This window comes from Chenopodium quinoa, unplaced genomic scaffold (genome assembly GCF_001683475.1).
Source record: "Chenopodium quinoa cultivar QQ74 unplaced genomic scaffold, ASM168347v1, whole genome shotgun sequence".
In the NCBI taxonomy this organism is placed as follows: domain Eukaryota; kingdom Viridiplantae; phylum Streptophyta; class Magnoliopsida; order Caryophyllales; family Amaranthaceae; genus Chenopodium; species Chenopodium quinoa.
In genome coordinates, this window is record NW_018744041.1 from 1,075,230 (window position 1) to 1,180,847 (window position 105,618).

Below are 105,618 nucleotides of genomic sequence, written 5' to 3' on the forward strand. Positions count from 1 at the left end.
GCAAAAGACTTGACTATGTTTTAGCTCATTGATCATTGTTTCTTCTGAACTGCGAAAGACAGCAATATAGAACCGATATTCAGGCCAAGTGCAACATAACAAATTGCATCTAGTCCGTAATACGGCTTTGGTAAAAGGTACAGAACAGAAAGTTAAATGTAGAGAATCATGTACATAAAACTTTTCCACCTTGTATATCTCAATGTCCTTTTCTTCATCTTTATTCCACTAATACTTGAATCAATGCAGTTTCTACAAAACCAGAATTTAAGGGAAATATCTTATGTAGTCTTACACTAAGAATATTCAATAAGAAAAAGCATGATTTTGTTCCATGCTATGTAAAAGCTCGTCCAAACAAAATCAGAATAATATTCTAGGAAAGTTGATTGATTCTGTTACTCATATAACCCACAGTTCTGACTAAATTCCGAGCTACATAGAGGGACAAAAAATAAAAAAAGAGGTTACAAGGCGAAGGGCTAAAGGAACGTTATTATGTCCATGTTGCCAAGGCAGCTTCTCGGCTCATCTAACATGTATTTTCTAACAAGATTCATACAATTTCTATCCGAAAATCAACTTCACACACACACACACCCTTTCAGCTTGTCCCAAAAGAAAAAGGTTTGACACTTCAGTTTTACTCTTCCTCGTCCTTTGCCCTCTCTAAACAAACACTTTTTATTACTTTGTTGTTTTTTCCGCTATTAGCCATTTCAATTTTTGTTTACTACACATAACAACTATTTTTAATCTCCGAGCTGATTCCAACTGTGGACTTAAATTTGTGACGGAGGGAATAAACCATAGGGTCCAAGTTGAAAGTAAGAGTGGTCTGAAATGTAGAGAAGAGATAAACATATTTTTGGCAATCCTTTACTTGTATAAATCAAGTGCCCCCTAGAGGTCGCGAAAGGCCCCCAAACACTTCAATAGTGCTACAGCCATTTTATTAGGCAGAAGCCAAGGAGACACTAAAATGAATTATAGATAGGTGTAGCTACATTTGATCTCCCATTAGACTGTCATGTGTAGATTGAATTCAGTTGCTAGCCATAACTAGGATTTCTAACAGGTAGCTACCGGCTCAACTTCCCTGTTTGCCTGTTTACCAATGCATTCTAATCTATCATGTTACATATGTTAAGCATGCACATTTCAACCTCACGAAGTTCTTCAATTATGTATTGTAATACACTGACAGAATATCACTCCTTAACATCTATCCAAGTGAACAAAGAGATGTATAGAAGAAGACTAGAAGCATACCGAACATGATAATATAGATTTGCACCTTAATATCCCAGTAACTGATTTGCACTTTCTTACAAGAAATATGGCAAGCCTTACGTAATAATCTCCACAAATACCACTTCAATCTTGCTCTCTTACTCACAGAAATTAGTCCATATGGTATTTCTTGCACCCTGCAATCATGTATAGAAAACAGAGAATATAAAATTTGGTAAACATGGAGGAGATGAATTCACCGAAAATAGGTGACATAATACTCTCAGGTAAAGCGCAAAGAAAAAATACAGTTGTCCTAGCATTTAAGCATCATATAAACATAAATTTGCTGCAGATTATTTGACAAGCATATGACTGCAGACTTACACAGTGCAAAACACCTAAGTGCATTCAGGGTTACTGCATAACTGTCCCCCAATCCTTCAGAATTCTAAAATACATCAATACTATAAGTTTCAGCTGCTGGGCTGCTGCTAATGAACCATAAACTGAACAAATTGTGTCCAATGAATTTCTGCTTGATCGAGTTTGATCAGTACTAGAATTCATCAATTCAAAATGTTGCTTGTATTTCTTAGTAATGGTCTTTTTTGTTCATCTTTGTTATCAAACATTCAGGTAAACATGGACTGATCAAGACACCGAAAACAATTATTTTACTAATTAGAAAGATTAATTTGATCAAAAATTGAACACTAATATTGTGCATATATGGGATGACAGCTTGGTCTAAAACTCCCGAAGTTGCTAATTAGCTCCTTTTCTTCCCACGTCATATTTTCCCTATACTTTTTTTACTGCAATTAGCTTCACCATCAGTCAAAGCTTCTGATTAGAAAAATTATTCCCTATAGAAAAACTGCAATTTAGGCTAGTATTTCCGGTACAGAAGTGGTAACAATATATACCAAGTGATACTAATATTGCAGCAACTTCTTAAATAAGAAAGGCATTAATGAAAGACAAAACAATATGGAATTTATTAAAGGCATTATTGGCTTTGAAAATGTTCACAAATGTACTGAATGTCACTTTTCTGCTATTATGTTGATTATACAAGTAAGAAAGATATTGCACTCACAAACAAGGAAAAAAACGTACCAAAGTCATAGATTAACATAATGGAGAGTACTTATAAGGAAAATTAACCGCACAACTTTTAAATCACAAGCACATTGTTCAACAAATTATAGAAAAAAGAATGCAACAAAAAAATTTATTAAGAGTCCCTGTCAAAAAAGAAAAATATTATAAAGAGTCGCGTTTTTTTAGAAAAACAGAAAGATAAAGGCGTGTCATATAAGCATGTATAATTAAACTAAAGACAGAACTATAAAAAAACATGAATCAAGTTAAGCATAAAACGTAGAACAAAACCAAAACCCAAAAAAAAAAAAAAAATCAAAAATAAAAAGCATATTGACCACTCAATACTGTTCTATTGTTCTGCTCATGTATGTCTAACTTGGCCCAGGAAAACGGCTAGGTTCTATATGTATCATCAAATAAGAATATAAATTTTACTGACCAAAATATCAAACAAGTTGCTATAAATAGCAAGACCAACAAAATCTCATGCATCAAGCATTGGCAGTTGAACACATCAGGTGTTCCCTAGAGTTCCTCTGAGCACTTCATTAGGTGAAAATTGCTTTAGTCCTACTGAAGCGTTTGGGGGAACTCCCGGGTTCATCTGATAAGACTTATATTTTTTGAAAGTATTCGGATTGAATATCAAGGCTTGGTGAAGTATCTAGCATTCAGCTAACTCAGAAGTAGGTAAAGCAAAGACATTACAGTAAAGTGCAGAGATGAATATCAGCAGCTTAATTTTTTAATTTTTTTTTCTTCATATTTTTCATGTTTGGCTTGCTTTATCAGAAGATCAATTACAGGGACTCTGCATCATTCAACTGAAGAAGAAGGAAGATAATTTGCAACATCAGAAGCCGATGCAATATATTGCAAGTTTGCAACAGCTAATGTGATGTGAGCCACCAGACAAAGATTACATCTTAAGAAGATTATGAATAGAGTTGGCATTAGTTGTTTCACATTGTGACCTTCCCTTATTGAACACGAAAGGCGACATTAGATCAAGAAATTGATACGCATTAGACATCAATATTCACATTGAACAATGAGTGTCAACAGCAATAGGAAATGGACATGTACTCTCATTGTTGTAAAATTATTCTGTGGTTCTTATTTACTACTCTGGCATTAAGTATTGTTTAGGCTGATAATAAAGACGATAAAAATAAATAAATAAAAAATAAAAAAACACAAATTGAACCAAATTTTGGTTAAGTACAATTTCATAACTTCATTTTAGAATGAGGCTTTACTGAACCAAGGGTAAGGTGCATTGCTTACATAACCTGAAGTCCTGAATACCTTTCTTCTTGTTTTTCTCATCCACATTAACCCATACATCACTGAGTGCAGTTCAAAACTCTAATAACCTGTCATTTCATAAAAGAAAGTCTTAAAAGAGGGAAATAGATGAATAGCAGGATTTAAGTCCACTGTCTCGCCTAAAAACAACGGTTAATTTTCTGGTTTTTTAACTTTTTCCACATTTGAATAATAGTCTGACTATAGATCCTAAGGCGATAACTTACAGCACAGAAGCAGATGTAAGCTAGAATGTACACATATAAGAGTGATAGAACATCTGTTTGTCTGAAACTCTGAATAACCTTGTGCTTTTGTTGTTTAACTTCAGTGATCTCTGTGGCATCAGAAGACATGGGAAAGACTGTTATATCAGTATATTTTGGCAAAGAATTCTGTATTGAAATTTTTTTTTTTTTTTTTTTTTTTGAGGAACTGTATTGAAATTAAATGAACTTTAATCATCAATTTCCCAAACAGGATACAGTTTTTTAAAAAAATAAAAACATCATAAATTCATATCAAATTTATTTACAAGTATTATGATGGTCAAAATTAACAAGGTTCAACCTTTTTTTTTTTTTTGGGGACATAGGCTTAATCATACATTAATTAAAATAGTTCACAAATTATAATAAGACAGCACTAGTTAAGCTTTGAGGGTTGTACAGATCCCTCACACATATGAAGCTACTAAGATGAGCTCTACTAGCTCATACAAACCACATCGAGTAAGAAAACACTTTCTTTGTTGACCCTTAATTGTTGCAGCGGCCTAGCACACCCACAATCTCGGTCCCTCTTGGATTGAAGCTCCAAATAAGGCTAAGGAGAGCACTTGAAACCCATGGTACTTTTTCTGTTGTGCTATAATGGGACAAAGGGTTAAAATTTAAAATTGAACAACTCTAGTTTACTGGGAAAGATAGTAAGAGAGTCAGCAAGGAGCTCCATGACAGGGTTTTCTCCGAGGTTCAGTCTTTCTCTGTCACATTACTAATGGGACAAAGGGTTAAAAGTGAAGAACTATAGTTAACAAGAAAAGGCAGTAAGAGAATTCTCCATTGTTGGGGGTTCGATTCTCATCACTCCGACCTCATAGTAAGGGTGTTGTGGTGGTTATATCTTCTACTGACAACGAAAGCCGGTAGCTTAGTCTAGAAAGTAGGATTAAAGTCCAACCTGCGCAGGACACACATGACCTCTTAAGTCTTTATACTTCACGTTCTTCTCACTTCCTAACAGAATTCTGAAGACATATGAGTTAAAAAGTAAAAGCAACTTTTCTAATTGATGTCCATCACCAAAAATCTCTTCTATACAAAAAGAGAAGTTCCCATCTCCCTAAGCCAACATAACATACCAGAAAGTTCTACATACCAATGTAATTACTTACAAGCCTAAATTTAAAGATACGTGAAACAGTGCTCTAACACGTTTTGAGTGCTTTTCAAACCTCTATAAATAGAAGACAAACAGATCCTCATAAACAACAAAGCAAAATAAATTTCAACCAACTTAAGTCCGAAAAGCTTCCGAAGTATCCAAAGACATGGAAAAGACTGTCAAATCAGCACTGTTGGTACTCCTCTTTGTTATTGCAATTGGTAAACAAAGCTATCTGCTAACATTTCTATTTTACCTTGACTATTCTATAAAGCATTTTTAGTTGCACAATTTAACTGCTTTGTTTGTTTAAGCAGGTTTACCAGTGGGTCAATCGTGTTCCAGCTCATACGACTGCAGAATAACAGGATGCCCCTGTGTTAATAGTGAGTGTAAATGCTCGTACCAAACAACAAATATAAACTCACAAGTGCCACCAAAGCCACCAACAGCAAATATAAACTCACGAGTGCCACCAAAGCCACCAACAGCAAATATAAACTCACGAGTGCCACCAAAGCCACCAACAGTAAATATAAACTCACGAGTGCCACCAAAGCCACCAACAGCAAATATAATAAACTCACAAGTGCCACCAAAGCCACCAACATCCCATCGAAAGGTGCAGAGTCCCCATCTGCCATGATGGAGCCGAAATATCTGATACACCCCTGAGACAAGATGCTCCCTTTAGAATAAACTTGACTACAATAAGATGCTCCCTCTAGAATAAACATGACTACAATAAGACAGGAACATAAATTGCTATGTAGAATCATGGCAGTTTATTAAGAATTATTACTATCTGTATGTTAAGGTTTATGTAAGCTGGAGGGCTATCTTCAAAAGAATTAATGGCAATCTATGCTCAGACATGCAAGTTTACATTTGCATGTTAAAAGTGCAGTGTAAGATGAAATAACAATAACTTTCTTTGTAAATTCATCATCAGTGCGTCCAGAAATGGCAAATTACCAAAAACTAATCCATACTAATCCTAATTTAGCATTGCGTTGTCAAAGATTGAAAATATTTGGAAGGTAAGCAGTCCATTAAATTAAATATATGCAACCTGAAAGTCTGGAGTTGAGGAGTTCCCTCAAGACTCTTCAATTCTATATGACTTTTGAAGAGTTGGGGAATCACTGCTACAATCCAAAGAAACCAAACATAGCGTTGTATACCTGCATATACTTATTATGTGTATTTAAGATATCATTGATATATAGGAATCCAAACTTAGTTGAGCATGTTTTATTTTATGTTAGTATACACACTTCGATTTGTTCTGTCATTCCTAATTAATGATTTTTCACCTTTCTCAGCAAGATTTTAGCAAGGATATGAATCTGCCATCATTTACCATTCATAATTTAAGCAGCTTAATTATTAACCTAAAATCGTTGTTCATAAACACATCAGGATCACTTTAATGATCCTGATAACTTTCTAAAATAACATCCTGGTTCATCTGTAAGGCAATTTTTCCTAAACAGTTCCGGCCAATGTCCTTAAACCTCACCGGTAATTGCACTGCTTGAGTGTATACAGTTCAATGCAGGTCTAAGTCTTTTCTATAAGATTTAAGGCCCCTGCTTATACCTTCCTAAGTCCTAACAAACACAACATAGACTTCTTCTACATACCTTAAACTTAAGTGTCGTCACCTTGCCCGTTATGCCATCAAAAAGCATATGACCAGGTAATCTGGCATATAAGATTATGCTTTGGGGGTTCTGACCTCTGCTACAAATCACATTGGATCTAGCTCAAGGATTTCAATTTATGGATTTAACACCTTTAAATAGGAAAGCTTTTCAGTGCATGTCCTTCAGCTGAGTGTGAAAACACTACTCAATGTATAGTAAAAACAAAATACATGACTACTCAATTCTTAATAATCAATATCAATGCTTGTCATACGGTTCAAGTTAGGTATGAAATGACTACTCAATGCTTGTATAAAACAAAAACTACAATTGGACTTGACTACTTTTTGGGATTTGACAGTTCAATGGTTGATAAAACCAACCACTTCACTCATAATTGTATAAGACAAAATCTACACACACTAGCTAGTACTTGACTCATAATTGAACAAAATATATGAAAATGTAATATAAATTGATTAATTTTTGGATAAAATTAATAATAAAAATTAATTCATTGCAACATAATAAACAAAATACTTGAAATCATAATGCATAATAAACTACTTTACTTTCCACCATACACTTCTTGAATTAGTTCCTCCTTCCACGCTTCTTCAGCTGGTGTAAGTGGCGTCGTTTTTGACATAATGGCTTGCAACATATCAAATTTCATCTTCTTCTCTTGTAATTCGACCTGTTTGTTTTTCCTCTTTTCCTTTTCCCTTTCAAGGTCCAACCTTTGTTGCCGTAAATTTGCCTCAAAGCTTCTAACTTCAGTACAAGCCTGTATCAGTTCACCAATACTTAAAATTGCACTATCATGAGCAATAGTTTTTCCCTTACGCTTAGCCTTTGCTTTTTTTACCCCGTCGGGTCTGGGTATACCTCCTGATGAAAACCCACCAACAGGAACATCTCCTTCAGCTTCACTGTCAGTTCTCGATCTCTTTCCACTTCCACTGCTATCCTCGATGTCCCCTTCCGAACGCAGTTGACAATCTTGTCGTTCCTTTAGTGACAATGCCCATCTGAGTTTCGGCCTCCACTTTGGGTCATTCTTTTTCATTTCCCAAGCGTGGGGTAAAACCAAATTGTGTGGTGGTTTGGATGATATATGGAACAACTTCGAGGCCTTTTGAATTCGATCAACTTCGTTGAATCCACTTCCAGTTAACGGACTCGCTTCATCATAACAAGTTGTCCATAACAGTACATCTGCCGCCATCCTTCTCCAACGGTTCTCCAAACTCTTCGCATTTCTGGGTGGTAGTATTTCTGGCTGCTTAGCTTGAACCATGTCGTACGCCACAGATATTTGTCGCCAAAGTTCAGCTGCTTTCATGCCCGTACCCACTATCGCATTTCCACTGTATTTTAAATATAGCCCAATAAGAGCTTCATTTTCTGCGACTAACCAAATACGACTAGCTTTAGCGAGTTGTTGGTTGGAACCCACCGGCATTCTTTGAGTCGACGGAGGGTATTGAGGTGTCTCAGGCACATTTTCTTCTTGGCTATCATCGTACTGAGAGTTACTTCCTTGGTAGACAGGAGGTGATTGCTCGTAATCAGTGTTTTCAGTTGGAATTTGTGGAGGTATTTCAAGTTGTGGAGGTATTTGTTGTTGTGGAGGATTTTGCAGAGAGGTGTTGCTCAATCTTTGTAGGAAAAGTTGAAATTGAGGTTGATTCATGAAATTCTCATCTAAATCATTACAATTTTGAGAAAGTATTGAGTAAAAGGGGTTATTGGGATCCATATCTATTTTTATTGATTAATTTCAAAAACTAACACAATAATAACAATAATAATAATAATAATAACACAAATAAAAATAATAATAATAATAATAATAATAATATTAATAACAAAAATAATAATAACAACAATAATAATATTAATAACAATACTGCTAAGATAATAACAATAATAATTATACTTCCAATAATAACAATAATAATAATAATAATATTTATTTTAATAATAATAATTATAATAATAATAATATTTATTTTATTAATAATAATTATAATAATAATAATAATAATATTATTATTATTATTACTAATATTAAAAGGATGACTAATTATGAGGGAGAAATTGAGAGAAAATGTAAATACAACAAATTTATGTGAATTTTGAAAATATGAAAATATAGGCAAAATGGGTCTCTATTTGTAGGGAATTTTTTTTTCTAGCCGTTGGTAAAAAAAATTTATTATTATTTTTTATTTTAAAAGCACAAAATACCCGTTACAAAAATATTACCGTTGCAATAATCAGGAATTTCCTGATTGGTCCAAGTTACCTGACAGGACGCATGTCAGCGCCTGATTGGGCGTGCTGACGCGCCTGTCAGGGCTGCAAGTAGTATTTTTTTTTGCTTTTCCTTCCCTCAAAACGTTGCGTTTTGAGTTGAAGCAAAGCACACGCTTCCTCAAAATGCTGCGTTTTGAGGTAAGGTGAGCAAAAAAAAAATTTAATTGCAGCTATGCACGTGGGGCCCATTTCTTCTTGGTCAGATTTTAATTTTGCCCAAACTTTGATCAAAAATTGATTTGCTCATGGGCATTTTTTATTTAGACCGTATCATTGATGGGGACTTATTTTTTTTATTAAACCCCAAAAACTACCCATGGGCATTTTTCTCCCCATTGGTGGCAATGCTCTTAGATTTGTCTCGATTTATACTATTTTAATATCTAACATTTATAATTTTTACATATTGATAATTAAATATATAAACGATTGAAATAATGCATCGGCAAGCGTAAAAAGAGAAGTGTTGCAAGTAAATAAAAACAGATGAAGTAGATGTATAAAAGGAGAAAATAATGTTTAAAAGCTTAATTCTATTGATAAAAGGACAACTATTTATAGTGTGCAATAAGAGATCAGCCCAATGTTATTAAAATCGCGATTCAGATCGTAGAATCGTACGATTCTACGATCCTAATCCACCTAAACGATGTAAATCGCTGGTAGAATCGTTATGTTGTAGAATCGCTCATAGAATCGGTAGAATCGGTTAGAATCGGTGGAATCGGTACCGATTCTACGATTCTATACCGATTCTACCGATTCTACTCCTGCAAAAAACCTGATTTTCGGAAATCCATAACTTTTGATTCCGAAGTCGGAATTAGGCTTATAATATATCATTGGAAAGCTCTTGAAGTCTACTTTCTGATAAAATTGGTTTCGTACTTATATCATTTATATATTTTATGTTATAGAGTAAAGAGTGTAAGGATGTCATAGTTGAACCTAACTTTAGTCAATGACTTACATATTATTCAATCTAAATCATAATAAAGCTTATGAAACATCAATTTAATAGCTTTTAAGATTCTATCCAACCATTTAAATTTTTATGGGCATAAGAATGTATTCATGAATCTCATGCACTCAACTTTGGGCATATAAAAAACACTTTTATAACATGAGTTTATGTTGTAGTTGTCATTCTTTAGCTATCTCGTTAAATGAACTAACTTGACACTTAGTTTTCTATCTTTATTGGATTTTTTTTTATAATTCATGGGTCTAGGGAAAATAACTTTACGAGTCAACAACATTATTTTTTTCATAATTTAACAACAACTGTCGTGTACTCTCATGGTTAAGAATGTGTACCAATAATCCGACTTTATAGTTTATAGTGTATTGTTTGAGTTATGCGCGTGCGAAATTACTTTAAAAACTATTTTATATTTGTATGTCAATATTATGTTATTAACAATATATATTATTATCATTCTCACTGCTATAAAATTATGTATGTAGTCATTTGTTACATTTTGAAGCCCAATTTTACATTTTGGTAGAATCGTACGATTTTACCGATTCGATTCTACCCCACTCACCGATTCAAAGTAGAATCCCGATTCTAATAACTTTGGATCAGCCTAATATATATAATCAAATAATATAATCAATGATTATTATTACATATTATATCAAATAAATACATTTACATAACATAATATCCTAGCATACCAAAGGTGATAGGATATGATATTAACATTGTTTTTTTTTTTCTGGTAATATGATAATAAATAACATTGATACTAGAGCCTTTGTTAATAAAAAATAAAAAAAAATCAATTACATTATAGTAAAGGTGAATCTGGTATGACACTTGTCAGGTTTTGAATAAAAAAATTCCCGCTACTTTTACTTTCCTTTTTTAACAAATATTTATGAACATTATTTTATAATATCCTATAATATTTAACTTTCACTTTGACAACTATATATAAAGTATATTCTACATGCATTCAATGAAAATATTTTGACATATAATATTTTATAATAGGTATTTTATGAAAAAGAAAATCAAGTATTTGTTTCAATTAAAAATATTGTTTTTTATTTTTAATTAATTATTATTAAATTAACATTATAATTTATAAATATGCTAAGTAAAACCGTGCATTGCACGGGACTTAAACTAGTAAATAAATAAATAAATAAATAAATAAATAACATTGATACTAGAGGTATATCATATCATTTGATTTCTCTATTTATTTCCTCTATAAAAGTATAAATAGAAGGCAGACACATCCTAGGAAAAATAGATTTCCACTAGCTCGAGTCCGAATAGCTTCCAAGTTAAGTATCCAAAGACATGGAGAAGAATGTTAAATCAACACTATTGGTGCTCCTCTTTGCTATGGCAATTGGTAAGCATAACGATCTACTATCATTTCTATTTTACGTTGACGACTATGCTATTAAGGGAGCTTTTATATCTCACAATAACACACTTTCTTTGTTTAAGCAGGTTTACCAATGGGCCAACCAACAGTGGATATAAATTCACGAGTGCCACCAACGGCATATTTAAACTCACGAGTGCCACCAGTAGTAGATATAAACTCACGAGTGCCACCAAAGCCACCAGCAGCAAAAATAAATTCACGAGTGCCACCATTTTAAACCACCAACAATAGATATAAACTCACGAGTGCCACCAACATCAAACATAAACTCACGAGTGCCACCAAAGCCACCAACATTCCATTGGAAGGTGCAGAGTCACCGTACTCCATGATGGAACAGACGACATATCTGAAACACCCCTCCTATAACACACTCCCTAGCTTAACTCCTTTAGAATAAATATAATGTTACTACAATAAGACAGTTTTAATTAGAAATTGAAATGTAGAATCATGGCATTTTTAGAATGATTATTGCTTGTATGTTAAGGAATAATGCAATGTAAGTTGGAGGGCTTAATTCTTCAACAGAATTAATGGCAATCTATGCTCAACCTTAAATTTGCATGTAAAAAATACAGTCTAAGATCAAGTAACAAATAATTTTCTGTGTAAATTCATCATCATTGCGTCCAAAAATGACTAATATCAAAAGCTAACCATATTTTATCATAAAATATGTTATTAGATAGATTTAAATATAAAGTTTCATAATATAATTTTTATAATAATATTCATTAATATTTAATTATATAAAAATAAAGTCAAATTACTATATTAATATGTGCGTAATGTTAACTGTGTCTGAAGTCCAAATAAATGAAGACTAAGGAAGTGAGGAGCTCGATCAGCCCAAAGTTTTTGTTATTACTTTCAATCAAATTTATTGTCCAAGTCCACATTACCTTACTTTATTTAATGGGCCTTGCTAAGGAGTTGTGTTGTGCTTCCCTTTGGTGTACTGTTGGTCTGTTAATGTTACGTATACACATTAGAGCTTTTGTTATTACTTTCAATCAATTTCTCCCTCAATCTCCTTTGCAAAACCTAGAATTTATCTATTTCTTTTTCTACCATCTATTAGACCACATCACCAATTAATCGCCTTTAATCAAATCAAATCATTGGAGCATATATATAATATATATATATCAATTTTATTTGTACAATATGTTTTACCTCGGTGACATGATACTGTATAACCAAGACATTTTACTTTGAGCATATTTTTATCGTCCTAGATTTACTTAAATGTAAAAGCTTAATAAATGTTACTATAACATTAATAAAAATGATAAAGCCCTTTGATTTTTTTTTTTATTAAAATTAAGGGCATGCTTGAATTGGGGATAATGTATTAATAGTTTTTTTTTTTTGGTAAGATGAAAAACCCTATTGAAATAACATTTCTCACACGTTAAGCCAGCAAATAATGTGAGTGAATTAAAGAAAATTAAGTACATGCTTAGATTGGGGATAATCCGATAATGTATTATTATGATGGTCCATGGCCATGGGTATGAAAAGATGGACTAAAGAAAATAAAAGTGAATTTAAGTAATGTAAGAAATGATGAGATAGTGATAGTGTACTTATTATAAGAAATATTATTATGTAGTGATGATATGATGATAGGTAAATGAAAATGAAACTATTTTTTATTAATTACCAACGGTATAATTAAATCATCAAATCTAATCAAAATTAAGTAATAGTTTATAAGTTAAAACGTTATTACAAATAAAAGAAACAGGGAAAGTGTAACTATTTAAGCTTTAGAACAAAGTATTAGTTATACCTTATACGATGAAATAATCTTACTCGTACATCTCTCGACTTTACTCAATACCAAAAAAGGCCTACAAAAAAGCTCTCGAATGAATCAACATTCAAGCAAGCTCATACTTAGGCATAGTTACATATGCCATGGAGGCAGCGCCGCCGTAGCCTCGAAGTCACATTCTCGGTCGTTATCTTGGCTAACAAAACCCACTTTCAATGCTTGGATCCTAGCAACCCAATAACATACATATAAAATAAACCTTGTTATATCTCATAATATAACAACCCTTTACTCAAACATTATTTCTCTTTCTAGTATAAAACTTTGTCTTTTTTATGGTTTGAGAAAATTGTATGTATACTCCCCTATCATATAATATAACATAATTTTATATAGATTCTCTGTATTTATTTATTTATGGCATTCGTATAATATAAGATAAATATGCGCCAGTTAGTGAGTTTACGTCAACCATGTGATATATTCGTTGGCTTAGTATCTTACGAAAAGGTGAGTCCATGCTTATAACCTTATATTATACTTCTATGCACACTAATCTTAGCTTGCTGTCAAAGCCTTTAAAAGTTTTGACTTATAGGTTTATTATCAATAAAAGTTAATACTAAATTCTATCTAGTTCTACTTTTAGTTAACTTAGGAATATTAATTAGTATTATGACTTTCTAATTCTATTTATTATGATGAATAACATCCACTTTGAAAACTTTAACAAGTAGTTATTAATTGCATTCCTTTATTTGGAGGAATGTGGATATAATATAATAATAATTTGGTGCTCCTATTTCTCTAAGTTAGTTCCATAAGAAATTTGCAAAGGAATGAAGAAGTTAGTTCATGTGGTAATTTTCAAGGATATACCAAATGGAGTTTGTTATGGACCATATTTGGTAGAGCACCAATCGCACCATGCAAAGCTACTTAATAAATTAATTACTTAAATTATTAACAATGGAATTTAATTAAAATCATGAAATTAAGGATATAAAAATCTCTGCCCTAAGATCGAATCATGATTGATAGGAACTAAACTCGATCATAAAGATCGTGATATAAAGTTTATACGGTGAAACCTCTACCAATTACACCTATTATTACTCTTTTTAGTGAATTTAGCACAATATATTTGGATTTAATGTACAAATTTTACGATTTTATAATTTATAGTCAATAACAAAGCCTTAATTCTAAAATAATGTGCAATTTTTTATAGTCATTCACTCTAAAACTACAAAATTTAAAAACTAGCAATTTTGCAATTTTATAGACATTATATATGTAGGACATGTAGGATAAAGTTCCAAATAATCAAAATAAGATAAGATGATTTGTAAAGTTGTAATGCGTCATATAAGTAATTCAAATACCTAAACTTCAACTCTATACTATATACTATATATTGCACTTTCATTATTATTGTGAACATAATTCATAAAAGTGAATTTCTAAAATAAATTATTTTCGGAAAAGTTATTAATAATAGTACTGCACATGAAAACTTTTGTGAACATTATCCGGAATCTTGTTCAAATAATTGTAACTCATCGCCTCATGTTTCGATCAGGCATTGTTTGTTTCCAAATAGTAGCTTGCGTTTTGGGTTTATTTTTTAGACAACGTATAAAGAAGCTTTACTTTTAAATGGATGATTTATTCATCAAAAAATCTCAAAAGTATTACAAAGTAAAATATATAAATGGTTTAGATTTTTTATTAATTCCAAATTAAAATGAAGGGTTATTTATTAAGATTACTATGGAGTATATTTTAATTGTATTCTTCTAAAATATTGCACATTTACACTGTTTGTAGTTTTGTACAAATGTTACTCCGTAGTAAAGTCCATATATATGCATTTGTAGGCCAAATCACAGATTGTATTATTATTATTATTATTATTATTATTATTATACATATTGATGGTTTTATCCTTTTTTGTTTTTGTTTTAATTTTGTTGTGTATGTATAATATACCAAAATATTCAAGTTCCAATACTCTGGTATTATATCCTTCAATAAAAAAATACTTTGCATGTTAGTATAAGTGAAGAGAATACTAAGGCCACCAATTTAAAGATAGAATAAAATTATTTGGTCTTACTCACTATTTATTTTTCATTTACCTTTGCTCAAAAACACCCCTCTTTTCTGTACTTATTTTAGTTCATATAGAGTAGATATATATTTATCATTTCATGAGCTCCACATCATTAATTAAAAAAATCTGCAACAACATATCTGTCAGAAGTTGCGGTGTGCCCTCTTTCTTAAGCTAGCTTATTGGAGAATTATGCTTGTCCTTTTCATTAAAAATCTTATTTACTAATAACCACAAATGTATGTGAAGATGACAAAACAAAATACTTAAGATTTAAGATAAGAGTAGTTTAAAAGCAGAAATTCACCAAGGAAATTGTGTAATAAATATTGTATATATGGAGTAAAGTTATCTTAAGATTGGTCAAGCCATCCTAGGTCAATTCATATTGAAAGTTACGATTTTCTATTTATAAGCGTTTTGGCCAAACTAGTTGTTATAGAGTTATAGTGGCTGATCGATGTGTAAGTACATGTTATAAACTTATAGTGGCTGATAGTAGTTGTGACTTGTGAGAGCCGATGTTAGAAAATAGCAATAGTTATCTAATTAAGTACCTATTTGAATAATTGTTTCAAAAAAAAAAAAAAAAAAAAAAAAACTATTTGATTAATAAAAGCTTAAATGGAAATTTTATAGCTTCATTCTGAGAAAATCAAATACTACTCTAAAAGATTTTGTAAAGCAATTATTTAATTTTATTTTGAGAAGTGTAAAACATTTACTATCTCAAAAGACAATATAATTTGAATAAAGTTTGTAGTTGTCTACCTATTAAAAAATTATTCTCTTAAAACGTCATATGTAATGTACTAAAACCATCAATTCAGGTTAAACGTAACCCTAAATTGGTTAATACTGAATACTTACTCTAAAACTAATTGTAAGTTAATTAATTACTTAATACACTAAGTAACTAAGTTCTTGTTGTAAAAAGTAGTACGGAGTAATAAAAATTTTATAGATGTTGAAAAAAAAAAGGGTGATATTACTATTAGGATATTAGCAGATCATGATTAACCCATGTTAGAGACAAAAGTTACCGTTTATTTATTCATGGAAAGCTTGTTAATTACTGAGCCACTATGATTAAAAAAAGAATTGAAGAGTAAAAATAATACTTGTAGCACACCACCGACACAGCACATTTCCCACACTAACTGTTTTCTGTCTATCCATTATTATCAAATATGAAATGACATTCTTTGTACTACATGCCAATTATTTGAGTTATGTCCTAATCACATTTTTTTCCAAATCCCATCATCTTTCACATTATTATTGTTACTTTTCCATTATCATATCGTTTGGGATGTCCATAAACAATTTCTCAATAATTTTCATAATATTGTGAGATACACTACCCCTTATATGTATATATCATGTGATGAAAATAGAATACTACAATACCGAATTCATGAACACTCATAAAATAAACGTAATACGTAATATATGAGCTTATATTCCGTAATAGTTGAATAGATTATCTCCATTCTCTAGTTTCGATATGTAATACGAAATGAATAAGAGAAAAAAAAATCCATTGGTAAAGATATTATGAATTGTGGCAACTGGCAAGTACAAACATTAGCCAGTTATCCCTTGATAAATTGACAATATAAGGTGGTACTGGTCACTACCATTGCTAATTTGCTAGTAGGTCATTATTCATTAATACACAGACTACACATAAAAGGACATTTTCTTTAAGACATGTCCACTTTAATTAATTTTTCTCTTTAATTAAAGAATTCAGTAGACAATTCACATATTAAATCAGACCAGTTTAATTTGAGTAAAGTACAATCTTTGGAGTACTTACTGTGCAAGAATGTATGTTGGAGAATACAAATATAAGGGAATAATTTTTTTTTTTTTTTTTTTTTTTTTTTTTTTTTTTTGGAATGCTACTAAAATATTACGTACTATTATCAATTTATCATTCAATATTAAGCTAAGCATCTTTCTTTTCTTTATAATAAAGATTTTAAGTCCTTATTTAATTATTTTCAACATGATATGACATTTAATTTTGTACTATGTAAATATAATTTGAAATGTCCTAATCGAAAATTTCCAAATGTTGTTACATCATTATTATGTATTTACTAGACTAATGAATAGACATACTTGATAAATAATAATGAATACGCAATCAATAATGATCATCTTATCAAAACAAGTGTATTGAAAAGAGAATCAAATGGTCCAACTCATACCAATTAAAATCAAAATTAACTTAGGGTTTGTTCACAATTACTGAAATGAGCTGAACTGATTGAAACTGAACTGAACTGAACCGAATTAAATTAATTAGAGCTAAACTAATTGAATTTATTGGAGCTGAACTGAGTTGAATTGAGCTGAAATGAATTTTTTATGAGATGAATTTTTATGAGAGAAGGAAATTAAGAGTTGAACTAAAGTGAGCTAAACTAATTGGAACTAAATTGAACTGAACTGAAATTAAGCTGAAGTGAGGTCCTTAAACTATCGTTCACCAAGCATGATCTAAATTTGAAAACGATTTAATTGCCACCTTCAAACTATGAGTATTTTGTTGATATATATGCTCTTTTAATTCTATAACTCTATATAGTCAACACTCTAAATCATTAACAATAACGTTAATATTTTACTACTACTCGTACCACAACTATCATTATTATATTTTACTTTCATGATATATCCATGATCATATCACGTGCTTCGAGATACCACCACCTCCAAGATCAACCAATAGTGAATTTAGTCAAACCCCTTGAGATCTCTCTTGACTAAACCCAATGTTTGACTTTCCTAAATCAGACGGTAATTAACACATAATCCATATTAAATAAAATAGGCTGCGTTACAGAGGATCATAGCTTAGCTACTGCTCCACTGCCTTCTTAGTGCATTGACAGATTGGCAAAATAACTCACCATTCTACTCTTATATAATAAAATAATTATAAATAATTCCACTGAATAAATAATAATTCCTCTGTTTTTGCTCTGTTTAGATTTTTGTGCTATCTAATTTTCTCCATATTTTAATTGCAATTTATGCATTTTAATTTTTATATTTTATTTTTTTTTCCAAGGAAACAAACAAACTGGGTTAGTTGGTTCTTAAACTTGTTATAATAAATGTTCATATATGTACATCTTCCTTAGTTGGTTGGCTCATTTACTTCTTAGCTATCACATTTTGTGCCAAAATTTTGATCAAAAAATCTTAGGTGGGAATTTTTGAGGCAATACCCAGATAAACAAATTTCCAAGATTTTTCATTTCTTTTAAAGGTGACATTTTTACTTCTTTTTTCACCAATTTCCTCTGTTTTCCTCTGTTTTTGTAGGCCAATTAATATGGCCATTTTTTGAGTTGCTTTCAGTTGTAACTCTCAAATTTGTAAAAAATAAAACTACCCAGAAATTGGAAAAGATGGAAAAGAATTTCAATTTCTGGGTTTGTTTTAGATTATGCTTTATCAGTTCGGTTCTTGTTGGATTCGTCTCGATATCAGAAGCACAGGTTAATCCTGCAGAAGCAAGAATCCTGCTACAACTTCAGAAGTATCTAGAATACCCAGATTCTCTAAAATCATGGCAACAATGGACTGATTTCTGCTTCTTACAACCATCACCTTCAGTTACTGTTGTATGTTCAAATGGGCATATAACAGAATTAACTGTCATTGGAAACAGAACTTCTCCATCTCACTCTTTAATCCCACTAAAATCAGGCAAATTTGCTGTTTCTGATCAAACTTTGTCACAAAAATTTTCCCTTGATTCATTATTCACTGTTATCACAAAACTCACAAGTTTAAAAAAGCTTTCCTTAGTTTCTTTAGGAATTTGGGGAAGTTTACCTTCAAAGATCAACAGATTTCATACCCTTGAAGTCCTTAACATGAGCTCGAATTTCGTCTACGGCGAAATCCCACCACAAATTTCATCAATGAAAAGCTTACAAAGTATTATATTGGCTGATAATTTGTTAGATGGAAATATTCCAGATTTAAGTACCTTACAATCTCTTCAAGAGCTCGACTTGAGCAACAACCAATTAGGACCAGATTTCCCTTCATTAGGAAGCAATGTAGTAAGCATCATATTAAGAAACAACACTTTAAGATCACAAATTCCATCTCAAATTAAGAGCTTTAATCAGCTTCAAAGATTTGATGCATCCTCAAACAATCTCATTGGGCCAATACCGCCTTCTGTTCTATCTCTTCCTGCATTATGGTACCTTAATCTTGCAGAAAATCAGCTCACTGGTGAGCTCCCTAAGAGTACTACCTGTGGGAAACGACTGTGGTTCGTCGATATTTCACGTAATTTGTTAGTTGGACAGCTTCCGAGCTGTGTTAGCTCGGAAGCTGGCAAGTATAGGAAAGTGTTGAGTGTGTGGAACTGTCTTTCGGGTTCGAGGTTTCAGCACCCTGCTAAATTCTGCCAGAGACAAGCTCTAGCTGTGATCCCACCTCCTAAGAAAAGTAGTAGCGGTAGATTACAAGATGATGAGAAGAATACAGGGATTAAATTTGGGCTGATATTTGGTATAATTGGTGGGACTATCTTGTTTGCTGGTACTGTTGTTTCTTTAATGTGGTTGATTTGTAAGAGGAAATCAAGAGATGTTGAATATCTACACAAGTATGATAAATCTGTTGGTGGGAAGTTGGCGAATCGCCCTTCGCCTATTGTTGATGCAAGTAAGATCTCCCTCTTTCTCTCTTTCCAAAATCATCTTGTTTTCTATGAATATTACTATTTGTCTCAATTTTTTTGGTGTACTAGGTTCAATTTTTTTTTCTATGCATAATCAGATTTTTTTTTTACCCTATTAAGAATCCATGTAAATTACTAGTTTTAAAGCATTAAGTTTTGGTTAGATTGATAATTATCGCGTAATTGATGTACTTTAATTGTGTTGCACAGAATATGGACCAAAATCAATGAGAATGCCAGCCCTTGGTCTTCCATCCTTTCAGTCGTTTACCTTACAAGAACTAGAAGAAGCAACAAACAACTTCGATCGAGTAAACTTGGTTGCAGAAGGGTCTCAGGGACAGGTATTATCTCACACTCTAGGTTGGAATTTTGGCGAAAATAGAATGATCAACTAACTGGTAAATCCATTGTGTTTACAGCTTTACAGAGGTTTGCTTCAAAGTGGTACCGCGATTTTGGTCAGATGTGTAAAAGTGAAAGAGAAGCTTTCATCTAAGACATTGAACCAGCAGTTAGAAGTAATAGCACAGTTAAGACATCAGAATCTGGTTTGTGTTCTTGGACACTGTGTTATAACATACAAGGATCGCCATCAGGGTAGCACGATCTTTGTTGTTTTCGAGCATGTAACAAATGGTTCATTAAGGGAACATTTGACAGGTAAATTCATACAAGATTTCATTCATAAATTTAACACCAATATCTATTTTATTCTCAAGAAATTGTGATACATACTGTAATACTTTCTTTTTTCGGGCAGATTGGAGAAGAAAAGATCGTCTAAAGTGGCCGCAGAGGATGACAATCTCAATGGGAGTTGCAAAAGGAGTTCACTTCCTTCACACAGGAATGGTACCTGGAGTTTTTGGAAATGAATTGAGTATTAAGAATATCTTGTTGGATGAAAGCCTTACTCCAAAAGTCAGCAACTACAGGATTCCCTTACCTTTCAAGGTAATTAATTCTGAACAATTTTAAGCTAAAGAATATTGCAATGCATGTAATCTAACCTCATTCTATGAACTTAATTTATTCTCTAGTTAATTGGTTTGAAATTTGCAGGTAGAGGTACCAAATGGCCAAAATGCAGCTATTTCGATACACCCGGATAAGGATGACATATACAAAGTTGGTGTAATCCTGCTTGAGTTACTAACTGGTAGGCAGATCACATCAGAAAGCCAAGTAGATGAACTAAAGCAAGAGGTATATTTTAAGACCCACCACCCCACCGCCGCCCCTTCTACATACCCAGAACTTTCCATACAGATGCTCTTTTATGTCAAAAGTCGTTTCAATCATAACCCACTTGTTTTTTTCTTCTTGTTGGGCATCTTTGATATTGCAGCTGGAAAGGAGCTTAGCAGAATCTGCATCAGCACTTCAGCGCGCAGTTGACCTTTCTATGAAGGGTACTTATGCTTACCAGTCCATCAAAACTGCTGTTGAGCTCGCTGTCAACTGCTTATGCAGTGATCCCATCAGACGGCCACCCATGGAGGATGTTGTATGGCATTTGCAGTACTCGATTCAGGCACAACAAACATGGACTAGCAGCGGAAATCTTGCTCTCAACAGCGGAAATCTTGGGTTGAATAAGTGATGTATATCAAAGTCCGTAAATATGGTGACTCCTGCTTTCTACACATATCCTTGTAAAATAGTTTTCCCCACCCCCTCCCCCAAAAAAAAAAAAAAAGTCTTGTTCAAAAAGTTAATAATACTCCTATACTTCTTAGTTATTTAATTACTCGTCGATCATAATAAAATGGGTATCAAACCTGTGTTTATTCCTCTTGAAATCGTCGTGATAGAGCATTGTAGTCAAATTCAAGCAATTCAATTTACATCAACCGTCAATGAACTTTGTGGTTACAAAATTTAAACTCATCGACTGTCTTGTGCTTTTGAATTGTGATGAATATATGCTGGTTAGGTCTTGACACAACCAGAATATTGGGTACACTTTCGGGTTATCTACCCATAGCTATCGTAAATGTTTTACTAGCCTTTACGCCTCTTATATGAAACAAAAAACACGAAAAAAAATTATGGTAGATAACTAGATCTGTTGAATCTTGTGACGATACACGCACATGAATACTTACTACCTAGTACCTACCATAGTACCATGAAATCATGACAGTAGAGGTGGCAAACATACTTGTTTAGTTCAGATTGCATACGTTCAACATCAGTAGGGCCATATTTATGTCTATATAGGTCATTGACGTATATACTACAAGAGTAGTAAACTTCAGTCCAGATTTTTTTGGTCGCATAACGCGTTGGGTCACTTTCGGGTTGTCTAGTTTAAAAGAGTACATTAAATTTGGATCAGTTCTACTAAGTCATAACAATCACTGCAAAGCCAGTTATGTACCTTCTAACAATTTACTCTAAACAAGGTCTTAGCAAACACTTCTTTTTACCCTCCTAATTCGTATTTTGCCAAAATTATACTATGCTACTCCGTCATCCAATGAACAACATTAAATTACAGATGTCAAACCTAATTGTACTTTTTTTTTCCTTCTCATGAAAATACAGGATATCAGAAGCAACCACATAACAGGATTCTGCTCAATACTTCATTCACATATATTGATATACAAGACAAAAACTAAAAACTCAGATTAAAACCTAAAACATGAACAATCAAACACAAGCTAAAGCAGAACTTACATAACTTGCAATGTTAAGTTCAACAGACACATCCACAAGGATCTAGCATTCCTTTCTGAACAAGTACTTCAGAAGTTCAGATATTATAAGATAAATCAGATAGTTTCACAACAAATTGTTTTTTGTTTTCCATTTCACCCTTTTTTGTTCTAGTCTCCTGAAGTCACTTATCTCAGACAGGACACCGAACTTTCTTCACAGGTTGTACATTGCAAACACAGGATTAATCAGCAGTCCAACTCTGCTCAACAATCTCACGCACTCTCCTATTATATTCACGCTTGTTCTCACTGAACATCCTTGCAGCTTCTGAATTTGCAGGAGAGTTTGGGTTTGGATCACATAGCAAAGACTACAAGATTTCAAAACAGGTGTGTGAGAGGAAGACATATCATTCATATTGTACAAGGAATTGTATAAATAATAAACATGCGACATACAAATGAAGAAACAAAATTTTTTACGTTTCACATATCGTTTATTTAAAAAAGGCATTAAACCGCATGTGAACTAAAAATGCTAGGAACCACTCATTAAGCTCAAACCACCAAAAATTCGTAACAAAAACTACAAACAGGCTTTCTGCAATTGCTGCGAAAAGGGGCATCAAAAAAGGACAACCAGACCCTGGTTCCCAGGGAATAGCAAAAAAAGGTGTAGTTACTAGTTAGTGATCCAAATCAGTTCTAAGCAGGATGGTGGATGCACCAAAACTAGGCAATCTTATTGATCTCGATATATTGTGTATTAAACCCTTCAAAGCAGTATACAAATAATAAAACCTTGGCTTCCTGGTCCTACATTCTCGAAAATGTAAACATGTATTACTTCTATCTCAGATGCATCAATATACATATATCTTGACCTATACAGTGAAATAAATCAAAAGCCCAAGCTTGCAATGTTGACCACAGTCAATCGATTGACAGGCTCCAACAAAAGATTTTCATTTGAAGATGTTAGAGGTCAAGGAAAAGAGAGCAGAATTTTCAAAAATCCCATCACCCATACATTATTAAACAATTCCATTGATCTAGCAAATGCCCTATGTAAAAGAAATTCCAGAACAATTTGCTAATCAGTAATTAAGGACTTAAGGTTAGAATGCTCTGAATTGTCTGCAATTACTTTTCTTGACCTTCAGTACTCATTCTTCGGTCTATCCTACAAAAATAGATCCCCGGTCAATCTATGGGAAGCACTAACAAGGATTGACCACAGTGAGTTGCGCTTACAATTACTATTTCAAATTTGTGCAAACCTCCATCATCAATGACTTAATCCTTCAAAAAACTTGTATTAATTCTAACTGCTCAAAGAATCCAATTGATTATCTAGCCTTTCTCTTACAAGGATCATGGCGACTACAAAGCAGCATGCATAAATACTTTTATCTTCTGAACCCAAAACAATCCCTCCTTCTACAGCTCAAAGTCCTTGCACCTAAGACCAGCGGCCATCAAATACCTGACCTCATCCCCCAGCAACATTTAATTGAAATCTATACTAATTAACTTCCAATTCATTATCCAGAGGGATTTTTCTATTGCTCAAGGGAAACAAAAGATTAATATGCAAATTCTAAAGCTTCAGATGTCAGGGAAGCATAAAATCTCATAGCAACTTCAATAAAATAACTTCCTACCCTTTATTGAAAAGGAAAAAAAATCCAAAACACTACAATTTCAGCATGCAATAATGCAATTGCACTAACCAAAACCACCACATCTCCTTTGTTCCGTAGGCTTCACTAAAAACCCACTTAATAATAGGTCACTTCATCAAATTGTTTAGAGCACTAACCAAAATGCAATTGCACTAACCAAACCCACCACATCTAATTTATTCTATAAGCTTCTTTAATAACCCACTACATAATAGGCTACTTCATCCAATTGTTTTAGAACACTACCAACTAACTGCCTTACACCACAAGACGACCTCACAATCAATGGAACAACAATTGCTAAGGCAGGCAGCATTTGTCACCAGATCTGGAGCCAATACATTCCCTCCCCAGGAAACACCTCCTTCATCAATAGCAATCATTAGAAAATTGATTTCACATGATACAACTGATCATGCCTATAGAAAGATGAATTTAATTACTATTTAAAGGTGTGTAATTACTGTACGTATACATTGTAGATAAGAAAGGCATTTGCTTTTGAGAAGTGTATCAAGGAAGCTGAATATGGGAAATTGGATGATGAGATTCTTAAATATGCTGGAATTAGAAATGTACTACCAATCTACCATGGTGTTTATGCTATGCTACTTCCCATTTTATTTAAAAATATACATAAAAAAGTATAATAAACATACTTCTTTCTCATTTGTTTAAGAAATAAGCAAACACCCTTCTCATCAACAGAACTCTTCAAAACACTAAATAAAAAAGGATTCAAAACATGTATTGTTCTAATCTCTGACCCAACAATCTTGTTACATGAACCTATAGATGTTCTCATAAATCATAATTGAGGCCAATACTACAAGACCGAGCTCATATGAGCCTCTAATCATCAAACTTCCTACCTCAAAAGATGGAATCTTCTTCACTCTTTCTCTATAATTATCTCTCTTTAACTCTTTCTCATTTTGAAACTAGAATGGGCATATATCAGGTATTATGACATCCCCCAGAGCAAGGAATCAAAACGAAATGCAAATATACAAAATACATATAAAGCACAGCTGAAAAATTTTCAGCACACATGGTATTGTGGAATCAGAAATAATGAAATTCTACAGCAACAATGTTTTGAAAGAAGAGGTTGTATTGCCTCCCAAAATGGTAAGCATTAGCAAGAAGAGAATGATCACCACTGCCAAAAAATGAAATTGAAAAAAAAAAGATATATAAACTAGTAACAAATGTTCTGGGTAACACATTACCTGTATTGAGGTTAGGATCGCAGCAACATCATATATAGGACTCCACTGGTTTTGTAGTATATCAAGACAGATGCTTCCATCTGCATAAACTAATAAAATCCCACCAAAACAAACATACACATTGCAAGGTTAGAACAAAAAATGACAGGTTTATTAGCATACATAAAAATTGCAGTTGCAGACAAATACATGCAGAAAATAGACAAAATCTGTTGAAGAAGAAATCATCTTTTATGGCATGATTGTACTGAAAGAAAAAAGTGAGCAGACAAACATTAGGCACACCATCTAATTGGATAAGAACAATAAGCAAATTGCAGCATAAAACTTTACATGCATAATCTTTTATTACGCTTCTTTATTTTATTGAAGATTAATCTATTAGTAAACTGAACCACACCAGCAAACCAAAATATATACTCTCTTTTTAAAATTGCATTATATTGACTTTAGCCCTATTCACGTGTACCATTTTGACCACTTATTTCTACTAATATATAAAAATAAATGCTATCACGTAATATATTATAGGATATGTGTCATATGTCTCAATTTACGTTTTTCACAATACAACCTTTTTATAGATTTAATTCAACATAATTAAAGATATAAGAACAAAGTAGTGCATTGGCAAATGTGAAAGTCAATAAAGAACAAATACAAAATTGGAGGGAGTATTCAAGCTTCTAGCTTGCATCCTCCACACATAAGAATGGCTTGCCAGTGCTGCTTTGCAAATTCGCAACTAAAGATTTGAAAAAAGAAAGTATTTATTACTCGCTCCATGCAAGATCATCTTAAATTAGCCAGTATAAAACAAGCTAGCCAAAGTTCAATGAAACTACAGTGTGGTATCAAGCTTTTCATGATTAATAATACAAGGCTAAAATCCTGTTTGGAATGAAATTGTTCACAATTTAAAAGATATTATACCTTCTTTTGATGTAGACTTTAATATTACTTGTAACAATTATATAACAGCCATAGGCAGCGAAAAATAAATTGTAATATATAGATTCGATTGGTCAAATGACAGTTTAAAACACAAATGACAACAATACAATTACGCATCAAAAAGCCTCTAAATAAAACAATCAGCACAAGAACTGAGATTTAACAATAACAAGCAGAGCGTAAATACACTGCAAGAAGACAAGCATTCTTCTTGAATAAACAGATTCAAAATTAGCACTTACTATTTGGATGAAACATCCGAGAGACAAAGCGCACTGTAGGAGGCTTATTTGGGTAGTCCTCAGTAAACTGAAGTGTCAATTTGAACGTGCCTGACATACTCAAAATAAATAACAGAAAATAAGTAGGAATAGAATTCATGATGTTAAGAAAATGAGCACAGATAAGACAGATTAGATTTCAAAAAAAATAAAAAAATCATGGTCTAACTCAAACAAAAACTTCTGCTAAACACCTCAGCAGTTTTTGAAGTACGACACTAATACATACATCTTCAAGAATGAAAAAAAGTTATCTGTAATTTAGGAGATACACCTTAGATCCTTTCATCACTAGAACACGTGTACAACCTACCAAAAACTAGACGTTAAATTTAGGAAAGGCCCAAAACAATAAATGACCAGCAGAAAACAGCCGTCAATACACAAACATCAACAATTAGAAAAAAAACAGTATTTAATGAACACAACATCACGTGTCCCACGAGTAAGTCATGCATTCAATATGAGAATGCTGCAATTTAGGAACTATATCAAACCTAATCAATACCGTGACCTAGAAGAGAGAAGAAAGGTCAAATTCAGAAGATCTTTCTCATGAAATAGGAGTTGAATAAATTGATGTGCATCTGTGCTCAGAGATGAATGTGGTGGTTATGCGAAGGTTAAGGTGTACGTTTTTACATTCTATAATCAGGTCAAAGTGGCTATTTGAGGATGAAACAAAGAACAGATTGATGTGGTTTAGGCATATCCAATGCCAACATCAGCATGCAGAAGTCTGGAAAACTGCGATGACAAATAGTTTGGTTAAAAAAAAAAAGTTAAGATAGACCAAGGATGGCTAGGATGGAAAGGGTAAAAAAAGTAAATGAAGCAATAGGGACATCATAATCACAATGCATCAGATTGGAGTGAATGATGGAGAAGGATTTGTTTATGTGACATCTGGGTTCGAGTAGCTGATCCCATCTCTTTAGATTAAGGCTTTAATAATGCTATCGTGGTTCAGAAGTGAAAAAAATAAGTATCAAAACAGAATATTAACAAATGGCATAAAACTTGTGAACAATGTAACCAGCACATTTGATTTTACGTTGAATGAACCACAACTAAACTATGACAAGAATAATCAACATTAAATAGATTGCTCCAGAGTTTCTCATTACCTCCATCCCAAGGGGTGTCATCAGGACTGCAATCAAATTGAAAAAGAGAAAACAATTAGATAATATTCGTGCTTCTCTCTTGCAAAGCTGCAGATTAATAAACCTGATAAAAACTCTTAACACAGTTTATGCCTACCCAAATATAACCGCATTCCAGAGCATAATGTTATTATCTTGAGGAGCACCACTAATCCCAGCTGGTGGGTCTTGCTGCAGACGTTTGAAATCCCTCATCAACCTCTTTCTTGCTGGAGTAGACATCCTCACCGCCTAAAACATTAACCAAGGGAATAGCTTTAGCACAACAAAACCAAAAAAAACTCGAAATATGTAAAGAGGCACTTCAATTAAACAAGATCTATTTCCTAGGGTTTAACCAATTTTAACCTAATAGCATAAATATTTTCCCATGATGAGCAACCACAATATGCCAACAAGAAAACCCTCAAAACAAGCTGAAAAAGTAGCTAATCAGAGAATTTCCAGCCTCGGTTCGTGATAAGCTAATCAAGATCACTATTAAGTCATACCAAAAAAATCCTCTTTTTCAATGAAAATGCACCGTTTACTACTTTAAAATGACCTCTTTTCCAATGAAATTCGATCATTTACTACTTTAAAATGATTACTGAAACGGAAAATCACAATCTTCCAACAAGTTATAAATTCTTCTTGCAAACAAAAGCAGGAAAAAAGTAATAACTAGTTAGGTTATCATCATTCAAATGGAAAAAATTCTTGTAAACAAAAATTTGCTTACTTTTCAACTAATTAATCACCCCAAAATTCAATTATTCTGTATATTTATCATCAAAAACAAACAATCAGATCTACGACATACTTCAATTTTTAATTCACGACAACATAACACCCCTTACAGAAAAAAGAAGAAAATGATTCATTAAAATAAAAAAAAAAATAAAAAATAAAAAAATCAAATTAGGGTTGAACAAGAAAAAACAAAAACCTAATCAAAGCTAATCTTTACTAAAACCAAGACTAATTTTCATCAAATAAAATTAACAATTTACTCATAGAAGAGCAAAGAACAAGCTTTAATTCGACAAAAATTAAAAAAATTTAAAAAAAGAAAGGAGATGAAATTCGATTATACCTGAGAAACAAACGCGGCGAGAAAAGAGAGAAGAAATCACGAAGAGAGGTCAGAATTGGGGAATATAGCTGAGAAATTAGGGATTTTAGAGAGAGAAAAAGAAGAAGATGATGGAGGGAGGTGAGAAAACGCGGTGTTAGAAATGAAAATTCATTGATCGATTACAAATGAGGAGAGAGAATATTGGATTTATATATGGTACAATTTGGGAATGAGATCACCAAACCAAGCTGTAACCGAGAGTACGACTACCAGTACAGAGAATACGAGTTTTGTTTATTTCCGTTTCTAAATACTCACAACATTTTAACATTTTATTCCGTAATACGGTTTTTTTTTAATAAAAAAATTACAGTAGAGGATAGTATAAGAAAGTTAATAAGAGTGTGTTTTTACGTGAGAGTAAAATTAATGGAGTATGTTTTATGGTGTATATGGAGAAAAATATTTACTTTCTTAGTTTTTACGGAGTATATTAATTGTAATATTAATCATGCGGATAATATATAAAAATTAATAAGAGTATGAATTTAATGGTACCAAAATTATGTGAAATTAAAATTTATGGAGTATTTTCTATGGTGTATATATAGAGAAACATATACGAAGTACTTCCTTAGTTTTTATATTAATTGTAATACTATTAATTGCAATACTAATCATTGTCCAAAGTCTTAGAAATTATAGGGTCGGAATCAATAAGGGGAATTTATGGTATGGAGTTTCAAGTATAGTTAACTTTTTTTTTTTTTTGAAAAATTCAAGTATAGTTAACTGTATACTCCATTATGAGTAGCCTTTTTTTGGGAGGGGAAAGTATAGTTATTTGGTTGGGGAATATGGGGATATATTAATTGTTTTTTTAATAGAAAAATAGTAATATGGAGTAAAAAAACTGTATAAGATTTTGTTTTCTTCGCTTTAAATAATAATATTCAATAAAATATAATTTTATGTCAGTAAAAATAAGTTCATCAGTCTAGCAAAAAAAAATGCCAGTTCAATAAAAAAACAGTAACCTTAGAGAACAAATATAACAAATAATTAGGGCATGTTCACATTTACTGAATTGAATGGAGCTGAACTGAATAGAGTTGAAATGAATATTTTATGAGAGAAAGAAATTAGGAGCAACTGAACTAATTGGAGCTTAAATTGAATTGAACTGAACTGAACTGAAATTAAGCTGAAGTGAACAGGTCCTTAGTAAGAGTAAGTTTAATTCGTAAAATTAATTTCAATTGAGCAAAATTTATATAAGTATAGTAATTCAATTTTAGGCAAAAAATAGATATTATTATGACACATAGGATGCTAAGTAAGTGATTTTTGATTTATTTTTTTTAAAGATAAAATTGTTGTATAGAGTTTTATCATCAATACACTTCTAATACTTCATATGTACAAAATTAATCATAACTTTTGATAGATATCATATAAATCGGTTCTATATCCATTATGAAATTCGTTAAAATTCTAATATATTTAATTTATATTTAAAAAATAGAGAATTTTTTTATATATATATATATATAAAAACAATTTAAGTTCAATAAAAATAATTTCAAGTCAATAATAACATAAATATTCACAACCTAAACTACAAAAAGTACACTATTATTTAATTAAATTAGCGATATGACATTGTATGTCTAAAAATCCTATGTATCAAAAGGGATTGTAAGACCATATTTAGCATTCAAATAAAAAAGTTTATACTGAAATTTTATCAACAATCTAGCATGGCTCAGACACCAAACTAAAAAGACTATAAGAGTAGTTTTAACTAAGCTTACAATAGAATAATGAAAATCTGCCTTATTGGAGATTTTTGTTTAGGTTAACTTTTATCATTAAAATTAAAGATTAGATTAGAACTAGAATTAGAATTAAAATTAAAATTAAAATCTTTTTTCAAATTAATAATTGAAGAAATTCAAACCAATAAGGAAGTGGCAATCAAATTTGCACCAGTTATAATGGGTTAATAACTTGTAACGAGTAATTGGATATCAAAGGTTGGATTATTTTGAACGCGTTTTGTGTGTTGCTAGTCTCACCATGCGGTCGCTTGTATAATAGCAAATCAACCTCTATAATACTAACATACTAACGGAGTATTATGCTTTTTTTTTATGTAAACAAAAAAAACACTAACGGAGTAAGGCTGGTTCTTTTGAGCTTGTGGGCAGAGCAGGACATGTGACAGTAGAGCTAAAGAATAGGGCCTAACCATGTAATATACTAATATTGACCGAATAACTCCTAATAATGACGAAGTTACCCTTGTAAGAGTAATACAAATTGAGTAACCCTTGTAACACTAACGACTAATGAGCCTCATGAGTTCTACTCCATATAAAAGTTGGTGGGTGTATAATGAAATACAAGAGAGAACCTATTATATACCCCGTAATAAACAAATATTTTAAATAAAATCACTTTTTTTTTTTTTTAGAGAGCTACAAGGGCGGGTTGAGAATCGATCATAGGTCCTGAAACTGGGAGTTAAACTACGTGTCTATGGGAAGAAGATTTCGAATTTATTCTCTAAAAAAAATAAAAATAAATAAATAAATAAAAAAAATTACCGTATAGTTTAAAAATAACTTCAATCTGGAACAGCAATTTAAGATTTCAGTATAAACATCAAATTTCATGGATCAGAGCTTGTTGAGTGTTGCATATGAGTCATAATATAGCAAAGTTTGTCACAAATGGTTATTACAAAGAAGCTTTACATTTATATTCACACCTTCGTTCTTCTTCTTTACCCATTAACCATTTCTCCTACCCATGTCTTCTTAAATCATGCGCCAAGCTTAATTATCCTCTTCAAGGCCAAATCATTCATACCCATCTCATCAAATCTGGGTTTTACTGCGATACATACGCCTCAACTGGTCTTACTCATGTGTACATGAAATTTCGACAACTGAAATATGCAATCAAGGTGTTTGATGAAATGCCTCAACGAAATGAGGCCTCTGTTAATGCTATGATTTCTGGGTTTGCTCAGAATGGGTGTTTTGGAGAAGCTCTTGTGGTTTTTAGAGAGGTTGGGTTAAGGAGGTGTAGGCCTAATTCGGTTATGATTGCTAGTGTGTTGTCAGCTTGTGATGGTGTTGAGAATGGTAGTCAAGTTCATTGTTGGGCTGTAAAGATTGGTGTTGAAAGGGATGTTTATGTTGCAACTGGGGTTGTGACAATGTATATGACTTGTTCTGAAGTGGTCTCGGCCACGAAAGCATTTGGAATGATGAAATACAAGAATGTGGTGAGCTATAATGCTTTTATATCTGGATTAGTTCAGAATGGTGTTTATCGCGTTGTTTTGAAGGTGTTTAGGGGTATGTTTGAGTCTTCTAGTGAAGGGCCTAATGCAGTTACTTTGGTTACAGTTTTGGGTGCTTGTTCCAATGTCACTAATCTTCGCTTTGGAAGACAAGTTCATGGGGTTGCTGTAAAAGTTGGATTACAGTTTCATATCATGGTAGGAACTGCACTTGTAGACATGTATACTAAATGTGGTTCTTGCTCCGGTTATCATGTTTTCAGAGAAATGAAGGGTAATAGGAATCTGATTACATGGAATTCAATCATTGCCGGTATGTTCTTGACTGGTGATTGTGATACTGCCCTAAAGTTGTTCTCTGAATTGGAATCTGAAGGATTGGTACCAGATTCGGCAACTTGGAATACAATGATCAGTGGATTTTCAAAACAAGGAAATTATGAGAGCGCATTGCAGTTCTTCACTGAGATGGTATCAGAAGGAATTACTCCAAGTTTGAAGTCTCTTACTAGCCTTTTGGATGCATGTTCCATGATCTCATCTCTGCAGTTGGGAACTCAGATTCATGCAGCTGCCATAAGAGCTGATATCAGTAATGATGAGTTCTTCACTACTGCTCTCATCGACGTGTACATGAAGTGTGGGCAATCTTCTTGGGCACGCAAGATTTTTGACCACTACAAAGATAAGCCTGACGACCCAGCTTTTTGGAATGCAATGATTTCAGGATATGGAAGAAATGGCGAAGAAAATTTTGCATTTGAAATTTTTAATCTAATGCAGAAAGAGAATGTCAGGCCTAATAGTAGCACTTTTGCTAACCTACTGACAGTCTGCAGTCATGCAGGTCAACTTGACAAAGGATTACAAGTATTTGAGATGATGACTACAGGGTATGGCCTGAAACCAACTCAGCAGCATTTTGCTTGTATCATTGACCTATTGGGTCGATCTGGGCACCTTCAGAAAGCTCAAGAATTGATACAGGAAATCCCTGAAATTTCAAGTTCTGTGTATTCTTCATTGCTTGGTGCTGCAGGGCACCATTTGGATCCAAAACTTGGTGAAGATATGGCAAAGGAACTTTCTGAGTTGGAGCCTGGAAATCGAGCTACATTCGTGGTTTTATCCAATGTATATGCAGCAGTGGGTAGGTGGGCGGATGTTGAGAGAATCAGGAATATGATTGATGTGAAGGGACTGGAGAAATATCCTGGCTATAGTGTGCAAATAACCTGAAATGATCCTCATATTTACCCTGACAGGCAACCAGAGATGCCACACAATTACCGGCACCTTGTTAAGGGAGGAAAAGGCTATCAGCCTATTCTAGTATAGCAGGAAGATGAAGAATCCAATCAACAAAGGACATTGCACTTCGCGAAGAGTTCTTGAAAACATTCGACAATCGACTGAACTAGGAGAAGCAATGCCACTGAAAATGGAAATTTCACTGCTTAATGTGCACAAGATTTAAGGTCCACTGTAAATGGTTTTTCTGCTGATCTTTGAAATGCCACAAGATTTTGAACGGTTGAAGGTACATATTCTTAACAGAATTGCTGTGCACTGCTCCTATGTGTTCGATAACATTGATTTTGCTTACAAAGCATTTGGATGGTTAACAAGCTTTGCTCTGTTATGCCTATTTTTACATTTTCGAGTAAGGTAACAAGAAGTGACAGAACATTATGGTATACTTCAAAATGAGATTTCTTCTGTATTGGTATGTTGGATTGACATATACTCCATCAAATAAGAGTATATTATAGATACAAAGTACAACAAAAGAAACTTATTGGATGTGCCTTAAATAAATACTTGTAGCCTTGTAGGTATGTAAAAACTTCTTGTATTAACTAATGTACCCCTAGTATACTGCTAGGACATTGTGTAACTTGCAAGTTTTGCAACTCAAATTTCTGCAAGGCAAAAATCTAGATTGGATGCATTTAATTTAATTAAAAAGAAAAAAGACATCTCACTTCTCGAGCAACTCCTCTGCAGAATAACCTAAGTAATCATCATAGTAGTTTGGAGGTTCATAGATGAAGCAAGAAATAACATCTCTAAGTGTTATAACACCAACAACTTCATCTTCCTCAACTGTCACATAGATCCTGTGAACTGACTTGGAAGCTAAGCTGTGGATAACATCGCCAAGGGTGGTGTCCGTCTTGCATGTTATCGGTTGGGTAACTTTCCCTGCCTCTTGGCTCATCAAGGAAACTGTCTTCATAAAGTCATTTACTGTAAGATGCCTGAAATACAAGAGATTGTAAGAACTAACCACATATCCAATTTGCACCTGAGATCATATAAAATAATGTACAGGCAATGAGGGATCACATTTAAATTAACAGCTAAAGTTAATTGTAATTGTGAAATTTCTAACTAATTAAATATATTTGGTCACCTTCTTAATGTAGAGCGATTTCTTTTAGCTTATAATTTATCCCAATAACTTAAGGTTAACATTTTGTAAGAATTATGTCTTTTTTCCTGCGCAGCAAAACAATTTTTTTCTTTTGCACTCCTTGGCTGATTCAATTTCCCGCACAGTATACATATAGTTGTTTGAGTCTTACTACTTTCTGATGATTTTTCATGTTTTCTAACACGGGGTACTTATAGAGATTATGGATGAAAATAACAACAGCTAAGGACATAAAAAATGCTGCAGATCCTTTTCAAATTTTCGCTGAACAAAATACCTAAAAGTGGAGAAAAGATTGGGCTGGAGTAACAAGTATCTTATATCTCTCATGCTCAAATTACCAACAATCTTCTTCTTTGGTCCCTCCACAACCGGAAGGCCACCAATGTGATGGTCCTTCATCCGCTTAAATGCCTCCAAAATCAGATCACTGCTGTTGATGCTTACAACCTGCCAACAGAAGGAATTCCTTACAAAATATCAGTACCAAACTGCTATTCCATAATGTATCTAGTATTAAATAAGACAGAGAGGGTGACTTAAAGACAGCAGAAGAAAACACCTGATCGCGTGACATAAAAGGAAGGCCCAATTCAGAAATGGGATGGGCAGCAATGCAATCAAACCAATCTCGTCCACCACATCCCTCAAGGCCTCTCACTACAGCAGATTGAGTGATGAAGTTCTTCATAAAAGCCTTCCCTGGTTCAATTACTGGTACATTTCTCATTCTATACTTCGATAAAAGCAATAAAACTGTCAACATATTGCTTTCAGTTGAAACTGGAAGGAATGGTGTGGATCTGAAAGACTTCACAATTTCCCTGATCTGCAAAGCCAAAGATATGTACAGCACACAACACGGCTTTACATGAAGGATCAATGGAAATGCAAGCAGATGTCAACAGAATTTCCCAGATATAGACATTTTTTGGGTGCCAACAACTCTTTTAAGAATGTGTAAATCTTAGTTAAAATAATGTCAATATATGATAATTGTCATAAATATATGAATACCAGATTTTGGCAGCTATAAAAATTCATCCTGAATGAACCTTAATAAACATACCTTGGTTGACTTGAATGGTTCTTCTTGTAGAATCACTTTGTAGAAATCATCACCTAACTGATCAGCAGCTGTCGGAGCATCCTTTCCCATCCCTTTGTCCACTGCAAAACCACCAGCCACGGCTGCCCCAACTGCTGCAACTGTTAACCCAGCAATCGCGGCTGGGCCTGTGGCACCTAGTGCCACTGCTCCAAGAGCCCCTGCTGCACCTGCCCCAACTCCAGCAGCTGTAGCAGAACTAGCAGATAAAGCTACAGCAGCAAGCTCAGCACCTTCTAATACCCACAATATTATCGCTGAATAGTCTATGATCCCAAGATACCTCTCCTTCCAATCATTGCTTTGAGCTTTATCCGGATTCGTTACTGGAGCCGAGAGTATGTTGCATTCAGAAAGTATCTTTACAGCATCAGATATGGATGTTTCTGCTGAGATTTCTATCACTGCAAAATAAAAGCAATGCAATTTATGTTACTCAGACTTTTCATTTCATCTCAGGTACCCGTGTTGGATCTTGGCTATGATCGCTTTGACACTTCATTTTGGGTAAAAAATCTCAGAATTTTGTCATATAATAGCCGAGTCAGGCACCTGGACACATACCCATATCCGACACAAGTACCCGAGTCTTAGTAACATAAAATTTAGCCTAGTTATGAATAACCTGTTACCTTTGCCACCAGGAACTTGTGGGAAAGATGAAACAGGAATGCTGGCAAATGCAGCTGTCAAGGTCTCTTGTAAGGAAACGGGCAATTTCTTCCTACTCTGAATCGTCTCAAAGTAAGCATCATAACTCACTGTTGTTGCAGTTTCCATTGTTTTCTCATCTGATTTATCCATGCCTAAAACAACAACTAATATCTAATATCAATTTTTACAGTTGGTAATAATATAATCAATCAGATTTATAGTTTCTGCAGTTTGTAAAATTGGAACAAAATCATTCGAAAACATTATTATAAATACAACCATAGTACTATAAAATATAAATTTGATTATGTTTATTTCATAACATCCGACTGATAACTTTCTTTATGGTACAATTATTATTTTTTATTACCGTATCATTATTATGATAAAGGATTATATTTTGTTCCTAAATATAACTCATGTTTCATTGAACTGAACATGCATCATATATCATACAAGTAGCAAAGTTAAGGCAGGCTGCACGAAAACGGATACGAAAATGAGGACAAATACGGCAATATATTAGGCAATCTGTCAAAATACTACTATCTAACTACAAATTATAAGATCAAATCACATAAAGTTATGAACTTGGGATTGTTTTACGGACACATACATCTAAACGAAATATAACACTAACAATTTAATATGAATTAGTTATAAAGATTGATAATACCTGTTGCAGAATAATTGCTAGCAATATTAGGAAAGAAGATGATAAAATTTTATAGAATAAAATGAAATGAAATGGAAGAAACTGAAAGATTAATTTGTTTTTTTTTTTTTTTTTTTTCCACTGTCCTCCAAAATTAGCAGTTTGTTCTGATTGATAGTTTGTTACCACCCACAGGATTGCCTGTTTTCCCACGTGTCTATTTTGTACAAGTGTCAATTAGCTACAGTTTTTGGGTTTTCACTGGAGAGGCCCAATGGGCCTTTGGTAATCCATCATAAACTGGGCCTTGAGATACCCATATTGCATTGATACTCATGACTATTCCCTCTATAATTTTTTTTTCCCTTTTTTCGAATGAGTTCTAAGGACGATATAAATTACAAACGGAGATGGTGGGATTTGAATTTGTAACTTTTTCTACACACATCCTTAGATTTTAACTTGGTAACTAGGTCATAGTCGAAGTTTATCTTGTAGGGTTCTTGCTTTGTCTTTTTCCAAATCCTTAAATCACGTAGTGTTCCAAATCCTATTACTCATTGTAGATTTGTAGACTAATCTAAATCCAAACCCAATCAGCAAACCAAATTTATTCTCATACGGAGTATCTGCCATTGAATTAAAGTCTTTGACTAAGGCAAAAGATACAGTAAATACAATTTCCTTAAAGGATAGAGATTCCTCATTCCTCCATCTAATTATCAGGCCCGACCCTTAGTCGGTGTAGCCTGCGCAACCGCTCAAGGCCCAATATTTCTTAGGGCTTCAAATTAGTACAATATATACAAATTGTTGTGATATGAACATAGTATAGTATAGTATGAAACTATGACTGCTTTCATGTTCTAGTTAGACTACAAAGTTACGTAGGTTTTAATCAATTTCATGATCTAGTATACATTGAATTATGTTACTCAATTAACGAGATGTGCTCTGCCCAGTTTTTGTTTATCTAGGGGTATAATCGTCTTTTCAAGTATCAGTGGAAGGTACATACGTCTTTTCATATACCAGTTGAGGGGTATATGTGTAGTTTTCTCACCAAACAGTAAATACAAGTTGCAAACTGTAAAGTGATAAACTTTAGCTTGCCTTGATTAGCTTCATGAGCCCAATATTTATAATAATACAAAACCAATTAGTTTCCTAAGCCTACACCAAAACGTGTATGACAACTAAGGTAAACCAATGATGAAAGATATCACAATAATATCCTAGAAATAAGGAAATAATATCTAGACTAAATATTTACCCAATCAACTAAATAATATTTCCTTAATATGTCTTAACACAAACAGTAATTGGACGGCTATGCTTTTTTTAATATATTTACAAAAATGTCACCAGATTAACAAAAATTTGTTTATGTGGCAGATAAACTTGTATTTGTCGTTAATTAACTACAGTTACAAAGTACTTTTGACGACAAACCAGAGAAATATTATCTCTTGGTTTTGTTATTTTTAACATAAATTTCAACCATCATTGTCTTGCACAAGATCGGAGATAACAAAACTTGACAAACTTAGTCCACAATTATCATGCATACAAGTACGAGTATATAATTACAATTTACAGGTGCCCTTGATACCCTGGCATTGACTACAAACGTATTGGCTCACTTAGCTTGTTGTCTTGTTGATACGGCTAAAATTCTATGGTCCAATCTATCCTTTGTGATGTTCTTGATTGGCATTGATTTTATTTGGTTGCAATTTAACTTCAACACTATTTACACGTTTTATTTTAATCTTCCTTAATAAAATTTATTAAAAAAAACTATAAATAGTTATATAGAATTTTGTTAGATTCGTCTCAATTTATTTTTACTTGATATTGAAATACATATGAAAGTTATCTAGAGTATATATGTGACTGATAAACTAGATGTCCCAAATGTTCTGGAGGGAATATTATTCTTCTCTAACAGATTTGGTATTTCAGTGCGTTATCTAACCAATTATGTAATAGGCAACATAGTACGTTTTCATAACAAAATACTGGTCAATATTTTAATGTAATCAGAGCCATGCAAAGCCGTAATGTCATCGTTTGAAAAGTTTAAGTTGAAGGATACATACATACACCTACTAAATAAGATATACTTATCAACAGTATTGTCCTTATCAAGGTATTAATCTTGTTTCTATATGAGGATTCAATTCAAGATTATGTATATTTAAGGCCTGTTTTTTTTAGCTTCTAAACAGATCGAATGAAGTATAGCAGAGCAGATTTACAACTTAAAAGAACATGCAAAGTCTTAGACATGTCAATTTTTTTAATTTACTCGATCACCTGCAAATCTGACCCAAGCTAGACCCATTTTTATGGGTTTTGATCACTTTTTTCACCCCAAAACTCGTTTAATATGTAAATTCTAAATCAAGTAAGGGATATATATAATATCCAACTCTATAATGAAATATGAAGTATTATTTACATATTCAAAGGGATTATATATATCTAAACACGAAATATTAACAGAGTCAAATATATGATTTCAAGAGATAATTAAGTGACATCAAGAATATGATACTATCCACATAATTTGTTTGTTCCAACATTCTCCACATTTAATCTTAGTTTTTTTCTTTAGTAATGTTTACAAATTTTATTTTCAATTTTATTATCATTTTGATTAGCTATTAAGAATTAGATTCGTTTTTGTGACAATTTAGAATATATGTATATAATTGAGATGGCTAAAATTAATAGAGTGTATTAGTAATAATGCTTGAATAACCAACTTGAAAAATAAATAGCAAAGAAAGCTTAATATTTTACTTCTTGTGGTGAGAGCCACATTGTCATATATACTACATTCTTTAATAAGTTTTCATATATTTATGTGCTCAAATTTTTAAAACATATTATGTATGTAGTCAAACTTTCTAAACTTATGCGTAAAACTTTTTTGAGATACCTAACAGTTTTATGCATTGTAAATATGCCAAAATAGTAAAGATTTCATCTAATTAGTTAAACATAATTGTACAAAAGGAAGTATGTTTATGTACTTGGAAGTTTTGGATCACCCCAAAAAATAAAAAAAAATCTACACAAAAAATAAATAAAGGGGAAAAACTAAATGCCAAAATGCACACCAATTAAGCATATATATAACTATGGAACTCAATTCCAACCTTCACCCAATATGATCCCTTGCATCTGCACCTACTGAAGCATTATTGCTTTTCGACGTCGATAAGGGCAATGAAGTAGGGAACAATGCCAAGCTCCGGCCACTTTCCGATCCACCCGAAGGGAACGACGCCGTTTTCTGGTCATTGTTAGCCTTATTTCCAACATAAGATGAGATTGCTGCTGCCAAAACTGACTGGAAATTAGGGTTTGATGCAATTGCCTTAGTAGCTACGGCAGCTATTGTCTCATTCAAAGACTGTTGAGCATTATTATTACTAGGGTTTTGGAAAATATTATTATTTCTTGTATTATTATTATTATTATTAGTGTAGGGTAACAAATAGCCATTAGCCCAAGTAGTACTAGTTGGTAATGAAGTAGTAAAGTCTAATGAAGGGAGTGATGATGATGAAGCTGGCGACGACGAAAAGTTAAGGAAGCTAGAGTTTCTAGCTGAGTTAGAAGAAGAATATAATGAGGATGAGGATAACCAATCAAAGGAGGAGAAGCCGGAGTTCGGGACCGTGAGGTCTAAGGTAACCGTAGGGTGTGAGTTGTGACATGAGGCTGAGATTAAGGAAGGATTATTGTGAAAAGTGGTCATGAAGTTTGTGGAATGTAGTCCTAGAGATGAAGTGGTTAGGCTAGGGTTTGTGAGGGTTGGAGTTTGAGAGGTTAAGGAGTTGGACTTTATCATGGAGGCGGCAGCCGAGGTGGCCGAAGCCATGGCCGTGGCGGAGAGAGGGAGTGGGTGGTTGTGAGTTCCTTCATAGGTTGTGATCAAGATTGACATGTCATGTGGACATCTTTGTACCTACAGAAGAAATTGAAAAATCAATCACCATAACATTTCAAAAAAATAAAATTGTTATAGGTTTATTAAGTCATTAAAGGGTCAAGTGACCCTCACGTGACATGAACAACGTCAGGAAATAAAAGTCAAATGTGTCATTCCGATAGAAGGTAGTCAATTACAACGTTTTATATTTTATAAGTTAGTTAATTACAACATTTTGTTTTTAGGGTAGTTTTTCACAAAATCTGGAGTTTAAAAGGTAGTTTTTCACAAAAAAATCCTTATTTCTATAAGTGTTTTTCTTTGCTTAATTTATAATTTTTGCTCCTTTAGTTTAAACTTCTCCAAATAAACTAACTAAACTAATACAAGTATATGTTATTACCGTTACCCTAAAGTATGATAAATTTTTCAATATGCTACTATAAAATTAAGTGACAAATGACTAACTATTACTACGTATAAAGTATCACATACTCTACAAATGTTTTCTGAAAGATTGAGATAGGGTGACAATTAATTCTAGACAAATTAAATAAAGGGCGAGGTAGCATATTATCTAAAAGCTCTTCATTTTAGACTAGCTCACAATTATTTTAAAGCCAATCTCCTCGATAAAACAAATATAATTATCAAGTCATATGATGTTTATAAAATGTTTACTCCTTCAAAAACTTTGACCAATAGATAAATGGAAACCTAAACAATAAAATTTTATTAATGATTAAATAGTTTTCATTCATATTGGATCAACCAAACGTATAAAAAAATTCATGTTGAGTTAGAATTGAGAAGTATTATAAAGTATAAATTAGCATGCATTATTTAAAATATCTTAAGACCACATCCAAGTTGTTAATTATTCAGCTTGTAATAATAAAATTCAATTATATATATAACAAGTTGTAATTAAATAAAACTTGATTTTTCTTGGAGGTATTGGGGGAAGGTCAAAGGCTTCATTGACGCCTGATAAAGTGGATCATGGACTTTGTTGATCAAGCTATGGTTGAAATAAGACTAATTACCTGTTTTCTAACTGGACAATTCGGAGAAACTGTGCATCGATAGTATGCTCGAGGACAAGGATTTCCTTTTGCGATTTTCTGCCCATACTTCCTCCAGTGGCATCCGTCATGAATCTATTTGTCATAAAACAAACACGTTTAGGGGATGACTTTCTTCATATTTTGGTTAAAGTCTTAGAAGTTCATAAATCATAATAAACTTTATATACTTTAATTCAGTTCCTACATACGTGTTATTTATCAATTGTAACATATCTTTTTTTTTCAATGATATTATGTTGCCAAAGAAAAGGTATATAGAAATATGCAATGGAAAATAAATCATTTTTACATATGTAAAGTGAATTCTTAGGTGGTTATCGAAATTTAAGTCTAGTGAATTTAAATTGTTGTACTAACCGTGGGAGAGTCACATCTTGATCTAATGCAAACCCTAGTTTTCTTCACTTGTGGTTGATGCAAGCTCTCTTGATCATCCACTTCTTTATTAGAATTTGTGTTCTCTTTTGCCTTAAGATCAACTTGATGGCTAGATGCCCATGTATCGACGTTTTCATCTTCCTTAGACTCTTTGTTCGAGTTCTCCAAACTCGAATACTTGATCGAATCAGTAGCACTAGCCGTAGAGTTATGCTGAATCTTACGATAATCTAGACCTAGCTCTAACCCTCCGGCTTCTACCTTTCTTCTTTTATTCAAAGAATCATCACTTTCTTGTTTCTTATTGTTGTTATCATGACTATGTTTCTTGTTAGAGCTCCAACTACCAAGAGTTAGAGAAACCATCTCAGGCTCTTGGTTTTGATCATCATCTTCATTGTTGTTGTTGCTCGATGACTTCGTTTCTATTGATTGTTTAGATTGATCCATCGACGAAATTTTCTTCTCTAGAGATTGATATTCCTTCACAATTTTCGTTAATAGCCTCTTTAGCCTTTCATTTTCCTCCTTTACTTCTCCCATCTTTGCTTTGGCTGATTTCAAAAGCTCCTCCTACATATATAATTAACAAGGTGCGTGCATACTTAGATAAAATCATACGTGAAATTCATATAAAACACAAAGTAACATCAAAGAATGACATAATTTTTACATATGCATATATAATTAAGGAATCTCTCCATTTATTAGATCATCCAGATATGGTGCTTAAGAGAGAAAACGGGATAATCTTATGAAAAATTACAAGACTTACTTGATCATTATTATAGATTGAAGAACCACTAAGCTCGGCCTCCATTTTCGATCTCTTACAAGTAGGTATGAGAAAATAAACTACAATACACACAATTGTGAATTAGGACAACCTAATGTATAAATATATATAGTAATAAGAGGCCAATTAGTATATTAATATAATGTTAGACCAACCAAAATGATATATATACAACATATCATATAGTAAATCAACCTTTTGTCGACTACCCATAACAAATTAAAAAGATATATAAATTAAAATAAGATGGATTAGAGTAGTTCCCAACAAATAAAATGATAATTACCTTAGCTAAGCTAAGCTAGCACATGTGGACTATATATAGGATAAAATTATTTATATATATAATTCAACTCAAGGAAGCTAGCTAGATCGTGGAATAAGAGTGGTTAACCAACGAGATAATTATAATTAGTATAAAAAATAGATTCAATCAGTCTTATTAATTAACATTAATGACAGATGAAGAAATTGGATTAGAACATGATCAGAAGAAAAATTATATTAATATAGTATAGCTGTTCTGAAAAGGAATCCATGACCATTTTATGTTGACTTTGTGGGGGCCTCTTATATACAAAAGATTCATGTCATTTTTTAATATAGGTCAGAGGAAATAGTCGGATTTTTTGACAGACTCGTTAATCAATGACATTTTGTATGGAATAATTTTTTTATTATTTTTTTTATTTTTTTTGGCAGTATGTATGGAATAAATTAATGATACGTAAATAATACTATTTGCAACTAGTATATAATAATAATAATAATAATAATAATAATAATAATAATAATAATAATAATAATAATAATAATAATAATAATAATAATAATAATAATTGAAGTAATATGTTATTTGCCACTAGTTGAAGTCTAATCTTGTAAACTTGAATTAAAAACATGTATTTTCTGATCCAAGATGCGTGTGATGAATTATTAAATCTCACATATATATAGGTATGATCTAGGTGTGCTAAGAGTCTTTTATTTTTTTTTTTTTTTTTAATAAACACTAGTTCAAAATATTTCAACCGTAATCTAGTAAATAAAAATACTGATAATTTTTTCTTTAATGTATTGTAAATACTGAATTAATGGTATATAAAGTAATTGTGTAGTAAACCACAAATTTAGAGAAAATATTTTAACTTTTACAATCAAAATTATAACTAATTTAGATGCCGTATGGCTTTTGTTTAATGATATTATTCTTCCCGTTCAAAAAAAAAAGAAAAAAAAAAGAAGTAATTGTGTAGTGATAGGATCTCAATGATCGAGAATTCGAGATGTGTGGATCGTGGATCTAGCTAGTAGTTCTAAAAATCTCACATTATTGTTTCTCTAAGGAGTACATTTCAACAATCAATAGGAGAGGTTCTAGGAGTTATTACTTACTAGTTACTAAGTATATTTTACTAACTTCATCATCCAATAATGATCCAAATTAGGAGGAAAAAAACAAGTGAAATTAAAACTTATATCACTATATATGTACCTAATCCGTATGATATAAAGCATAATTTAAATTCATTTATGATCTATTAACCCATCTCTTTTCACCTAAGAATAATTTAAGCTTAGTATATACATCATTTTAAGCTATAAATATCATTATATATAAATCAATTAAAGTATAAAAAATACATCGGACTTAAATAACCATATATATTATATAGTCACCATTCACTTAAAGATCTAGATTTTTATTTCATGCGTAGATAAAATAATGTTCATCAAGATAGAGTAGTTGACCATATACTGCCAATATCAATATAACAGCTGCTACTTATCTTGACATCATTGATTATTTATTAACATAAACTGGTTTATAGATATAACATAAAATAAATAAATAAATAAATAAATAAAGAGTAAGTTTTTTATCTAGCTTAGTCAGATACTTTAGAAAGAAAATCTCTAAAACAATAAAATTTGTCTTTTTTAAAAAAAAAAAAAAAAAAAAAAAAGACAAAGCAAAAAAAGCTGGCATTATATTAAAATTTTCAAAATATTAGGTCTGTACAGTTCGATTTGATTAGATTAGACTAGATCATCATATTGGTACCAAAAAGAATAAGTGAAAAGCTTAATTAGACCAAACTAGGTCATTATACCGATACCAAAAAACAGAATAAGTTAAAAACAGGATATCAAATTCTAAAATTCTTACCTTAATCTTTGGAGAGGTTGAAGTACGTTATCTTGGGTAATCGCTTCATAATATGTTCCAATTGCAAGTTTAATTTGCATATATATAGACTGAAATGTACGGAACATAGTCAAATAATTATTTTTAAACACTATTCTAAAGGGGAGTTTTCATTTATTTTTGACTTTTATACAAAACCAAATAAATCAAATTACTTGCCGGTGTTAGACCTTATCTTTTTCGTTTGATATGGAAACAAAGAAATGTCAACTATAACCATCTAGTACATTTCACTCTCACAAGCAAAATGAAGCATAATATTGACTTTTTTTTTATTTGAAAATAATAATGATAATAGTATTTCATATCTCAAAATTATATATATATATATATATATATATATATATATATATATATATAGTTGTATACATTTAATTTGTACTCCGTATATATGTTGAGGTAAGATAGATAAGTTAAATAATTTTGGATTGTTGTGGATTATATATACATAGCTAATTGTTTGGCACTTTGAAAAACTATTGATGCTTGTGTAAATTATTTTTTTAATACGGAGTATAATAGAGTATTCCTTTTGTTTTTGTAAGTGTCATTTGATACATTTTATACTATTTATTTAACCTACTTTACACCAAAGTTTGTAATTGGTCAAAATTCTGCATTGTCATATATGTCAAGTTAATATATGTCAAGTTAATATGAGACACTTCAAAGACGTAAGGAATACTTATTAATAAAAATTAAAGAATTTTATTTTATTGTACTTCATATTAAAATTAGAATGTCAACGTCAACAATTGCTTCTAAGAGGAGAGATAGTGAGGAGAAACAGTGGGGCACCCATTTTCTGTATGCACAACTGACCAATGGACTTCTCCTATCAATGAAAAGGTCAAATAAATTTTCTTAATTTATTTATCATTATTACTATAATTATTAATTAACATTATTATAAACAAGTACTTGGTTCCAAAAAAAAACCAAGTACTTTTTTTTCTTTTTTTTTTTTTTTTGAAGGGATTATAAACAAGTACTTCATCTTTAAAACTATGTAGGAAAAAAACAAAGAATTGGACCAATGAACTAATTAACATGGTCAAAAGTTTAAGCCTCCGAAACTTTTTTGTTGTTAGTTAATTATCAATGTTTGAATTTGAATTTGTGGATGACCTTGTGGGTCCCAACTACTGTCCAATAAAGTGAAGCCATGTCAGCATACTTTATATTTGGAGGGTGACATGGCGACCTTTCATTGGACGCATGGTGGACGGAAAGGTCTTAGTGAATATTTTGTTATTTAGGGTTAGTTGCTCAATAATATTCATGCAATACATGCCTTAGACTAGGTTTGAATGCATAAAATTGAATTCTTCCTCCCTCTTTTGACGAGTCAGCTGACCAAATGTTTTCTAGCCATACTCTACTCAATCTTTTGCCACTCGATCCTATTATTACTTCATACTCCTCCCTTTGCATATTATCAATCCGTTTCACAAAGATGTACCACCTTCAATACTATATATATATATATATATATATAGTCAAAACTACTTAATAAAACTCAGATTTTGTGAGAAGCTATCTAATAAAAATGTGTAATAAACTACCTAATAAAAGGTAAAATAATGTTGTAAGAAACTACCTAATAAAAGGTAGAATGTTGTTATGCCGGATTTTCACCGTTGGCCAACCTTAAAACATCCCCGAAACCACCGCTTTCATCCACAAAACCACCACAACCTGCTTGAAGTAGCCTCCACCATGTCAAAACCACCCTTACCTCCTCTAAATCAAAAAACAACCATCCCGAAGCATGCATGAAACTACCTACACCGACTCAGAATATCCTTTAATCAACCACTCCAAAAATAACCTTTCCACCTTGAAAACCAACTCCACGATGGTCTCGTGGGTGTTTTGAGGTGGAAAACGCCGTAAAATTAGGTTAACACTAGAAATTCGGCCAAAGATAGTATCTTACAACATTTATTAGGTAGTTTTTTTTTTATTATTTTTTTTAAACAAAACTTACAACATTTTTTAAAATAGGTAGTTTCTTACAAAATTTATTTAAAAAAAAAATTGGAAAATACATCATACACTTATATCTTATTATTCTCATATTCTACCAAATCTATTAGTGGAGTTGTATGTCTACATTTAAACATAAGGAGTTTTAATCATTTAATTTTTTTACATAATCATAAAATGAATGGTATGGTATAAGCAACAACTAGTGCGAATAGGGAGAAAAGTTGTGATGTGTTTTATTCACTTGATTTTTACTTATTAGAACTTATTTTAGATTTAAATTGAACTTGAGTAGCCCTTATTAACCCTTATCACAACTTATCTGAACTTATTTTTCCTGAACTTATCTTATCTGAACTTATTTCTCCTAAATTAAGTGGAAATAAGGTGAATAGTATAGGGCCTTAGTGTTGACACTTGCTCATATTACATTGATTCGTGCTTTAACATTACCAGTTCAATACCCTATCCAAATTAACTTATATATAACCTTCTCTTCCCTCAAATAAACATTAATTAATAGCTTTTTTATTAATTAGAATCAAATAAATCAAGAAGTTTAACCTACTCCAGAATTTCTTACAGGCTGCTATTCATAAGACTAGAGGTCAGAGCTAACACATTTTTTTAATACCTGACTTATTGTCTTACTACTTCGTACTTGGTATATTTTAAGAGTACATTATTGGACTACAACAACATACAATAATAATAATAATAATAATAATAATAATAATAATAAAAACACTCTCGTTAGGGCGATTAGGCTGGGCGTGGGGGGGGGTTTCCGGCGGCTTTTAGTCCTTTAATATCAGGCGGCGGTGCTCGGTGTCGGCGCCTTCAGGTCAGGCTTCTTTCCGGAGGTTTCCTCGGTTCTTTTGGGGCGAAATTCAGGCTGTTTCGGGCTTCATTGTTTGGGCAATTTCAGGGCAATTCGAGGGCAGTTTATGGGCGAAATTCAAGCTCGTTCCACGTTCATTTTCAGGCTGGTTCTGCGATCATTAACCAGGCGGTTGTAGGTCCGGCGAGGGCTTCTCTTTTCCGGCGATTACAGCCGTTTTTCAGGCAGTATTAAGTGGTTCGCGGCATCTGTTTTCAGGACTTTTTTATGGTCTGATTTTGGGTTGATCAGGTGCAGTTTTTAGGCGGTTTCATAGGGTTGTTTTGCTGCAGTACCTCTAGCAGTTTCCGGGCAGTTTCTGTAGGCTGTTTTCAGGTGGTTTCGGAGTAGTTTCCGGGCTGTTTCAGTTGCGTTCTTGTGTGTTCTTCTTGGCTGCAGTTGCTAGGCGGTTTCTAGTGCTTCTTGGGTGCAGTTTTTGGTTAGTTTTTGGTGCAGTTTGCGTTGTGTTGTATTACGGTTCTCTTGTGGCAAGTTGTGGTGGATGTTATGCCTCCTAGTGTTCTCTTTCATTGCCCGTTCGTGGGTCTTAATGGGTGTCAAGATGGCAGAGGTAATGGGCTCACTAAAACTTCTTTGATCACTCATCTCCGTGACCGTCATTGTTGTGCGGATGCGCGGGATATGACCCGATGCTCTCTTGCTTCTAATCTGGCTATTTTCTTAGAGGCGGAGTCAACTTTTCGGCGTATGGGCATTTGGCTTTGTGGGGAGTGTTTCAAGACTCATACTTTTCGTACGAAGTGTCGACATGGTCGTGGTTCGGATGATATTGTGGACCCACCTGATTTGGGGGATGGTGTTGTTCGGTTTGTTCTTTATGGTTTTCCTAAACCTCAGGGTCTTTCTTCGGAGGTATCTGATCTTGTTTCTAGTGCGCCTCGTCAGCCTCTTTTGGCGTTCGATGTTGCTCTCCTGGATAGTTTGCTATCTAAGCGGTTCCGTTCGGTGAAATCTATTCCTCCAAAGTGTCGCTTGGGTTTTTCTCGGGTTCTCAAAGGAGCGCTTGATAAGGTGATTTGCAAGCCTGATGACGTCTCTTGTTGGGTTCAACTACTTGTGTTGCCTCTTTGTGTTCTTAAAACTTTTACCCCGAGGAGTAGTCGTGAGTGTTCTTCGGGTGTCCGGCGGCGGCGGCAGGAAGAGAGTATCACCGCTGCTATTCGTTCTTGGTGTGAGCATGGTGGTTCTGTGCATCTTGTGCGAGATACGTTGGCAGATGTGTCTCCTCCTTTGTTGGAAGCTGATGATGAGCATGATTTGTCTGAGCGAAATATTAAGCAATGTAAGAGAAAGATTTGTGACGGACATTACACTGCTGCGGTTCGGGTTCTTTCGTCTTCTGGTCTTGCCCCTTACAATGATGCTACTCTTGCTGATTTACAAGCTAAGCACCCTTCCTTTCCGGCTCCCATCTTACCGGATATCCCCGTTGATCAGCCCCTTATTGCTACATCTGCTGTTGTTTTGGATCAAATTAGGGGTTTTCCGCGTGGTACGTCATGCGGTAGAGATGGCTTGCGTGCTCAGCACCTTCTGGATTGCTTGAGTGGTGCTGCGGTTGCTATTTCAGATGAGTTGGTGGGCTCTATTACGCAGGTGGTTAATCTCTTTCTCGCAGGAAATTGTCCTGCTGAGTTGGGGGAGTATATTGCTAGTGCTCCTCTCATGCCACTTGTTAAGCCTGGTGGTGGTATTCGTCCTATTGCTGTGGGTATTGTTTGGCGGCGTCTGGTTTCAAAGGTTGGGGCTGCTTTAGTTGGTCCGCGTATGGGGAACTATTTAGGAGGTCTTCAGTTTGGTGTTGGGGTGCCGGCGGGTGGCGAGGCTATTCTTCATGCTGTTAATCGTTTGGTTGAGGCTCGAGGTGGTGATGTTGGCCTCTCTATGTTGCTGGTGGATTTCCGGAATGCCTTTAATTTGGTTGATCGTACGGCTTTACTGCGTGAGGTTCGTCTCCGTTGTCCAGCTCTTTCGCGTTGGGTTGAATTCTGTTACTCTACTCCAGCCAGGCTTTATTATGGGGAGCATACCTTAAGGTCATGTCAGGGTGTGCAGCAGGGTGATCCACTTGGCCCTTTGCTTTTTGCTTTGGTGCTCCATCCGTTGGTTTGTCAAATTAGGGATTCTTTTGACTTATGTTTGCAGGCTTGGTATTTGGATGATGGCACTATTATTGGTGACACCTTGTTGGTAGGGAAGGTTATGGAGTTGATTTTGGTGGAGGGACCTCGTCTTGGTCTCCATGTTAACGTTGAGAAAACGGAAGTTTTCTGGCCCACGGAGGACCCTCGTAGCCGTCTGGCCGGTGTCTTTCCTCCAGATATTGCCCGTCCTGCTCATGGTGTTAAGTTGCTTGGGGGTCCTGTCAGTGCGGATGCCTCTTTCTGTGGTGAGCTTGTTTCGCAGAGGGTGTCGAAGACCATTGTGCTCATGGATGCTGTTGCTAAGCTTGAGGATCCCCAATGTGAGTTATTACTTCTTCGTGCGTGTACTGGAGTTTCAAAACTCTACTTTTCTATGCGCACTTGTCCTCCTCGTCTTTTTGAAGCGGCCCAGAATTCTTTTGATGTGGCCCTTCGAGGTTCTGTGGAGCGCATTGTAACTGCTTCGGGGCCAGGTTTTGGTGATTGGCAATGGCGCCTTGCCACCTTACCTTTTTCTTATGGAGGATTGGGTGTCTATTCAGCGGGTGATGTTCGACACTATGCTTTCCTTGCGTCGCGTTTGCAGTCTTCTGGTCAACAGGCTTCGCTTCTTCGCAATTCTGGTATTGTTGGTCCAGGTCCGGCCTTCGACGACGCTCTTAGTCTTTTTAATAGGACTGTGGAGACTGAACTTTTGCGTTACCCTGGTGAGATCGCTGCCCCCAAACTCATGAAGAAATTGGCAGATATATATTTCACAAAGGTCACTGCATCTGCAGAATCCACTTTCTCCTTGTCTCCGCGTCAGGTTGCCTTATGGAAGTTCCAGCAGGGGGATTACTCTTCTGCCTGGTTGCGAGCGGTCCCGATATCAGGTCTGGGTCAGACTATGAATGGTAAGACTTACCGTTGTGTTCTTTGCTACCGGTTGGGTGTTCCCTTGTTCTCCGTATTGGCACCTTGTTCTGCTTGCTCAAGAGTTTTTGATGGGGATATTTATGGGGATCATGCAGTGTCTTGTGCTGGGATGGTGGGTATTAAACATCGGCATAACGTTGTTCGTGATACCCTTGTTGATATTTGTTTCCGCTCTGGGATTTCTGCAAGGAAGGAGGTCAACGTTGGGTTAACTGGAGGGAACGACGGGGCTCTTCGGCCAGCAGATGTGTTGCTTAACTCCTGGGATAGAGGCCTAGATGTATGTGTTGACTTGACGGGGTCTTCTCCATTGACTCAATCTGGGTTGTCTGACTTCGTTCCTGGTCGTGTTATGTCGGCTGCGGCTCAGCGGAAGCGAGACAAGTATGGGGCGCGTTGCAGGGCTATTGGCTATGGTTTTCTTCCTTTCTCCTTTTCTTCATTGGGGGAATTAGAGAAGGATGTCGTTGCGTTGCTGAAGCGGGTTCAGGCGTTCGCTAGGACTCAGGATATTGGAGCTCGTGCGGCTGCTCACATCTTTAACAGGATTGGGTTCGCTATAGCTAGAGGGGTGGGGGCCCAGATTGTATCTCGGCTCCCCACTAATTTCTTATAAATCTTTTGACTTTGTAGGTTTTTGTTATTTAATAATAATAATAATAATAATAATAATAATAATAATATACCAATAGGACCGAACATGTACGTCGTTACAACTTACAACCCAATTGTATAGTTGACATTACAATTTACAAACCAGGGATTGCTGAAATCAGACATCTAAAAGCTAGATTTCATGTGCTTCATTGACCTTTAGAATAATTAATTGATGATCTAAGACTTGTAATTAGTCATAAATGTGCAACAATACATCATTAATCTACAAAAAAATTATATACCTTAAATTTCAAATGAACAAGTAGTAGTACATATGGGATAGGTTGAATTTAAATTGTTTAGTCATCTTGACATGACATATCTATCCTTTAGAAGATACCCCATCCGTTCTTTAAAGTTCGACTCATTTGGCATATGTATGGTCTCCGGTGAACATCTTTAACTATTGATATCTTCAGTTATGTATAAGTGAAAATTATAAAAAGTTGATATTTAAAAATTTTACAATAAGAAATTTTTTTTAAGATCTCACATGCTAATTAATTTCTATTCCGTAGTATATAAATCATAAAATATGATCAAAATTATTTTATTTAGATCACAAAGAATAGCAAATGAATGGAACTTTTATAAATAAAGTTATTACAAGCAAGTTTCTTTTTCTTAAAAAAAATAATAATATGGTTTTATATCGCATTACAAAATCGAGTAGCGTTCTGATGTTTGATTATTATTATTTTTAATAGATTGTTTATTTGTTTAATAAAACTTAGATTTTCCAATTTTATTTTCTTATTTGCAATCCTCAACTTTGTACATATCAATTTCCTTTATTTTAACAAATTGTTCATCCCCATGTTAATTGGCAATGCAAATTGATAACCCTAGTCAAAGTATTTAGTTGGTTGGTGAATTTGAATGAACAACATTATAGTCACACATATTTGGAGGCTCGTTATATTACATTTACAAATAGCTAATTACATGACATACTTTGCAAAATAAATAAATTATCAAAGATGATCAAGTAAACTTTATGATGTTAAAGTGTTGATAACTGAATATTTTGATGTAAGACCTTAACCTAATGGTGACAAAAACCATATCTAACTTTCAAAAGGATATTATTAACTTATTAATTAATGTATACTTTAAATTTAAGTCCAACTTCTTGCCGCCATTTAGTTATCATACTACGTATGTCATTATTTTTAATTGCTTGCAAAATTAAATTGAAAACATTAAGAATCTTCAAATTAAATTGGTTGATCGTGTATACTTTTTCAAGTAATTTAATTTAATTTACGTCATTATTAGTTGCTCGTATACATAAGCTAAGTTCGTACATATCCTATTTAAATTAATCTATGTAACAAAGTGACTAGATCTTGTTAAAAAAAAAAACAGTGACTAGATCTTTTTTGCGATTATTTGCTTAATAAATAGGTTATTTTAAATAAGATATTTTTACTAGGTAGCCATTGTCTTATTGCATAAGATGGATAAACTTTCAATTAAGTCAACAATATGTGGTCATTAAACAAGCAATATTCATTATTATTTATTCCATGAAACTAAGCTATGATAGTATACGGTTTTGTACTTGATTCAAAGTAGTACTTGTAATTTAATTGAAACGAATGACTCATATTACGATATCACTCTATCTCAATCAATAATTTTGCTTTCATTAATCTCCAAAATAATAAGTTATAAAGGTTATATATTATCTTTGATGATTCTTTATTTTATGGGATATCTATGTAGATTTCTCATATAGATGGTGTAGACCGTTTGGTAAATGAACCCGAGGAACTAATTAATATTAAAGCACTAAGGCCCTGTTCACTTAACCTTAAAAAAATAATTTCAGTTCAATAAAACTAATTTCAATTCAGTAAAAATAAGTTTTATTCAACAAAAATAATTTCAGCTCAGCAAAAATCAGTAAACCTAAACAAGAAATACAATAGAAAATCAGTAAAAATAATTTAAGTTTAGTAAAAACAATTTAAGTTCAACAAAAATAATTAAGTTTAGTAAAAATAATTTCAATTCAACAAAAATAAGGTGAAGTGAACGGGACCTAAGTATTGCGTAGGAGGCAAGGGTAATGAGGTAGACAAGATATGATATCTCAATTTATCAATGTCAATCATATCACCTTCTATGACTTTTACCAAATAATTTAGTTGATGACAACCATTGTACTTACTATCTTCTTTCTCGAGCCTTTTGATGTATGTATAAGACTAATCGACATCACTAATACGTACTCCGTAGTAATTTTTTTCATGTACTAGGTATAAGGTTATAGGGTTAAATCCATTAAAACACCACTTAAGCACCTAATTAAGCTGCCCTAATTTAATTTTAGTTTAAATTAGTAAATTCAATTTTAGTACGAAAAGTAACACGAATAGAACATGTACAGCCAAAGAACTGAGATTATACTAGGGCAATTATTGGAACTTTTAAGTCTCATAAAACTAGTTGGGTGTACAATGTTATTGTACTGGCATGATGTATATCTATTGTCAAATAATTAATTAAAACATATACTTCGTACATAATTATTTAATAATAGTTCCATTCACATCTACTTCCTATATGGACTTAGCTCTCTAATTATTAATTGGTTTTTAGTGTAGTGATGATTGGGGCTACACTGTAAGAAAAACTGCATAATTGATGACTCTCCATAACAATTATTGGGAGGGACTAAAACCTAACTATCCAGAACAGATCTTCGAAGTCGAATTAGCCTAGAAGGTGAATCAAGTTGAACACAAAAAAATAAAAACCTAAGCTCTCTAATTTTTAATACAAAATGATTATTACATTGTTCAAACCTTTTTTTTAAAAAAAAAAGAAATTGTTCAAACCTCTAATAATTTACTCATTATATACAACTTTTTTTTTCTTTGAGGAAATGTATGTACAACTTATTATATATACTTAGGTCCTATTCACTTCACCTTAAAAAAATAAAAATCGGTAAAAGCAATTTCAGTTAAGTATAAATAATTTCAGTTCAGCAAAAATAATTTCAGTTCGGTATAAATAATTTCATTTCAGCAAAAATAATTTTAGTTCAATAAAAATAATTGTTTATTAAAAATAATTTAAGTTCAACAATTAAAAATAATTTCAGTTCAATAAAAAAAAAATTCAGTTCAATAAAAAAAAATTCAGTTCAACAAAAATAAGGAGAAGTGAACGGGTTAATACAATGTACTTTTCATAGTAGCTTACAATTCTCACATTTTAATCATTATAAAATTTTACCTCTTGTATGAACTTTTTTTTTTTTTGAAACAACCTCTTGTATGAACTTATTAGACCTAAGTTATATTATTTAATTATTAATTAGATTTAATTTATGTAATATTAAACGAACTAATTAAATCTAAACTTATTTATATACATCCAAAACAAATCTTTTTTCAACTTTAATCATATACATCCTGTTAAACCTTAAATAATTGAAAATAAGACATGGAAAATAAAGTCGTAAATTTAATAGTCTTGAGCATTTACCCCCTGAAGAAATTTTAATCACCTTCGAAATTCTGTATTACCCATTTACCCCCTGAAGAAATTTCTCCTCCTTGATGAAATTGAAAACATTGGAAGAAAATTTGCAAGTTGAAAATTATGTACAGAAATTATTGACCAAGAGTAACGTTTTTTTTATTTTCTTTTTTAATGACATAATGCTCGTATCCTAATTCCTAGGTGATGGTTGAGCTGCTTTTATAATATTCCTAATTATTATTATTCCTAAAACGACTATAAAACTAATGAAAAGCCAAATCTAATTGTTTTGTGCAGGACAATTCATTCTACTCCCTCCGTCTATAATACATGAGACATTGGACCTTTTTCACTATTTATATATTAACTTTGACCATAATTTTTTTACTAACATAATTAAAACATATTTTATCATAAAATATATTGTTAGATAGATATTAATAAAAAATTTCATAATATAATTTTTAAAAATAATTTTTATTAATATTTAATTATACAAAAATAAAGTCAAACTGGTGTATTGACATATATGCAATTTTTCTTGACCCAAACAGAGGGAGTATATTACAACGAACAATTACCAAATTACCAAATGCAAATTAAAAAAAAATACTCATGCAAATTGATGAGTAGTCAAACGTCAAATTGATGTCATAGTCTCCTCAATAAACATTCTAACACATCAAGATTTTTATTTGTAAACTCACAAAATTCAACTATCTAAATTCTATTGTCAATCTATCAAGGAAATGAACTTGGATTTTCTTGTACCGAAACATTAAGATGAAAGATGGATTAGGCAAACAAAATATCGAAGAATACTAATCTTTCTCTAACCATTTTACTTAACTGTCAATCTCCTCCACAAAACTACCTAGTCTCAAATAATGAGTAAGGAACAAATCTATCTATAGTACTATATAAGAGAAAGGGTATCTTGGTTGATAAATTTGACTTTTCCCAAAATGCCCTTCTCCATTTCCAAATTTACTATTTCAATATTTTTTTTTTATAAATTTACCATCCTTAAAAAAAAAAAAAACTACAATCCTAATTTATTTATTTTAAAAAAAACTACAATTATTTTTTTTCATTAACATTTTTTTTTTTCAACAATTTTGTAACCCACTAATTGCACACGCACCCATCGTGTGCGTTTCTTAGCTTGTGTGAATAAAGCCTGAAAACCTAAAACATTACTTCAAATAACATCTACAAAGAGAATCTTTAAAATACACCACTAGGTATCCTTCAAACATGTAGAAAACTATCTATTCCATTCGTAATCCCCCGTTCTTGTGTTTGAGCTGTTGATGCGGTTGCTGTCGTCTGGCTTTATGTTATCGGCAAAGACATTCCAGCCTAAGAGGTATGGCAAGACAAACTGCACATTGAAATAATGGGTTAATAAGACAACTAGAAGATTGATTGGTGAATACATCACTTAGTTCATAAGCTAGGAGGGCAAAGCATCTGAATACTGAATATGCTTGAGATGAGATGAAAGGATCAGAAAAAAGAAACATTGAGATACATCTTACATTGAATGCCGTTACAAGAACTGCAAACTCTGCTTTAGAGATGGGTATATACACATTCTCGTCCAAGTTCAGAAGCTTGTTTTGAACACCTAAATATCAACACAGAATTACAATCTCAAAAATAAATAAATAAATAAAATAAAACAAAACAAATTTATATAGCCATGAACGGAGCTATTAATAACACTTCTCTATTAGAGGGTGTTTGATTCACAACATATTTGTATGAGGTATGGGTTTAGATAGTGTTTGTTTATACCTCAAACCCTCAAAGCTATACAGTTTAGAAATCTAAGAGGGGAGGTGAATATGACTCATTTCATACCATTAGGTATCAAATAAAAGAAATTGTTCATATCCACACAAAACCAAACACATGGCATCAAGAATCAAGTTTCAACCCCACACGGCCACACCACCCTAATTTCATTCTTAATTCAAGCCCATACCACTTTGCAAACCAAATGCCCCCTTAATTTTAAGAGTCTGCCATGGTGAAGCAAAACACAAACTTTGTCTCGTATGCCATAGGAATGGGCAACCTCCAATAACAGGGCATGAGCAATCTAGGAAACAAGTTTCAAGATTCGAAAACATGAATTGCAAAACAGACTGCCATGATTTCCTTCAAAAAAGAATGTATCCTAACTGTGCAAAGTGCTTATAACAAGAAGCTAATTGCAACCCTGGAACTCACGACAAGCTTAAATAATACTTCAGAAGTAGACTAAAATTGTCAGATTAAAAACAACACAAAACATAGAGATGAACTACAAGCCAACATCCTTTATGGTTTGCAGAATCATAATACCATCAACTATGCATACCATATTCCAAGTAGTGAACTTTGGTGCCGCGCAATATGACGTGGCATGCAGAAACTTTTTCCAAATAACAAAAGTTTACATATCACATGGATTTAACAGAAATGAAAGAGAATGAAGGAATGTTGGTTTGGTAACATAGGCTCAAAAGAAAAATTAAAAATTATAAACCAATATGTAAAAATAGTCCAGACACAAAAGAAGATTTGAGTCACAAATTTAAATTCTCAAACGACCTCAAAGGATCTCAGACACTTATCTTAAGATAATTTTTTTTTTTAAAGACATGTATATTAGTAATCTAAACAGACACTGGATACAATTAAGGACAGCTTTAGCAGTTAAGGTGTTAATCACAGCAAAAGTTTTTTCATTAGCAGGCATATGATCTGAAGTAATTTAATGGGACAATTAAACTAACAGATTTCACTTAGCTCATAGTTTTCTTCCCTTCTTTTTAACATAGATAGTAAGAGTTAAAGAATGAATTGAATTTCCACACTGGTACCAAGCTGGACCTTCTAGAAGTGAACCACAATCTTGAAACAATTAAATTGGAGGACTTGCATTCGTCCATTGTGAGATCTAAAAGAACTTTACCATTGCTATAATACCACCTGAAGTAGCTGATAGCTACTGTGTAACCTATGCAAAAAAGGAAGGGCAGTTGGGGAAATTCAGTCTAAATTCTGCAAACATCTTTCGGGGATAAGCACATTCAGTGTGGGATATCTAGGACAGGAAGAAGAAAGGTAGTAAGGAACGTCAGATATCAGTTATTCGTAATAAATAGGGAGAAGAGAGTGATGGAAAGGCATCCAGTAATATACAGTATGTGTTGCTGCGTTGAAAGGAAATGCGTGAGCCTCTCAAATAAAAAATCGTTGCTCTGCTTCCTGTCTATACAAGTACTTCTTTCTGTTCATTTCTGCACAATTTCTCTCTCTAACACTCTGTTTTTCTTTTTTCTCTGCTTACTTTTAGCTCACTTATCTGATCTCTAGCCACACGCCCACACCTAGTATGTATTGGACTGGATGCTCAAACCCAAGAAGATCTAGGGCCAAAAACAGCTAGTCTATCCAGCACTCATCCCAGATGTTATCAAAGCTAAGAATACAAAAGGCATCAATAAGAACAATTACAGTTAGTTACAACCACTGTCATGTCTGCAACATTATTATAATCTGTTATTACCTATTCACCTAATAGATTGTAATAAGGTTTACTTTCTTGTTTCTTCTCTAGTTTGTAGTGATTGTAAATTGTAATAAATAGAGCAGCTTTAGTTCTTTGGAAATTCATTCACATTTTCAAATTAAAAAAAGAAAACATCTCTTGAATTGAAGGAATTCTAGCACTGAAGGATAAAGTGTGTGTATGGTCTAACTAATAATTTTAAATTAACGATGCATCTAGCTAAATAGCCTAGTAGTTTGGCACCTTGAATCTAACAAATACTTCGTCACTCTATATTGAAGTAGTAGTATGTTGGGATCCATAGCCATATTGTGTTTCTATTTTGGAGTTGTGATAGTTTTTCCGGACAATCCAAAATAGTATACATGACTATTAATTTCAGAGAGAGGTATTAGTTAACAACTAAAAAAATGTTCTCTTTCAGGCAATCCCCATGTCAAGTACAAATGATGAAGCAGAGCAATGAATCACAGCAAACAGATAGAATAATAAGAAGTATAAAGCAAAAGGCATTCACTATAGCAGAGAGTTCAAGAGAAGGAGATTACTTAGATTAAAAAAGTAGCCAGAGCCATCTGGAAGGGGCTCTACTTTTAATACCTTCCTTACTTTGCCTTCATCACTGCATTTTAAAAGGGAAAAACATTTAAAGTACACTCTGGATCATTCATAAACATGACAACTTGTTAAAATAAGAAACTTGATACTCAAATGGTGGCTGCTGACACTTGCACATGAAGTTCTTACTTTAGCACAATAAACCAAGCCCTCCTCCATCCTACCCCGCCCCCCCTCTCGTGCGCAAAATAAATGCAAAAAAATAGGGACAAAAATAAATAAAGTCATCATCCAAGCAAGTTAGCTAGCAGCCTAGCACATATAAAGCTGAAAGGAGTTGACTTTGTATACATAATTACATAGCACTATTGCTGCTTAACAAGCATATGGGAACAGCACCATATTGTGTTAAGGGTTTCAGGTTATTCAGAATTTGAGCAAACAAGCTGATAGTTCAAGTACCCAACTGACAAGGTCAGAAAAAGACCAGGAAATTTATGGAATTAAAGGACAGGAGAGGAAGTCATGGAGTTATACCCTTCTTTAAATAATAAATAGAAATTGGATATGTAAGTCTCACCCTATCTCCCCCATTAATGATGCCACATTGGCACATCCCAACACAAACAACAGAACAAGGAAGGTTCCAAAGTCAACAGCATATTTTACTAACCTCAAGCACTATAAATGGTCAACCTAAATATGTTTCGGTAACCCTACTAGAAGTCAAAAACCTCCGAACTATAATCTCTCCAACCACCACTTTACAATTTTCAATATTAACCAAATGCAGCATAATAAAAATGATGAAGATTTAGCATCCTTTAAAAAATAGAGTACCTTTTTCCTTTGTTTGGGTCATGAAAAAATTCACAAGACTCCTTTTCACCAAGGCTCACCAGACTTCCAATTTCAGTCACTGAAAGAGAGAATACCTGGAAGTGCAATACTTTTCAGTATATAGAAACACATCAACTTGACAAACAAAAAGACCATATACATCAGTAAAAAAAGGATATCGTTAATTTTTAAAATAGGCCTTTGCATTAAAGCTCATAAGTTCAAAAGAATAGAAGTTCTTTGCTACATATAGTGATATGGATATGCAATTTAACATTCAAATTCTAGAAGCCACTAGGTAATCTTATATGACCCCCATGCATATGATGGTCCACAAAGTATACTCTAATCGACAATTCGATTAAGTTGCCAAATAATAAGAGCCCTAGATAAGAATGGCATTGTAACATCTCACCTGCTTTCTGCTCCAGTCATACTGACGAACACCGGCAGCAGGAGCAAACTGAAGCAGTACATAACCCTCCCTCGAAACTTTAAATGCGCCTGACTATATATAAAACACTTGAGTTTTGCAATAAAATTCTGTAATTGAATAAATAAAACAATACAACAATGAGAAGAATAAAAATTCATGGCGTAGCATACATCCAATGGCACAAACTCTGGAGATTTCGGCTCCACGGTAAGCGCAGCTTTCCCTTTATATATGGAATGCCCCACAAAAACCTTAGGTGGAAAACCTATAGTTCAACATCAAAATCCCAATTACTAAAATTCAAAATTAAATCTGTAATGTGTTCAATTACCAACTTATTTACAATACTATTAATCAAAAATCAGCATATATGAACAACAAAGCAATAATCACTACCTCAAGATATACCAAGTAAACTACTCAAATTCCAACCAATTGAAGCAAACAACGATTAAATGAAGCAAACATGCAACTATAGAACACAAACCCAGAAAAATTAACGAATTCAGAGACAAATTGAAAGAATACCCATTTACAATTACCGTTGATTACCCAAATTTCAACCAATACTTCCTCAGGAAAACAGTTTAACATTCAATAGGAATCCAAAAACACAATTAGAAAAGAGCCCAGATTTAGAAATTTCACCTGAAGAAGTAGTTGAAGGATTTGGTGAGTAAGAGGGAGAAAATCTAGGAGGAGATTTATCAAAGTATTCTGAAGATTGACGACAATTTACAGAAAGTGAGAGCTTTGATGAGGAAACATGGGATACCCAATTTCTGGGTAGCTTGAATTGGGTAGTATTAGTGATAATGGAGTTATGAGAGGAGAGAGAAAGGTAAGGGAGAGAAGTTGGTCCATGGTTTTGAAACTGAGCTCCAATGGAGAAGTTTGAAGAAGAAGAAGAAGATAGGAGTTGCTGCACCATTTTTTTTTAATTTTTTTTTTTTTAATTTCTGGGTTTCTCGCAAAATCAAAATGTGCTTTTCTTATTTGACTTCACACTACTTGCTCCACAATAGGCTTTTTAGCCTTAGCCCAACAGGGTAACCCAAAGTTTTACAGTAATTCATGTTAAGTAAGGCCGTGTATATGGCGCACCCTGGTGCACCTAGAAGGCTAGAATAGACCTAGAATAGGTAAATTGCGCCTAGAGCTGTCAAAAGCTGATACAATCCGAAATATTGATCCGAACCCTATAATTAACCAAACCCGACCTAAACCGGATTGGCCCAAACTCGTTTTAACCTGTCAAAACCCGAATTTTACCCGACTTGTTCCCAACCCAACCCGAATTTAACTTGACCTATTACTAACCTTACTTGAAATTCAACCCGGTCTGTTACAAACCCGACCCGAAAACAACACGACTTGTTTTTGAATCAACCAGAAATTAACTCGACTTATTATTTTATACATATTTATTATTGCATGTAGATATTGACTAGCTAAATAAAGATATATGCTATAAATATATTGTAATCTACTTGTAAAGTCATAACTTCGTAAGGCTAAAAGCCTAAAACTACTCTATGTTAATATTGAAAGTATTTTTTCTTTACTTGAACCGAACCCGACTTGAAGCCAAGAATGACCCAACTTGAAAATGACCCGACTTGAATATAACCCGCAAATTATTAACTTGAACTGAACCCAACTTAAATTCGAGAATGACCCGACCAGATTATAACTCGCAAATTACAGACCTGAACCAAACCCGACTCAAACCCAAAAACGACCCTAACCCGTGAAAACCCGAATTAAACCCAACCTATTATTCACCCAATCCGAATGTACCCCGATTTATTTTATTAACCCGACCCAACCCCAATAAGATGTATGACCCGACATAACCCAACCCAAACCTGACCCGCGTAGGTACAACATTAATCCGAATTGACCCGACTCGAGTTTACCCGCGTAAGTATATAAAAAGATGATAAGCTTGATATATTTTCCTTAAAAAAAAAAGCTTGATATATTCATATATCTAAACAACTTCTTTTTTGAAAGAGAATTGATAACTTTAAACAAGAGGTGAATTATCAGAAAATCCGAAAAGACTCGAACTTTTCCAATCAAAAAAAAAAAAAAAAAAAAAGGCAAATTTTGTAGAATTAGAATGAACAACAAGGATTTGCATTGGGAAGATAACTTGATTAGAATGACGAACAAAGGATTTGCATTGGGAAGATTGGGATTTATACGATGGAGAATATTTAAAAGATTTATGTTTTAGACTACCACGGTTTGAATTTAAGGAAGACGTGAAAGATTCAGTGAAATTTGTTTCAGGTTGCACGAACAAAATCATCCATACTTGCGCCAAATTCAAGATACCTAATGTATAGTAATCTCTGTCTATTTGATTGTTTATTTGATTTACTCTTTGCTTCTTTGATTAATTATTTGAATTTACCAATTAATTAATTTATCTGTTGATGTTCTTTGATTTAGTGCTACAAATTACTCTTTTTGATTTGCTAGGGTTAACTGTTGATTGTACAAATTTTATGAGAAATTAGGGACACTTGCAACATCAAGTATTAGTATCAATAAGAGTAACACTTGTCAAGTTTATCTCCTTGATAAACAAACGTACTACCCACTCGTATAAGAGTAACAATAAGACACGGCTCTAAAGTAGTAATAATATTAATATTGTTGTAGATTCGAATAATTGAAAACACTCAATTAATATGGAAGGCTGATTTGAATTTGATTTTTCATGAATTTGCAATTGTCCAAGATTCTGAGAAGAATGAAGTTGAGAAGAAGCTACTATGTACCACTTGATAATGAAGCAAGTAATCAGAGTGATGATATGAACAAGAACAAGGATAGTATAGCAAATCAACGTGTACCAAGGTCAAGTGAACATGCCCTAAAAGAGGATTTATTTTTTTTGTTTAAACTGACATGTGTCACCACGTAATTAGTTGAAATTTTTAAAAAATAAAGAGAAACTTAAAAATAAAATAAAAACTGCAGCCCCACCACCGCAACCCCAACTACCACCCATTTCCGGCAACACCCTCCCACCACCCAGCCCAGCCAAGTCCCAGCTGAAACCCCGATGCGCCTAGATCCGCTCCCCATGTCGGCTTTCCCTTTCCGGCGTAACTTCCCCTAAAACCACCACCGAACCCACCAATTTAAAACCACCGTACCCAAAATCCCTAAAAACTAACTTCCTGCCGCATAAAACCCCCGACTGTCCCTTCTCTCGCCATCAGAATGTTAATGTTAGGGGTCGATGGTGGGGAAAGGGACGGTTGGGCGAGAGATAGTTGTTAGGGATTTTGGGTGGTTTTATGGGTGGAGGTTTGGTGGTTTTGGGGGAAGGAGCGCCGGGAAAAGGAGTTGATAGAGGGGTAGGGGGAGCTACCGGCGCGGGGGAGGGGATTTTGGCCGTCATGTGGGTAGGGAAGAGGCATTTGGTCGTAGCGGTGGTGGTGGGGAAGGTGGTTCGTGGGGTGAAGCTGCTGGCATTTTTTTTTTAAAATAAATATTTTTTAAAAACTTTTTTTAAAAAATAACAAATCTCGTGATACCACGTGTCCCAAAACTTGTTATAATAGGATAGTAACCAGTTTGGGCCTCTTTTGAGCAAATACATACCAATCTCAAATTTGGGATTATTTAAACGGAATATGTGAAACTTGAGACTATTTATAGCAATTTTTCCAAAAAGATAATTACGCCTGTTGAACGTATATAAAAAGGATGCCTAAAAAACGTATATAAAAAGGAGATAAACTTAATCTATCTAAATAAATTTTTTTGAGAGATAATTAATAACTTTAAGGCCCTTTTTGGTTGAAGGGATTTGGATAGAAAAGAAAAGAAAGGAAATTGTTTTAATCATATTTCATGTTTGGTGGGAGGAAAGTCTCTTAACATAATTTTATCTTTCCTTTCCTCCCAAAATTGGAGGAATTTGACTGAAAAGATAAAAATAAAAGTAATTTCCTTTCTCTTCCTTTATTTCCTTTCATCAACCAAATATTGAATTCGTTTCCCTTCTTTTCCTTTTTTTTTTTCCCCTTCTCATCCTTTCTCTTCTTTTCCTTTACTAATATAGAACCAAACAGCCTTAACAAGAGGGGAATAATCGAAAAAAGAGAAAAGGCTCGAACTTTTCCAATAAAAAAAAGAACAATAACAGTATAATAGAAAGGCAAATTGAGTCGCCACTTCGCAGAATTAGTTGAAATTTAGGAAGATAACTCGATTAGAATGACGAACAGGGATTTGCATTGGAATGGTTGGGAAGATTGGGAATACGATGGAGAATATTTAAAAGATTTATGTTTTAGACTACCATGGTTTGAATTTAAGGAAGACGTCAAGGATTCAGTGAAATTTGTTTCAGGCTGCACGAACAAGATCATCCATGCTTGCGCCAAGTTCAAGTTACCTAATGTATAGTAATCTCTGTCTCTTTGATTGTTTATTTGATTTACTCTTTGCATCTTTAATTAATTATTTGAATTTACCAATTAATTAATTTATCTGTTAATGTTCTTTGATTTAGTGCTACAAATTACTCTTTTTGATTTGCTAGGGTTGACTGTTGATTGTACCAATTTTATGAGAAATTAGTGACACTTGCAACATCAAGTATTAGTATAGCCTCTAATCGAATAAAATAAGGGGTGTCAAGTTTATCTCCTTGATAAACAAACGTACTACCCACCCGTATAAGAGTAACAATATAACAAGACACCGCTCTAAAGTAGTAATAATATTAATATTGCTTTAGATTCGAATAATTGAAAACACTTAATTAACATAACATGGAAGGCTGATTTGAATTTGATTTTTCTATGAAATTGCAGTTGTCCAAGATTCTGAGGAGAATGAAGTTGAGAAGAAGCTACTATGTACCACTTGATAATGAAGCAAGTAATCAGATTGATGATATGAACAAGAACAAGGATAGTATAGCAAATCAACGTGTACGCGAGTTCGAGTTCAAAATTGGAAAGCATATTGTTTGCTTAACTGTGACCACCAAGGTCAAGAGAGACTAGTGTAGAGTGTAGATGCAAATCAAAGTTACTCAAAGACTAGTGTTTGATTAACAAACAGAACTACTACTTTGTGTGTGTGTGTGTGTGTTTGTAGAGATATAACGGTTGAATATTTGTGCTTCATAAAAATCAAACTTGCATTGTTAGGATTGTTGTACAAATTGGTTGTTTTCTTCGATTAATTCTATAACATGTTTATGATGCAGAGCTTTCTATTTGTCTTCGTTGTATCTAATTTTCTACTTCTTCTTTGAGCAAATAATATTGATTTCCAGGAGCAACAAGTCACATTGGCGCTGAAACTGCCTGTGTGCTCGTGTTGCTCTCGGGATGTGAAATAATCAATGACGAGATATTCCGTCTTCAAAATTTGATAATATGAAACTAGACCTCAGCTAAATAGCCTAGTAGTTTAGCTCCTTGAATCTAACAAATACTTCGTCAGTCTATATTGTAGTAGTGAAATTTTTTCCATGGAGGCGGATGCACAATGCTCCATGCATCCGTTTTTTTCTTTCTAAAAAGGCGGAATGAACATTTAGTTGTTCAGTAACGAACATACAATTATTTTATAAAGAACATATAGTTATTTTATAAAGAACATCACATATAGTTGTATTGTAATGAACATATAGTTGTTTTATAAAGAACATGTAGCTATTTTGTAAAAAAAAAAAAAAAAAAAAAATCAAACTATATGCTCTTTATATATATCTAAAGAACATCCGTAATAATAATAAAGAAATGATAATTAGAGGTGGTCAACTTCAGCCCGACCAGGCCCAGCCCGAAAATAAGGCAGGTTTGGACAAGCCTAAAATCGCATTTTTAGTTAAAAATACAAACCCAACCCGAAAAAAGCCCGAAAAGCCCGCTATATTTTCTGGGTTTGGGGACGAGATATTATATTAAGGCCCGGCCTGATCCGAAATATTGATCACCTATAATGATATTATAATGTAATGAACATTATTTTTATTTTACCACCATAATCTAAAGACAAAATTTAAAGAACATTTCAACATAAACAATTAACATTATGTCACAAATAAAAGTACATTATACTGACAATCAAAGAACATGAAGATAAAGAACAATATTTAACATTTTAATTATAACATGTTGTTTTCACTTTAACTGAATGTTCTTTAAATTTCTAGACAATGTTCTTTACAATTTTATAACATGTTCTTTTCACTTTAACTAAATGTTTTTTGTATTTTTCTTTCAAAAAAAATGTTCTTTATATTTCTATACAATGTTCTTTCCGGATTTTTTTTTTTTTTTTTTTTTGGCAAGGGATGCACCATGTGGATCGTTCATCTGCCTGCAGGAAGCCAGGAACCATGCATTGTTGAATGTTATTGGGATCCACAGCCATATTGTGTTTCTATTTTGGAATTGTGATAGTTTTTAAGGATAATCCAAAATAGTATACATGACTATCAATTTCAGAGAGAGGGATTAGTAAACAACTACAAAATGTTCTCTTTCGATTTCAGGCCATCCCCATGTCAAGTAGAGATCAAAGAAATAGATGAAGCGAAGCAATGAATCTAGGGCTGGCAAAAACTGACCCGACCTGAACCCGATCCGAAAAAAGCGGGTTAGGGTTGAGGTTTCCGACCCGAAAACTTAAATGGGTCGACACGAACCCGAACCCGAAATTAAATGGGTTAGGTTAAGGTTGAAAATCTCAACCCGAAAACGACCCACTTAACCCGAAATAAATTTCAGGTCAAAATCAGGTCGGGTCAACCCGAACCCGACCTGATAACCCGAACTAATTTAAGTAAGAAAAAGAAAAAAAACGTAAAAAGCTTATTAAGCCCAGCCCAAATTCACAAAGAGGCTTCCATATATAAATTCAATACCCTAAATGAACTCATTTCCCCTCATTGAAAATCAGCCGTTTTTCCCCTCACTTCTCTCTCTTTAATTTTCTCTCTCCTCAAAAACTCATTGTTTAATTCGATAGAGGTAGTTCCGTTAAGCCCAACTTTACCATTGTCATTTCCTTGACGGCTTGAATCCTTCACTCCTCCACGAATTCCTCTCCTTCATCAAAGGTATCTTGCTTCTTAATTTATTTTCTGTTTTTTTTTCGTGTTTTTTATATGCTAGTTTTGTTTATTTTCTAATTCTTCTGTTGTTAATTTTATATTTACTTGCTTCCGTTTATTTTAGTTTTTTACATGCTAATTTTCGAGTGTTATTACTAAATTCTGATGTTAAATGTTGTTGATTATGTTATTATACGGTTGTTTTTGCTAATTTTTTATTGTTAATGCTAATTTTTATTGTTAAATGTTGTCTATGTTATGGTGATTCTTGCTAATATTTGTTGTTTACTTTTGTTTATCATGAGCATGCATGTTTTAATTTAGATCTTACTAGTTAGATCTAGATAATATAGTCTGATTTAGAATTGCATGTTTTAATTATGTTAGTGTTGTTTTTCTTTATAGGTTTGGCAGCAAGAAGTAGCCCACCAATGTTCAATTGGAAATGTTGTGGATCAATTTTGAAGCTTGAGGTGGTGAACAAGGATGACAGCCATGACAAATTGACAGTCCCAACATCGCCCGATCTTAATCCAAATGAAATCTTATTGCATCTTCTATTATTTTTTGAAAACTGTAATTTGTGTTATTAAAACTTTATCTTTGGTTTGTAATTAGTGAATTACAATTTTTATTGGTTTATTATCGTTAAGTAGGATTGTTACTTTGTTAGACTAAGCTATTTAATTTTGGTTTGAATTAAAATGTTTAACCTGAACAACTTGTATTTGAAATGAAAAAAAGTTATTCAGGTCAATTTTGGGTTAACCCAAACCTGAATATATCAGGTTTGGGTCGGGTTAATTTCAGGTCAAAGAAACCTGATTTTAACCCAAATAAAAAATCAGGTCAAATAAGGTCAATTTCGGGTTGACCCGAACCTGAAAATATCAGGTTCAGGTTAGGGTTTTCAACCCGAAAAATTAAATGGATCAGGTTCGGGTTGGGGGTAGCTGACCCGAAATTTAGGTGACCCGAACACGAACCCGACTCGACCTGATCCATTTGTCAGCCCTAAATGAATCACAGCAAACACAGAGAGTAATATAATGCACAAAGCAGTCACTATAACAGAGAGTTCAGGAGAAGGAGATTACTTAGATTAAAAAAAGTATCCAAAGACATCTGGAAGGGGCTCTACTTTTAAATCGAAATTCATACATAAAAATTATGAACAAAAAACACGAAGAACTAAATTTACAAAAAAAATCATACATAATAAATCGAAATTGATCGACGCTAACCCACACAAAAAAAAAACAAAAAAAAAATGAAACTAACATAAAAAAAACCTAATTACAAAACAACAAAACAAAACACTAATCTGCATTGACGGTCTCTTTGGGAATAACAACTAATTCCATATTGCAAGAAACAAATTCAATCAAAAAAGTGAAATAAAAGTGAAAAATAATAAATAAAAAAAAAACAGAGGAGAGAGAAAATGAAAATGAAAAAAGAGAGGAAAAGAAAATTATATTGAAAAATTTGATGATAATTTGGATCAAAATTATTATAAGAAAGAAAACAAAAGAGAAAGAATTTGAAAGAAGGAAACAAAAAATTTAAAAAAGGAAACAAAGAGCTGTTTGATTGATTTGAGTTTGGGCTAGTGTTGCACCTATTCTACATGCATGAGGATGCACGTAAGAATATGCCTTACTTCACACTACTTGCTCCACAATAGGCTTTTTAGCCTTAGCCCAAAAGGGTAACCCAAAGTTGTACGGTACTTCATGTTAAGGACGTGTATATGGCACACCTAAAATATACCTAGAATAGGTGGATCACACCTATGGTATGAACATTTAGTATAAAAATATGAACACGTCACAAAAAATAAACATTTAGTTAAAAAAATATCAACATATCACAATATAAAAATATAGATTGAACGGGAAATGAATTCATATTAGCCTACGAATTTGGCGTACTTTGTTGGTCCAAGTAAGCAAGTTAAAGCCCAAAAGAACATAAACTCATGATTTCATGAATACATTATACATACTTCGTATTTTATTTTATTTTTTTTGACATAATACATACTTCGTATGATACAAACCTTGTATTACAAAGATAATACCGGGTAAATGCTTGAATTACATAGCCTTACTATGATTTCAGGCTTCTACAAAATATTTTTACATACATATGATCTTACTTAAGGGTGAGCGTAGCAGGGTACCCTGTAAAAATATCAGGACCCGGAACCGGAACCTGTTGCAACAGGTTCCTAAAAATAGGAACCGGAACCGGAACCTGTTGCAACAGGTTCCTAAGAATTGAGAACCGGAACCGGAACCGGAACCTGCGGTTCCTAAACAGGGTACCCTGTCTGTCAAAGTAAGTTTAATAGTTACTTGATAAATTGTGACAAATTTTTTTTTTTTTTTAAAATAGATGATCACAATAAAAGCTTACAACTTTAGTATAGTACTTCAAATACTTCGTATAACAAACCAACACTAATTGTCTAGAATTTTTAATACCATATAGGTTCCGGTTTCATGTACCCTATAGGGAACCTGTACTAACAGGGTACCCTACAGGTTCTAGATCCAAAATTTTATTACCCGGAACCGGAACCTGTTGCAACAGGTTCCTAATTTTATTACCCGGAACCGAAACCTGATCAACAGGTTCCGGTTTGGAACCTGCAGTTCCGAACAGGTTCCGGTTCCATATCAGGGTACCCTGAATTTTTGCTCACCCCTAATCTTACTACATGGTTGAAAGAAGTAAACTCGCTTTTATACATCTGGTATTACTACTTGCTAGTCTACTACAGACTACAATGTACAATGTGGTGTTTATTAAGTAGCCTCATGAGGCACTTCTTTAAAAGAGCCGAGTAGGATAGATTGTGATTGAGGGCGCAAAGGGCAATACAACGGGTGTAGATGGTGACATGATAGGAGTGGTGTAACATGGTAGACGACACGACATTGGTGTGACTGGAACCTGACTATGAGACATTGGTTGGATTTGAACACCACTACCAAAACCACCTTGTCCAAGTATAGGATTAACTGTTGGATATCCAGTTTGGTTAGTTACTTGAGGCCCCCAAAGCCATGGTCCGGATCCAATTCCATGGAGCATCCTAGGCCATGGCTGCTGCGTCATCATTTGGGTTGCATTTGGAGCTTGAAATTGCCCTTGTTCACTTCTTGATCTTGAAATCGCCTGCAATTTGTAAGTCCAAGTGTTATAAACTCATACTACTTGTAATATCCTTATATGCAACTGTGTATTATCTTATGTGTCATGGCTTTACATACGAAGCAATTGACTAAATTAGTTGACATTCACGTGTATAATAAGTACAAGTGTTATAAACTCATATTTGTAATTAATAATTATAGTTACATGCAATGATGTACTATCTATTATAATGTGTCACATACCAGATAATTGACTAAATTAGTCCAAACTCATGTATATTTATTATGCACCTATTGTGTGTATTTATGGTTGTTTAATCAATTATAGTCAATTGTGGTCTAAAACCAATAATGTGCAAAAAGAGAGATGCAAAGCAAATAAGGTGAATGGCTTTCTAATCCCTTAAAAATGATGTTGGTGAATGGCTTTCTGATCCCAACAGAATCCATGACCACTTTGTTTTTAATTTTAGCTCTCTCTTTTCCTCTATTCCCATCTCTTTACCTGCCAGCCCTTCTTCCTCTAACTCAATCTCCTGCTCTTCCTTACCCTATATCTCTGAAGTTAGGGAGGCTGTTGGGTGCTCTAAAAGCACCTGGAGAGGATGGTTTACATGCCCTTTTCTTTCAACATTTTTGGGATTATGTAAAGGAGGATTGTTTGCAGTTCTTATCCTCCATTTTCTTAAGCAAATCTGTCCTCCCCCCTTTAATAAACAAGACAATCATTTTCTTGATCCCAAAGATTGATAACCCCACCAAAATAACCAGCTTTCGACCAATTAGCCTTGTCAACTCCTGCTACAAATTTCTCTCAAAAATTCTGGTGAATAGAATTAGGCCAAAGATTGACTCATTCATATCCCCCAATCAAAATAGCTTCTTACCAGGGAGAGAGACTGATATAAATTAAACTTCATCATTGCTTCTGAAATCATTCATTCTTTGGAGAAAAAGAAAAAGGGTAGGAAAGGAGAGTGTTTGATTTGAAAATCAATTTGGAGAAGGCTTATGATGATAGAATGGAGTGGCCCTTCATTCGTCACCGCCTTCTCTATTTCAATTTTGATGACCAGGATTCTGTTGACCGTATCATGAGTTGTATCTAATCTGCTTCCTCTTTCATCCTCATAAATGGGAAACTACCCTTTTCTTTTACCTTTTCTTTCACCCCATTGATAAGTGACTTTTATGTCATTTTAGGGTATTTTTATGCTTACTTTCCGGTTTAGTTTCTAATAATTTCCTTTGTTTTATGCTTTATTTTTCTCTTTTTCTTATTTTCCTTATTTGATCTTTATTTTATGTATTTTAGTAGTTTTTAATAGTTTTTAGCTTATTTTCTTAATTTATTTAAATTCTCTTATTTTCTATGTTTATATTTTAAGTTTTTAGTTCTTGTTATATAATAAATTTCTAGCTTCTCTCTTTTTCTTATTTATTTTAGTTTAGCATTTTATTTTACTTCGTTTTATTTTATTATATTTTGTTCTACCCTCGTGTTGGTTTTTGGTTGTAGGTGTGTTCAGGTCGATGCTCAATTTTCATGTTCAAATCAAGTTTGAAATTCCGGATTCGAGTCAAATGTGACAAACAACAAGCTTCCAAGCATCAAGTTGCTGCCACTCTTACCATACACCACTCCATCTCCCTATCCTACACCACACTCCCCTTCTCTCTCAATTCACCCAAAACACTTCCCCTGCTTTCCTCAACAACATCAACACCAACAGCAACAACAACAAACACAACTCCACTAGCCACAAAACTCACAGCCACGCATCCCCAAAATCCCTCACCTCTATTTCAACACTAATCAACCACTGACCAACCCGTAACTCAATTGCTCCCTCACAGCCGCATTTGAGCTGCCACCACAATACACCTCTCCGCCGCAACCAATACACCACCACACAACGCCAACAACAACAGCAGCGACAGCCTCTCCAATTACCAAACCGCGGAATAATCTCCAACGGGAAGCAAAATAATCTCCCTTCTCTAGGCTAATTTCTTAGCTAGGGGAAGGGGATGTTCGCAGTGCGGTTTGTAATTTTTTTCAAACCACACTTTTATAAAAACCGCACCAAACCGCACCGCAAGATGCGGTGCGGTTTGCGATTTAACCGTATTTTATTAAAATTGTAATTATTCTTTTTAAAAAAAAAACTTTTATTTTATATTATAATATTAGTTGATAATTTAAATATTAAACTCTTTTCATTAACCTTTAATTGACTAATAGTAAAAAATTAGCTCATATATTTTAGTTCTTTTATATAATTTTAATGAAAATATAGTATAAAAATTGCAAACCGCATTAAAGTGCGGTTTGCGGTACAGTTTGGTCTCAATAATTTTAGAAACCACACCAAATCGCAAACTGCGGTTTGGTCATTTTAAAAAACCGCACCGCAATTTTCAAACCGCAAATAATTTTCAAACCGCATGCGGTTTGGTGCGGTCTAAACCGCACTCTTTACAGCCCTATTGATATTGGATGAATGATGATGGTTAGATTGAACCCATGCCATAAATTGATGAAAGATATGATTTTTGATAGCTTGAGATAATGATGTTCTCTAGTTTAAATGCATGAAAGTGATTTGAATTAGATTAAGATCATCTCTATTTTAATGATTGCATGAGAATGAGTTGTTAAAGTAGAGTTTTATGGATTGTGCATCTTTAATCTCTTGCTTTGATTGTAACTAATAGGATGCATGGGAATGATCCTAATTAGTAAAGACCTATTTCATTGATTTGCCTAGACTATTGCATGAGAATGAATTGTTTAGGTAGAATCTAGTGTTCTTTGGCATGTTCATCATGATAACCATTGTTGTTCCCCTCTATTTAATCGTGTTTGACACCCTCGTATCCCTAGCATCGTTTTCTCTTGATTTAATCTATTTTATCTTTCTTTGTTTGTAGTTTTAGTGCCTTCAATTTAAAAAATCAACAAAATTATCCTTTCCTCGACTCTTACTTAGTGAATTTGATGTTTAACTTGCATGCTTCCTTTTGGGTTCGACCCCATGCTTACCCCTATACTTGTATTAGGGTAGTCTAGGTTTATAAATGATTAATTTGATAAGGGAAGTAGTTTAACGACCTACCTTACCCCGATCAAATTTTGGCGCCATTGCCGGGGAAGCGGCTTGTTTAAATTTATTTTTGCTATTGTTAGAGTCATTTTATTTGCTTTCCTTTTTTTTATTTTGCTTGTTTAATCCTGTTAGCAGCCGGCCAAGTGTTGTTGTCCAGCCCGCAGGCTGGGACAGCAGCTAGCTGCAGCAACACTTTGATCCAGCTGCTGCTAGTTTCGGTCAGTCACAGCCTAGCCACGTGCAGCAGCCTTGCACGATGGCTGGTGTACCTGCTTCCGGCGCCGATCAGTCACCACCTCAATCCACGGTGGTCCGGCAGCCGACGATGATGCTTGATAGTGGTTCAACGTCTTCCCGTAATTTACTTGGTGATGCGCGACCTTCACGTTTGGTTGAGCAAGAATTGGACGGTGATAATGTTTTTATTAATCCGGAATATTTGAGGGGGAGTTCGTCGGATACTTTGGGTCGTGGTCATCGTGAGAAACGTCCTCCTTCGTGGCATCGGAATTATGTTACTCACGTATCATTACTGAAAATATAGACCCGTCTACATCAACTGTCGTCCCTCCTCAATCACATTCCTCAGGGAAACCTTTCCCTATAGCTTTTTGATGTGTCTATTTTATATAGTAATTTACCACGGTCCCTTGGTCATAATTAGTAGTGTTTTTGGCTCTTTCGAGCCACTTTTATTACTAATTTGTGCTTCCTAGTGTTTTCGTAGTCTTTGTTGAGTTTTGTAGGAAGGTGCGTCTTTGGAGCATTTTCTCGAGTTTTTCGTGAAGCAACTACAGATTTAGAAGTGCACGACCATCTTTGAAGCCCAAGGCCGGTTAGAGTCGTCGAGCCGGTGATTGAGGGCTCAGTAATTGGGATCCCGAGGTATTTGGACCGAGTATTCAAGACGCGAAGAGAAAATCCGGATTGGGCCGAGAAATCAAGCCCTATCGAAGTCCGAGCCTCAAAGTGGAGCAAGCGCCCGATCGTGCGAGCGTCTAGCACGATCGGGCGATGCTGCGGAGAAGGAAGGGCCGCCCGATCGGGCGCGTGTTTTTATATAGCCTGATTAGTTTAGTTTTAATTTTGTTTTAGGAAACGTTTATATACGAGTTTTGTACGGAATTTTGATTATCTTCTTTCTTAGACTTTCTCTCTCTACTTAGGATTTTTCTTTCTCTTAACTCTTCTCTCAGCTCTTGTTCTTAATTATTTCCATTAATACAGATTAGTTGGTAACGATTTCTCTTCTCTTAATCTTAGTTGTTTATTTTATTCCTTTCATCATGAATTATTTTATTGCTTTGATTAGTTTAGTTTTTAATATGTGTGAGTAGTTTTATTTCTAGGGTTGATGGGAATCCATAAATAATATGAAGGGGTAATTTATTGTTGTTAATTATCAATGCTAGATTAATTTCCTATTGATTGATTTAATGCTCTGTGACTAGATTAGGCTTATCTTTTATGCATGAGTTTGACAACATTGATTCGAGATTTGACAGATGAGAATTAATGTTTAGGTCTAGTTTTAATACGCAGATTAATTTATAAATGGTTAAGTCGAGATTCGAGAGATGATTTAATACCGGTAAATTAATTGTGTGATTGTAATACGTAGCGAAAGCCCTTTACAACCTGGTTAATTGATGCATTGATGATTGACTATTTTGATTTTTGGTATTGCATGATAATTTCTTATTGAATTGTTTTAACGCTTTACAATTGCGGCTTGTAAAAGTATAGCAATATTGAATTGATGAATCGAGCAGATGTTAACTTGATATTAAAGACTATTTTGAATAAGAACTTAGATCTAGTAAATTGCGAGAGCCTGTTAGATCTATGTTGATTAATAAATTGCGAGAGCCTGTTAATCATGTTATTTATGCAATGTCAATGATTGATTACTATGTTTTACCCTGGAGTATTATTTATTGGTGAACCTATGCCCTTGATCCTTTTATATATTGTTTTCTCCCTATTCTCATTCTTTGTAGTTTAGTTTCATACTCAAATATAAATATTGGTTACTTCATAATCTAGATTATTTTAGTTAATTAGGAATAGAAAGACTTGTTTCCCTGTGGAGATCGACCCTACTTCTCTATCTACATTAATTAGAGGATTTAGGTATTACTTTTGATTAGGGGATACGACTTTACCCTGTCAAAATTTGGCGCCGTTGCCGGGGAACGAACCCGGGTCACCCGCGTGACAGGCGGGAATACTTACCACTATGCTACAACGACAGGGTAAAGTCGTATCCCCTAATCAAACAATGCCCTCCCAACTCACACTCTCCATCCAACCCCTTTATGTAAACAATGCCCTCCCAACTCACACTCTCGTGTGTATAAAACAATGAACGCTCAATTCTACTAGTCGACTCGAAATATGCCAAATCATAACTTGCATTGATAAACAACACTTTCACATTCATACAATTCTATGCACAAAGGTCGGAAGGTCTTTAAAGCTTGTAATGTAAGGCTAGGGTAAAGGGTAAGATAAATTTGGGAGTATGTGTGAGAAAATCTATGCATTAAGGGCGCCAAATCCTAATAAAACCATGATAAAAAATAAATGATGATTGACAGGTAAAGTCGTATCCCCTAATAAAAAGTAAATACCTAAATCCTCTAACTAAAGTAGATAGGGAAGTAGGGTCGATCTCCACAGGGAAACAAGTCTTTTTACTCCTAATTAATTATTATAATCTAAATAACCAATATTTATGTTTGAGTATGAAACTAAACTACAAAGAATAGGAATAGGGAGAAAACAATATATAAAAGGATCTAGGGCATAGGTTCACAAATAAATAATACTCCAGGGTAAAACATAGTAATCAATCATTGACATTGCATAAATAACATGATTAACAGGCTCTCGCAATTTATTAATCAACATAGATCTAACAGGCTCTCGCAATTTACTAGATCTAAGTTCTTATTGAAAATAGCCTTTAATATCAAGTTAACATCTACTCGATTCATCAATTCAATATTGCTATACTTTTACAAGCCGCAATTGTAAAGCGTTAAAACAATTCAATAAGAAATTATCATGCAATACCAAAAATCAATAATAGTCAATCATCAATGCATCAATTAACCAGGTTGTAAAGGGCTTTCGCTACGTATTACAATCACACAATTAATTTACCGGTATTAAATCTCATCTCTCGAATCTCGACTTAACCATTTATAAATTAACCTGCCTATTGAAACTAGACCTAAACATTAATTCTCATCTCTCGAATCTTGAATCAATATTGACAAACTCATGCATAAAAGATAGGCCTAATCTAGTCACAGAGCATTAAATCAATCAATAGGAAATTAATCTAGCATTGATATTTAACAACAACAAATTACCCCTTCATATTATTTATTAGATCCCCATAAACCCTAGAAATAAAACTACTCACACATATTAAAAACTAAACAAATCAAAGCAATAAAATAAGACATGATTAAAGGAATAGAATAAATAACTAAGATTAAGAGAAGAAGAATCGTTACCAAAATAAATCTGGAATTAAAAGTAGAATTAAGAACAAAGGTTTAGAGAGAGAATTCTAAGAGAATAATTAAGAGAGTAAAGAAAAAAGTAAAAGAGGAGAAGAACAAGAGGTCCTAAAAACGTATTAAGGAGGAGTATTTATACTCCGTACAAAAATCCTAAACTAAAACAAATTAAAACTACGTTAAACATCAACTAATAAAACACGCGCCCGATCGGGTGAGGCACCGCCCGATCGGCCGCGCCTTTTTTTATCATAGTACAAATCTCGCGCCCGGCCGGGCGCGCCTCTGGGCGCCAGCCTCTTTGGCCGAGCGGCTCATTTGGGCTACTATTTGGACTTCGATTGGGCTCCAATTCTTCGGGCCAATCTGGGTTTCCTCTTTGGGTCGTGAATACTCGGTCCAAATGCCCCAATATCACCTATACCGAGCCCTTAATCACCGGTTCGATGGCTCTAACCGGCCATGGGCTATAAACTCTGGTCGTGCTTCTCCAATGTTCGTGATTGCTCCAAAATATCTCGGGAAAATACTCCAAAAGCATAAATCCCTGCAAAAGTCAAACCAAATCTACGAAAACACTAGAAAACACCAATTAGTAATAAAAGTGGCTCTAAAGAGCCAAAAACACTACTAATTACGACCAAGGGACGGGGGTAAAATACTACATAAAATAGACATATCAATGATCATACATCTCCAACAACATAACTAACTCCAACAAAAAACCAAATATACTCCAATCATAATAAATAATCTCAACTCTTACAATTTCACTCATAAGATATAATAATGAAGAAATAGAGTGAATAAACAAACTTTATTTTCCAAACTCGAATTTTTCATCGAGGCTCAAAATTATTTTTCTTTGATCAACCTCCAACTAGAACATTTGAACACTTTTTTTTTCTTTTCTTTTGAAGTTCACTAATTTTTTCAACATATATTTTTTTTCTTTGAACTTCTCTTTTTTTTTTTCTTTTTTTCTTCTTCATAACATCATGCTTTATTTTTTTCAAGAAAATATAATTCTCAAACTCATCAAAAATAAACATGGTCAAAAACAAAATAACTTCTCAAAAGCCCACCCAAATTGTGCAAATAATAAGCGCACTACAAACTCGCTCACCTCACTCACTAATAGCTCCCCCAATCCAAGCTTGGGACTAGTAACCAATGGGGCAAAATAGGCTTGTAATGTGGCTAATAAACAACAAACAGTCAAGGCAACAACATGGGTGGCAAGAAGGGAACAAATGTATCTACAATATCTGGAGGCTACCTAAAAGAACAAATGCCTTCGTCCTCCACAATGTGCATAATAATGAATCATATAAATATTACTAATAGTTGCAAACCAATACTCAAATTCATTGACATACCAGGAATTATGGAACTATCACACATTCCTTACCAAATCAACTAGTCAAGCACTATATTTACAAGCAGTTGGGAAAAATTGACGCGTGTTAAAGTTTCAAGGCAATCAAACATCAAATCATGATCAACTAATTCACAATGCCTATCATCAAATACCAAGAACCAAAATAAATTTCTCAAGTAAGGGGCACAGGGAAGCATAATTTACAATTTATTGGAACGTATTTTTGGATTTTTTTTATTTTTCAATTTTTTTTGTATTTTTCATATATAAGAAAGCAATAAAAACTACACTAGGAAAGAAATAAATAGAGAGAAGAGAAAGAAAGTTACCCTATATACAAGAAATCTCCCCCCAAGCCAAATCACTTGTCATGTTGAATATAATCGTTTTTCTATGAGACACAGGTGTTTTTTGGCAACGATCATTAAGGGAAAGGAACCATCTTCGTTTAAAGAAGCGGTTAAAGACGTCAGTTGGCGTAAGGCAATGCAAGATGAGATTGATGCTCTAGAGTCTAGAGCGTAGTGGCACATGGACCGTTGAGGATCTTCCTCCCGGTAAGAAGGCTATTAGTAGTGGTTGGGTGTATAAAATCAAGTACACCGACAAATCAAAGGTGGAACGTCTCAAAGCTCGTTTAGTGGTTCATGGCAACCGACAGGTTGAAGGTGTTGACTATAATGAGACGTTTTCTCCAGTTGCAAAGATGGCTACGGTACGTGTTTTAATAGCTGTTGTTGTGTCATTGAATTGGGAGTTACATCATATGGATGTCCATAATGCTTTTCTTCATGGTGATTTGGATGAAGAAGTGTATATGCAGTTTCCTCCAAGGTACGGTACTCCGACACCTGGCAAAGTTTGCAGGTTGCGGAAATCTTTATATGGCTTGAGACAAGCCCCGAAACAGTGGTTTTCAAAGTTGTCGAGTGCTCTCCGAGGTTTTGGGTTTAGAAACTCATATGCTGATTACTCCCTATTTAGCTATGTACAGGACAATGTTTCTTTACATGTTCTTGTTTATGTCGATGACTTGATTATTTCATACTCCTCTCATGATGCTATTGTTAGGTTCAAAGCCTATTTATGCAAATGCTTCTATATGAAGGATTTGGGTTTGCTTAAGTAATTCTTAGGCATCAAGGTTGCTCGGAGTCTAGAGGGCATCTTTCTTTCTCAACGAAAGTATGCTCTGGATATTTTGACTAAGGCAGGAATGTTGGATTGTAAACCCATTGATACTCCAATGGACCAGAATCATTGTCTTGCACATGCTTCTGGTGAACCGTTCGCTCAACCGGAACGGTATCGTCGTTTTGTTGGTCGTTTGGTGTATTATCGGTCACTCGACCAGAGTTGAGTTATTCGGTGCATGTTTTGGCACAGTTTTTGAGTGTTCCACAGGTTTCTCATTGGGATGCGGCCATTCGTGTCTTGCGCTACCTTATGGGTAGTTCGGGACAAGGTATTTTGTTGCGACCTACGACGGATTTACGCTTGACGGCGTTTTGTGATAGTGAATGGGCGGCGTGCCCTTTGTCTTGGCGTTCTTTGTCAGGTTATTTTGTTTTCTTAGGTCGTTCTCCTGTTTCTTGGAAGACTAAGAAATAGCCTACAACCGCCACATTTTCCTCTGAAGCCGAATACAGGTCTATGGCTCTCACGTCTCGTGAGTTGAAATGGTTGAAAATGTTGTTGTTTGTTCTTGGTGTTAAGCATTCAAAGCCTATGCAGTTGTTTTGTGATAATCAGTCGGCTTTGCATATTGCTAAGAATCCAGTGTTTCATGAACGTATGAAACATATTGAGGTAGACTGTCATTTTGTTCGTGATGAGTTGATAAGCGGTACTATTTCTATTTCCTATGTTTCGACAGGTCATCAGTTGGCAGACATTCTCACCAAGGCTTTTAGACGTCAAATGTAATACCACGTATTTTTATGTATTTTTATAAAGTATTTAAGCATTAATAAAATGTATTGTCAAGGGCTCAAGTATTTTAATTAAATATTTTAAAGGGTTAAAGTATTTTAAATATAAGGTTTTATAAAAGTAAAATATGTTTTGGGCCAAACGTTTATTAATTATTGGGCAATGTAAATTATTCCTACATACTCTTATTGGAATAACCCATTCCAAAACCCATCACTTAAGCCCTATCCCATAACTCAAACCTACATTTTTATAAGCCCAAATTTTTAGCCCTACACTCTCTACTCTATAAATACCCCATTAGTCCCCAAAAATTTCCCACACAAAAAGGTTAGTCTTATTTTCTTTCTCCTTTGTTTTATTAATTTGTGTAATTATAATTATTGATTTATGGATTTTGATTTTATTGTTTGAAATTAATTTAATTAGTATCATATTGTATTTTGATGATTAAACTTTATAATTTCAGATTTTATAAATGTCATAATTTTCAGATTTTATAAATTTTATAACCCAGGGTTTTTAATTATTGAAAATCATGATTTGAGGGTTTTTATGAACAACTGATTTAGGGCTTTTATGGTAATGATGTTTTGAAATTTTGGTGATTATAACTACTGATTAGTTTAACTTAATTCCATATTATTTTGAACACGTAAATTCATGTTTTAATATTTAGATTTTCGTTCGTTAATATTAATCCCATTTAAATCTCGATCAGGTTCTGAACTTATCCGATTTTAATAAAAAAAAAAAGTAGTGTTTTTCATGTGGAAACAACGTTTTAAGAAAGACGCACTGATTTGGTAGTGAGCACCACTCTCTCGTGGCCAAATTCAGCCTCTAAATATGATTTTCAGGCAGTTTTTGATTTTTTACGAAGTTTTTTTTATCCTTTAAATTCTATCCTTGAGTTTAAAAGGGGTAAGAGATAATTTAATGTTTCTGTGGATAATTTAAGTATAAAGATGTATTTTGATGAAGTTTTAAAGGGTTTTTGATTAGTTTAAAATGCTGGAATTTTATTTAAAGTAGTATAATTGTGATTTTAATAAAAGGGTGTGATTACCTATTAAAAATGAGTTTAATTAGGGGTTTTTAAATAATTTTCAGATTATTTTAAGTAGTCTAAAGTAAATTTAAGTTGCTGGAAATTGTGTATAAAAGGAGAATTAATATAGTATTATTGTCCCTTTACGTAGGAGACTTAATTCGGGAATTGTTGTAGTGTAATCGGCTACTTTAAGGGCTTATTTGAGGTACGTTCGCGTACTTAGAATATTTTGGTGATGTAGTATCATGCTGGGCTTGATTTAAATTAATCTCAAGTAGTATCATGCTAAGATTATGATTGGAAATTGTGGATTATTGATATTGGTGATTAAATTAGAAAGCATGATTTATTTGTGATGGATTATGGAATGGAAAATTATATTTTGGCGTGTTTGTATGAACCACACTTTTATTTATGGCATGTTGGAATGCATATCTAATTAAACTACTTGTTTAATTTGACTTGGAGTAGCGGTTCATATAATTTTTATTGATGCTTTAAGCATGACGAAAGGAGTTATATAAATGTCAATGTATACAAGGAATAAATTATATTTTGGTGTCTTAGTGCGCTTAAGGTGTTTCTAACACCGAGGGATAGGATTTGTGGCACTTTATGCGTTTAAGGTGTCTTTAACACTGAGGTAGAATTAGAAAGGGTTCAACACTAAATATTATGTGGTCACTAATTATTCAAGAATTAAATTGGTATATTTGGTTGATTGAATAATTATTGTTGATTGAATGATTATGGTTTGAGAGTCATCACCAAGTTTAATAATCGGAAATTAACGTAAAGTGAAAGAGATTACGCACCAAAACTCTTAGAACGTATATACCTTGAGTATGAACATATGGGGAGAGTTATGGGGTTTTATATTTAACCATAACTTCTAATGGAGTACAGGACGCTGTACATTCCTTTTTATTATTATTATTATGCGCTGGAGTTCCGCCACCTATGTGTGGTTTTGTGCTGGCACGGTTAGCTCTCGTGTCAGTTAACCTCAATTTATTTGGGGGATCGGAGGTAGAGTTGGAAACCCGTTCGATGCGTGATCATCGCTAAATAAATTATTTAGTGGTCTAGTTGAAAAGTCTTGTTGAATGTTGTGTGTGCTTGTAAACAGGTGCAATGAGGTAAGTGTGTGTTGATAGGTGAAAGCATGTTAGTGTGTTTAAATACGCTTATGTACTCAGCTTTGCTGATTGTGTGTGTTTGTGTGTTTGTTGGCCTTGTCTTTACTTTGGCCCTACGACGACCCATTTTCTAATGGCGAGTAGTGGGGACAAGTAGAGAGGAGGTTCTCAGGTGATGAAGCATATTCATGACTGGGCATGAGTGAAGAGCGAATCATGCTAGTCTCTATAAGTATATGTTGTGTTTAATGCTTTAATTATTTATGATATTATTATCATGCATGACTAACACTAAAATTTTAAAGTTGGTTTGGTTTTAATAAGGGTCTACAATGGTTTCAAGTTGTAGGATGGTTTTATTTTACTTCGTTTGACTTTGGTTTTGACTTTACTTTCGTTGGTTGACTTTTCAAGTTGACTTGTTTTGAATGGTTTTGAAATTAGTCTTTCGATGTGTGTCTTTGATTGTTGCCTTAGTCGTTTTCACAATGGCGGTAATATCTTAGATATTCCTATTTAAAGTTTTAAACAGGGAAAAACAGGTATTTTATAAGAAAGGAATTTCTAGGGTATTACATCAACAATTTGGTTTTCTCTTACGCAAGTTGGGCATTCGTGATCTACATGCTCCAACTTGATGGGGAGTATTAGAGTTGGTTTTGGTGTATTTATGTTAATATTTTATTTATGTTAAGTTTATCGGGTTAGGAGTTTTAGGCTAATTAAGTTTCCTAATGTATTGTGTTAATCCTGGGCACCGTGCCGTGCCGGGCCGCCGCGGGCCGTGCCTGGCGGGCCACGGGCTGGTTCGTGTCGTGCCGGTCGTGCCGGCGGGCCCAGGATTTCGTGCCGTGCCGTGCCGACCATTTTCACAGGCCAGCCCACGGCACGGCACGGCACGGCCCTCGTGCCTGGCGGGCTCGTGCCGTGCCGGCCACGGGCTGGCAGCGGGCTGGTGCAGTTTTCAATTTTTTTTTTTTTTTTTTTTTTTTTTTTTATATGACAACATTATAAATTAATAAGTTTATAATGTATATAAGTTATAAAATTATAATTATAAGTTTATAAGGTTACTTATAAGTTTATAACTTATAAGTTATAAGTTATTAAGTTATGAATTTTATAATTATAATTTGAATATTTATGTTTTATAATTTGTATATTCAATATTTATATTTATATATTTACTTTATACTATTACTTTAAAATTTAATGTTTATGATTTATTAGTAATTGGTATAATTTTATTTTTTTTAATATGAATTTACAAATTGTAACAAAACGGGGAAAAAAGGCAAATTGGATTTTGGATGTGAATAATGCGTACTTTATATTATTATTACTTGAGTTGAGAAAATTGTACAATGATAAAAATCATACAATGATGGTATTAAACAAAAATTGGAAAATGATAAAATTGATATTTTTAAAATCGTACAATATACAATAATTGTCTATTCTTCTTCTCCTTCTTCTTTCTCGTCTTCGTCTTCGTCTTCGTCTTCGCCTTCGCCTTCAAGGTCATCGGCTAGTTGCATAGATTGGGAACTAGCCGAACCCGAACCGGAAGCGGAGGTTCCTTCTTCGTTGTCGTTGTGGTCGTAAGAACGGTCTTGTGAGCGATTTTCCGCATCCAACCAATCTTTGAAACACACGCACATTTCTAGTGTTTCGGGTTTTAGACTTGTTCTTCTATCGTCTAAAACCCTTCCGGATGCGCTGAAAGCTCGTTCGGAGGCGACGGAGGGAACTTGGATAGCAAGAATGTCTCGTGCCATTGCCGCCAAAGTTGGATGCTTCGAGCTTTGTTGTTTCCACCATGCAAGGAGGTCGAGGCTGTTTATCTCATCGTCGTCCATGCCTTTGGTGAAGTCGTAACTCAGGTACATCTGCAACTCCGAGACGTCGCTTTGCGTTCTCCTGATTGATGAATCACCTGAAAACCTTGAAATCAAGTTAGTAGCTTGTGAAAATAAATGTTTGGCCTTCTTACTTACGTTTTTGGATGGTTGGGAAGGCCCTGAGCGAGGAACGGTGCCATATTTGGCTTCATAGACTCTATATAAAGCAAAAAATTGATCCTTCACATTAGTCTTATAGTTTTCTACATCATCGTCAAGAAACATGCATTGAAAGTAAATGTCAACTAACATAAATGTGTTTTCATACTTTTTCCTAGGATCTAATATGGAAGCAAAAATATAAATCAAAGGAATCTCACTATAATATTTACGCCACTTTTTTTCCATTGCTGGAAGATACTGATCATAATCACTTTGATGGCGATGATCAGCGAAAAGTTGGGCGAGTAAGCATGCATTAGAAAGAAAGTTTTGAGCACAAGGATTGTAAACAGTAGAAAAACAATACGTCATGTTATATAATAACTGTAAAAATTGCATATATCTTTCACAGTTTTTCCAATCATCATCATACAAAGCATTTTGTGGAAATTTTTGGTTGTAAAATAATGTTAACGGGCCCTTGTACTCAATTGCCTTTGTTAACATGTCATAGGTGGAATTCCACCTAGTTGGGCAATCGGTTCTAATTTTTATTACCCTTATCTTTTGTTGTTTTAGAAAATTCTTCCATTCTTGGTATCTCATGTTAGAGCTATTAATAGACATAATAGCATCTCTGATTTTGCTGTAGTATGGGCCAATTGCCCGAACTCCATCCTGTACACATAAGTTAAGTACATGGAAAACACATCTAGTATGAAGAGCTTCACCGTCTAATAGTACATCGGTTAAGTTTTGTTTGATAAGATTAGATGTGTATGTCATAGAGGTTGCATTATCAAAAGTCATAGACATCATTTTATCTCGAAGGTTGTATTCGTCTATTGCTTGCATTAAATGGTGAGCAATGTTAATGCCGGTGTGTGGGTATTCCAGCATTTTGAAATGTATTATTCTTTTTTGTAACATTCATTGATCATCTACCCAATGGCAAGTCACACATAAATAGTGATATTTATAACCACTATCCCAAGAATCGGCTGTTAAAGATACTCTACAGTTAAGGTTACTCAATTCGGCTTGTAACCGGACTTTGTACTCTAGGAAATTTTTCATTGCGGCGGAACGAACGGTTTTCCTAGAGATTCTTTTATGTTGGGGTTGTAGTGCTTTGTTAATGTAGGTGTTGAATGCGTCACTTTCCGAGAAAAGAAAAGGTTGTTCGGCGTGTACTATCATTTTTCCTAGTTCATCCCTATCCCTCTCATAGTTGTATGTAAAGCCGTATGGATGGAATTGGGAAATTTTGGGCTGGGTTGGATCACTAGCTGGTTTTGCACAAGCTTTCATGTGTCTAGATAAGTGTCCCGTCCCGTTTTTGGTAACTGCCGTGAATACACTATTACATGTTTTACATTTTGCCCATTGTTCACCATCTTTACTTAGGACAAAATAACGCCATACCTCACTCCTTCGGTTTTTCAAAAGTAGCATCTCAGTTTCGGTTAACCATTCATGATGTGTGTGATGGTTAGTAGTGGGACTAGTGGGAGTGGCAGTAGAAGGGGTAGAACCGGAGGGAATTCGGGTACTTTCTTGGCTACCTTGGCTAGAACAATAGTTTTGTTGATTACCGATATAATTAGGTGGAAATTGGTATGGTGGTAGTGGAAATTGGTTTAGTGGTGGTGCTGGAAATCCCGACGTATTATATGGCTCATAGCCCGGGGGGAAGTAAATGGGGTCATTGGTTTGACTCGTAATTTGGGGGCTCGTTGTATTTGGTGGTTCCCTAAAACTACTACTACGGATAAGTCGGCCTTTCCCCCTAGACCTAGATGATGGGTTGTTCGATGCCATAATTAACAATTAATTTTTTAATAAAAAGTGGTTAACTATAATAATAATAATTAATAACAACAATTTTAACAATAAAAATATCAATAATATTAATTAATAACAACAACTATAACAATAACAATAACAACAAAAATAAGTAATAACAACAATTGTAACAATAATAATAATTAATAACAACAATTATAACAACAACAATAACAATTAACAACAATAATAATTAAACAAGATTATTCTAATAATAACAATAAAACAATAATAAATTTAAGATTAGTTTAGATCTTACAACCGTGGTTCAACGCTCCACTAATTACGATTACGAACTTCTTAATTTTTTCCGATATTAGGAAAATAATTAGAGAATTTAAGAGAATAATTAGAGAATTTAAGAAAATAAGGATTATTAGAGATTTAGAGAATATAAGAGATAAGAAGAAGAGATTGTGATTTTGTGATTTGGGAATGAAATGGAGGTGAGTATTTATAGAATTTTTGGGGAGCAAATTGGCAAAAAACTAGCCGTTTTATAGCCGTTTTTTTGGCTTATTAGAGCTAGATGAAACGGTAACATTACCGTTGGCCCGCGGGTCGTGCCTGCGGGCAAGCACGGCGGGCCATGCCCGTGCTCGTGCCGGGCCGTGCCTGGGAATTCTCAACCCTGTCCGTGGCACGGCCCGTGGCACGGGAGTTGAACTTCGTGCCGTGCCGGGCCGTGCCGGGCGGCACGCGGGCCAACTCGGCCAGTGCCCAGGTTTATATTGTGTATATATATGAGTTTATGATCAATACAAAGGTTAAGCCGTTTTCTCCAGTATTTCCTTGAGTTTAACACCCTCACCTTTTATTTACTGAGTAATATTTCAGGAAAAAAAAAGGAGAATCGAGCTATACAAATTTCTTATATATATTGTACATGCAGTGTGCGTGTATCTCCTAGCTAAATATATAATGCCAGCAGAGTATAGGTTGCCTTAGTACTACTGTTATATCTTATATATAATGATATAATATTTGATGTACCACTACATATATATTTATTATATCATTAGAAAATTATTTATATCATTATACCATTTAATGGTACTATCTACCTGTTAATTGATACTTTATACATATGTTAATATTTATGACTTTGCCATCCTATTTAATTTGTTACAAAATATATAGGGCCTATACGCCAAGAGTTTCTGATTATACCCTTGTACGTGTAAGATGTTTTGAATTAGGATCGTCAGTAGTATATAGATGAACGTCACAAGTTAGTAAGCTGGTCAATAAAATTAAAATCATGTTACGCATACTTTAGGATTCGGACAAAACTTGAAAGTTGAAACTAGATATACTTCCTCCGTTACGCATTATGTGCAACAATTGCCAAAAAGGGAAAGGAAAAATGGAAATTAAAAATCCAACCTTTGCGCGGTCTGACAATAAAAACCCAACCTTCGTTTAATCTCAAGAAAATCCAACCTTTATACCCCACCTTCATCTAAAGATCTATTACCTGTTGATGACCGGTTTTTGTAAGTTATATGCCATGTGTCAACTACTAATAGGTCAATTGTTTTTTTAATTATTAAAAAAATTAAAACAAAAATAAAAAACAAAAAAAAATTCAAATCCCCTTTTCAACCACCACTACCACCTTCCCCTACCACCACTCCCTCTCCCCCTCCCTCCCTTGCGCGCAACCTCCCCTCCCTCCCCGGCGTGCAACTCCCCTTCCTCTGCGCGCGCAACGCTAGCCACCCATCTCACCCACCGCCAAATCCCAATCGCCGGCGACCCAAAACCGATACTAATCCCTATCCTGTCCCGACCCTTTCTCCACCTCGACCCTAAACCGACCACCACCTGAAATCGCATCCCCCATTCCACCTGAAAATCGTAACCCATCCCATCCCCATTTGCTGAAACCCGTAACACCCATAGTTAGCCATTTACATGGGTTTTAATCCAATTTCAACAAAAAAAAAAAAAAAAAACTTTACACAAATTAATTCATGGGAGAGGGGGTGGTCGAATTTTGCAAGGGATGGGGAGGGATGGTAGGATTTTGTAGGGGAGGGGGTTAGGTTGGTCGATTTGGGGATTAGGGTGGTCGGGTTTTCATGGGAAAGGGGGTTGGGGTGGTCGGTTTTCATGGGGGAGGGGTTAGGGTATGGGTTTTGGTGGTCGTGGTTGGGTGGTTGTGGTCGGTGACCGGAAAATATGGAGGAGAAGGAAAGAAAAAGAAAGGAGGAAGGAGAAAGAAAAAAAGGGAAAAAAATAACCTGTTTAACAGGTTCAAGGTCAAACGGATCTGTAAAAGAAGGTGGGGTATCAAAGGTTGGATTTTTGTGAGATTAATTAAAGGTTGGATTTTTATTGTCAGACCGTCCAAAGGTTGGATTTTTCTTTTCCATTTTTCCAAAGGGAAATTACACATTATGTGCAACAAACTTTTTCTTTCCTTTTTTGGTAACTTTTTTAAAATGAAATTACTATAATACCCCTGTTTAAAAACTTATAGCACTATTTTAGTTACTAATTTAAATTAATTAGATTATTTACATTAATAATTAAAAAGTTAAAAACCCCTTTCTCTCCCCTGCCACCATCATCACCGACCACCACCATCATCACCGACCACCCATGAGAACCACCGTACCAAACCACCAGCACCACGAACACCTTCGACACCAGACCATCGACACCAAGGCCACCATAAACACCTCCGACGATGAACCATTGCAACCTCCAATATCATCTTCTTCATCTTCATTTAGAGTTCATCTTCGTTTTTATCGCTGCCGCCACCACCACCAAGGATCTCATATCGAAATTCGAAACGATAGAGAAAGAAAACTGGGTGTGCGATTTGGCTGATGGATTTAGGGATTTCGATGGTGGATTTCACAGGTATGATTTCGATGGTGGATTTTGCTGATACAGTGGGGGTTTCGCAGGTGGTGGGGGTTTCGGGATTTCACTAGTACGGTGGGGGGTTTCGGGATTTCACTAGTACGGTGGGGGTTTCGGGATTGTGGTGCTGGTGGTCGGGGCTTCGGGATTTCACAGGTGGATTTCGAAGTTTCTGGTGGTGGTGGTCGTTTCTGGTTGTCGGGGTTACAGAGTTTCGCTGGTGGTTGTCGAGGTTGTCGTTTCTGGTGGTGGCGAATTTACAGTTTTTTTTTGTGGTGGCCTAGATTTTGGGATTTCTCTGGTGGAGTTTGTGGTCGTGGTTGTGGTGGAGTTTTTGGTTGTGGTGATGGTGGTGGGGTTTCAGGTGGTGTACGGATATAATAGTGGTGGTGGTGGGGTGTTAGTTGGTGGTTATGTGGTAAACTATTAGTCATACCACTCTTTAATCACTTACCCTTTAATCTTACTAATCAAGGCTTAGCATATTTTGTTTTGGAGTTCGTGTCAACCTATTTGTTGCACATAATGCGTAACGGAGGAAGTATTTGGTATCCTAGCAGCCATCTGCAAGATTTGTTTGTGACGTTAAAAACATCAATTCTTGTAAAGGTTTATTGTTAAAAAAGTTATACATATACTTTTAAAATATATAAAGATAGAGCTAGCTTAGGTAGCTATGTTTCAAAAAAACAAAAAAAGAATAAATACTAGTAAATATATATTTACTACATATATATAGTATAGCTACGAGGAAAATGAGGTAATAAGTCTAGAAAACAATACTTTGTGCAATTGTACTAAAATTATGTGCAACAATTAGATATTTTTCCTCTCTACTTTATGTCAAATCGTTGCACATAACCTGTAACGGAGGTAATATTTACTCTGCAATTTATAAAAGATGTACTTACTGGTGTTTTGTCCTTTAAGACTAGAGATGAAAGCACTTTCTTAACATTGATTGACGCCTAATATTATTATTATTATTATTATTATTATTATTATTATTATGTAATAATAAGTAATACTTAGGACTCTACGTTATGATCCTAGCTAATAAGCATGCAGATGAACCTGATGATGAAGAGTTTGATATACTTGAGGAAGTGTATGGATGGTCCCACATCCTTAGATACAAATCATATTCTTTTCTATATTGAGCATCCAAGTGATGATCATGAGAATGAGCCCCTAAGTTTTCAAGGGACGTCGTAGTAATAATATTATATTATTGTCTTTAAAAGTTTGGAAAGAATAATAAGGAGTCGTACTTAGTACTGCTGGTTTGATCTTTCATTTTTTGATTAGAGTTATACAACTTATACGGACCTCTTATTAGTCTTATATACATGTACAGATGTACGCCGTCCGTATAATCCAATGGCTCATATTCCAAGTTCATGCACTAGCCCAAGTTTTGGTTTTATATAGTATATGCTTGTATATACGAGTAATGTATAATTTTAGTATGTTCAATATATTTATTCTTATAAGCTTTTAACACCGTAGTGTATTAATGTATTATGATACATAGATTGCCACTTTACGTAATGAATTACTCGTATGTTACATATATATATTGCCATTTTGTACCGCGTTTGGATTATATTTTATTATGTGTTAAAACCATTAGAGATAAATATTTATGTAATAAATCCTTCTTTAAATGCACTCCAAATGTTAAAGATTCTTATATTTGGAGGAAAATCCTTGCCCAACGGGAAATTTTAAGAAAAGGAATTCGATAGAAGGTTGGAAATGGAATGGATATATACTTTTGGATTGATAATTGGGTAACCAACCAAAGTTTACTTGAACTACTTCGTATGGATCCTAATCAAGTTGAGTTAGACACAAAAGTTTCGGACTTCATTCTACCCAACAAACAATGGGATAGACAGAAGCTATGCTACTTTCTCCCAGACAATATTGTTTCTCAAATATTAGGAATTCCATTACCTAGCAGCACGATGCTAGATATGCCGGTGTGGGGTCTTACTTCGTCTGGCACGTTTACAGTAAAATCCGCCACATGGCTTGTCCATAATCTTGACCTTGATGATAAATGGGAACATCGTTGGATATGGAAATTAGATATCCCCCCTAAGCTCCAAATCTTCTTGTGGCAAATTCTTCATAATAGTCTAAGCGTTCGTGATACACTTTACAAAAGAAATGTAATTCCTTTTAGTGACTGTGGTCTATGTAATGTCAATAGTGAAACAGTGAACCATCTCTTTCTTTCTTGCATTCATTCTAAAGATGTTTGGAACCATACCTTAGTTAAGAATTGGTTGGATAGTAGAGTTCCCTACATTGATTTAGTTGAAGCACTTTTGTGCTTAAAAAAACACAAACTATCTATTAGGAAATTTATCTTCCTTATTTGGAGTATTTGGAAAGAGCGAAATTCTATAATTTTCCGCCAAGAATCCTTTGATATTCCTAGAATTTTCCACCGAGCGCAATTTGCGTTCAATGAGTGGCACTACAGAATTCTCACCGATACCTTTTCTTCATCGGGATCTCCTATTCGGAGATCCTCATCTTCTCCTTCTCATTCTCCAACATACACCATCATGGTTTCCTGGGAGGCGCCACCAACAAATTTCTACAAACTCAATTTTGACGGTTCAGTACTCAACAAGTCAGCAGTAGCAGGGATTCTCATCAGAGACAGTAGTGGGACAGTTTTAGGAGCTCGCGTTTTCAACCTCGGCACCACCAAGGTTTTCATAACAAAGGCCATGGCTGTTCATAAAGGCATTCTTCTAGCTCTTGAGCGTGGGATCAAAAATATCATAATTGAAGGTGATAATCTTTTGGTAATCAACTCCGTTAATGGCATCTGGTCAACACCATGGCAAATTGATCATATTATTAAAGACATATGTTCACTTCTAAGCAATTTCGATAACTGGAGCATTCGTCACATCTTTCGGGAGGTAAATCAAGCAGCGAACTGGATAGCAAATGTTGGTCATTTAGTTAGTAATAGTATGGATATAGTTCTTTGTAATAATTCTTCTTTATTTCCCATCCTTTCTTCCGACGCATTAGGATTTCCTCTCATGAGGAGGGTTTCCTAATGTTTTCTTTTTTCTTACCATTGTAAAAAAAAAAAAAAAATATTGCCATTTTGTACCGCGTTTGGATTATATTTTATTATGATGAATTGCTGCTTTGTATTATTCTCGGTAATACAACATGGCTATGATAATAACTGTTCGGAAAATGATGATTACTCCGTATTAATTTGGTATAAGATGTTTGTGAGGTGATAGCAGTATCTAGGATTCCAAATTCAATTGCAGTGATAATCCTATGAAACAACACCCTGAGTAATTTATATTCAAGAAAACTAATGACGGTAATAATTAAGGTTATGTATATAATATTCAACTAGATTTTTTTTTTTTTTTAAAGATAGTATAGAGAAATAATAGATTTAAAACTATATACTGTACAAGTTATTTGTTAGAGATATGAGATATCTTTCCTTAGATATCATTTAGAGAATAATATATTTAGGATATTTATGTTAAGATATTATTTTGAGAATATATCTTTAGGGTTTATGGTTATGTTAGTATATCTTTAGGAATATTGTTTCCTATCTTATGAGGGTAGATTTTGTATAAATACTCTACCTATCGATGAATAATAATCAAGCCATTCATTCTCTCTTCACCCATAATTTGTCATTATTATAGTATTGTATGGTAAAATATTCACTTGAACCAAAAATGCATTTGTTTACATGTTATACTATCATCCTATAATATAATACTCCGTATTAAGGACAATTTTAATCCATCAGAAATTTTATTATAATTTAACATCCAAAACTAACTCGAACAAAGAAATAACTTTATAAATAACTAGGTTAGAACCCGTGCACCTATTTTTAATTTGCACATTTTGAAAATAAATCGCTATTATACATGATGAATATAAAGAATTATGTACATTTTGTAATTTAAAATCTTTTATTTTCATCAAAATTTTGATATAGTATATGTTCAACGTCGTTTAAGTCATAATTCAATATAGGAGGTCATTTATTAGTGTGCTATTTAAAATTGTTTCAATTTCTTATGTTACATTGATAGGTTTTAGTTGAAAGGCAGAAACTTCTAATATTTAAATTTCAAATATGTTAAATATGATAGCTCTATAAAAAAAAAATGACATCATCATTGCATTTGGGCGGGAATTTTTTTATTAAAAGAGCGACACGTGGGCAATGTTGACATCAACATCTTCTGTTTTAGTAATAGTTAATTGATTTCGTATATTACCTTATACAGTTGTTATAGGATATAATAATCATAAAGATTTGTAAGGGAAAAAAAAAAGGAAAGTAAAAATGGCGGGAATATTTTTAATCAAAACATGACAAGTGTCATGTTGGATTCGCCTTTAGTATTATGTTATTGATACACAAACCGACTCGAAGCTTGGTCTATTATGTACTGTTGTACACCAACTTTTTAAACAAAAAACTAGTTTTTGAGCCCAGGTGATGCCCCGAGTTATTACATAGGGTTGATCATTAATATACATTGTAATTTATAACTCAATTTTTTGTAATTTAATTTATTCTTCATATTGAATTGTCATTTGTTACATATTAATATTTTGTATTAAAAAAAATACATAAAAAATAACTTAGCTTGGTGGTAAAACACTTAGTTTTAAATTTAGAGATTGCGTGTTCAAATATTGTGGAAGGCATTTTTTTAATTATATATAAGTGCATGACGTGGCGTAATGATTAGTTTACGTGACACGTGGACGTTCTTAGGAATACCTTGTGCATGACATGGCGTAATGATTAGTTGAATCGGTGACGTGGCGTAATGAGGGGAGTCTACGTGACACGCGGACATTCTTATAAGCGTCTTTTAATAGATTAGTATAGATTAGTGAGTAGCCCGGGCATTGCCTCGGGTTACTACTTTAATAGTTGTGCAACTGCATGCTAATAATTTTTTGAGCATCTAATAGTTTATATGTATTATGTCTCTACAATACTTTGTAATATAATATTATTTATTGTGCAAGGTTAAAGCATAATTGACAGTAAGCCTAGATGGTTAAACAATAACCTTTGTTTTAAGAGGTCAAGTACAGTTTAACTTATTGCATCCATGGTAGAAGACACTTCAACTGATATATTTTTATGTGATATTTAACCCGATAGTAAAATCATCCCATCCAATATCACTTATTACCGAGTAATAATATGGAATATATATATGTACCAATTGGTCTTGTATGGACCCGGTCTACAATAAATTATTGTAGACCCAAAATTTAACACTTTCAAATAATATAATCACATTCTGGATGATATAATCACTTTTTTAGATGATATAATTATCAAATCATCTTTTGCATGATGTAATTTACTATTTGATACTTTTTATAATGATAAATTCACTTTTTGAGTGATACATTTACATAATAGTTTCAAGATGACATAATCACTTTTGTAATAATATAATCACATTTCGTATGATATAATCACATTCGTATGGTACACTAGAAGGTTGGGTCTACAATAAGTTATTGTAGACCGGGTCTATTCTAGTCTTAATACGAGTACTGACCAATCAACTTTGGCGGGAAGACTAGAATGACAATTTTTCATCATGTGAACCGAAATATATGTGAAATCATATGCTAATTATCAATTAGCTATCTTTAATGAATGTCAACTAGCTAGTTTAGTTGATTAGTCGTTTAAAGTAACAAATAAAAATTACTTAAATTTCGTTTAAGTCATTGTCCTTAGTGTTCTTTCTACACCACAAAAATAGTCTGTGTTTAGCAATTTTCTAGCTCATCACTAGTAGAGCCAACAAGAAAATGAACAACGTTTGGCAAAATCTTTTATTGCAAACAATAATCTTACTAATGGAAGCATATTTTTTCAGGTCTACAAATAGATATAGTTGTGAATGTTTAATATCCACTACAATACTATTAAATTACTACTTCGTATATTACAAAACGCTTACAAATTACGAATGAGTAAACCTTACATAAATACTGTTTTAAAACTAATTTACACACACATGCATATAATATTTGACCATGATATGCAACAAATTGCACCCCATGGTATAAGTATAACAACTTCCGTAGGTTGGTTTGTTCGTTGTATCAAAATTTACGGCACCAATTTGTATACTTGTACATGGCAGGCGACATCATAACTGGCATAAATAATGTTGAAGCATATTGAATTTGATGGAGCCGCCTCTTTTCATTCCATTCCAAGATCGACTGTGTCAAATTATGGGAGATTAAAATGATACTTAGCTAGCTAACCTTAGCTTACTTGAACCACCTCGTCACCTCGTGACAATTATAAGTAAGTCGTAGCATTTTTAGAATGTACAAAAAGTAAATTAGAAATTTTAGACCCAATTTAATTTGATGTAAAACGTTGAGGAAATAATCAAATAATAAGATTATACTCATGATATCACTTTATAATATAAAGATACTTTTGTCCACATTCAAAATAATAATTGAAATTTATTACGAATAGTTATATTCTTGAAGACAAATTAAAGTAGCATTGCCATGACTCACGAATAACGTTATTATTGGTATGGACGTACGGTGTATAATTTTAGAGTTATACTGTATATACGAAGCATTTTTATTTTATTTTTTTGAAACAAAGATTTGTATAAATTATTGATAATCATCCGTCATACAAGTTATTATTAATAATTACGAATTGAGTATAATGAATGCTCTCAAAAAAAAAATTGAGCATACTGAATTATATATAAGTATATAACTACATACGATAGTTTATAGAAAAAAAAAATGCAAAATTATAACATCTTAACAAGCTACTAGGCCACGGAGCATAGAATATAGATTACCTCATTTTGGAGCTTTAAGTATTTGATATACTCAAGTGCATCATCAAGGATGGATGCGTGGTCTTTCTGCAATATCATATGTATATTTAGCAACACTATTAATTTAATCTTGATTTTCACCATTAAATAAGACGAAATAAAATAATGTTATATACGGAGTACTTATCAAGTTACCGAATACCCTATACGTTTCGGTATGGTTTTAAAAAACTGAGAACCTGAACCAGAACACGTTGCAACGAACAAGTAGTTCTCAATTTTACTACCCGGAATCGGAATCTTCTTTTTTTAGGTTCCGGTTCCAAAAACTGTTCCTAACAGGTTTTGGTTCCAATTTAGGGTACCCTATATAGATTCAAGAGGCTTTTATTAAGAGATAGACGACCTTATAATAGCAAGAATTTATTGATTTATATATGCGACGAAAAAAATAAATTACCGCATGAGAATGAGGAATTAGATTCTGCAGATCTTGTAACCTTTCACTAATTCGCCTCTGTCTTCTAATACGACTCTGGGAATTATAAAACAAAAGACAAGCAACAGTTATATATACAAGTATTATCAATGACTTGATAGGAATATCACTAACCCGACCCTTCACGTCAAAATAAAATATATAGATATATATTCACACCCTAGCTAGATGCCCAAAAAAATACTGTAAGATGATGGATCTTTATGACTATAAAATGTTATATTAATTTCAAAATCATTAATTTTCTTAAGAATATCTCATTTATTCTGATTAAATTAAACTAGGTTAGTCGATGCACGATGTAATATTTGTTTTGCTTATTTAGTTGTACGTAATACATATTTAAGAAAAACACTAATGAATCATGTGCGTTCTTATTAGATAAAATTGAGCTATTGCGAAAGATATGATGTTAAATATAGAGTATTATAATAATATAATATACTATATGCTTCATTAATTCACTGTTCATCCTCCATTATTTTTTTAAGAACTAATAAGGAATAATAGAAACACCAAAAACAACACAATAAATGTAAAAAGTGTCTAACACTTAATAATTTATACAAAAAATGTTTCTATGGTTAAAGAATTATTAATTAAAAAAAAGCGCTCAATTTTGCATTGGTCTCTCACCTTAGATACCTTCCTTGTAGCACCATGATCTCCGTTAGTTGAACATGTTCGTTTGTGCTTCATAAGTTCTTTTCCTTTAAGTTTGTCACCATCAGCACTTTCTAAATTTTTACCCTACACCAAAAAGTATCAACCCGAAAATTAATGGTGTTACAGCAGAATTAAAACTATGAGTAATTTACAATTGACTTTTTGAAATAGAATGTTGAGCAAAAATCAATTGATTAATATATATAGTTTGAAAAAAATTACATGTAATAGTATGCTTTATTAAATAGTATTGCAAAATGATCGAATTTTAAACTATAACTTCTCACTAAATACTTCATAATGCTTAGAATATAGAAAAAAAAATTACCTTTTTTGCAAATTTATCCCATGCATAGGATGATGATGATCATTATGAGATAGTAACGATGTATCAATTTCAGGTTCTGATGAGTGACCTTGGAAAAGATTATCATCGGACAATTGATGATGATCTTCATCATTAATTATACTTTTTTTGTTAAAATCAAAAATAAGTTGAAGATTATGATCAATGTATTCAACATCTAAGTTTGGTAAAGCAATTTTAAAATTAGCGGAAGGAGTATTGATAGTTTTTGCGGAATATGATGAAGTACTACTAGAAGCCTTACTATTCATGTTTATTTTGTGTTGATGAAAACAGAATCCTAACTACATAGTACATAACATACATATACCCCTTTACAAGTTAAGATAATCCAAAATATGCGTCACTTAATTCTAATAGCCAATGTCATCAAATTTGAACTAATAGTGAATAATAATACTCCTATATTTTATTCGAAGTTGAATAAGTAATTAGAATAAAATATTGTAGGCACATAAAATAGTTGGACAGAAGCTTAAGTTGTTGGATAATAGGAAAACCCAACACACCAAACAAAGCCAGAAAATTACAGTACTACGAATCTATGACTAGATATCAAGAAAATGAGTATCAAGTCGGTCAAAGTAGTTCGGCATAACGTAAGTTGGCTATTCGGGTTATAGAAAAATAACGAGTAATGAGCAAGTGAGAACACGTCGGATCTACTAAGGAACCGGGGTAGCACACTAGCACGTGGTTATGGAAGGATAACGAGTAATGAGCAAGTGAGATTCACTGGCGGATCTACTAAGGAACCAGGGGTAGCACGTGCTACCCCCAAAAATTTAGAAAAAAATTAATAAGTATTATAATTCGCAAAATGTTATTAATAGTGCGTGTTGTTCTAGTGGTTACAGTGGCTTTTATCAATCTATATGCTTGGGGGTTCGAGTTCCATGCCCTTTCTTTTTTGTTTTTATTTTCTATTGTTGCTCAATTAAATTTCTTACTTTCTTCCACATTTTATTTACAATTTTTTTTTTGAATAGCAAAAATATTTCATTAATTAAAAGTCATCAACATCTACAATAGAGATTCGATGTTAACAAATACATAAGATATAGAATCAAATAGAATTTTCCTTCATAAAAACTACGATCGTCGAGTATATCTTGCACTGCGGAGCATCTCCCGCTTATATCGCTAAAAATTACATCTTGTTGGAGAGACAATCTAACGATCCTTTGTAGCCGTGAGCATAGACGGATCCAGGGGGGCTACCCGTGCCTTGGCCCCCCAGTGCCCAGATTTTGGTATTATATAAATAAAAAAACTTGTACAAATACTGAAGTTTTATAGTAGGCTTATTTGGTTAGTACAGATTTGGAAGATCAAGGTTTCAAAACCTCTTGTTTGCACAATTTTTTTTAGTGTTGGTTTCTTAAACTCATATCTTTTTATGGCTTTATTATTTGAAATGCTTTATAACTTCGGCCCAGGCTATAAAATATTTTTGGATCCGCCCTTGGCCGTGAGGTTGTAGCACCTAGTCCTAGGCTCCTAGCAACATATACATGCACATCACAACCTGACTCACAAATCACAATACTCCCTCCGTGTTTAATTACACTCATCAAATGAGATTGTGCTTTTATTAATGTTACACTTTCTTTTTTTTGGCAAAAGCTACATTTTAATGTTATATCTCTCTTGGTCTCTCCTCTCATGATCCCCACTCAAATTCACTATTACTTTTATTATTATTATTATTATTACTCTTCTCTCATATTCATTACTTTTCAATAAATTATTAATCCCACTATCTTTATTTTACAATTTTTTAATACTCTAACTACTCCAAGTACCTCTTATTTTATTTAAGTCAATTAAATTGTTTAAAACTATATACCGATCAACGTGTAACACTTATTAAAACACGAAGGAAGTTTCGCAAAATTATACTTCCGTATTACTCGTGTTTATTTATTTTCTAGCTTTCTTTGCAAGATTTTTGGACTGCTTAATCCGGGTCCATCCCGGCCCAACTCGGCCTCTTCACTCCTTGAGATAAGTATTTTGGAAATTTAGCTTGTAGCTAGAATGCTATTTTTTTTTTTTTTTGAAACACAATTGTAGCTAGAATGCTAGATGCATGTCAATAATTTTTGTTTTCTTTTTTTTTTTTTTGAGGCAATAATTTTTGTTTTCTTAATTACATACAAGTATATATTTTTTTCCCTCATTTTTTATGACGTTCACACTATTTTTGAACAACTTGAGATCTAAGTTTTGCTGTGTATCATCTTCTTTTGATTTCTAATAAAAATTAAATCCGTTCCAAAACAATAAAATTTATCTCTAAATATAATTATTTTTTTGAAAAATTTATCAAAAACCTCCTTATAAAATACTTTTTACTTTTTTTTTTAAAAAAAAAAAATCACCTTATAATTATTATTTTTTGTTAGTTCGTACCTGGATTTAAATTTCTGTTGCGAACACACACCTTTTGCCGAATTTTGATTTTTAACCTTTTTTTCGGCGTTGACTTGGTCACGTGCATCTCTTAAAACTACCCTCCTTTAGTTTCACCCCCTTTTCCTCACCAACACCACCACTTCACCTCCAGGCATGGACGTAGCCAGGGGGGCTGATCGAGGCCCGGCCCCCCGTGGCCCAAAAGGTAATATGTATATTTTGTAGTTTGGTCCCCATAAGAAACTAATAAATAGTAAATATTTAGCTATTACAACATGTTGTCAATGGTAGCATAGTTGGTAGTTTGAGAATTGTATGGTAAGAGAGATTCAAGCTCGACTCCCCATTTAAGCACAATTTTTTTCTGTTAACTTTATCGAGTCTTTGCCCCTTAGATTTTTACCTCATTGCCACCTTCACCAACACCATCTCACCGCCATAAATCCACTCCCATTGTCTTAGCATTGTTAGCTCACAAACATTAGTGTTGAATAAACTTTATTCCATATAACATATACTAAAAAAAACACTCACATTTAGACGAGGCTTGCCATTGTTATACGGAGTAATAAATACAGTACACCAATTAACCGTACCTTGTCGCAATTGGGAATTAACGCTTGCACTGCTCTGAATTTTTCATTGACCGGCTGCCTACGTCTGTTCTCATTTGTTTGTTTCTGTGAACGTCTCTGTTTATGTACATATATACAGCACAATTATTAGCAAAATCTGTTGAAATTTCAGTTTAACTAATTCACAAAGATCATCTCTTAAATGAGGATGTAATCATGAAATAGTTTGATTAGCTGAATACAAATATAACAAGATCAGATGATGAAGATTGCATAATTCTCACCCTAAACGATTCATGTTGATATTCTTGATCAATAATACTTTTTCTCTGTTACGATTACAAAGTATAAGACCTTTGTTGTTTTGGTTTTTTTTTTTTTTTTTTTTCTTTTTATATGTACGTATTATTCCTGCAAAATGGATTAATTTGGGAGTATTGCAGACTTGCAGTAGAGTTGTTGCAATGGAAAAGTATGAGATTAGTGGGTCTACTATGTAGTTATTCAATCAAGAGTTCATGGAATGGAGAATTTAGCGGGTTATGGCACTTATGGGTATAAGTTTTTAGTTATCGGAGCAGTTGATAAGGATTTTTTTTTTCACTTCTTTTTTGAAATATGTTCCATATTAGTTGGATTGTAGTACTTCTTAAGTTAGCAGATTAATTTGAATCCAAGGATTTGTGTATTTTTTTCTTTTTCTGTTTGAAATTTAAAATTAGATAGTAATAGTTATTTTTGGAGGGATTAGAGTTATGAGGCGGGATTGAATGAGAGTTTAGCATTGGGATTTTGGAGGCTTCTTGTTAAAACGAATCTGCAATTATATATAAGATTATTATAGAACTTAAGTTACAACACGATAATACAATATTTATAACGACGCTTAGTGCTTGTATGGTTGTAAGTAAACAAAAGGTCCGCAGGGCATGCAAGGAAGTTAGATTTCTATGCCCTGGTCCTCCAATGCTTCACATCTTGTTTATTACATCCTCCGTTTCTTTATACTTGCAAGAGTTGCAACACTTTCCTAAAATGAAAATGTCACAATACTTGCAACACACTAAAATTAGAAAGTTGTTTTGTTAAAAGTTGTACTTCGTATTATATTCCTTATTTTAATCACATGACCCACTAAATTATACTCTTAACCATCTCTCACCCTTTTAATTGTATTAAATTACATGAGCCACACCATGGACGGATCTAGGGGCGGGCCTACCCAGGTCATGGCCCTCCCTAAGCCCAGAAAATTCAGTTTATATGTTATATTGTTGCCTTTTGTTATATAAAATGTGCTTAACTGAGATAGTTATTAGGCTTTTAGTATGTATAATGGTGTTGTAGGTTGTGGGATTCTGGGTTCTAATCCCACAGCTAATCCCACAGCTAGCAACTTTGGAAATTTTTTTAATAGCTTTTTCTATTACTTCATACTCTGGATCATGTATGGTCCGCCTTAAATATTAATCCTAGATCCGTCTTTGAACCTTACTTTTTTTAAATATCGCGAAAAAATGTGTGTTGCATGTATAAAGAAAAAGAGGAAATATTTAGGCTAAACTACAGTTATTTTCTTACATTACATAAATAAAATTTTACGAATAAGACATGCGTTAAAATTAAAATTAAGTACTACGTATATATAAATTAAAAAAATATATGTTATTATTGATAGCTATAGGAACTACAGACTCTAAGACTAACCTCATTTTGATAACCTTGGAAAAAATAATTGTTCTTGCTTGTGGAAACATCCAAGTGATGCTCATCAGGTCGGGTTGAAAGCGGGCTTGTAGGAAGATCCAAGCGATGATCATCAGGTCGGGTTGAGGGTGGAGTTAGTGTTGCATGTAAGGGAACTTCAGAAAGATATTGAAATATATCATGCAATGACTGGTCATGACCACCGGTGTTCTCAGGTGATGGGAATAAAAGAGTACTTGTATTATCGTTAAACATGGTAGTAGTAGTACTAGGAACATAAGTTTCGTCGTCACAAATTACGGAATTTGTGGTCGTACTGCAAGTTTGATACGCCCCTTGTTCTTTCATCTAGCCAGGTGAATATGAATTTGGTCAGGGTTTCAACTTTCAAGTTAATACAAATGTTTGAGTTTATTTGATGGATGGTAAGATTGGTAACACATTTTTTATTATATATTTTTATCAAGTATATCCTTATATTTTGATGATGAATTAATGCGTAGCATATATTTTGATGCCACTTGTACGTACAACCGCTGGACAATAATCAAGCAAATGGAGATGAGTTGCCGCTTGTAATATCGGTACCCACTACATCTTATATATATACTAGATGAAGTCCGTGCGATGCACGGTTTGTTAGTATTTTTTTTTAAGAAAATATTTTTCATATTTATGTTATTAAAATTGTTATTATATTAGTTTTTAAATATTAGAATAAAATTCCTAATCTCAAAAGAAAATATTTTGTATTTAATTAATTTAAACTTTAAAATTTCATTCGTCAATTTTGCTTACGTGGCATTTGAATTATTTAATTGTAAAATAAATTAATATTCTCTTATTTAATTGGTTACAACTTAAATTTATAATCCTACGTGGCGCGCTAAGAAAATTAAATCCTACGTGACTCTCTAAAAACTCGGGGAAAAACTCCCCTTTATATATATATATATATATTAGATTGTAGAGTTAATTTTGTAACACTTCTTAATACTCACACACCCATTTTTTTTTTTTTTTTTTTTTTGACATCCAATCAACTTCCACGTCTCTTAACTTTCACTATTATTTTTCCTGATAACACCCAACTACCCAAAAAAACTACCTATTTATTATATACCGAGTATTATATATATATATATATATATATATATATATATATATATCAACTTCACATATTTACTCTAGTTTATAATAAGGGCTTGTTCTCTTACGTTGAAATTCAGTTCAGCTCAGTTCAGCTCAGTTCAACTCCTAATTTCCTTCTCTTATAAAATATTCATTTCAGTTCAGTTCAATTCAATTCAGTTCAACTCAGTTCAATTCAGTTCAACTCAGTTCAGTTCTATTCAGTTCAGTTCAGTTCAGTTCAGTTCAACTCAGTTCAGTTCAGTTCAGCTAAGTTCAGTCAATGAGAACAGGCCCTAACTACAGAGTATGTATTGTGGGATATATTTTGTGAAATAATTTGGGTATTATCTTTTGTTATTGTTTCCTAATTCCTAGTAACCTAATTAAGGTAACTCTAGGGATTTACCTTGTATATATATGTTTTGCCTTGATTAATGAAAGGTCAAGCCGTAAGTTTATACAATTCTACATGGTATCGGAGACTTGATTTTTTGTTTTTCCTCTAAAAAGACCAACAATGGCCATCGAGGATACTCCTCCACCGCCACCTACAAAAATTGAATCCAATTCTCCTTTCTACCTTGGACCGCAAGATCGGCCCGGGGATTTCATTACCTCACAACGTCTCAAATTAGATAATTTTCATGATTGGTCTCATGCCGCGAGAATTGCTTTATGTTCTCGCCGGAAATTTGGTTTTCTTGATGGTAGTATCACCACCTTCGATTCGCCGTGTACGAAGGATGATTGGGTTACAATCCATTGCATGTTGGTTTCTTCGCTCATGAACACAATTAATCCCGAGGTTAAATCTATGCTTTCCCATTATGATGATGCTAAGAAATTATGGGATGATTTACATGAGCGTTTTTGTCTTGTACTGTTAATGGCCCTAGAATTCAACAGATTAAATTTGACATTAATCGTTGTGAGCAAACCAAAAACATGACTATGGTCGTATATTATAGCAAATTGGTTGTTTTGTGGGATGAACTTGATAAACTTGAACCCTTAATTGCTTGTAAATGTGGAAAGTGCTCGTGTAATGTGGGA

The 105,618-nt window shown here is 33.6% G+C and overlaps 9 protein-coding genes, 2 long non-coding RNA genes and 1 other non-coding gene across 14 annotated transcripts; 5 read left to right on the forward strand and 7 right to left on the reverse strand.

The window, feature by feature from the left end:
• Nucleotides 1-2,072: 2,072 nt before the first annotated feature.
• On the reverse strand, nt 2,073-4,733 carry LOC110690430. The gene is made up of 2 exons (XR_002505090.1): nt 3,879-4,733; nt 2,073-3,719 (listed from the first exon to the last, which is right to left on the reverse strand). It is a non-coding gene; the product is annotated as an uncharacterized LOC110690430 (long non-coding RNA).
• A 372-nt stretch (nt 4,734-5,105) lies between these two features.
• Nucleotides 5,106-5,985, forward strand: LOC110690590 (arp2/3 complex-activating protein rickA-like). Its single transcript, XM_021867450.1, has 2 exons — nt 5,106-5,258; nt 5,355-5,985. The coding sequence occupies exons 1-2, from the start codon at nt 5,204-5,206 to the stop codon at nt 5,681-5,683; spliced, it is 384 nt and encodes a 127-aa protein (XP_021723142.1). The 5' UTR covers nt 5,106-5,203; the 3' UTR covers nt 5,684-5,985.
• Nucleotides 5,986-7,254: 1,269 nt separating this feature from the next.
• Nucleotides 7,255-8,448, reverse strand: LOC110690569 (glutathione S-transferase T3-like). The gene has a single exon (XM_021867432.1). The coding sequence runs from the start codon at nt 8,446-8,448 to the stop codon at nt 7,255-7,257; it is 1,194 nt and encodes a 397-aa protein (XP_021723124.1).
• Nucleotides 8,449-18,305: 9,857 nt separating this feature from the next.
• LOC110690431 (probable LRR receptor-like serine/threonine-protein kinase At1g14390) lies at nt 18,306-21,843 on the forward strand. Its single transcript, XM_021867261.1, has 6 exons — nt 18,306-20,022; nt 20,249-20,382; nt 20,461-20,701; nt 20,802-20,995; nt 21,104-21,247; nt 21,390-21,843. The coding sequence occupies exons 1-6, from the start codon at nt 18,744-18,746 to the stop codon at nt 21,642-21,644; spliced, it is 2,247 nt and encodes a 748-aa protein (XP_021722953.1). The 5' UTR covers nt 18,306-18,743; the 3' UTR covers nt 21,645-21,843.
• Nucleotides 21,844-22,547: 704 nt separating this feature from the next.
• Nucleotides 22,548-29,305, reverse strand: LOC110690432 (ubiquitin-conjugating enzyme E2 2). Its single transcript, XM_021867262.1, has 6 exons — nt 29,101-29,305; nt 28,123-28,256; nt 27,987-28,012; nt 26,821-26,910; nt 25,625-25,713; nt 22,548-23,078 (listed from the first exon to the last, which is right to left on the reverse strand). The coding sequence occupies exons 2-6, from the start codon at nt 28,245-28,247 to the stop codon at nt 22,950-22,952; spliced, it is 459 nt and encodes a 152-aa protein (XP_021722954.1). The 5' UTR covers nt 28,248-28,256; nt 29,101-29,305; the 3' UTR covers nt 22,548-22,949.
• Nucleotides 29,306-31,308: 2,003 nt separating this feature from the next.
• LOC110690433 (pentatricopeptide repeat-containing protein At2g02750-like) lies at nt 31,309-33,997 on the forward strand. Its single transcript, XM_021867263.1, has one exon. The coding sequence runs from the start codon at nt 31,787-31,789 to the stop codon at nt 33,632-33,634; it is 1,848 nt and encodes a 615-aa protein (XP_021722955.1). The 5' UTR covers nt 31,309-31,786; the 3' UTR covers nt 33,635-33,997.
• A 234-nt stretch (nt 33,998-34,231) lies between these two features.
• LOC110690434 (SNF1-related protein kinase regulatory subunit gamma-1-like) lies at nt 34,232-37,462 on the reverse strand. 3 transcript variants are annotated; one of them, XM_021867265.1, is made up of 6 exons: nt 37,271-37,462; nt 36,573-36,758; nt 35,902-36,344; nt 35,395-35,661; nt 35,110-35,282; nt 34,377-34,656 (listed from the first exon to the last, which is right to left on the reverse strand). In XM_021867265.1, the coding sequence occupies exons 2-6, from the start codon at nt 36,742-36,744 to the stop codon at nt 34,377-34,379; spliced, it is 1,335 nt and encodes a 444-aa protein (XP_021722957.1). In that variant the 5' UTR covers nt 36,745-36,758; nt 37,271-37,462. The 3 variants fall into 3 exon arrangements, with proteins under 3 accessions (XP_021722958.1, XP_021722957.1, XP_021722956.1); XM_021867264.1 differs by having other exon boundaries at nt 36,573-36,746; nt 37,271-37,459; XM_021867266.1 differs by lacking the exon at nt 37,271-37,462 and having other exon boundaries at nt 34,232-34,656; nt 36,573-36,744.
• A 2,757-nt stretch (nt 37,463-40,219) lies between these two features.
• LOC110690435 (probable WRKY transcription factor 72) lies at nt 40,220-45,725 on the reverse strand. Its single transcript, XM_021867267.1, has 5 exons — nt 45,628-45,725; nt 43,437-43,516; nt 42,641-43,234; nt 42,242-42,355; nt 40,220-41,231 (listed from the first exon to the last, which is right to left on the reverse strand). Exons 2-5 carry the CDS (start codon nt 43,479-43,481, stop codon nt 40,419-40,421), a joined length of 1,566 nt encoding a protein of 521 aa, XP_021722959.1. The 5' UTR covers nt 43,482-43,516; nt 45,628-45,725; the 3' UTR covers nt 40,220-40,418.
• Nucleotides 45,726-56,947: 11,222 nt separating this feature from the next.
• LOC110690436 (single-stranded DNA-binding protein WHY1, chloroplastic-like) lies at nt 56,948-62,268 on the reverse strand. The gene is made up of 7 exons (XM_021867268.1): nt 61,821-62,268; nt 61,343-61,437; nt 61,152-61,244; nt 60,737-60,831; nt 59,887-59,960; nt 57,315-57,403; nt 56,948-57,157 (listed from the first exon to the last, which is right to left on the reverse strand). Exons 1-7 carry the CDS (start codon nt 62,101-62,103, stop codon nt 57,041-57,043), a joined length of 846 nt encoding a protein of 281 aa, XP_021722960.1. The 5' UTR covers nt 62,104-62,268; the 3' UTR covers nt 56,948-57,040.
• A 5,247-nt stretch (nt 62,269-67,515) lies between these two features.
• On the forward strand, nt 67,516-68,952 carry LOC110690591. Its single transcript, XR_002505116.1, has 2 exons — nt 67,516-68,280; nt 68,680-68,952. It is a non-coding gene; the product is annotated as an uncharacterized LOC110690591 (long non-coding RNA).
• Nucleotides 68,953-74,804: 5,852 nt separating this feature from the next.
• Nucleotides 74,805-81,073, forward strand: LOC110690570. Its single transcript, XM_021867433.1, has 4 exons — nt 74,805-75,071; nt 79,974-80,403; nt 80,599-80,780; nt 80,867-81,073. The coding sequence occupies exons 1-4, from the start codon at nt 74,805-74,807 to the stop codon at nt 81,071-81,073; spliced, it is 1,086 nt and encodes a 361-aa protein (XP_021723125.1).
• TRNAD-GUC lies at nt 76,729-76,800 on the reverse strand. The gene has a single exon. It is a non-coding gene; the product is annotated as a tRNA-Asp (tRNA).
• Nucleotides 81,074-105,618: the final 24,545 nt, after the last annotated feature.

Bases quoted from the DNA above. Each gene is read 5' to 3' on its own strand.
- LOC110690435 (XM_021867267.1), bottom strand. From the start codon at position 43,481: ATGGAGGCCGAGCTTAGTGGTTCTTCAATCTATAATAATGATCAA. The intron at 43,235-43,436 runs GTAAGTCTTGTA...TTATATATGTAG, and splicing joins CAATCTATAATAATGATCAA to GAGGAGCTTTTGAAATCAGC. The intron at 42,356-42,640 runs GTTAGTACAACA...TATGACAAATAG, and splicing joins CAAGATGTGACTCTCCCACG to ATTCATGACGGATGCCACTG.
- LOC110690569 (XM_021867432.1), bottom strand. From the start codon at position 8,448: ATGGATCCCAATAACCCCTTTTACTCAATACTTTCTCAAAATTGTAAT.
- LOC110690432 (XM_021867262.1), bottom strand. From the start codon at position 28,247: ATGTCTACTCCAGCAAGAAAGAGGTTGATGAGGGATTTCAAACGTCTG. The intron at 28,013-28,122 runs GTAGGCATAAAC...ATTTGATTGCAG, and splicing joins TGGAATGCGGTTATATTTGG to TCCTGATGACACCCCTTGGG. The intron at 23,079-25,624 runs GTAATGTGTTAC...GAAATCTTGTAG, and splicing joins CGATCCTAACCTCAATACAG to TCTTTGCTATGTGATCCAAA.
- LOC110690570 (XM_021867433.1), top strand. From the start codon at position 74,805: ATGGCTGGTGTACCTGCTTCCGGCGCCGATCAGTCACCACCTCAATCC. The intron at 75,072-79,973 runs GTATCATTACTG...TTGATGCTCTAG, and splicing joins ATCGGAATTATGTTACTCAC to AGTCTAGAGCGTAGTGGCAC. The intron at 80,404-80,598 runs GTTTTGGGTTTA...AGTAATTCTTAG, and splicing joins GTTGTCGAGTGCTCTCCGAG to GCATCAAGGTTGCTCGGAGT.
- LOC110690436 (XM_021867268.1), bottom strand. From the start codon at position 62,103: ATGGTGCAGCAACTCCTATCTTCTTCTTCTTCTTCAAACTTCTCCATT. The intron at 61,438-61,820 runs GTGAAATTTCTA...GTTGAACTATAG, and splicing joins TCCTTCAACTACTTCTTCAG to GTTTTCCACCTAAGGTTTTT. The intron at 57,158-57,314 runs GTAAGATGTATC...TTCAATGTGCAG, and splicing joins TTCTTGTAACGGCATTCAAT to TTTGTCTTGCCATACCTCTT.
- LOC110690431 (XM_021867261.1), top strand. From the start codon at position 18,744: ATGGAAAAGAATTTCAATTTCTGGGTTTGTTTTAGATTATGCTTTATC. The intron at 20,702-20,801 runs GTAAATTCATAC...TTTTTCGGGCAG, and splicing joins ATTAAGGGAACATTTGACAG to ATTGGAGAAGAAAAGATCGT. The intron at 20,996-21,103 runs GTAATTAATTCT...TGAAATTTGCAG, and splicing joins GGATTCCCTTACCTTTCAAG to GTAGAGGTACCAAATGGCCA.
- LOC110690590 (XM_021867450.1), top strand. From the start codon at position 5,204: ATGGAAAAGACTGTCAAATCAGCACTGTTGGTACTCCTCTTTGTTATT. The intron at 5,259-5,354 runs GTAAACAAAGCT...TTGTTTAAGCAG, and splicing joins CCTCTTTGTTATTGCAATTG to GTTTACCAGTGGGTCAATCG.
- LOC110690433 (XM_021867263.1), top strand. From the start codon at position 31,787: ATGAGTCATAATATAGCAAAGTTTGTCACAAATGGTTATTACAAAGAA.
- LOC110690434 (XM_021867266.1), bottom strand. From the start codon at position 36,744: ATGGATAAATCAGATGAGAAAACAATGGAAACTGCAACAACAGTGAGT. The intron at 36,345-36,572 runs GTAACAGGTTAT...TTTATTTTGCAG, and splicing joins ACAAGTTCCTGGTGGCAAAG to TGATAGAAATCTCAGCAGAA. The intron at 35,662-35,901 runs GTATGTTTATTA...TTGGCTTTGCAG, and splicing joins AACCATTCAAGTCAACCAAG to ATCAGGGAAATTGTGAAGTC.